This window comes from Sapajus apella, unplaced genomic scaffold (genome assembly GCF_009761245.1).
Source record: "Sapajus apella isolate SASKATOON/1434 unplaced genomic scaffold, GSC_monkey_1.0 scaffold56, whole genome shotgun sequence".
NCBI classification, from domain to species: domain Eukaryota; kingdom Metazoa; phylum Chordata; class Mammalia; order Primates; family Cebidae; genus Sapajus; species Sapajus apella.
Window position 1 is genome coordinate 14048969 of NW_022436996.1, and position 144179 is coordinate 14193147.

At 40.4% G+C, this 144179-nt stretch overlaps 2 protein-coding genes, 1 long non-coding RNA gene and 1 pseudogene across 9 annotated transcripts; 3 read left to right on the plus strand and 1 right to left on the minus strand.

The window, feature by feature from the left end:
• Nucleotides 1-20461: 20461 nt before the first annotated feature.
• On the plus strand, nt 20462-71396 carry TCAF1 (TRPM8 channel associated factor 1). 5 transcript variants are annotated; one of them, XM_032245154.1, is made up of 9 exons: nt 20462-20721; nt 44113-44746; nt 59994-60988; nt 61278-61375; nt 62494-62707; nt 63368-63607; nt 64532-64869; nt 66305-66555; nt 69495-71396. In XM_032245154.1, exons 2-9 carry the CDS (start codon nt 44127-44129, stop codon nt 69502-69504), a joined length of 2766 nt encoding a protein of 921 aa, XP_032101045.1. In that variant the 5' UTR covers nt 20462-20721; nt 44113-44126; the 3' UTR covers nt 69505-71396. The 5 variants fall into 5 exon arrangements, with proteins under 5 accessions (XP_032101045.1, XP_032101044.1, XP_032101043.1 ...); XM_032245153.1 differs by lacking the exon at nt 20462-20721 and adding an exon at nt 34267-34441; XM_032245152.1 differs by lacking the exon at nt 20462-20721 and adding an exon at nt 37316-37492 and having other exon boundaries at nt 66305-66581; nt 69495-71393.
• Nucleotides 71397-81602: 10206 nt separating this feature from the next.
• Nucleotides 81603-86631, minus strand: LOC116527939. Its single transcript, XR_004258794.1, has 2 exons — nt 86384-86631; nt 81603-84568 (listed from the first exon to the last, which is right to left on the minus strand). It is a non-coding gene; the product is annotated as an uncharacterized LOC116527939 (long non-coding RNA).
• A 920-nt stretch (nt 86632-87551) lies between these two features.
• TCAF2 (TRPM8 channel associated factor 2) lies at nt 87552-109345 on the plus strand. 3 transcript variants are annotated; one of them, XM_032245158.1, is made up of 8 exons: nt 87552-87775; nt 91668-92295; nt 101103-102094; nt 102720-102817; nt 104056-104269; nt 104562-104801; nt 105710-106047; nt 108689-109345. In XM_032245158.1, the coding sequence occupies exons 2-8, from the start codon at nt 91679-91681 to the stop codon at nt 108941-108943; spliced, it is 2754 nt and encodes a 917-aa protein (XP_032101049.1). In that variant the 5' UTR covers nt 87552-87775; nt 91668-91678; the 3' UTR covers nt 108944-109345. The 3 variants fall into 3 exon arrangements, with proteins under 3 accessions (XP_032101049.1, XP_032101048.1, XP_032101047.1); XM_032245157.1 differs by lacking the exon at nt 87552-87775 and adding an exon at nt 87796-88132; XM_032245156.1 differs by lacking the exon at nt 87552-87775 and having other exon boundaries at nt 90841-92295.
• A 5750-nt stretch (nt 109346-115095) lies between these two features.
• LOC116528032 lies at nt 115096-115642 on the plus strand (annotated as a pseudogene).
• Nucleotides 115643-144179: the final 28537 nt, after the last annotated feature.

Here is a 144179-nt window from a genome sequence, read left to right on the forward strand (position 1 = left end):
AATGATGTAGAACGATCACTTCTGTAGAATGATTTTTTAAATGTTTTTCTTGACAGTGGTAAACTCCAAGCATTATTCTCAGAGATTGTGTGAGCTATAAATACTCCTTAATAAATTGTAGGGTCCAGCCCTACAGGGTTCTGTGAGCCCCTCCCTGCTGGTGCAGAGACAAGAAACTGTAGAAATAAAAGACACAGACACAGAGATAGAGAAAAGAGAGTTTGGGCTCGGGGGTCCACTGCAAACCAAATCGTGGAGACCATAAGTGGCACTGAGTGCCTGGACACTCTGACTTTTACTGAGTACAAAGCAGTGGGCAGAGAAGGTAGGGTGAGGTAATGGTGGTCAGTGATAAGATCAGGTAAATCACGTGTCTTGAAGATAGGGGGCCCAGGACTTTGAAGTAGCCGAGGCAAGCAGAAAACCTAATGCATCAGCGCTCTTCGTGTATTTGTCAGAAATGTCAAGGACATTAATTCTTATCTTCTGAGAAAAAGAGAAACCAGATGCAGAAGTGGAGCAGGAGAGTGGACATGGAACGTGACCACTGAAGCACAGCATCACATACAAACAGTTAAGCCCTCAGATGTCTGCGGGCTTCCCTGACAGCCATCAGGCCTTACCACAAGAGCTTGGAAAAGTGGAGTTTTCTCCTAACTCCCAGGAAGGAGATGTCTTGGCCATTTCAGACATCTTCTTCCCTAGCTGGCTAAACAGCAGCGCTCTCACAGCGCTGGCACTGCCGCACAGCCAAGGCGCCCTCCAGCAGCCCTTATGCGGGTGTGAGGGCTTAGAGCATCTTGCCTTAGGATCACTTTGTTCACAACGTCACCTCAGTTCCATGCTTTGTAACCCAATAGCCATTAGCAAAATTAAAGGTTATACTGAGACTATATCTTCATGATTATAAGTGGGTATAAGATTATATATGATTATATAAAGGAATAACTATGTGCTTATATTTCTAATTCTTTTCTAAATCAATATTGATCTGGGAACAGCTGAGGCTTCAGACCCTTGCCACGGCACTTGTGGGGTTTCCCCCCTCCCCACAATAAATGTGTTTTCTGCTTGAACTAGCCAAAGTTTGCATCTGTTGCTTGCAACTATAAATACTGGATGATGATAATGATGGTGATATATAAGAAGACTTGGTAAAGGCCACTGCCACCATGCCCAGCTAATTTTTGTATTTTTATTAGAAATGGGGGTTCACCATGATCTTTTAAAAACACCACACTTTCTTAATTACTGTAACTTTATAGTAAGGCTTAGAAGCAAGTAGTGCAAATCCTCTGAATTTGTAATTATTTTTCAAGGGTGTTTTGGCTGTTATACATTATTATAAAATACTTGAGGCTGGCCAAGTGCGGTGGCTCACCCCTGTAATCCCAGCACTTTGAAAGTCCGAGGCAGGCAGATCACGACGTCAGGAGTTTGAGACCAGCCTGGCTAGCAGGGTAAAACCCCATCTCTACTAAAAATACAAAAAAATAGCCAGGCATGGTGGTGTACATCTGTAGTCCCAGCTACTCAGGAGGCTGAGGCAGGAGAATTGCTTTAACCCATCAGGAGGAGGTTGCAGTGAGCCAAGATCATGCCACTGCACTCCCCCCTGGGCAACAGAGTGAGACTCCATCTCAATAAAAAAGTAAAAATAAAAATAAAAAAACTACTTGAGGCCCAAAAATAACCACCTATAAGGATTAAAAGGAACAAAACTCAGTACTATCATGGGCCAGGAGCAATGCTTACTCCCATCAATCAGACCAGAAAAAAAGCCAACCTGATAATTTATAAGCCTCTGCATAGAGTACTTAGAGCTTCTTGTCTCAGGAGTGGTGAATAATTAACCCTAGAGTAAATGCTGTTCTGGTCCTGCCTGATAAATTTGAAAAGCAAGACCCAAATAATTCCAAGTAATTTAGCTGAATCCCTGACCAAAGTTGATGAATATTTAGAGGAATACAAAAATACCAGCACTCAAAATGACAAAAACTCACAATGACTGTCAACGATGTAAGTAAAGGAGCAGGAAAATATGACCACTTTTAAGAAGCAAATTTTATTAGCCAAGAAGGGCCCACTTTGTAGGCTGAAGTGAGAGGATTGCTGGAACCCAGGAGTCTGAGGAAGTAGTGTGGCACGTCCTCACCTGTGAAATAGCCACAGCACTCCAGCCAGAGCAGCTTAGTGAGATTCCATCTCTTAAAAAATTAAGATAAAAGAAGACTCAAATCTGGCATAGCCATTTGAACTAGCAGTCAAAAACATGAAAGCAATTATTATAACTGAAATCATATATTTAAAAGGTTAAAGACATGGAAATATTTTTAAAGAACCCAAACTAACTTTTAGACATGACAGATACAGTTCATGAGAGAAAAACACAACCGGCTGCAATTAACAGCAGATTATACATTGTAAGAAGAAAGAAAAAGATTAATGGAGTTGGTGACACAGCAATAGGGACCATTGAAAATGAAATACAAAGAGAACAAAAGAGCAAAACTCTAAGTCAGCATATATAAAATACAAGACAACCTTAATCTACCTAATTTACATGTAATTGGAGAAACACTGGGAGGAAGAATTCCCCCCCAAAAATTACCAAATTTGATGAAAACTATAAATCCAAAGATCTAGGAACCTTGGTGATCCCCAAACACACACACAGACACACGCAAGCACACAAATAAAACTATACTAAGACGTATAATAATTAAATTGCTTACAATCAATAATAAAGAGAAAACCATAAAAACCGTCAGAGGGAAAGAAGATACATACAAAAGTACAAAAATAATGATGAAAGCTGACTTCTCATCATAAACAATGCAAGACAAAGATGGTGGAGCAACATCTTTTAGGTCAGAGATGAGTAGAAGAGAGGGATTATAATTTTAAAAAAAAGAAGAAGAAGAGAGGGATTATAAATGAGCATAGAGAAAATCTTGGAGATCATCTCCAAATCTTCATTATCTTGATTTTAGTGATGTTTCCACTGGCATATACAGATGTCAAAACTTACCACGTTTTACACTGTTAATATGTGTTGTTAATTGTAGGTGAGTAACACCTCAATAAAGCCATTAAAAAATGCATGAAAACAAGGTCAGCTTCACTAATAATCAAATGAGTATAAATCAAATCAACAGTGATATTTCTTCATTTCTTTCATGTACCTGAATATATTATTTTGATCTTAGTAATTAATGATCTTGATAGTCTAGTGAGAAATGGCACTCACCTAAATGAATGTAAGAGTCCAAATACTGAACCCAAGAGAAATAGCACATGTATCAGTGCAGATAATTTACTCTAGGCTACACTGTGAAAATAAAAAACACAATGGCTTTGCACACAGAAGTTTATTTCTTCCTTACACAAAAATGCAAGCCAAGGGGAATTCTTTCATTCATTGATCAGAGATCCATACTTGCTCCATCGTGAAATTCTGCTATCTCAATAGATGGCTTTTACCGGCACTGTGGCAGGGGAAGAGAATATGACAAACTCATACCTTAATTGCTTCTGACCAGACATGAACCACGTAACTTTACTCACAGCCCATTGGCCAGCACTAATCCCATGTGCCCTATCCTGAATAAATGAAAGGCTAGTAAATGTGGAACACACAAGACAGCACTACAGACTCTACTATAATCCACAAGACAGGAAGTGCTTTGTAAAACATTGCCTAGCATAGCTCATGTCTTGGATAGCCACAAAAAAACATTATATAGAAATTTAGATAACGTTTTAAAAGAGCTGTTAATAACATGAAAGAAAGCTTATGCTAGGATGTTTTTAAAAACACATTATGAACTTGCATATGTTACTTATTCATCTTGCAGCCTTGTGATTTCACATTAAGCCATTTAATGTTTACACACCTTATTTTGTTCATAAGCAAAGGGCAGAAAATAAATCTATAAATCTCCCTCATGAGATTTATGTGAAGAAAAACAAAACAACTACGCATGTTGAATTCTTAGCTTACTGCCTACATCTATAAGCTTGTCAAGAAATAATATCAATTTAGGGGTTGATCCAAGATGGCCGAATAAGAACAGCTCTGAAGTGCAGTCCCCAGCAAGAACAATGCAGAGGGTGAGTAGTGCTTACTGTATTTCCAAACAAGTTTTCACTGCCCACAGACCAGGAGATCCCAGGCCGAAAGCGCCACGAGTTTTCAGCATGGCTGGTGCCAAGGGTAGGTGCACAGAAACACACAAATCTGGGTGGCCATTTCAACTGGTACCTGGAATGCCTGGGAGACAGAGCCACTCATTCAACTGAAAGGGAGGGGGCTGAGACAGGGAGCCAGGCGATCTGGCTCAGTGGATACCACCTCCACAAAACAAGCAATCTGAAACACCCTGGATCGAGAGTTTCACAGCAAGCACAGCTGGACCCTGGATGGTACAGCTCAGTGGAGGGAAGGGCGTCCGCCACTACCGAGGTAGTCCACCAATAGGGAGGCACTTCACACAGCAGCTAGGCAGAGCCTGTTGGTAGCTCTGCAATGCCTCTGCTGGCAGACTGTGACAAGACTACTCCATGCGGGGCAGGGCATCTCTGAGAAAAGGCAGCAGCCTGTCAGGAACTTATAAATAAAGCCAACCTTCCTAGGTCAGAGCAGCTGGGAAAAGAGGCAGTTATGAGTTCCGCTGCAGCAGACTTAAAGGTACCTGCCCAGCAGCTCTGCACGGAACAATGGAGCTCCCAGCACAGCACTTGAGCTCCTATAAGGGACAGGCTATCTCCTCAAGCAGCTCCCCGACCCCCATATACCCAAAGAGACACCTCATAAAGGAGAGCTCAGGCCGACATCTGGCAGGTACCCTTCTGGGATGAAGATAACAGAAGAAGAAATGGGCAGCAACCCTTACTTTTCTGCAGCCCCCGCGGGTGATCCCCAGTCAAGCAGGCTCTGGAGTGGACCTCCAGCAGTCCTGCAGCAGAAGGGCCTGACTTGTTGGAAGGAAAACTAAGAAACAGAAAGAAATAGCTTCAACGTCAACAAAAAGGACATCCACTCAGAGACCCCATCTGAAAGTCACCAACTAAAAAGACCACAGGTAGATAAAGTCACTAAGATGGGAAGAAGCAAGTAAAAAAAGGATGAAAACACCAAAAACCAGAATGCCTCAACTCCTCCAAGGGATCACAACATCTCACCAGTTAGGGATCAAAGATGGATGGAAAATGAATCTGATGAATTGACAGAAAAAGGCTTCAGAAGGTGGCTAATAACAAACTTCTCAGACCTAAAAGAACATGTGCTAACTCAATGCAAAGAAACTAAGAAGGTAGAAAAAAGGTTAGATGAAATGCTAACGAGAATAAACAGCTTAGAGAAGAATATAAATGACTTGATGGAGCTGAAAAACACAGCACAGGACCTTCACGAAGCATACACAAGTTTCAATAGCCGAATAGACCAAGCAGAAGAAAGGATATCAGAGATTGAAGATCAACTCAATGAAATAAAATGAGAAGGCAAGAATAGAGGAAAAAAGAGTGAAAAGAAATGAACAAAGCCTCCAAGAAATATGAGATTATGTGAAAAGACCTAATCTATGTTTGATAGATGTACGTGAATGTGATGGAGAGAATGAATACAAGCTGGAAAACACTCTTCAGGATATTATCCAGAAGAACTTCCCCAATCTAGCAAGGCAGGCCACCATTCAAGTACAGGAAATACAGAGAACACCACATAGATATTCCTCAAGAGCAACCCAAGGCACATAATTGTCAGATTCACCAGGGTTGAAATGAAGGAAAAAATGCTAAGCGCAGCCAGAGGGAAAGATTGGGTTACCCACAAAGGGAAGCCCATCAGACTCACAGCAACTCTCTCCACTGAAACCCTACAAGCCAGAAGAGAGTGAGGGCCAATATTCAACATCCTTCAAGAAAAGAACTTTCAACCTAGAGTTTCATATAAAGCCAAACTAAGCTTCATAAGTGAAGGAGAAATAAAATCCTTTACAGACAAGCAATTGCTGAGAGATTTCATCACCACCAGGCTTGCCTTACAAGAGCTCCTGTAAGAAGCACTAAACAAGCAAAGGAACGACCAGCACCAGCCACTCCAAAAACATACCAAAGGGTAAAGACCTTTGAACACAATGAAAAAAATGCATCAACTAATGGGTAAAACATCCAGCTGGAATGAAAACGGCAGGATCAAATTGACACATAACAATATTAACCTTAAATGTAAATGGGCTAAATGCCCTAATCAAAAGACACAGACTGGCAAATTAGATAAAATGTCAAGACCCATTGGTGTGCTGTATTCAGGAAACCCATCTCACATGCAGGGACACACATAGGCTAAAAATAAAGGGATGGAGGAAGATTTATCAAGCAAATGGAGAGCAAAAAAAGCAGGACTTGCAATCCTAGTCTCTGATAAAATGGACTTTAAACCAACAAAGATCAAAAGAGACAAAGAAGGGTGTTACATAATGGTAAAAGGATCAATGCATCAAGAAGAGCTAACGATCCTAAATATATATGCACCCAATAGAGGAGCACCCAGGTACATAGAGCAAGTTCTTAATGACCTACACAGAGACTTAGACTCCCACACAATAGTAGTGGGAGACTTTAAAACTCCACAGTCAATATTAGACAAATCAAAAAGACATAAAATTAATGAACATATCCAGGACGTGAACTCAGGTCTTGACCAAGCAGACCTAATAGACATCTACAGAAATCTCCACCCCAAATCCACAGAATATACATTCTTCTCAGCACTGCATTGCACCTACTCCAAAATTGGCCACATAATTGAAAATAAATCACTCCTCAGCAAATGCAAAAGAATGGAAATCATAACAGTCTCTCAGACCACAGGGCAATCAAATGAGAACTCAGAATTAAGAAACTAACTCAGAAATGTACAACTACATGGAAACTGAACAACCTGCTCCTGAATGTTGACTGGATAAACAATGACATGAAGGCAGAAATAAAGATGTTCTTTGAAACCAATCAGAACAAAGACACAACGTACCAGAATCTCTGGGACACATTTAAAGCAGTGTCTAGAAGAAAATTTATAACAATAAATGCCCGCCAGAGAAGCAAACAAAGATCTAAAATCAACACCCTATCGTCAAAATTGAAAGAGCTAGAGGAGCAAGATCAAAACACTCAAAAGCTAACAGAAGACAAGAAATAACTAAGATCAGAGCAGAACTGAAGGAGATAGAGACACAAAAAACCCTTCAAAAAATCAATAAATCCAGGAGCTGGTTTTGTGAAAAGATCAACAAAATAGACCACTAGCCAGATTAATAAAAAAGAAAAGGGAGAAGAATCAAACAGATGCAATAAAAAATGAAAAAGAAGATATCACCACCGATTCCATAGAAATACAAACTACCATCAGAGATTACTACAAACAACTCTATGCACACAAACCAGTAAACCTGGAAGAAATGGATAAATTTCTGGACACTTGCACTCTCCCAAGCCTAAACCAGGAAGAAGTTGAAACCTTGAACAGACCAATAACAAGGGCCGAAGTTGAGGCAGCAATTAATAGCCTACCAACCAAAAAAAGTCCAAGTCCAGATGGGTTCTACCAGAAGTACAAAGAGGAGCTTGTACCATTCCTTCTGAAACTATTCCAAACAATGCAAAAAAAGGAAATCCTCCCCAACTCATTTTGTGAGACCAACATCATTCAATACCAAAACCTGGCAGAGACTCAACAAAAAAACAGAACTTCATGATTAATATAGATGCAAAAATCTTCAATAAAATATTGGCAAAACAATTGCAATAGAACATCAAAAAGCTTATCCATCACGATCAAGTAGGCTTCATCCCAGGGATGCAAGGCTGGTCTAACATATGCAAGTCTATAAATATAATCCACCACATAAACAGAACCAAAGACAAAAACCATATGATTATCTCAATAGATGCAGAGAAGATCTTTGACAAAATTCAACAGCCCTTTACGCTAAAAACTCAATAAACTAGGTATCGAAGGAACGTATGTCAAAACGATAGAAGCTATTTACAACAAACCTACAGCCAATATCATACTGAATGGGCAAAAACTGGAAGCATTCCCTTTGAAATCTGGCACTAGACAAGGATGCCCTCTCTCAACACTCCTATTCAATATAGTATTGGAAGTTCTAGCTAGAGAAATTAGGCAAGAAAAAAATAAATAAATAAAGGGTATTCAATTAGGAAAGGAGGAAGTCAGATTGTCTCTATTTGCAGATGATATGATTGTATATTTAGAAGACCCTATCATATCAGCCCCAAATCTCTTAAACTGATAAGCAACTTCAGCAAAGTCTCAGGATACAAAATCAATGTGCAGAAATCACAAGCATTTCTATACACCAATAACAGATTAACGGAGAGCCAAATAATGAGTGAACTCCTATTCACAATTGCTACAAAGAGAATAAAATACCTAGGAATACAACTAACGAAGGATGTAAAGGACCTCTTCAAGGAGAACTACAAACCACTGCTCAAGGAAATAAAAGAGGACACAAACAGATAGAGAAGCATTCCATGCTCATGGTTAGGAAGAGTCAATATTGTGAAAATGGCCATACTGCCAAAAGTAATTTGTAGATTCAATGCTATTCCCATCAAGCTACCAATGACCTTCTTCACAGAACTGGAAAAAGACACTTCAAAATTCATATGGAACCAAAAGAGAGCCTGCATAGCCAAGACAATCCTAAGTAAAAAGAACAAAGCCAGAGGCATCAGGCTACCTGACTTCAAACTATACTGCAAGGCTACTGTAATCAAAACAGCATGGTACTGGTACCAAAACAGAGATATAGACCAACGGAACAGAACAGAGGCCTTGAAGGCAATGTCACACATCTACAACCATCTGATCTTTGACAAACCTGACAAAAACAAGCAATGGGGAAAGGATGCCCTGTTTAATAAATGGTGTTGGGAAAACTGGCTAGCAGTGTGCAGAAAGCAGAAACTGGACCCCTTCCTGATACCTTACACTAAAATTGACTCCAGATGGATTAAGGACTTAAGTGTAAGACCTAACACCATAAAAACCCTTCAGGAAAACCTAGGCAAAACCATTCAGGACATAGACATAGGCAAGAACTTCATGACTAAAACACCAAAAGCATTGGCAACGAAAGCCAAAATAGACAAATAGGACCTAACTAAACTCCAAAGCTTCTGTACAGCAAAAGAAACAATCATTAGAGTGAACAGGCAACCAACAGAATGGTAAAAAATTTTTGCAATCTACCCATCTGACAAAGGGCTAATACCCAGAATCTGCAAAGAACTAAAACAGATATACAAGAAAAAAACAAACCCATCCAAAAATGGGCAAAGGATATGAACACTTTTCAAAAGAATACATCTTTGAGGCCAACAAACATATGAAAAAACGCTTATCATCACTGATTATTAGAGAAATACAAATCAAAACCACATTGAGATACCAACTCACGCCAGTTAGAATAGCAATCATTAAAAAATCTGGAGACAACAGATGCTGGAGAGGATGTGGAGAAATAGGAACACTTGTACACTGTTGGTGGGAGTGTAAACTAGTTCAACCATTGTGGAAGACAGTATGGCGCTTCCTCAAGAACCTAGAAATAGAAATTCCATTTGACCCAGCAATCCCATTACTGGGTATATACCCAAAGGATTATAAATCATTCTATTATAAAGACACATGCACACGTATATTCATAGTGGCACTGTTTACAATAGCAAAGACCTGGAACCAACCCAAATGCCCCATCGACGATAGACTTGACAAGGAAAATGTGGCACATGTATATCATGGAATACTATGCAGCCACAAAAAATGATGAGTTCATGTCTTTTGTATGGACATGAATGAATCTGGAAACCATCATTCTCAGCAAACTGACGAAAGAACAGAAAATCAAATACCACATGTTCTCACTTACAGGCGTATGTTGAACAATAAGAACATGGGGACACAGGGAGGGGAGCATCACACACTGGGTTCTTTTGGCGGGCAGGCCAAGGGAGTGACAGCTGTGTGGTGGGGAGGTTGGGGAGGGATAACATGGGGAGAAATGCCAGATGTAGTTGACGGGGAGGATGGAGGCAGCAAACCACATTGCCATATGTGCACCTATGCAACAATCCTGCATGATCTGCACATGTACCCCAGAATCTAAAGTACAACAACAAAAAAAGAAATAAATAAGAAATAATACCAATTTAAAAAATTTACTTTTATCTGTAGCACTGATCATCTAATACACATTATCTACTTAGTTTTTTGAGTTGCTTATTTTTTGTCTCTTCTCAATAGAGCAGAGACTTTTACTGGCTTAGTGATACATTCCTAGTGTCCAGAACAGTGCTTGGTGCATAGAAAGTGTGCAAAAGTTATATGTCATTATATGACATATAACTATACATGCATACATACAAATAAATGCATTTAAAACTGGTGAGATCTGAATAAGCTCTGTAGATTATTCAAATAATCTACTTCCTGATTGTGATATTGTACGACAATTATGCGAGATGTTACCGTGACAGTAAATAAAGAGTGCACAGGAACTCTGTCCATTTTTCTGCAGCTTCTTACAAATCTGTCATATTTCTAAATGAAAAAAAGTTTTTTAAGTTGTAGCACTAATAAATTAAACACAATTTGCAGTTATGTTTTAAAAATAGAAATTTGAAAAGCAAGAAGTAAATATTTAATACTGTTAAGAGTATCTTTCTCTGGACCTTGTAATGATAGGACATTTATTTAATCTTGCTATCTTTCTGTTAATATTATTAGTGGGGGAAAAAAATTAACGCTGGACCTTACTTTTTTTGTTTTTTTCCTTTATTTCTTCTATAGCTATTCATTTAGTCTCCTGGCATGGGAAGAGGCCTTCAAATAATCTTTGGGATGTAAAGGCATCAACCCTACCTCAACCGCAGCCCCCTGATACAAGCCCCCGGTTTGCACTAAGGTGAGAGAAGGTCCTCAGAGCACAGTAAACCACGTGGATTGTTAGGGAAGCTGTTTGGAGGTTTTCTGATTCTCACAATCTCTCTAAAAGTCTTTCTAATCTGCTTGCCTGCCTTCTGCCACTGCAATAGTCTATTCGCCTCGCTTAGCATTTGAAAACTCATTGAAAGAACAGGTTTAGTTTGTGTTTTTTACCTACTTTGCCTAAAGGAAATATTTTCCCCTTGCCCCACCCACCTGAAACAGAAAGAGATGCTCTGTGGGCAAGTGGTTGCAAAGCACAAGCCCACTACTAATACTTTCCATTCCTAGAAGGCATTGCAGGTTTATAAATCACACCTATTTAGTTAATTTAATAAAAAGAACCTCCTGTCTTCTCCTTTATGCCACTTTACCAGATAGCCACTTGGTGATAATTTTCAGAAATCTGTTGGAACTAGTAATCTTCATGGTGCAGAATCTCACTTCAGTGAGAAGGCTGCATCAGAACAAATGCCTAAGAAAGAACTTTGTTAATAATAATAATAATAAAGCACGTTCTAACAAGACTACACTATTTCTAAATGGTTTTGTAATTTCTTTCCACAGAGCTCTATAAATTTCCTAAGCATAGAAGCCCCATAAGCTGTCTCTAGAAATAAACCTCATTGAATCACAGGGAAGCTCCATAGCAAAGCTCCAGCCTCCTCCAATCTCCAGTCAAGCCCAGAAAGAAGGATGGGGATGTCTAGGAAGAATAATTCTCCTTTTCATGCTCTATTCCTACTTTTTAAATCTCCAGGCAGTTTGTCTGTCTCCTCCTCACTTCTCTGAAGGTAAATCTCACTCTAAGCACCAAAGAGGGTGTTTTTACCCCTAAGAGTTTCTGAAATATGACACATTTAGCTTAAATGGCTGCAAGAACAAGGGGAAGCAGTCCTAAAGGATATGTGTGATGGGACCTTTGGAAACGTGTGAAACACAAGAAAGTATGTCTGTGGGGTGGAGGTTCTGTGATCCCAAAGGGGACAAATGTGTCCTTGGTGTTCATGTTTCTGTTTTTCTCATCTCAGAATTGTACAGTTTTGACCTGTTTCTTTTTTATTGTACAGCGTTGAAAGGGATATCTCTCTCCTCATGACCACAGCACAAAAGCTGAGGTCCCAAGAAGGAAAAGAACTGCCCAGCATTACACAAGAGTTAATGACAGAGCACAGGCTGATTTCCCAAAGCTCTCTCTCTTTCATCTTGCTCTTCTGACTAGACGACCGCTGGAGCTGAGCTCATTCATCCACTGGCTCCCTGTGTTGGGAGACAGGAGGCAGGGACGCCCCACCCTGCTCTCACTCATGGCACAAAGACCCTGACAGGAGACAAGGACACAGCCCTTCCTCTTCGGGATAATTTTCCTACTCCACCCTCTCCCAACCTTCCCTTCAACTTCAACATCTCGTTTTGAAAATCAAAATTGTACTTTATATTTAATTTTCCAACAACCTAATATTTAGACAAATGATTTTAGTACATATATGTATATATGTGTATTTATGTATGTATATATACACATATACTTGATTTGTATATATATGTGTAGACATATATGCACATATACACATATATTTAATTTTGTTTCTATATAGAATAAAAGAAATTATTTGATTAGTCTTCTACACAAAAGATTACACAGGTCTGAAAATATAAATGAACTTTCTGCACATTAATGTGTATATTAAAAGTAAGATGATGCAAATCAGTGGTGTGATGTTCCTATGTGTAAGTTAGGGACAAGTGATACTGCATATTAAAAAAAGAGAGAGAGATGTTCTAAATAATCAAATAAAAAAGGCTTACATGACACAAAACTGTAGAAACACAAATAATACCAAGTTAGTGGCTTTAATGACACCACTGGTGCCACAGTTGGAAAGAGTGACTAGGTGGGGCTGTAAGTTAGAATACACCTTAAATTAATTGTATTATACAAGAGCTCGGCAGACACCCCCTTAATCAGTAATGATCCTGAACATCAACAGTATTTGGATAAATTGAGATCATGTGACATCTGACAGAATGAAGAGCTCAGCTTCACAGAGGTGATAATCTTAAAATGCACAAACTGAAACCAATCATAAGGAAACACCAAGAAAGTCCAAAACAAAAATATAAAATAATTGGCCAGTAGTCTTCAAAAGCATCAGTTATAAAAGTCAAAGAAAGACTGAGGAACTATTCCAAATGGAAAGTTTAAGAAACATAACAACCAAATGGAACACACAACTCTAGACTGGATCCCATTGCTATTAGTGCCATTATTGGGATAACTGGCAAAATTAATATGGGGTCTGGACATTAGAGACATTATCAATGATAGCTTTTCTAATTGTGATGATTATATGTTGCTTATACAGGAGAATCTTTATAATATTCAGGGGTGATTTGTGGCACTATTTTAGCAGCTCACTCTCATATGGTTCACATATTCACAGGGAATAAATGTTCTCTGTACTTTAAACTCCTATAGAGTTTGGACAATTTAAATGATGTTGATTGCATCCTTATGATCTCCATTTACAAACTCCTTTGTCCACTATTTTTAATGTGTTTCTAAGAAAAAATAGTTGGTTTTCTTCACATTTCAATGTGTGCAAAATAGGATGTTTATTATAATCAATGTCAAAAGAACCTGCTGTTTTCCAGACAGAGGAGTACCCCAGCGTTGAACCAGAGTTGTTAAGACATTTTAAATATCCTGCTTTAAAATAGCCTGGTTTTTGTTTTCCATTTAGGAGAATGTTGAGGCATTTTTCCTTTCTCCAAACAACCCTATTTGAATTTCCTAAATTCAAATTACATTTGAATCAAATTCAGATTTGTTTTCCAAGAAGATACTGGTGGAGGTAGGAAGACATATCTACACTTGAAGGATAAAATTCTGACTTTTTCAGGAGCTCCTCATTACTTCAGTCCACTCTATGAAGATAGAATGACATTAGCTAGAACTTTTAGTGTTTTGTAAACTTTCTACTTTCCTTTGTACAGTTTCTGAGAGTTGGCAGAATGAGGGGGGATAGTGTTCAAGCATCATTCCAAGATTGAGGTGGGGTGGGAGAAGGGGGCTGCAGGTTTAGGGTTCAGAGGCTATATATTTCAGTGACCAGGAAAAAAAGCTTATACATTTTTCCGTAAGGTAATGTAAAAACTATGACTGCTTGAGAATTCTATCAAAGAAAATCGGTGAAATCTTTCCAAGAATGAGTTGACTAGCATAAATGCTTACTTCTGTTCGAAGGCAATGGCAGAAATTGCCAAATAAAGATGCCAGAAAAATAGATTTCCTATCTCATAAAATTCTCATAAAATTAATTTACAGAAAGTTTTAGGAACATAAAGAATTTTGCAGCATAAACCAAAGTAGGAGTGGGACACAACCTCATTTCATAAACATCGAACAGTGAATATAATTTAATGGAAAACACAATCGCATTTGCCAAGCATTTGCTACATGCTAGGCTTTCTTCACTCTGTGTCTTGTAAAAGAGTGTGTATTAGAAGCCAGACTATTAGGTTTCAAATTCTGCCTCCATGAAAAATAAGAGTCTGGCTCATCTTAGAATGATGCTTAAACAGTATCCCCCTGTTACTCTACCAACTCTGAGAAATTGTACAAAGGAAGTAAATTTACCAAAACACTAAGAATTATAGCTGATACCATCCTATCTTCAGACAGTGGACTGCGGTAATGATTAGCCCCTGAAAAAGTCAGAATATCATCCTTCAAGTGTAGAAATGTCTTCCTACCTCCACCAGTGTCTTCTCAGAAACTAAAAAATAACCTAGCAGCACTCATAGTTTCCACCACTCTTGGGTACTATTCCTTAACAGATATCCCCGACCACGTGGAGAAAACCCCCACCCCCACGCAGAACACTTAACAATATTTCAGATGTTCATATTGTGGGGAATCACTTACCTGAGCAATTCTTCAGTTTCCTTATTGAATTCAAGTCAACCTTTCTTCTGGAGCATTCCCAAAGGCCTGTCAGGTCACTTTGCCGGGCTGTGTCCACTTTCCCAGCTCAGATTGCAACACTGCAGGAATCCCTTTCACCCACCCAGCAGAGCACTACACAGTGAGAGGGAATGGTTAGGAAACATTCAGGGCCTGATTACGAATCCCACTGCCTACAAAGGTCAGGCAGTAACGTGAAGGAGTAAAGTGGGCCTGGTACAGAATGTTGGGAAGGTGGGGGCTGTCTAGCCAACAGAACACTCTTCTAAAGGGGGGCCTTAGATTGTCATGCCTTGAGAATTGAGGCCCTCTGATGCTCAATTTCCAAATTATTCAAGACAAGCTGGGAGTCTGATCCTTATGTAAAAACTCCTGATTCCTTAAATGTTGGAAATTAGTAAAAAGATTTAGACACCTGTCCAGTCCCCCTAAACACACCTTTGGGGACCAAGCCTAGCCTATGAGCTGCTGATCTGGGACCTCTATTATAGGCAAATTTAGAAAAAATCTTTCTGCTTGCTCATGTGGTAAGTATCAGTCTCAGTTGAAAATTTCATGTCTAAAAAGCAAAAATGATTTTGTTTTTATTCAATCAACTCAGTGCTGACATTGAGATCCTATCCCACTGATTTTACAGAAAATTCTGTCATAGTCATTGATGGGGTCCTGGCCATCCCCTCTGAGATCTGGCCACCTCCTTAGGGTACCACAATAACACATGCATAGGTCAGCCTACCACTGCCTTCTAGGGTCCACAGGCCCTAACCCAGGTCTCTGCCTTCTCTCATCTTCGCTTTGGTGGTTTTCCAAGGCCCTCCCCCCTCTCACTTCACTGTCTAAGCACCTTTGGTAATCTGTCCAGTGGCTCAGACTTTCACTAAGGACTGACTCCTTCAGGATGCTTTGCAGAAGCAGCTACATTATTCGGGGGCATGATGCAAAATGAAAATGTGGGGCCTCTTGTTCAAAACGTATTAAGCATTCCAAGATGGAGACAACAGAGCATTAAACCAAGGGTGGGGGTCTCCTGAGTGTGGGGGGACCATGGGACTGCAGTGTTCACACACCCATGAAGTGGCCCTGATGCTTTGCTTTCTGCATTAGAAAAGTACATGAGTGAAGGAATTACAAATCCCAGCTACCAGACAGAGGTGGCAGGGAGGTTGGGAAATGGAGAGGATTACCTTACCATGTTTTCAAGAACTGGTTCAGGTTTAGACTTCCTAAATTATAGATAAGACTACAAATTTTGTAAAGCTGAGAGCATTTTTCAGGCCACATCACCAATAGCTGGTTTCAGAATTCAGCACTAACCATCTCCGTTCACCCTTTTCAGCTTCCAGTCAAGCCGGAAGGAAGGGAATCAGATGGGTTTCCATTATCTCTCTCTCTCTCTCTCTCTCTCTCTCCCCCTCTTTCTCAATTGCCAGTGACTTCACTTTAATATAAATAAGACCTCCCTACACTGTGGATTCCTTCATCCCTGCCTCTGTGTCTCTCTGCCCTGAAGCACCTTTCTCAAAAACAAAACCCTTCCACTCCCCTTCTGAGCTTGTCTGACCTGTTTTCCCTTTCTGCCCCATCTCACAGGCCTCCCTCAGTTCTAAACCCTGTTTCCCTTTTAATGCTCATTTCCCTTGGGTCTTTCTGTCCATCTTCTCTTTTCTATATTGTTCACCTTCATCCCTCAGATAATTTAGTTCCTTAAAGGTAGAGAGCATCATGGGCAGAAACCCTTACCAACACCACTTGCCTTGTTTTCTTACTGCACTTACTAGCCACCAAAAAGACTGCTGCTCTTCAGAGCTGTAACACATGTAATGATGTGTAAGAAAGGTCATCCGGAACTCCTAGGGGCTTGTCGCTACACAGTTTGGAGGCTGGTGGGGGCTCCCCTCTCTCCTCCTTTCCTCCTAGGCTTAGAGCCAGTCCGCAAGGAGCAAGTCTGAGAAGAAGAGGAAGGGGTTGGGGAGTAGTGGGAGAGGGGTGGTGGAGCCGAGCGGCTGCCACACTGGTCCTGTGTCCTTCCAGCCCCTAAAACACGCGCGCGCACACACACACAGAAAGAGAGAGAGAGAGAAAGGGAGAGAGAGAGAGAGAGAAACATGAGGTGCCGAGAGGACTATCCAGTGATCTCAGCCTCAAGGACTCTGTTCTGCAAAAGCACTGGCATCTGAATTCCAAGGTCATGCTCCAACTCTACCTGCTGCAAACCCCTACTGCTGCCTGCATTTCAGCGTTCCTTTTTCTATTAATATAAAAGAGGAGAATGGATGTGATGTTTTAGCTCTGAAATTCTATGGCCAACTGCACAGCAAAAACAGCAGCCACTAAAAATCGTGGTTTTTGCCTGTGTGCCTGGAGAGAGAGCGGGAATGAACAGGCTTATGTCCTGTTGACTGTCAACTTCTGAGGGGAGGAGGGATCTGGCAAGAGAGAAATGCAGCTGTCTTGGCAGAGGAATGAGAAATGAGAGAATGAGAAAGAGAGATAGCTGCAAGCAACCCTGGTCTTTTGGAAACACTTAGTCTACAATCCCCAAACACCCACTTGCCCCCACAGCTTCCCCCCAGACACCCTGTTTAACTGCACAAACACACCCAGACGCTGGCTTTTCCTTACGCCATAGTAGTCACAAACTACACCTCTGTGATAGTAGCTGGGTGTGTTCACTTCTAGAAATCTCTTAGAAGTAAACCCCCATCCATGTCTGCCCTCCAATTTCAGGCCAGGCCTATTTAGTTTTGAGGGAGACAAGATTTGCAGGGAAATGAGGAGAGAACATACAGCTTGGAGATCTGAAGAGCAAAGGAGGCCAGGGCCAAGGAAATCATGGAAGAAGTCTGGAAGGATGTATCCATTCTCTGGTTATGGTGAACATTCACATGGGGTTTTCCATGTTCCAGGCACTGCTTTAAGAGCTTTCTCTGTATTAAGTCATTTAACCCTCATAAAAATTCCATGAGGTAGAGACAATCACTATCCCCAATGTTACAGATGAAAACATAATGATAGAAGTTAGCCCTGCTGGGCGCAGTGGCTCACGCTTGTAATCCCAGTACTTTGGGAGGCTGAGGCAGGCAGATCACGAGGTCAGGAGTTCGAGACCAGCCTGGCCAACACAGTGAAACCCTGTCTCTACTAAAAATACAAAAAAATTAGCTGGACATGGTAGCAGGTGCCTGTAATCCCAGCTACTCGGGAGGCTGAGGCAGGAGAATCACTTGAACCCTGGAGGTGGAGGTTGCCATGAGCTGAGATCGCACCACTGCACTCCAGCCTGGGCAACAGAGATAGACTCTGTCTCAAAAAAAAAAAAAAAAAAAAAAAGTTGCTCTCTGTGATAGGCAGAAAAATGGCTCCTCCCTAAAGATGTTGATATAGTTTGGCTCTTTGACCCCACTCAAATTTTATCTTGTAGCTCCCATAACCCCCACATGTTATGGTAGCGACCTGGTGGGAGATGACTGAATCATGGGGGTGGGTCTTTCCTGTGCTATTCTCATGATAGCAGAGGGGTCCCAGGATATCTGATGGCTTTAAAAATGGGAGTTTCTCTGCACAAGCTCTCTCTTTGCCTGCCACCATCCACGTAAGATGTGACTTGCTCCTTCTTGCTTTCTGCCATGATAGTGAGGCCTCACCAGCCACATGGATTAAATCTCTTTCTTTTGTAAATTGCCCAGTCTCAGGAATGTCTTTATCTGCTGCTTCAAAATGGATTGATACAGATGTCCAGATCCTAATTCCCAGAACCTGTGATATGCATTGCTATTTAGCAAGGGAGAATTAAGATTGCAGACAGAATGAAAGCTGCTAATTAGCTGGCCTTGAGATGGGAAATTTTCTAGATTTTCTGGATAGGACCAATGAAATCACAGGGTCCTTCTAAGTGAAAGAGGGAAGGAAGCAGGAGGCTCAGAGAAGGAGATGTGACACAGAAGCAGAGGCTGGAGCTGTGAGATCGCTGACTTTGAAGATGAAGAAAAGGGCTGCAAGCCAGGGAATGCGGGCAAACTCTAGAAGCTGGAAAAAGCAAGAAAATAGATTTGCCCTTTAGATCCTGCAGAGAGAAATGCATCTCTGTCTACACCTGAATGATAGCCCAGTGAGACCTGTGCTGGATTTCTGATCTATATTCCTGGAAAATAGTAGTAAATCTGTGTTGTTTTAAGCCACTAAATGTGTGGCAATTTGTCACAGCAGCCTTAGCAACGAACACACTCCCCAGCTTGTAAGCAGAGGATATGGTGGCTTCAAAGTCCAGGATTTTTCCTTGCTACTCCTTTCTTTCTCTCCCTCATCCCCAGTATCTGTCATCTGCTTTTTGGTTAGTAATATTCTCAACACCTCACTGTTTTATTAAACTTAAAAAACAATGTATGGGATTTTAAAAAAGAAAAAAACAATTCAGACCAGGTGCGGTGGCTCATGCCTGTAATGCCAGCACTTTGGGAGGCTGAGGCAGGCGGATCATGAGGTCAAGAGATTGAGACCATCTTGGCCAACATGGTGAAACCCCCTCTCTACTAAAAATACAAAAATTACCTGGGCGTGGTGGCGCCCGCCTGTAGTCCCAGCTACTCGGGAGGCTGAGTCAGGAGAACCGCTTGAATCCGGGAGACAGAGGTTGCAGTAAGCCAAGATCGCTCCACTGCACTCCAGCCTAGCGACAGAGTGAGACTCCATCTCAAAAACAAAAAGAAAAACAAAAAAGCAATTCAGTGGTTGCGAAGGTAAGAATCAATAGGTAACTTTTCCACCGTTAGCCCCGCCTCTTATATAAACACTTATAAAATGTCTTCTTCCTACAAGAAAGTAATGCTAAAGCTGGTGCAGTGAGCGGCTCAGGCCTGTGATCCTAGCCCTTTGGGAGGCCGAGGCGGGAGGATGGCTTGAGCCCTGGCGTTTGAAACCAACCTGGGCAACAAAGTAAGACCCTATCTCTAATAAAAAAATCAAAAAATTAGCCGGGCGTGGTGGCGCCGCCCTTGTGGTCCCAGCCACTGAGGAGGCTGAACTGGAGGGATCGATCGCTTGAGCCTGGGAGGTCGAGGCTGCAGTGAGTTATGAGTGCACCACTGCACTCCAGCCTGGGTAGCGGAACGAGACCCCATCTCAAAAAGAAAAAAAAGAAGAAAGAAATCCTACTCTCCATTTTAATACAACTTGATTTTTTAAATTAAAAAATGTATCTAGGACCTACAGATTTCACAGGTCCTTAAAAATAGTCTTCCATTATTTTATATAAACATCTGTGGTTATTTAGCAAGGCCCTCACTTGTTCAGAAATTGTCTCGCATGTTTTGTTTGTTCGTTTTTAACAATTTACTCCCTATATTCCTGGGCGGGCGCCTAGGCCTGCATCCCGGATTTGGAGCCACACCTGGGGGCAGAAACTGACACGAACTCAAACTCCTCTAGGGGAGGAGCGGCACCGCCCAAGCCCCGCCCCCGTCCGCGTCGGCCAATCAGTTCACGGGACGGCTCCCCCCCGCCCCTGGCCCCCCCTGCCTCCGCCCGAGACTTTCCACGTCCCGCAGTCTCGCGCCCGCTGCCCGGTGCCTGCTGGGCGGGGAAGCTGCTTCCTTCTGGGGACGACCGCCTCCCGCTTCTAGCAGGTTCCTGCTGCTCCGAACCCGCGCTGCAGGGAACAGCGGGGCAAACAGTGAGTGGGGTTCAGCGTGAACTCTGGACCAGGAGAGGCCCGCAGTGACCGAGGCCGCGGCCCCGGGTTAGTGTCCGTGGCGGGAAGCGGCGCGCTGGGTGCGATGCTGGGTGTCTGGGGAGGGCAGGGCGTGGACCGCGGCCTCTCTGCGCGCCCCAGGTGACAGAGGCGTTCCGCCGGGGGTCTCCTTCCTCTGCCCCGTGGCTGATTTTTCTCTGCAGCTCGGTCTCTATTTCATTCTCGCGCATTATTATCTGCCCTGCTGGGGAGGAGGCGATGACCCCCTTATTTTCTTAGGATTTGTTTTTTCACTCCGCAGGGAGCCATTAAGATCTGAGCGAGCTGGAGCCCTCGAGGCGATTTGATCTCGCCTGCTGCGGGCTTGCATTCTTCTAGGCTAGCTTCTCTCTGTTACGCCCAGGTGAAAGTTCTCCACCCCAGTGCTCTAGGCGCCCACGGGCTGTGTGTGTGTTTGTGGTGGGGGAAGGGACCTGGGGAGGGATAGCCACGGGGATTCAGGTAGAACGTTAGTCTGGAATGCATTTGGCCTGAAGCAGCAAGTACTGGATGATACAGTTCGCTGGTAAACAGCCCAGAGCTGGCCGCTGGTTTGGCCCAACCTGCAACGGAAGAAGGCCTTAAGTACAGGATTAAAAGATCTTTGTCAATTGAATAATCATGGAAATTTGGAAGAAGTACAGCTTGAACTAGACATAAAGGACAGAATGTATCTGTCTAGCTGACCAGCCAACCATCGGTCCATCACTTTCATTCTCCAAACTAGTGATTTGTTGATGAATTGCGTTTCAATACTTTTAAAATGTTGAATAAAAGGTACACAAAACATCTCAGAATGGTCTAAAAAATAATGAAACGAATGCCTGACCATCTCCAGGATAAAAAAAAAATAGAATAATACCTTAGAAGCCCATGAGTCCAAACTGATGCCCATTCTTTTCCCTTCTCTAAGGTGGAACATCTTTCATGATTTTTGTCTTAATGATTCCCTTTTCTTTATAGTTTTACCATATTTATGTGTGTATTCCTAAAACAGATATGTATTGCTTTCTCAATTTTGTACTTTTATATCAATGACATTATCCTGTACATATGCCTAAGTTTTATAGATTCATCTTTGATGCTTCCTTCATTTTCGTCGTTTGTGTTGTAAATGTACATAATTTATCCATTCTACTGCTGTTAGACATTTGGATTGTTTCTAGTTTTAGAGGTGTATGATTTATCAATAAGCCGTGTCAGAAATTACCCCAACACCTGGCAGCTTCAAGCCTAAGTGAACGAACAAAACAAAACAAACCCTGTTACCTCCTATCTTACAGTTTCCGTGGATCAGGAATCCAGGAGGGGCTTAGCTGGGAGTCTCTGACTCAGGGTCTCTCACAGGTTGTGTCAAGAATTAAGGTATTGCCTGGGCCTCAGTCATCTCAAGGCTAGGCATAGGGTCAAGGACCTCTCCCAGGCTTACTCACATGACTGCTGGCAGGCCTATTGGCCTCACTGACCCTGGCTGGACACATCAGTTCTTTGCCATATAGGCCTCTGTATAAAGAATAGTTGCAACACGGCAGCTTACTCCCCCCAGAATGAAGGCTCCCAGAGAGAAAGAGAAGACAAACATCAGATTCTTTTGTAATCTCAGAAGCGATATCCCATTATTTTTGCCGTTTTTTATCCATTAGACGTGAGTCCCTAGGTCGAACTCACACTGACGGAAGGAGGTAACACAGGACATGAACAGCGGGAGGCAGGGATTATCGGGGCCACTTTAAAGCCTGCCCGTGTCGTCTAATATTCAAGTACACTTGTGTGGGAGTTTCCCTAGATTATACAGCTGGAAGTGGAATTGCTGAGTTGTAAGATTTATGTATGTTCAATTTTATTAGGTCATTTCTAAACTGTTTCCAAAGTGTTAAACCAGTTTGCACTCCCTCCAGCAGTGGATGAGAGTTCTTGTTGCTCTACACACTTGCCATTGCTTGGTCTTGTAAAATTTCACTTTTTGTCAGTCTGGCAGGTATGATATATAGCATTTCACTGTGATTTTAATTAGCATTTTCCCATAACTAATAAGTTGACTGTCTTTTTACATGTTGATCTGTTATTGTGCTTTCTCTTTGTGAAATTCTGATTCCTGTCTCATTCATTTTTGTATTGGATTGTTTACCTTTTTTATTGACCCATTGGAATGCTTTCTTCATATAATCTAGGTACTAAGCAATAATTGTTAGCTATGTATGCCACAGACATGTTTCCAATTTGCTTTTGAGGGTTTTTTTCTCTGTGTGTCTTTATGTCTGTTTCTTTCTCTATCAATGAATGTGAGTTTTGAATTGAATTTAATTTCAAGTTAGTCGTGCTTTTTTTATAGCTTGTCTTTTTGATGACTGTTTTCTCAAAGTCACATATTAATTTTAGTGTATAATTTTCTAAAAGTGTTATGGTTTTGCCTTTGGCAATTAGTCTTAATCCATATGGAAATTGATTTTTATGTTGTTTATTCCATATGGATAATCAGTTGTCCCAGCACCAGTGATTTGCATGAATCAGGATTTCCATATAAGCAGGAATTTGTTTAATTTGTTTTAAGCCCCCGTTACTATTTTCTCTATGTCTAAACTCTGCACCAATACGAAATAATTTTAATTACTATAGTTTTATTAAAAGCCTTGATATCTGATAGGAAAAGTTCTATCACCTGTTTCTTCTTCAAGAGTGTTTTAGCTTTATGTGGACCTTTGACCTTCCATATAAATATTTAAATAAACGTATCAAGTTCTCCAAAACAAGAAAAAGACAAGCAAATAAACCTGTTGGAATTCTGGTTGGTATTGAATCAACTCTATGTCTTAGTCTGTTTTGCGCTACTGTAGCAGAATGCCTGAGAATGAGTAATTTATAAGAAACGGAAATGTATTGACTCAGTTCTGGAGGCTGGGAAGTCCACGATTGAGTGGCTGGCATCTAGCAAGAGTCTTCTTACTGTGTCATTCCATGGCATAAAGGTAGAGAAGGGCGAAAGAGAGGGAGTAAAAGGAGGGCGAATGCCGCCTTTTATAATGAACTCACTCCCACAGTAATGGCATTAATTGATTCACTCTGCCCTCATGGCTTGATTGTCTCTCAATAAGCCCACCCTTCAATACAGTTGCATTGGAGATTAAGTTTCCAACACCTGCTTTTTGAGGGACACATTCAAACCATTGCATTCTAAAAATCATTTTGGGCAGAAATTACTTCTAAGACGTTGGATCTCTTCCTCGACTAACATGATATGATGCTATTTATTTAGGTCATCTTTAACGTTTTGTACTGTTTTTTATTGTTTTCTTTTTGCTCAGTTTTTGTTAAATTTCTAGGCACCCTATATTTTTACTGCTATTGTAAGTATTTTCTTTTGTAAAAGTTATATTTTATAGCTTATTGTTGCTAGCATATAGAAATCCAGTTGCCTCTTATATAATAATTATATAGCAAACTTGAGAAAAGTAATACTTCTAAATTTACCTGTAGCCTCTTTCAGAATTGCTACATAGGCAATCATATCATCTGAAAATAATGATAAGTTTGTTTATTCCTTTCCAATTCTAATACCTTTAATTTCTTTTTTCTGTCTTATGGCAATGATTAGGAGCTCCAGTACACTGTTGAATAAAAGTAGTAAAGGGCATCTTGTTTTGTCCATAAGATACTAAAGAGAAATATTTCACTATATTAACTTAAAAATAACATTTGCTATAGTTACTTTGTAAACATCTTTCCCATGGTAAGAAAGTTCCATTCTTCTTTTCGTAAGCACTTTTATTATCAATGGATTTTTTTCAAATGCTTTTTCTGTAGCTGTTGAGAATATGTATACTTTTAAAAAATATGTATACATTAACATAGTATAGTATTTAATTTCTGATATTAAATCAATTTTGTATTCTTGGAATAAATCTTTCCTGGTAAATATGTAGTACCTTCTATATATGGATATAGATACAAAGGTAAACATTAGATATTTGTATTTATATGTGTGATTTAAGATTGGTGTGTAATTATACTTTTCTGTATTATCCTTTTCTGATATTGGTATAATCATAAAATAATATGAATAGTATTCTCCTTTATGCTACTCTTTGGAAGAATTTATACAAGATTGGGATTACCTGGTCCTTGAATATTTCCTTGAATTACCTATAAAATCATCTGTGTTTGGAATGTATTTTGTCAGAAGATTTTAATGATTATAGCACTATTTAGGTTTTCCTATGGAGTCAGTTGTGGTAAATTGTATTTTCCAAGATATTTAACAATTTCACATATATATGAACATATTAATATACATGTATATGTTTATTCAATATATATAAATACATTTGGCCATCGAACAATGCAGCAGTTGGGGTACTGACACCCCTCAGAATTGAAAATTTGTATATAATTTTGGAGTCCTCCACTACTCAGTACCCATAGCCTACCGATGAGTGGAAGTCTTACCAGTAACATATGCAGTTGATTAACATATTTTATATGTTATATGTATTATATTCTTAACTAGAAAAAGGAGAATGTTACTAAGAAAATCATGAGGAAGAGAAAACATTTATCATTCATTAAGTAAAATGAATCATCATGAAGTTCTTCCTTGTCATCTTCACATTGAGTAGACTGAAGATGAGGAGGGGTTGGTGTTGCCGTCTCTGGGGTAGCAGAGGCAGAAGAAAATCCAGATAATTGGACCAAGGCAGTTCACACCTGTGTTGTTCAAGGGTCAAGTGTATATATATGAATATGTGTATTCAAGATTAGTAAAATAAAGTTGTTTATAATATCCTCTCATTCTGTTTATAAATCTTTCCATTATCTATTGATATAGCCAAATATATGTACATTTTCTCTTTTTTGTTTTAATTTTTCCAGAACTTGGCCTATTGTATTAGTTTTTCAGATACCAACAAAAAAGCCTTATGTCTTTTACTAATTTTTACTTATTTTTTTACTTCTTCCTTCTTTCTTTGAATTTCTATGATTTATTTTCTAAGCTTTTAAATTATATGCTTAGCTCATTCATTTTGAGTTTCTTATGTAAGCTTTTAAAGCTATAAATTTCTATCGCTACATTTTAGCTACCATCTTACAAGTTTTGATATGATTATTTTTGATCATGTAGCTTTTTTTATAATTTTCCTTATAGCCTTTTGTTTGAGACATGAATTTTTAGAAGTGTACCTTTTAAATTCCAGTTGGCCATATGAACTTCCTTTTATCTTGTAGTTCCCTAACTAATTTATATTGTAGTCAGAGATGACATGGTACCAATTCCTTTAAGTTCACTGAAGCTAGCTTTAAAATCCAGTTTGTTTTCTTTGCGTGCTTAAAAAGTATGTCTTGTATATAATTATATGATGTTCTGTGTATATCTTTAAAATGACTGTTTTAATTATACAATCCAGTCTTACATGTCTTCAATTTTTTATTTGCTTGAATTATCAATTACAGAAATAGATATGTTAAATATTCTCACTATAATGATGGATTTGACAATTTCTCATAAATCTATATATTTTTGCTTTATATATTTTGAGGCTATGTTATCAATGAGTTGTTGTAAATTGAACATCTTATCATAATATAGGGACCTTACATTATAGGTACCTATTAATGGTTTTTGTTTTAAAATCCTAATTTTTTCAAAGATCAAATCAAGGTTTCATTTATCTCTCTTTTATCATTTGACTCTAAATCTTCTGAATTTATGTTTTAATTATATATGTAGCCAACTTATTTGGATTATTTAAAAGTCTGAATTTTAAAAATATTGTTTAAAAATTTATAACTTATTGAATAATTTAATTCATGTATATTGTGATTAGTAATACAATTAGATTTATTTCTACCATCTTAGTATTTGCTTTTTATTTTTCCTGCCTTTTATGTTTCATTTTTCTTTCCCTGCCTTTTTTTCCCCCTTCTTTCTTTCTTTGCCCATTTTTGTTCTTTTATTTGGAAGTTACATGTTTTAGTTCTGATGCTTTAATTTTATAATATAAATATAATTCCTATTTTTTAACATGTTTAACTAGCTTTATAACAGATTTAATTTAGGGTACTTAAGTTAAATTGATTCTTATTACTTTGTCTGTTACCCCCAAGTATCAATTGTTTATTGTTATTTAATACCATCAGTGTATTAAATATATGTTTATAGATTTTACTTTTTACAAAAAAAAAAAACCTAAGGTATAACATATACAGAGTAAGGTTCACAAATATTAAAAGTACAACTCAATAAATTTTATATATGTATATGGTCAGATCAGGATATAGAATATTTACGGCACCTCAGAAGACTTTGTTTTTCCCTACCCCAGGTAATTTTCACTCTCAGGAATAACCACTATTCAAACCTCTGTCATGATATATTGATCCAATCTTGATCTTCACATAAATTGAGTCATAAATAGATATCCGTTTTTGTTTGTTTTATGCAGCATTAGGTCTATGAGATTCTTCATGTAGTGGCATATAGCAGTAATTTTGTCTATAGTATTTATAAGTACATTGCAAATTATTTATCCATTCTACTGTTGATGGATATTTATTTTTTCCAGGTTTTTCTGGCTATTAAAAATAAAGCTCATTTGTACATATCTTTGGTAGACATAGAAACTTACTTTTCATGAACATACATCTAATCAGGCTAAATAATGTCACACAGTTTTACCACATAGCTGTATCAGTTTACCCTCCCATCAGAAATATATATATAAGTTCCATCAGCTCCAGATCCTTGTCACCATTTGATATTGTCACTATAATTAATTTTAGCCACCTGGAATGGATATAGGTATCTTATTATGGTTTTAATTTGCATTGCTTTGATGACTAATTATATTAAGCATCTTTTTGTATGCTTGTTGGCCATTTGAATATCATATTTTGTGATGTACCTGCACATGTATTTTGTCCATTTGGTGGCAAAGGGGTGCTTTCTTTTTTAAATTTTGTGAGTGTCTTAAATTATATTCTGGATATGCATACACATTTTTGCTTGTATCAGTGATTTACAAATATCCTTTTCCAATCTTTGGCTTGCCTTTTCACACTGGTAATTATGTCTTTTAATAAAAATAACTTCTTAATTTACATAATTTTTATAATATCTAAGTTTTATTAATAAATCCAAACATTTATGGTTAGGACTAGAGTCATACTGAAGAGAATTTGGCATATCTTTAGGTCACAAAAAGATTCCCTATGAGTAATAGTTCTGTCATTCACATTTAGTATTATAATTTATCTCAGATTCTCTTTTTGTATATGACATGAGGTATGAGTTAGGGTTCGTGTGTTTTCATACAGACATCTTATCAATCAAGACCTACTTATTGAAAAAGGTTTTCACGCTGTTAGACTTTTTGAATCTATGTTCATTGAGTAATATTCCTCTCTAGTTTTTTGTTCTTATAATGTACTTACCAGATTTTGGTATCAAAGTTATGCTGCATGTAATAAAAATGAGTTGGAAAGGATTTCTTTGTCTACTTTTCTCTGGAAGAAGTTTTATAATATTGGTATTATATTTTTCTCGAATGTTTAGCGAAATTCACCATAAAAATCCTTTTGGGCCTAAACATTTTTGGGGAATGTTTTTAATTTTGGACATTTTTTTGATGTATAGGATTATTTATATTTTCTGTTTCTTCTTGCCTTTTGGATAAATTATGTTGTTTAAGGAATTTGAAAATTCATCTGAATTTCTGAGACTGATTGGCATATGGCTATTTATAATATCACTTTGATATATTTTTAATATCTTTTGGGACTGTAATAATGTCCCCTGACAATTATAATGGATTCTCTTTCTGTGTCTCTCTATTGATCATTCTTAGTTTGGTTCATTAAAACCAGCTTTTGGTTTTACTGAATTTCTAAAATTTTTTAAATTTGATTCTTGCTTTTATGTTTTTTTTATTCTTTGATTTAATTTGTTCTTTTTTAATATCTTGAAATAGTTTTGGTCTTTCCTGTTTACTAATATATGCATTTAAAGCTGCAGTTTTTCTTTATTAAGTAGTTGCTTTTGCTGTATCCTACAAATTTTGATAAATTGTATTTTAATCATTATTTAGTTAAAATATTTTCTAATTTACATTGTGATTTCTTCTCTGACCTAAGGGGTGTTCAGAAGTATATTCTTTAATTTCCAAACTTGTGGGAATTTTCTAATTAATTATTTCTGGTTTAATTCAATTCAGATCAGAGAATATGCTCTATATCCTTTTGAGTTTCTTGAGACTTGTTTTATGCCCAATATATGGTTTATTTGAGAAAATGTTTGACATGCACTAAAAATCATGTGTAAACTGTTGTTGGTAGGCGTATATGTACCACATGTGTCAACAGAGTCAAATTTGTTATGTTTTTCAAATCATGAATATCCTTACTGATTTTTTATGCACTTTATCAGATTACTGAGAAAGATAAACTTAAATCTATGTCTGTGGACTTATCTGTTACTTCTTTTATTGTTGTCAACTTTGCTTCATAAATTTTGAAGTTATGTTATTAAGGTTACAGATTTAAAATGTTTGTATGGCTGTACTGAATTGATTATTTTATCATAATGAAATGTGTTTTTTAGCTATAGTAACACTTGTTGACAGTAATGTTTACTTTGCCCATTGCTCATATAGCCATTCTAGCTCTTAAGGATTATAGACCTCATGTCCTGTTTATGTTGTTTACTTTGCCAAGTCTTCAGTTGTTTCCTATATTTTGTTGAGCTTTTATTATTGTTTCCAATGGGAGGATTGTTGCAAAGATACAAGGGAATTTCAAAAAGTTTGTGGGGGGCAAAAATGGAATTAAAAAATAAATAAATAAATAAATTTTGCCTCAACATAAGCCCCTTCAAGTTCAAGCCACTTTTGTAAGCAGTGACAAAAGCAATTTAGTCCATCACTAGGAAATTAAAGGTCCGGGGAGTTCAGTCATTTTTACATTATTAACTAAAGAAAAATGGTTGCCCTTTACAGATTTTTTAAGATTAGGAAACAAGAAGTCGGAAGTAGCCAAATCAGGACTCTAAGGTGGATGCCTAATGATTCCCCATTGAAACTCTTACAAAATTGCCCTTATTTGATGAGAAGAATGGGCAGAGTCATTGCCATAGTGGAGAAGGACTGTCTGGTGAAGCTTTCCTGGGTGTTTTCCTGCTAAAGCTATGGCTGACTTTATCAAAGCACTACAATAATAAGCAGATGTTATCATTCCTTGGCCTTCCATAAAGTCAACAAGCAAAACACCTCGAGCATCTCAAAAAACTGTTGCCATGACCTTTGCTTTTGAACAGTCCGCTTTTGCTTTGACTGGACCACTTCCACCTCTTGGTAGCCATTGCTTTGATTCTGCTTTGTCTTCAGGTTGGTAAAGCCATGTTTCCTTTCGTGTTACAGTTCTTCAGGGATATGCTTCAAGTAAGAATCTTGATCTTACTTGTTTAAAATTTCCATTGCAAGTTCTTCTCTTGTCTGCAGCTGATCTTGATGTATCCCATCAAATGGAGAGTTTACTTAACTTTGATTTTTCAGTCAGAGTTGTGTAAGCTGAACCAATTGAGACATCTTTGATGTCTTCTCTTCTTTAATTCACTATGATATATTTAGATGAGTATTTCTTTTTATCATTTTAGGATTTGTTAGACTCTCTGGGTCTGAGGATTGGTGTCTTTCAAGATCTCTGGAAAATTCAATCACTTGTTTCAATAATTACTCTCCTATGATCTTTCTATTATATCTATTTGAACCTCAGATCAGATGTGTCTTAGATCTTCTCACCATATGCTCTATGTCTTCTTTTCATATTTTCCATCATTTTTTCAATTTTAAACTGAATTATGAATAATTCAGATCCAGAATTACTCTAGATCCAGCTAAGTAATCCTTTCTTAACTTTGTTTAATCTTCTATTTAGTCTCTTCAGTAAATTTCTATTTTACACTATTTTCAATTATTTTTTATTTCTAGCTATATTTGATTCTTTTAATAAAAACAATTATTTTCTCTTCAACTTTCTTGTTTCTCTTTTATTTTTCAAAGGTATAAAACATTGCTATTCTATATTCTGTGACCAGTAATTCTGATATCTGAATTTTGCCTGTTTCTGATTCTCTTGTTTGTAATAGCTCTCTTTCGTTGTGCTTTATTTCCTGAGTGTTATGTGATTTTAAAAATTATCAGCATAAGCTGCTCCTTTCATGTGAGCTTTTGTCCTAGAAATTATTTCTAAAGTTAAATTTCTCTAGAAAAGATATGCATGTACATCTTCCAACTGAATACATTAGTAAATTGGTAATTACCTCAAATTATTTCCTTAGGGTTTTTCAATCCACAGCGGTAGCATGAATTAATATTGCAAACCTATTTGGAAAACTGGTTTGTGGTTACTCATTCTCATTGATCTTTTTCCTCTTCATCTTTCAGCAGGGTTAAGACAAGCAAATTGCATTGATTTCTTCTGTGTTACAAATTTACTTCCCATTTACCTTTAGCCTGTTGAAATACCCCTTTAGTGCCTGAGTTTTGTGCCGGGATGTCATTTTAAATTACATTCTTTATATGGGCTTGGTCTTAATATCCTAGACTGGAAACCCCATAGAGTCACTCCCCCTACACTCTCCAGGGTTTTGTGGAAGGATTGCGGTGAAAGCCAGCTTTTGTGCTTGTTTCCTTCAGTTTTTCCCACTTTTAGTTTGTTTTTGGCTTTGTGTACTCTTTACTTTCATATCATCTCATTGATGAATTTATAATATTTTGTGTATATATGTTGTTTCCATCAGTAATATGATTTGGGACATTTATCTACATTTCTAGAACTAAAATATTATTTTTAACACCTTATTAAAGTTATATATTTGCATGTGTGCTTACATGTCAGTATATCATAAATTTACAGCTTGATACATTTTTACAAACTGAACAAGACCTTGGACCAGCACCTAAATTGATTAAGAGAACATTAACCCAGAAGTCTCCTTTGTGTTCATCTCTAGTCATTACCTTGCCCAAGAATAAATATTATTGAGTCTTCATATCAAATATTAGTTTCACTTGTTTTCATATTTATGTAAATATAACAATACAGTATGTGCTGTCTTGTTTCTGGCTTAGTTCACTTAGGTATGTTGGTAAGATTCAGCTATTTTGTGAAAAATGTAAATCCTTCGTTCTCATTGCTGTACAATGTTTCATTGTGAATGTGCCACAATTTATTTAAACATTCTACTGTTACTGGTACCCAGCTGAGAGACCAGGGTAGCACTACAGCTGAGAAAGCAGGAAGGGTATTTGAGTGGTTTCCAGTTTTAGACTACATTGAATGTGACGCTTTGAGGATTCCAGTACATGTCCTTTGGTGAAAACGTGTATATTGGGTACACACCTAAGAGTGGTATCACTGAACAGTCTTATTTTGTGTTTCAAAATGATACTTGTAACATTTTCAAAATACAAAGTGTCTAAAGAAAAAAAAATTACTGCTCAATCCTCCCCCACTTCCTGAAGTAGCCAAATTTATACTTACGTTTTCTGTGCTTAGATAAACATAAATACACAATTATAGAACTTTTTCCCCTGCAAAAAGTAGGATCATACTTTTTTGCTGAAAATATATGTTAAGACAATTTCTCAGGGTATGAATTGAGCCTCTTTTTAAAGAATTGTATAATATTTTAATGTAGATTTTAAATAAATTGTTCATTCACATGTTGCTGAATATTTCTGGAATTTAGTATCTCAAAAGTTATTTCAATACTTTAAAGATCTCGTGGCGGTCTTCCTTACTCAGAGCTACTCCAGGCAGAACGTTAGAAAGGAAAACAAACTCAGGGGAAGTAGAAATAAGAAAGGATCCAGGATTTAAAATTGGGCTTGTAATATGTCTGAGACTGAGAAAGAGGAGATAGAACCAGCTCAAAATTTGAGGGAGCGACCAGGCAGAGTGGCCTATGCCTGTAATCCCAGTACTTTGGGAGCGGAAGCAGGAGGATCACTTGAGCCCAGGAGTTTGAAACCGGCCTGGGCGACAAAGTGAGACACCCACAGAAGAAATTACAAAACCTCTCTGGGCATGAAAGCGCGCATCTGTAGTCCCAGCTACTGGGGAGGCTGAGGCAGGCAGATGATTGAGCCCGGGAGGTCGAGGTTGCAGTGAGCCTCGCTCCACTGCGCTCCGGTGCAGTTTCAAGAAGCCTCACTGCGCTCCACTCCCCGTTTCAAGAAAAGGAAAAAAAAAATGTAAAATTTGAGGAAGCATTAAAAGAAAAGAACGTGAAGGAAGGAAAAACTTATAGCACAGGAAGTTTGTAATTCGATTCGTTTTCTGCGTTCGCCTGCTGTTTGTTTGATTGAGGAATGATCTTAAGGATTTTCTTCCTACCGCATTTCATCCATCCATTCATCCAGTGGACATTACAGAGCATCTGTTTGTAACCTGGGTGAAGTAGGGAACAGAAAGAATAAAACACAGTTCTTAACCTATGCTTCCTCTAGTTGGGACAGTTGAAATGAAACCCTTATGTTATACGGGATGTCGCACCCTGTCCCTTCACCACTGAGGCCACCTTTCCCTGGAAGGTTCACTCTGGACACTACACTTTCGTAGTAAGGGAGAAAATTTTGTGATGGTCTTTTCTTGAGAACAGTTTGGTTCCGGGACAACCCTTCCTTAGGTATCCAACAAATAGGGGCCAGGGCAGTGAGGGGTGACGAAGCTAGAGACGGACAAGGGCCCCGCAAATCTCCTTGGGGCCCTGGGGACCAGCTGTAAAAAGGGATGAGTGGTTCAGGTTTTACAGTTGAACTCAGCAGGTTAGATGAGCAGATGTGAGTGCAGGACCTGGTCAGGCACAAAGCCAGCTCCTGGCTCCATGGTCAAGTGCCGCGTACTACTCAGATAACATGGATCCGAACTAGGAACAAAGCTCAAGAAACCTTTCCACAGGGAGAAATCGTATTTTTGGAGAAGCCGCTGCCAGCTGCTTGAGCAAGGATATTTTATGTAGTTTTTTGGTTGATTAAATTTATTTGTATTACAAAATTATACATGTGACTGTTGAAACGCTAATGAGGTATATTAAGGAAAAAATAACAAGTAATCCACTTTCCTGTCTGAAGTAACTGATTCTAAAAGTTTATCTTCCATATAATTTCTGTGTTTATATAAGTATATATGAACAGTTTTAAAGTTTTTATACAAAATGGAACTTTTTTACTATGTTAAATGTTTATTTGAAAAATAATATATAAACATATACAGAGGCAATATATAAAATAGATTCATATACGTAGATTTAACCCATCCTTGAAAATAGTTATATATTATTTTATATAGAGATCATCGTTATTTAACCATCGCTCCCTTGCTTATAGTCTCAACGATGTGCCTTGAAACGAATCGTCCTGCTGCATTCGCAGGGCGGGCGCCTGGGCCTCTCTCCTGGATCTGGGGCCGCATCTTGGGGTAGAAACTGACACAAAGCTGGGCCTCTGCGGCCGGGGGCAGCAGCCAAGCTCCACCCCCACCCGCGGCAGCCAATCAGCTCCCGGGGACGCCCCCACCCCCACCGTCTGCACTGCAGCCCACCTCCCCCAACGCGCCTTCTCCCAGTCACCCTACTACCAATCTGCAAACCCCCAAGCCATCTGCCCCAGCGTCTTCCTACGTCTCTGTGGAAGATTCCCAACTCCGAAGTAGCCTGGTGTGGAAATTGCTGGACAGAAGGGTGAGTCTCGTCCAAAGATGGTTTCTGGGACCAGAGTAGGCCCGGCTGCATTGACCAATTCAAGGGCGGTTCCCGATGCAGTCCGCTGAGGCTCGGGTGGTAGAAGGAGGCACTGAGTCTGGGTTGGGGTCCCTGGGGAGCATGGCCAAGGGGACGCATGATGGCCTGCCAAAGTGGCCACGTTTTTGGCCTGAGTCCCCACGGGTTTGGGGTCTAGAGAGAAAGATGTCTTTCAAAGAGGGTTTCCTGTGCCTTCTCCATTGCTGTTTCTGTTTCAGCTTCTACCAGTCTCATTTCTTTCATGCTGCATTTCTTCTCCAGGAACCTAACCAGCAAATCTGCCCCTTATAAACGTATTTTATTGTGAAATGTATTTCAAAGCTACGCGCAGAAGATAATATGACAGATTTATTGTATGCCGACATTTTATCACCTTTGCGTCAGGGCCTCCTCGCTTCCTCCACCCCCCCCCTTTGTTTCTAAGAAATAAAAGAGTTAAAACCCCTTCCCCCACCAAGTCGCACGCCCCCATCCTCAGAGGTAAGTTAGCTTGCATTCCTTCTCTTGTATATTTTGCCCTTTATTTTTAATAGTTATTTTTACATAACCAACATATGCGTTTTTGTTCTGAATTTAAAACTGTTGTAACAGATTCAGTATTATGAGGTTTTAACTTGCGGTGCTGTTAGTCCTGACATTGCAGACCCCGAAGGGACTTAGTGAGTGCCGGCCACCAGCCTGCTTCATTTAGCTGAGAAATGAGAACACTGGAGAAAATAAAAGATGTGCTCACTGTCTCTCAGGTGGCCCTTTTCCTGGCAGGATCCTGAATTCAGGTTCTCTTGATTTCTGTCCCTGCCATTTCCTTTACCTAAAACCTGGTGCTGAGCTCACCTACCTACGTGGCCGTGTGACGTGTTCGCAATGATTCAGTTTGGAGAAAGGGAGTTGAAGGGAAATGGGGAAAGGGAGTATGGCTTGGGTCTGTATTCAAACCCTAGTCAGGATTAAAAGTTATACATTTTCCTGAAACATGAAAAATTGAATCTTAGGATGATTTGAATATTTATTTATCAGGCGCGCATCCAGCCTTACCATATACTAGACATTGATTCAAAACTTTACAAGCGGCCAGGCGCGGTGGCTCACGCCTGTAATCCCTGTCCTATGGAAGGCCGAGGCGGGTGGATCACGATGTCGGGAAATTGAGACCCTTCTGGCTACACAGTGGCATCCTGTTTCTACTAAAAATACAAAAAATTAGCCGGGCGTGGTGGCATGCGCCAGTAGTCTCAACTACCTGGGAGGCTGAGGCAGGAGAATCGTTTGAACCCGGGAGTAGGACATTGTGGTAAGCCAAGATCGCGCCACTGTACTCCAGCCTGGCGACATAGCAAGACTCCGTCTAAAAAAAAAACCAAAAAACTTTACAAGCATGAAATCACCTAATTTAAGCCTTAGAATAAATCCGTAGTGTAGGTATTAATTTTCTCATCCCCATTGGAGAGGTAGGTAACTTGCCCAAAGTCACATTGTTGGTAAAGTGCAGCACTGGGATTTGAATCCAGCTCACCTAGCCTGGGTCCCTGACACCACCTGCATTGCCCATTTTCGAGCCAGCACCTGTGAGAAAGGTGAAGCGGCTACACACACAAGAGAGGAAGCAGCTCTTCGCTGATACAAGAAAGGAAAGAAATGGGGAGCAGGCACGATGGCTCCCGCCTGTAATCCCAACACTTTCAGAGGTCGAGGCGGGCGGATCACTTGACGTTAGAAGTTTGAGACCCACCTGGCCAACATGGTGAAACTCCGTTTATACAAAAATACAAAAAATTAGCCAGGCACGATCACGGGCGCCTGTTATCCTAGCTATTTGGGAGGCTGAGGCAGAAGAATTGCTTGAACTCGGGAGGCAGAGGTTGCTGAGAGCCGCGATCGCGCCATTGCACTCCAGCCTGGGCGACAGAGCAAGACTCCGTCTCAAAAAAAAAAAAAAGAAATGCGATTTGAACTGTACACAGAAGAATACATTTTAGCTAACTATTGTTTGAAATACACACACACACACATTTTGAGACGGAGTTTCGCTCTGGTTGCCTGGGCTGGAGTGCAGCGGTGCGTGATCTCGGCTCACCACAACCTCCGTCTCCTGGGTCCAAGCGATTCTCCTGCTTCAGCCTCCTGAGTAGCTGGGATTACAGCCACATGCCACCACGCCCGGCTAATTTTTGTATTTTTAATAGAGACGGGGTTTCTACATGTTGGTCAGGCTGCTCTCAAACCCCGGAACTCAGGTGATCCGCCCACCTTGGCCTCCCAAAGTGCTAGGATTACAGGTGTGAGCCACCGTGCCGGGCCTGGGTGGTATATGATTTTTAATTTACGAAAGTAACACATGTAACTGCAAACAATGCAGAGTTAAATAAAAAATTACACCTCTCCTTTTTCTCAAGTTAAACAATATAACGGGTAGAGATGTAGCCTTCCCTTCTCCCCACCATCATACAAACAGGGTTTGTTTTTCTTATAAAAACAAAAGCATATTCAACAATTTCTACAATTCGTATTTTTCCCTTGGCAATATATCACGGTATATTCCCCAACTAAGCAGAGATTCAAGCTCTTCCTAAGAACTAAATAATACTAAGCAGAATGTATGTTCCACCGTTTGCTCAGCCTTTCCCTTACTAATGTAGAGTTAGAGAAGTTTATGTCTTTAATGAAACGGCCGTCCACACTGCCAGGATGGGGTCGCCAGGCTTCCCTAAGCCACAGTAATGCCCAGCGGCCAGGGCAGGCGACACAAAGAAGCGCTGTCCCCTGCCAAGCGCCGCCCCCTCGAGCTCCCACTCCAGCCTGGGAGGAAGTGGGGAGGAGGGGACTCCCATGGAAACCCCTCCTCTCCTCCTGCTCACGTCTCCTCCCTGCTTCCAAATCCCAGCTCTGTTGCTTGGTCACTGCGGTTCAGGGAAGCCCCTTCCCGGTGCGTCCCTCTCTGCGCCCGGCCCTGCCCGCTCCCACCTGCCCCCGTGGAAATCGCAGGGAGACCTGGTGAGTGGCCCTCTCCCAAAGTCTTGCAGGCTGGAGAAGGGGCCAGCGATGGTGGACTTCGCCTGGGTGCTGAGGGAGGGCGGTGCAGGAGGACGGGGTGGGGGTGCGGGGCGCAATGGGCGCGCTGTGGGTCTGGGTGTGCCGAAATCGGGGACAGTGAATGCCCTTTGTGTCCATGCTTCTGCTGGTGATTTTCCTCTGCGGTCGGGCCCTGCATCCCCCTGCCGCATTGCTCCTGCTCTCCAGGTTCTGACATCTGATGTTGGTGTGTCCTCGCTTTGTGTGGTCGAGTTACCTAAGGGCCTGACCTAGAGAACGGGTCTAATCCACGGCTTTATTGAGCAGGGTGGCGGGTAGCCGGTGACAGAGCATCACTTCTGGCCTACTATCCTACTGTCCTTTGGTCTTTGCAAACACTGTCTTTGGGACAGAGATCTGTCTCCTACTGGCACCGCCCCCTAGATTCTGGAATAAGCATTCGTGTGTGTGTGTGTGTGTGTGTGTGTGTGTGCGCGCGCGTGCACGCGGAGGAGCTCTCCTCGCATTTGTGTGTGTGTGTGTGTACGCGCACGTGGAGGAGCTCCCGTCGCATTCGTGTGTGTGCGTATGTGTGTGTGCGTGCACGCGGAGGAGCTCCCCTCGCATTTGTGTGTGTGTTTACGCGCACGCAGAGGAGCTCCCCTCGCATTTGTGTGTGTGTGTGTGTGTACGCGCGCACGGAGGAGCTCCCCTCGCATTTGTGTGTGTGTGTGTGTGTTTACGCGCGCGGAGGAGCTCCCCTCGCATTCGTGTGTGTGTATTTATGCTTGTGCGGAGGAGCTCCCCTTGCATTCGTGTGTGTGTGCGCGCGTGTGTGTTTATGCGTGCGCAGAGGAGCTCCTCTCGCATTCGTGTGTGTGTGCGCGTGTGTGTGTTTACGTGCGCGCGGAGGAGCTCCCTTCGCATTCGTGTGTGTGTTTATGCTCGCGCGGAGGAGCTCCCCTTGCATTCGTGTGTGTGCGCGCGTGTGTTTATGCGTGCGCAGAGAAGCTCCTCTCGCATTCGTGTGTGTGTGCGCGCGCGCGTGCGCTTGTGTGTGTTTACGCGCTCCGGGAGGAGCTCCCCTCCTCCCTGCCAGCCACCCGCTAGTCCCCAGTCCCCTCCTCCTCCAGACGTCACGGATGTGCTCTTTGCATACTGGCTCTGGGCCTGGGAGGAGAGAGTGGAGTCCCGCTGACTCCACTGACTCCAGTCAGACTCCAAGCTGACTGCTGACAGCCGCTGGGAGTTTAGAATATCCCTTCTCACACACTGCATTTTATAGAACACTCCCTGAGGCATGCAGATCAACAGCTGGCGGGGAGGCAGCACCCACATTTGAAAAGATAATACCAGGTCTTCTCAGTCCTGGGCTACTGCTCCTCAATTGTGTCGTCCTCTTGAGTGACCTAGGAGAGAAGTGAGCCAATGGGAGTGAGAGAAAGAGCCTCCAGGGAACTTGAGAATTAAGAAGGCAGTTGGGTAAGGTAAAAATAGAGGAATAGAAAAAGGAAAGTCTCCAATCCTGCTTACTCCCATGGGGATGAAGGAGGCGCTGAACAGGGAGAATCACAGCAGGGGCTTCAAAGACGGTGGTAAAGGTCTATTTTTAAAGCTGAATGGTAGGTATATGGACGCTCGTTTAATTTTTCAGATTGTTTTATTATTTTACCATCTATATCCCTCCATGTGTATTACATATTCTCACAGATGTATGAATTAAACAATCTAAGTGAAAAATAAATAAGACTGAGCTGGGAATGTCTAGGACAGAATTCAAAAGAAGGGGTTGAACTAGCCCAATGTCTTCAAAAGATACTGGATGTATAAAGAAAAACAGGAGAGTCATGCGGGGTGGGGGGGAAAAACACCAAGGAGAGAAGACCCTTAGAATTGAATGTCTGTAATACAAACCAGTTTTTCAAGGTCAGGCTAGCTATTTGCTGAAAAAAAATGATTCTGGGTTTACCCTTATACCTCATCTGTCATTTAATCATCCAGACATGGATTGTCTATTCATCCAAAGAATAAAATGTATACTCTGGCCTCAGACACTTACTCTAGTTTCAGGATTTGAAATCACACTACTATACGGGATATGGGTGGTACAGCATCCAGCATGGCCCACCATCTACCTGCCTTTCCACACGTCTCTCAAAGGGAAAACCAAGTTTAGGAGCCATGGCGCTGCTTTGCGGTAGGAGTGAAAGCTCTGCTCTCTCTCTGAGTTACAGGTTGTGCCTGCAATACCTTCTGCTTTGGAGATGACTTCGGTTCCAGCAAGCTAAAAGGGGCCAGAGGTGGGCCCAGGGGAAAGAAAGCAGGAACCGTAGGAGGGTTAGGGAGAGAAAGAAAAGGACATTTCTCCCAGGTTTTATTCATCTGAGCTCACCAAGCCTGGAGAACAAACATGGATTCAGGCCTAAAGAGGGGGCGTTTGGTTCAAAAGTCAAGTGATGGAGTCACTGATAGCTGGTTAAAGTGGGGACACAACCAGCTGCAGAGTTCAAGGAATCCCTATAGAGGAGGAAATGAAATTTATATGTGGGCAGATGCAGATGCACAACCTGATCAGAGATGAAGGAAGACCTTTTAGGACCGGTGAGCTAGGATCAGTTGATCAGTCTACCTCATCGTGTATATACTGTACCTAATCTTTTAATGTGTGTTTACTTGCTTGACTGAATTTATATTAACTCAGTGTTGTTTCTCATTGTAGTAGCAATACATACAACAATTCAAAGGATGCAGATTTGTATAAAGACAAAAAACTGTTCACCTCTTCCCTCCTAATGTAATCAATGTTATTATGTTGAAATATGGCCACTGTAGATTTTCAGTGCATATAAAAGCCTGGTATGTAACAGGTACTTGGATATTCTTCGTGCTTAAGAGTATGGACTCAAGCACTGGGTTTCCTGGATTTGAATCCTAGATTCACCACCACTTACCACCTGTGTGACTTTGAACAAATAACTAATTCTAATAACTAATTCTCTGGGCATTATGATTTTAGAATTCTTGTTTTGCCCGTCCATAAAATGGGGATAGTGATAGTAAATACCTCATAGGTTTATTGTCAGCATTAGTTACATAAATCACTTGTAATAATGCAGGAACTTGGTAAGCATTGTATTGTTACTACTACTAATAATAATTACTACTGCTAGTGTCATTATCTTTGCTTGCACAAAAATGAGTTCATGTTCTATATCTCATAGTGACTTGAAATTTTCACTTAAAATGTATCTGGGACATTCTTCTAGGTGGATGTAAAATATAGTCAACCCATCCTTGAACTAGCTTAGAAAACAACTAATGAGACAGATACGCGAGTTCCCTGTTCTTGTGCTTGTGTCAGCACTAGAGGCAGCAGAGGCTGAGAGAAAAGGATTCTGATGGACAGCTCTTTAGGGGGTGTGTATGGGTAGATGGCTGGGGCAGTGCTACAGGGTCTTATGCTGGGTACAGTGGGTATCTGGGAGCTATGTGGAAGTTGGATAGGTATGGGTTTGGGTTAGAGATCCTGCACCCACAAGAGTAAAAAATGATTCTAGGAAACATTCCTTGTTATTAATCTATCTGTTTGCACTTCTAGGTTTTCATTTCTCTATCTCCATTTGTAATTTTTTGTGAAGTCGGCATCCTTGTGCATATGTCTTTGATACTGCCCCTCTTATTTCTGTAAGAAGGGTTATTAGAAGAGGGTTTGTTGGATCTAAGAATAGGCACACTTTTGAAGCCAAGTAGGCACTGTAAAATGGTTTTTGAAAAAGAGTGCAGACATTCTCCATCCTTCCTGCAGATTGTGATGGTGTTCCCATCGCCTTTCAAATATTAAACATTATTAGCTGCCTTTGTCTTCTTCTTCATCTTCTTCCCCTCTTCCATTTTCTCCTAGTTCTTTTTTGACAAATACACAATATATTTTCCATTACTTGATTACTAGTGAGATTAAGCACTTTTTCACAGAAGTGGCCATTTTAAATTTCTTTTCTGTGCCATATCTTCTCTTAAAAGAATAGGATTTCCATAGATAGAAAGATTTAGGAGGGGGAACGGAACATAAAGAGAATGGAAAGATAATCTAAAATGAAAGCAGGGCATGTCCAGCAACACAAGGCAGACTGGATGGTGCAGGGAGAGAGGCAGCAGGAGAAAAGGCAGGAAAACCCAGGGAGCAGCCAGCCCTGCAGGCGGTCCACACCGGGAGGCAGTAGATCGTCCCCAGGGACTAAGGTGGAGCTTTGAGGGTAAATAACATGATTGGAGTGATTTTAGAAAAGTAAAGGTGGGAACAGGTCCTGGTAACATAGAAATTGGATTGATTGAGTCCAGGCATGAATTACTAAGGACCTACACCAAGTTAATGGCAGTGTGATTGGAAACCATGAGAAGCACATTGATAGGACCTGTGACCAACTGGATATGGGTACAGCAGGGAGCCAGGACATGCTGTGACACTGTGCGCTTTGCTGTCCTGAGTATTTGTGGGCACCAAGAGGAGCAGGGAAAAGACAACCTTCTTACTTACCAAATGTTCATGACAGTATCTTCTCAATAGTTCCCTGAGGTAGGTAGGTCATTAATTCTTCTGTTTAACTACTAGAAACATTGGGCTTATGTAATTTGCCTTAGAAGAGGTCATTTAGAGGGGAAATAATAAATTTAAGACTTTTTAGTTTAGAGACTGGCTATAAATGGCCAGTGTGCTCTTTAGTAGTGGTCTTGAACTTGTTATTTCAAGACTGGAACTGTTTTATCCTGGCTTGTGGAAGGCACATAGCCTGTGTGAAGGACTTTCTCAAGGGCACACAGAGATATTTGAGGGATAAATGTAATAGTAATTAGCATTAGTGTTAGTGTTAGTATTAGTATTGGGACCAAAATATGAAAACTATCAGATCAGAATCAGTACATGCTCAATTCAGTGTTTGTAAAACCTACGTTAGGTTAAATTGTTTTTCCACTTTGTGAGAATTCTTTATTATTCATATGCTTAAATGAAATGGTTTATTCTTAACCAAATAATTATAAGCACATAAATAAATACTTGAATATTTATGAAAAGGCATTTAACCTGTTATTTCCTTTAATCCTCAGGACAAGTTTATATGGTAGTTATTATTTCTGTTTAATTAATAAGGAAACTAAGTCTTTGAGATGTGTTATCCAAGTCTCACAGTTAATAAGCAGCAGAGCTGAAATTCAAACTCAGACTGCCCTAACTCCAGAGCCCAAGTTTATAATCATGTTGCATATTATGTTGAGAGTGAGCATATACTATCTGACAAGGGAAAAAGACAAGTGGTAAAGGCCAAAGATTAAAATGTAAAGACAATCTGCATTTTCCAAGAGGAGGTTAGAAAAGGACAGAAAGTAAGTGGTCCCAGAGGTTGGATATAAAGAGGTTAGCTCAGGCCACAGTGACAGAGGTGGTTCAGCCTCATGGATGGGAAGAGAGGTGATGTCCTGTGCTGCTGAGTGGTCATTGAGGATGAGACGCCCTGCATGACCTGACCATGAAAACACATCTGTCCTTGGAAGAAATGTTTCAGTACAGTGCGTGTAGCAGAGGTCAGACTATAGAGCATCCTTAGTGGGGAGCTCATTGTGAAGAAACAGAGGATATCTGTGACTTCGCCTCCTCACCTTTGTCAGCTGCATCCCAGGTGCAATTAGGATTCTGCAATAATTTCATATCTTGTTACCTTCTGCTCCTGGTTATATGAGAATTGCATTTAAACCACAGAGAATTTCCACTTTTCTCTTACCTAGGCTGTGACTTTGACCAAAGAACCTTCTCTGAGAGCCCAGGCATTTCAGATGGAAGTTCTGAGTTGTTCAAGCTGGGATTCATATGATTAGTGGGGGAGCCAAGAGGGATGGAATGGGCTAGGAGGACAACATGCTGCGCCACTGTATGAACTCCCAGCAGCTGCTGTAGCAAATGACCTCAAGTGGGTTGGCTTAAAATAACAGGAAGACATCATCTCACAGTTCTGAAGGCTTAGAATTTTGAAATCCAAGTGTCAGCAGCATGGTTCTTTCTGGAGATTCTGAGACAGAATCTGTACCATGCCTCTCTCTTAGCTTCTGGTGTTTGCCATCAATTCTTGGTCTTCCTTGCCTTGTAGACTCACCACTCCAATCTCTTCCCCCATTTTCTGATAGCATTCTCCCTTATGTTTCCAAATGTCCTCGTACAAGGACATCAGTCATTGGACTACGAGCCATTCGAATCACATATGACCTCATCTTAGCTTGATTACATCTCTGAAGACCTCTTTCCAAAAAACTAGGAGTTAGGACTTCAAAATATCTCTTTGGGGGGGCACAATTCCACACTTATTCTTTCCTTTTGTTTGTTTCCTTCTGTGATGGAAAAGTATCATGCTCTTTAAGTTTGACCACTGAGTTTAAGAGGTGATGGCCCAGTGGGGTCTCCTGGACTGCAGACACTGACACCCAGCGCTTGAATCATTTCCCAGTGTCAGCCTCATCTGCATAGTGGGAAGAATCACCCAGCTACTGGAAGAGTGAACTGCTTTATTTGTTTATCCATTCTTCACTAAGCTGAGTCTTTGCCTTCTTCTCTGCAGAAACCAATAGAGCCATGGCAACTCCCTCTGCTGCCTTCGAGGCCCTTATGAAAGGCGTGACAAGTTGGGATGTACCCGAAGATGCTGTTCCATGTGAACTGCTTCTTATTGGAGAGGCTTCATTTCCTGTGATGGTGAATGACATGGGCCAGGTCCTCATTGCCGCCTCTTCCTATGGCCGTGGCCGCCTGGTGGTTGTGTCCCATGAGGACTACTTGGTGGAAGCCCAGCTCACTCCCTTTCTCCTGAATGCAGTGGGGTGGCTTTGTTCTTCCCCTGGGGCTCCCATTGGTGTACACCCATCCCTGGCACCTTTGGCCAAAATCCTTGAGGGCTCTGGAGTAGATACAAAGGTAGAGCCAGAAGTGAAGGATTCCCTCGGGGTTTACTGTATTGATGCCTACAATGAAACCATGATGGAAAAGCTGGTCAAGTTCATTAAACAAGGTGGCGGCTTGCTGATAGGAGGACAAGCCTGGGATTGGGCCAACCAAGGTGATGATGAAAGGGTTCTGTTCACATTCCCCGGGAACCTCGTGACCAGTGTGGCTGGCATTTACTTTACTGACAACAAAGGGGACACGAGCTTCTTCAAAGTCTCCAAGAAGATGCCCAAGATTCCAGTGTTGGTTAGGTAAGTACCTTACCCCACCGGGGAGTTGGCTCCAGGTTAAAAAGCATACCCAGTTCTTATCTTCAGGTTGTTCCAAGGCTAACAGAAGAGTGCTCCCAGGCACTCAGGAATTCACTACAAATCAACTAGATTTTTTAAATGCCCTGAGGCATAGGAGGGGCAAGGTCCTCACTGCTCCTGTCTTCCCAGACCAGACCATTTAGTTCTTTGATAGTTGGAATTTACTGATGGCTGTGGTCCCAATGTCTTGCTTAATCAAAAATGTGTTGTTGGCCCCAACAGTTGGCATAGTTAATCCAGATTGTTCCTGGGTGAAGGTTGCTTTCAACAGGAATGTGAAGAAAAGGAAAACATGTCTGAAGCACCCCATGAGCCAAAGCCTAGAGGGCTGTTGGAAAGGTTTTGACATGTCCATCTAGATGAAGTTAGGATGCAATAGGAAGTAGAAGCCTTCAGAAGTTAAGATATCAGAAAGATGCTTCAAGTTATATGCGCTAAATCTCAGATTTAGGAATGGCAAAAGATCAGATGATCAATAATGAAGGAGTCAGGTGATGAGTGTAGGACAGCCTGCATTGAAAGTTCCTGGAGTGTACTGCCCTGCTTGCTTCACTCTTACTGTACTCCAGTACCACTTATAGTGCCTAACAGATAGCAGATCAGTAGGTGCAAGGTAAACATTTCTTGCATGCATGACCGCGTGGATGAATGAGATTTGAAGGCGGAGTAGTCCCAGGAGCAGAGAAAGTACATTAGGCCACTCTCTGTATTGTATATTAAAATTCTTAGCATCCTCAGAACAGCATGGCTATTTCTAACTGATGGGAATGGAGCAAGGTAGGATTGGGTGAGGAAGTCACACCAAGGGTATTACGAAGATATGGGAATAAGCTATGACTTCTCCTGGACATGGGACTTTCAGGGAAGTTTTATGAAGATCAGCCAGAATATCGTGTTTTTGGACAAAAAGATGACTTGCATCATTTTAGTCCAAATATTGGGCTTCTGCAAAAGAGTTCAAACTCTCTGTTCATTCATCCATTTATTTAGCCAGAGTTTATTGAATATATTATATATCTCAGGCATTATTTCTTATTTCAAGAACACAATTTGCAAAGATATGAGAATTAAGGGCATAGGAACATCTCCAATTACAAGACTTGGAAAAAAGGTTGAAAACCAAGTAACTGTTGTAAGAAGAAGGCTATGCTATCATTGTTCATAAAACCTGGAAACCTAGGATCTACAACCAGTAATGGCACAGTATGGCCTTAGCATATCCTTTCAATTCTTTTTTTCTCTCTAAAAGAAAGTGTTGGCATAGAAGCTCCCACTGTCCCTTGTAGCTGTTTTTCCATTTTTGAGTCTACAGTGATTTCTGTATGTTCACAAAGTCAGCAGAGATGCATAGAAAATAATGCCATGCAAATGATCATGCTCTAAATGCCCAAATGTTTCAAGAAATTTAGTTTGAAAATACTCCTACGAAACCTGAATTGACCAACCTTATAAATTGATGCTATCTATGCCCCCTTCAGTTTTTGAAAACTGGTGAAGGGATATTAGCCACGAAAGAGACTTGATTAAAACAAAAAAGGTAGATCTTACACATCCTTGGAGGTCATTGCTGGTTATTGCTGGGTATATGTTAGGCATATTTAGAATCCTAGTTATAGGGTTTAGGTCAGAATCAATGCCCAAGCGTGGTAGGGTGAACGTATGTACCTCCTTTATAAGAGGGATTGCCAAATCACAATTGTTTTCTTTTCCTTTTTATAAACATTGTTCCCTTTTTAAATTTTAAAATCTATGCTTACTGGGAAAAAAGTAAAATAATTCATAAGCATATAAAGTAAAAAGTGAAAGATCTTTGCCCTCCATCTCATCCTCTGCCTCTCGCTAATGCCTTTCTTCCCCCTCTTCCCAAGAAATGATCACTGCTAATGGTTTGGACAGTATCTTTTCTGGTGGTTTTCCTACAATCATGTATTGGTTAGAGTTGGAAGAGCTGGATGGGTGGAAAGAGAGACAGAGAAAAAGGGAGAGATCTGCAACTTGCTCTTTCACTTACTGTATCCTGAGCAGTTTTTCATATCCCTGTACAAAGATGGGCATCATCCTTTTGAAGACTGTCTTGCATTCAGTTGGATTGTCCCGAAATTCATTTAACCATTTGCCTATTAGCACATTAATGTTATTTCTATTTTTTTCTTATAATAATACAATGACTATCTTTTCACTACAACCCCTAAGCTTGACGTACACCTCTTCATTTTAAAGACGGTAATTTCCTTTTAGAAACATCTTATTTTGAAAAATGTCAAACACATACAAAAATAGAAATAGAACAATGAACACATATGTATCCATCACCCAGGTAATGGTATCAAATCACATCCTACCCACTCCTTAACCCTTCCTGTTTGTTTTGAAGCCAGTCTTCAACAGTGTATCATTTTACTCATAAAACAATGTATCACCAAGAGATAAAGACAAATTTTTAAATATAGTCACAATATTGTTATCACATTTTAAAAATTATCACTATTTTTCTGTCCTAACAAAATGTCAATAACAATATCATTTTAAGAGCATTTAAGTGGCATCTGTTATGTACATATATCTATACTTACCCTTTAGATCAACTGGTAATATAATCAGTTAAGTCATGGAAATATAAATATTTATATTATATATTGATCTAAAGTATAGAGATATGTATATAATAATTGTTTCACACTCAGTGTGATTTTAGAATTGAATTTGGCTTTTGCTTTACATATTTCAAAGCTATATTTTAGGTTTATAAAAACATAACTTTTTTGTGGCTCATACTTTTTTGTCATCTAAAATATTATTTCTTGCAGTTAGTATTTTTCACCTTGAACTCTATTTTGTCTAATATGATTATGACTCCTACTTTATTTATCTTTTTATTCTTTCGTTTTTAAAGCTATATCTCTTAGTACAAATCTGATTTTGTAACCCAATTAAGGGTTAAAAATTTATATAATTAAGGACATTGAAGTTTTTATATAATTAAGGACATTTATTTTTTTTCTTCTAGTTCCATCATCTTATTTGATGTTCTTTTCTTGTTGTTTCTTTTTAAATTTTCCTTTGCTGACTTTAGCATGGTTGCTGGAGTTTCTTCTCCCCTTCTCTCTATTTGGAAATTGTACACAATTTTTGTATCATTAATGTAAATACCTTTAACTTTTCCTAGATCTTTCTTTAAATTTTTTTCATACTTAAGGAAAAGTTGTCAGAATAACATAATAATTACCACACCCTTTACCTAGATTCATCAGTGGTTACATTTGGTCATATATACTGCATAAGTATACATACGAAGAGGTTATTTGGCCTAACCGTTTGAGGGTAACCTACAGATCTCAAGAATGAAGGAGGCAGGTGATGGGTATGACACTTCACACCTGAATACTTCAGCCTGTATCTTCTAACAAGGGCATTCTCCCAAATAACCACAATACAGGTATCTCACTCAAAATATGTAACATTGATAGAATACTGTTATCTAATGTCTCTAATTGTTCCAAAAATATCTTTTTTTTTTAGATTTTTAAAAATATAGAACCTAATCAAGTTTCCATATCATGTTTCGTTAGTCTCCTTTAATCAAAATAGTTCTCTAGCTTTTTAAAAAGTCTTTCAGGACATTAGTATTTTTGAAGTATGCAGTCCAGTTGTTGTATGGAATACCCTTCAGTTTGGATTTGTCTAATTGTTTATTTATTTTTTCATGATTACAATCAGTTCACACATTTTTGGCAAAAAAATAATGTTTTCATCACAGTGTCACAAATTAAAGACATATGAGGTCAGCTTGTTCAATTATTGGTGATGTCAAAACTGGTCATTTAATTAAATTGAAGTTTGCCAGATTTTCCTATTTTACTGATTTTATTTATTACATTTTATTTCTATTTATTCCTTTCACCCTTTTTAAACTAATTTAGTGTATGGTGTGACAATTAGATCTTTATGAATATCCTGTTTGCCAACAACCTTTCACCTTGTGATTTTTGCTTTCATTGGTGATCTGTGCCTGAGTAAATATTTATGAAACTGTCTACTTCTACCACTTCAGTTGCTTCTGATCCTTTCTTCAAAATTCATCTCGGGTATCACGCCTTTAGAAAGCCATCCTTTACCCTGCTTCTCTCATATAGAGGAGTCTTTTGTGTTCCCATACTAACCTAACACCTTAGCACTTACCTCAGGTTAAGTGTTGGTTTACTTGTAGATTTCTCCAAGGACTGATTGACATCTTTGGTAAATAAGACCTTTCCCTCCCCACCTTCACATTTACTGTTAGGTTGGTTCTTCTTTCTAAATGTTTGTTTTAGTATCACTCTATACTCATGGATCCTTTTCTTTTAAGATCAAATGCATTACAATCCATTTATAGTCAGTATTTTTTGAAGGCCAAAATGTCCCAAATTTGGCAAGTTAAAACCTCATTAAGCTGTCTCCTGAACCCATCAGTTTTTTTTTTTTTTTTGTATTAATTTCTGGCATAAAAAGATGTTGCAAGTTTATCTTGTACTTTTATAGTTCAAAACCTGGATTCAGTCACTTCCTCAAGGAATACTAGTTTCGTTTAGTCGTGAATAGTATTTAGAAACCAAGATCTAAAGCGTGCTCACTGCTATGGTGTCATCATTTCTGGGCTCCTCAGAAGAGACAGCCATGACATCTTTTAATTATGTATTCATACTGATACCCCCGATTTTAATTCAAACCCACAGAATTATTCTTCTCTTTCACTCATTCCATATTTGTATTTTTCTTCTCCCATGGTGAGAATCCTGTTCCAACTTCAACATTTACCTACTTGCTCAGTCCAGTAATACACACAAAAGAGTCTCATGATTACTATACCCATACTATTACCAACAACAAACTTGCTAAGTTATTTTTGCCTTCAGAATATACCACACTGAGCATATACAATCCAACAAGTACTATATTCAGAAGTATTTGTGTTGCTTTTTTCATTTGGGCCTGTTTTTTTCCATGTGGGATTTTCTCTATATTTGTTGATTTATTTTATGGATTTGCTGTTAGCATGACTAAAATTGAAGAATACACATTCTTTGTGTGTGTGTGTGTGTGTGTGTGTGTGTGTGTGTGTGTGATACTTTTTTTTTTAATTGTACTTTAGTTTTGGGGTACATGTGCAGATCATGCAGGGTTGCTGCATAGGTACATACATGGCAAAGTGGTTTGCTGCCTCTATCCCCCATCACCTATATCTGGCATTTCTCCCCACGTCATCCCTCCCTATCCCTCACTGTCCCTCCCTTAGCCCCCTGAACTGACCCCAGGAATACACATTCTTTTATGTTCACATGAACTATTTATGAAGATAAACCATTTGCTGTGCCATAAAATAAGCCTTAGCAAGAGTAAAAGAATTAAAATCATACCATATATGTCTTCATCACAGTGGAATTAAATTAGAAATCAATAACATAAACATATCATAAAAATTCCTAAATATTTGTAAATTTAAAAATATGTTTCTAAATACTCCTTATGTCAAAGGAGAAATTATAAATGAAATTAGAAAATACTTAGAACTGAATAAAAATGAAAGCACAACATGTCAAAAATTGTGGAGTGCTATTAAAACAGTGCTAAGAAAGATATGCCTTTAAATACTTTTGTTAGGAAAGAAAAAAGTTGAAACTCAATGAACTATGCTTCCCTATTAAGAATCTAAAAAAGGGAATTGAATTAAACCCAAAATATGGAGAAGAAACCAGGAAATAATAAAGAAGAGAGCAGAAATCTGTGAAACAACATTTTTTTTAAAAAAAGTAAATCAGTAAAACCAAAAGATGATTAGTTGAAAATAAATAAATAAATAAATAAAAGTGATTAACCTCTAGATAGATTTATGACAACAGGAGAGAGAATACAAATTATGAATTTCAGGAATAGAAGAAGGAACATTAGTATAGATCCTACAGACATTAAAAGGATAATAAGGAAATATTACAACTTTATGCCAATAAATTTGACAGATGAAATAGACGAATTTCCAGACAGACAAAAATTACCAAAATTGACACAAAAAGAAACATAAAATATATGCTAAATAAATTGAATTGTAATTTTAAACATTCCAACACTAAATGCAATGTGGTACCCTGGATTGGATCCTAAAAGACATTGGTGTGAAGACTGATGACATTTATATAGAATCTGGAATTAGTTAATAGTATTTAATGACTGTTGACTTCTTAGTTTTGACAAATGTTAAATAGATGTTTTACTATTTTTGCAACTTTTCAATTTTCTTGCATTTAAAAATAGAAATAGTATTTAAAATAACACAAAGAAAACTCCAGGCCCAGACAGCTTCACTTATGAACTTTATCAAACATTCAAGGAACAAATAATGCTAATCCTACATAACCTCTTTTTAAAACTAGAAAAGAAGAGAAAATTTTCCAACTTGATTTATTAAAATAGCATTTCTCTAATACTGAAACCAGAAAAGGACATTGTAAGAAAAGAAAACTACAAAACAATATCCATCATGAATGTAGATGTAAAAGTTTTTACTAAAATATTAATAGAATACAGAAATATATAAAAAGAATAATACATTATGACCAAATACGTAAGGCTATCCTAGATGAATGACTGCTTTAACATTCAAAAATCAGCTTAACTCACCATATTAATAGGATGGATGAGAAAATCCATATAATTCAAGGCTGGGCGTGGTGGCTAATGCTTGTAATCACAGCACTTTGGGAGGCCAAGGTGGGCGGACCATTTGAGGTCGGGAGTTCCAGACCAACCTGACTACGATAGTGAAACGCTATCTCTATTAAAATACAAAAATTAGCTGGGCATGGTGACATGTGCCTGTAGTCCTAGTTACTTAGGAGGCTGAAGCACGAGAATCACTTGAACCTAGGAGGCAGAGGTTGCAGTTAACTGAGATCTTGCCTCTGCACTCCAGCCTGGGCAACAGTGTGAGACTGTCTCAAAAAAAAAAGAAAAAAAGAAAATGAAAAACAATGTAATTCAATAGATACACATATAAAATATTCACAGAATTCAATACCAAATCATACCAAATTATGATAAAATTTCAGCAAATGAGAAATAAAAAGGAACTTCTTCAACCTGATAAAAATGTCCATGAAAAATCTATAGTTAAAAATATTCTTAATGGTAAATACTAAACTTTTCCCTTCTAAGACTGAGAACAAGGCACGGAATAATACCTGCTCTCACCTCTTCTATTCAACATTGTGCTACAAGTCCTAGCCAGTGTAATAAGACAAGGAAAATAAGGGGTAGAGATTGGAAATTTAAAGAAAAAACGACTTACTGGGTGTTTTGTTTTTCTAGAACACTGAGCCAAAAAGACAGGAAATGTTTGAATCTTGGTGTCAGAAAACAAATTTAAAAGAAAGAAAAAAAAGAGTTTTACACATTTAGAAGATTTTTAAATGACAAGATCCATTTGAAAATAAAGTCAGCAGAGCATTTCCTAGAATGGAATTATTTTGGTTTTAGAAACATTTGCAAAAAGCATGATCATCTATGTAAAAAAAAATTCTAAAATATCTACAGAAAACTATAATAATCAATTTTAACAAAGTAGTAAGATTCAAAAATCAACTTACAAAAACCAATTACTTTTTTAATATACTAGCAACCAACAATTGATAGTTAAAATTTTAAAATACAACATTTAAAATAGAAACCGAATTATGAAATACTAAGGGTTAAATTTTACAAAATATGTCCTGAGACCTGTATCGTGAAAACTATAAAACTTCACTGAAAGAAATTAAATAAAACTGAAAGTAATGGAGAAATATACCATGTTGATGGATCTGAACACTCAATATTTTAAGATGTCTGTTTTCTCCTATTAATCTACACACTTAATGCAGTCCGTAGTTCAAATTGATTCTAAAATCAATATACAAATGAAATGGAAGTAACATAGCCTAATTTCAAGACCTTGTACAGAGATGAAAACACTGTGATATTGGCATAAAGACAGACATGCAGATCAATGAAACACTAGATAGTTTAGAGATAGACCCACAGATTTATGGTCAATTGTTTTTTGACAACGTTGCTCAGGCAATTCAATGAGGAAATGACAGTTTTCAACATATGGTTCTGGAACAAGTGGAAACCATTATGCAAAAAAGGTGAATTGTGACCCTTACCCCACTCCATAGAAAACAAATATTTAAAAATAGAGCTAGACTTAAATGCAAAAGCTAAAATGTAAAAACTTCTAAATGAAAACATAGGAGAAAATATCTGTGACTTTGACCTTTGCAATTTTTGCCTATATAGGACACAAAAAATACATGAACCATAAAAGGAAAAAAATTAATAAATTGGGCTTTATTTTTTAAAAGTAAATAACTTCTGCCCTTCAATAGACAGTAATAAAGAAACAAAAAGGCAAGCCATAGACTGGAAGAAAAATATTCACAATACTTACATCTGACAATGGACTTGCATTCAGAATACATAGAGAACTCTTACATTCCAATATTAAGACAGCCTGTGTTTGTTTGTTTTTGCTCTTTGAGACGGGGTCTCACTTTCTGTTCCAGGCTAGACTGCAGTGGCACAAACATGGCAGTCAAGCAATCTTCCCTCCTTAGCCTCCTGAGTAGCCAGGAATACAGGTGCATACCACCACACCTGGCCATTTTTTCAATTTTTTGTAGAGATGGAGTTTTGCCATGTTGCCTAGGCTGTTCTCAGACTCCTGGGCTCAAGCAGTCCTCCTGCCTTGGCCTTCCAAAGTGCTGGTATTATAGGCATAAGATACCACACCCTATAAATTTTTTTAAGGCAAAATATTTTAACACATTCCACAAAAGATAAAATATGAAAGGCCAAAAAGCCCAAATGATTCTTATTCTCATTAGTAATCAGAAAAATACAAAAACTAAAATCATAAAAAATGGCTAAAATTACAGATTCACTATAGCAAGTGTTGACAAGATTGCAGTTGTATGCATTGCCAGTGGAAATATAAAATGACACAACCACTTTGGAAGACAGTCTGGCAATTTCTTATAAAGTTAACTGACAATTAACATACAATTTAGCCATTTCATCACCCAAGAGAAAGGAAAATAAATTAAAAATGGTGAGTTGATTTGAATATTAAAAAAAATGGTGCGCAAGGTTCAAAAAATTTATAATATGTTTAATTTGTAAAATATCTGAAACAATATGTATCTATGCACGTATACTAGCATCAAAAACAAACAAGGAAAGAACATCTTTTTCCAAGAGAAAGGAAAACATGTCCACACAAAAACTTGTACATTAATTTTTAGGGCAGCAAGCCCAAACCAAAGACTACCCAAATGTCCATCAGCAGATGACAGGATAAACAAAGTGTGGACTATTCCCAGAATGGCATAATACACAGCCATAGAAGAGGATGCATTGCAGATAGCTACCACGATATAGATCATTCTCACAAAGTTATTCTGAGTAAAAGAAGCCAAACTCAAAGGAGAACATACTTTATTATTACATTTATATAAAGCTTTAGAAAACACAAGTCTAATGTTTATGGATAGAAAGCACATCAGTGGTTGCCTGTGGTTGTGTGTAGGACCTAGACTGATCATAATGGGCCAGAAGATAGCTTTTGAGGGTGATGGAAAAGTTGTATATTTTCACCGTGATGGTGGTGGTTACTCAGATGTATAAAGTTAGCTCATCAAGATGTACTTTGTGAATTTTATCACATCAATGAAAATGATTGTTAAAAATTGGCATGTTTAAAATTTCAACACCATTTAAACGGATACAATTAGAGAATTCTCATTCTCTTCCCTACTACTTGTAATCTGTTCCCATTCACCCCTGTAGGTACCCAATTTCATTGGTTTCTTGATTATTCTTTCCCTGTTTGTTTTTGATGTTTGTGCATAGATACATATTGTTCCATATGTTTCACAAATTAAACATAGCATACTATACATAAATTTTTTGAACCTTGCTCACTATTTTTTTTATATTTAAGTCAACTCACCATTTTCAATGTATTTTACTCTGTGTGTGTGTGTGTGTGTGTGTGTGTATATAAAAAACAATTTTGATATACATAGCAAAACGGTTATTAGTGTCAAACTATGTTGAATTTACATATTCAACACCCTCCATAGTTACTTCTCTTCAATATGTGTGTGGTAAAAGCAGGCTACTCTCTTAGCTAACTTTCAGTATACATTATTAAAGATAGTCTTCATGCCATCCATTAGTTGTCTAGGCTTATTCATTTTACCTAACTGAAAATTTGCACCCTTGATTTACTTCTCCCTGTTTCTTCCCCTCCTCATCCCTAGTAACCACCATTGTTTTATTCTCTTTTCTTATTTGACTTTTTTTTTAAAAAAAGATTCCACATACATGTGAGATAATACTTTTTTTTTTTTTCGTGTGGCTGACTTATTTTACTTAGTATAATGTCCTGCAGATTTATCTTTTCTTTGTTTTTCAAGTGGCAGTATCTCCTTCTTTTTAGGGCTGAACAATATTTCATTATACATATATAGATAAAGACGTTGTCTCTTTTTATATATATACACACACACATATATATGTGTATATATATATATATATATATATATATACACACACACACACACACATATATATAAATGTTGTATCCATTTAGGTTTGATGTAGCTCCATGTGTTTATTTTTTGCTCTTGTTGCCTGAGCTTTTGGTGTGATAGCCAAAATGATTATTGCCATGGCAATATCAAGATATTCTTCCTGTATTTTCTTCCAGGAGTTTTATGGTTTCAGGTCTTAAGTTTAGGTCTTTAATCTAGTTTGTATTGTTGATATATGTGTATCACAATTGTTTTATCTACTCATCCATTAATGGACACTTAGGTTGTTTCTGTAACTTGACTATTGTGAATAATGCTTTGGTGGACAGATATCTCTATGAGATACTGATTTCACTTCCTTTGAGTATATATCTAACAAAGATATATCTAGGACATATAGTAGTTCTATTTTTAATTTCTTTTTGGAACTTCCAAACCATTTTCCATAATGGCTGTACCAATTTACATTTCTACCAACAGTGTACAAGCAGTGTTCCCTTTTCTTCACACCCTTGCTAAGACTTACCTTGTGACTTTTGATAATAGACATCCTAACAGATGTGAGGTGATATCTCATTGTGATTTTGATTTCCATTTCCCTGATGATTAGTGATGTTGAGCATCTCTTCATATACCTCTTAACCATTTGTATGTCTTCTGTGGGAAAATGTCTATTCAATCCCTTTGCCCAATTTTTAATTGGTTTTTAAGGTTTTTGTTTGTTTTGTTTTATTTTGTTTTGCTATTGAGTTGTATGAGCTCCTTATATATTTTCATATTAATCCCTTATTAGATGTCTGGCTTGCAAATATTTTCTCCCAACCCATGGGCTGCCTTTTCACTCTGTTGGTTGTTCCTTTGGTGGTACAGAAACATTTTAATTTAATATAATTCCAAAAGCTCTCCTGTATGAGGTGTCTGTTGACCCCTGCTGGAAAGTGTCTCCCAGTCAGGCGGCATGGGGATCAGGGACCTACTTGAGGAGACTGTCTGTCCCTTAGAGTGCTGCACTGGGAGATCCACTGCTCTCTTCAGAGCCAGCAGCCGGGAAATTAAGTCTGCTGAAGCTGCACCCACAGCCGCCCTTCCCCTAGGTGCTCTGTCCCAGGGAGATAGGAGTTTTATCTGTAAGTCCCTGACTGAGACTGGTGCCTTTCTTTCAGAGATGCCCTGCCTAGAGAGGAGGAATCTAGAGAGGCAGTCTGACTACAGGCTTTGCAGAGCTGTGGTGGGCTCCGCCCAGTCCGAGCTTCCCTGAGGATTTGTTTGCACTGTGAGGGGAAAACCGCCTACTCCAGCCTCTGTAATGGTGGATGCCCCTCCCTCCACCAAGCTCTAGCATCCCAGGTCAATTTGAGACTGCTGTGCTGGCAGCAAGAATTTCAAGCCAGTGGATCTTAGCTTGCTGGTCTCTGTGGGGGTGAGATCTGCTGAGGTAGACCACTTGGTTCCCTGGCTTCAGCACCCTTTCCAGGGGGAGTGAACAGTTCTGTCTCGCTGGCATGCCAGGTGCTACTGGGGTATGAAAATAAACTCTGCAGCTAGCTTGGTGTCTACCCAATGGCCACCCAGTTTTGTGCTTGAAACTTGGGGCCCTGGTGATGTAGGCACCAGAGGGAATTTCCTGGTCTGTGGGTTGCAAAGACCATGGGAAAAGCATAGTATCTGGGCAGGAGTGAACCATTCCTCACAGCACAGTCCCTTACAGCTTCTCTTGGCTAGAGGAGGGCGTTTCCTGACCCCTCATTCTTCCCGGGTGAGGAGAAGCCCCACCCTGCTTTGGCTCTCCATTGGCTGCACCCACTGTCTAACCAGTCCCAGTGAGATGAGCTGGGTACCTCAGTTGGAGATGCAGAAATCACTGGTATTCTGCATTGATCTCACTGGGAGCTGCAGACCTGGGCTGTTCCTATTCAGCCATCTTGCCAGCCACCTCAAGACTTATTTTCTTTCCATGTATGAAAATTGGGATTATCTGTTTGGCAATTACATTTTTAGTTTAATCAGTAACTTTTTAGAGTAGCCTGTCCCAGTTATTTAAGAGAGAGGCAATATATCTTCTCAGGACTTTCCAATGATAGGCAGTACTTACTTAGAACATTCTTCTCTATTTGTTGCTGCTGTTCCCTTGGGAGTTTAGTTGTTCTTCTCTTTCATGCTGTTAATTTTCATCAAATATTTGGTGGTTCTTGTCTATTTAAATTTTAAATTACATTTAAATCCTAAATTGATCATTAAGGGTTACTGCAGAACATTTTCACGGGACAAATGATAATCCTTGGTCCTTTGTTCTCCTGATCTTCTCTTTCACATGTGTGCAGTTAGATTTTTCTGTGATCAATCAGATTCCATTTGATTTATATTTTTTGTAAATGCTTCCACTATCCCAGTTTGCTCATTGCACCCTTCTCAAAATCCAGTGCTATAATGGATTTATTTATTTATTTATATTGAGATGGAGTTTCACTCTGTCACCCAGGCTGGAATGCATTGGCGTGATTTCAGCTCACGGCAACCTTTGTCTCCTGGATTCAAGCAATTCTTCCACCTCAGCCTCTGGAGTAGCTGGGATTACAGGCATCCGCATCATACCTGGCTAATTTTTGTATTTTTGTAGAGATGGGGTTTCACAAGGATTTATTTTTTTAATAAGTTTTGTTTCATTTCAGAAGAAGGTAAGGAAAAGAAGTAAAATATAACTTATTTTTTCAATGTATGAAAGAATTACTTAGCCCCTTCTGTATATAAGTAATGGCTGTTGGAACTAATCGGCAGATGTCTCTGAGGGTGTGGCTAGACACTGAGCAAGACCTCATGTAGTCTCATTATTCAGATGAAGTTCCAATAACTCAGTGTCTGAGTCTCAGCTTTGCAGGTTTAACTTCTCTCATCTTGTCAGTATGCTCGTATAAAAATCCTGAAGCCGAAGTATTCACTTAGAGCATAGTAGCCCACCTCTTCACTGATTTCACTCATGAAAACAATTAATTTCATGAAATTTGTAAACAAGGCCAGTGCTAGGCCTCATGCCTATAATCCCAGCACTTTGGGAGGCCAAGGCAGGAGGATTGCTTAAGCCCAGGCGTTCAAGACCAACCTGAGCAACATAGTGGAACCCCCTCCCATTAAATTAAAAAATCAAAAATAAAAGAGAAAAAAATATAAACAGAACTCTAATTATACAAACTAAAACACATTTTTCATTTAATTTTGCATACATGTTTAAAGTACTAAAATAAAAAATGAATTTTAAAAAAATTTTAGAGTCACTAAATTAAATACAGACTATCCAAAATATTGCTTGAATAAAATAAATGTTACAAATCTAGAATATTCTGGTTGGCCTAGCCAGTGACTTCTTTCTCTCATTAGGCAGGCGATCATGGGAAGCAATATTATAATCACCGTAAGCCTCTAATCAGAGCAAGAAGAGACAGTTGAATGATGTTAATGGTTAGTTCTTTATGGAGTTAGAGAGTCATCCACTAATTAGTATGGTGGTCACTTTATCTTTAGTAAATGGTTGCACTTGCTAAGAGGACCATATCTTTCCTACCAGTTAAAGCTCTGCTAGCCATAGAGAATACAGCACAAATACTGAAAATAAGTTGTCCACCTGACCCCCAGTTTTTGGTGTTATCTTATAGCTACATTCTACTATACAATTCCCATAGCTTTACCTAACAAGTGACATAACCAACACTGGAATCTCAGGCTCAGAGAGGCCACTCTACTCCTTAACCCCACCTTATCCAGTGTTCCACCTCATTTTGGCTTTGTGGGCATCTTGAGGGCTGCTAGGGTTGGGTTACCCACAGACAGTAAACGGATGATGCTGAACAAAACCTTATAGCATGGACATGCATCACTCCTGTTGGGCAGGCAGTGGAAAAGTGGAGTTCCAGATGCAGACAGTAAAGTCCTCTTGGGCTCAGGTAACCAGAGGGTCTCAGTAGAGTTGAAGCCAGTCAGTTCCCCTGCCCCACCTTTTGAGATAATAATGATTCTTCTCTAGCACTACTGACTTGGCCTTCCATAGACTTTATTTGTAGGAAATTAGCTGCATGAAATTTATGAACAAGACTTCTTATAAGGAAAAAACATGATTTCCCATATATATATATGTATATATATATATATATATATACATATATATAGAGAGAGAGAGAGAGAGAGAGAGAGAAAGAGAGAGAGAGATGTATATACGTGTGTCTCTCTCTGTGTGTGTATGTAGGGGGGGATTTAGAGGATTGAAATAAACATGAACTTAAATCTGGAATATTTAAGACATGGTATTGAGTAAACACAGAAGGGATCCCTTTGCAATTTCCATTGGAGAGTTTGTGCTCTAAGAATGAGCAGAGCAGAATCAATGCTGAGTCCGTCTGTCACCCCTCTGACAAGCTTCCATACCCAGTGAGGTCAGATCTATCCTTTTTGTTCTCCCAACTTTCCCGTAAAAACTAAAAACAACAATATTAGTAAAGCTAACACATCTATAGCACTCACTGTATGCTGTCCACTGTTCTAAGAGCTCTATACAGAACTGTAGCTCTAATAAAGAATGCATGTGTCTTTTGCAGTTGTGAAGATGACCTCTCCGAGGACAGAGAGGAGCTTCTGCATGGGATTTCAGAGCTGGACATCACCAACTCAGATTGTTTCCCATCCCAGCTGCTAGTGCATGGGGCTTTAGCCTTTCCTCTAGGGTTAGATACCTACCATGGCTGTGTTATAGCGGCTGCCCGCTATGGCCGGGGCCGGGTAGTTGTAACTGGCCATAAGGTATTATTCACTGTCGGTAAACTGGGCCCCTTTCTGCTTAATGCTGTCCGCTGGCTAGATGGGGGCCGCAGAGGCAAGATTGTGGTGCAGACAGAGCTGAGAACCCTGAGTGGCCTGCTTGCGGTGGGGGGCATAGACACCAGTATCGAGCCCAATCTGACCAGTGATGCTAGTGTCTATTGCTTTGAACCTGTGAGTGAAGTGGGGATCAAAGAACTGCAGGAGTTTGTAGCAGAGGGTGGCGGGCTGTTTGTTGGAGCCCAAGCCTGGTGGTGGGCCTTCAAGAACCCAGGAGTGTCCCCTTTGGCTCGATTCCCAGGAAACCTCCTCCTCAACGCCTTTGGCATTAGCATTACAAGCCAAAGCCTTAATCCAGGGCCCTTTCGTACCCCTAAGGCAGGGATAAGGACCTATCACTTCCGCTCCACCTTGGCCGAGTTCCAGGTTATAATGGGCAGGAAGAGAGGAAATGTGGAAAAGGGCTGGTTGGCAAAGCTGGGACCAGATGGTGCAGCTTTCCTGCAGATTCCTGCAGAAGAGATCCCTGCCTACATGTCTGTGCATCGACTCCTGAGGAAGCTGCTAAGTCGATACCGGCTCCCAGTAGCAACCCGAGAGAACCCTGTTATCAATGACTGCTGCAGGGGTGCTATGCTTTCCCTGGCCACAGGGCTAGCCCACTCTGGAAGTGACCTCTCTCTGTTAGTCCCAGAAATTGAAGATATATACAGCAGCCCCTATCTGCGCCCCTCAGAATCTCCTATCACTGTCGAGGTCAACTGCACCAATCCAGGTAAGGAACAAGGGTTGGGAGCTCAGTATTATGGGAATGGGGGAATGGGAACAGGCTGACTTCAGCAGTCCATTTCAGGGACCCAGTCATGTCCAGAGGGCAGTCTCCATCCTTTACCATGAACTTTGAAGAAGATAAGGGTTAGGATTTTAAGTACTGTTTGGAAGAGTTGAATCAGGGCAGCGTGGAGGGGGAAGATAGGTGCTTATGAAGGGTCTCTGGTGATGCTGGGTGAAGATGGCATCACGGAGGAGGGATAAAATCTGTCTGTCCCTCCTGCTTTTGGCAGGTACCAGATATTGCTGGATGAGTACTGGGCTCTACATACCTGGAAGGCAAATTATAGAAGTCTCATTGCCTGAAGCTGCTGCCTCTGCTGACCTGAAGGTAAGGCCATCCCCCATCTCACCACGTAACATGGAACCCAAAGGCTCTTTCTAGCACAGTCAGTATCTTATTCGATTCTCACAAAATCCTATTGGTAATACAGAGCAGGTGATTTTACCCTTGTTTTAAGGATGAGGTAACTGAGGTGCAGAAAAGCTGACTGATTGATTGAAATGCATAGAGCTGATACAACTAAGTGTCCAGGACTGAAACCTAACTAATTTCTGGTTCTTAACGTTTGTGCTTTTGACTTGTGTCCTAGAGTAGGGAATAAGAGAGGTATCAAATGGAAGGTAACCTAGCACAGAGTAGGCATTCAATATATCTGAGTTCACTGTTCATCCCCATATCCATTCCCATGGTAGCACAAGGTCCTTCTGACTTCAGCTTCCTCCCCAGCACACCCAAGACCATTCCTTGATTGCCCAGTTCACCTTCCCTCTTTCACCTTCACATAGAGATACACCCGACTTGCACAATTAGTTTTCTGTCCTGCTCTATCCCCCCTTGAGGGTCACTGTGATGGTTAGTCTCTATTCTGTGCCTGTGCCTATCCTGGAACTTGGTTAGCATAAACCCAGGGAAAAGAATCCTAGGACCTTACCAAGTACCTGCTCAGAAAGAGAGCTTGGAAAAAGGGGAGAAATTGAATCAATCCTCCACTAGCTTAGCCAGATCACATCTCCCACTGGGTCCTCCCTCTGATCAGCAAAATGCAGGGTTCCCTCTGCTCCATTCTGAATGCCAGAATCACCACCATGAGCTAGGCAACCGAGTGTTCTGTTTGTTAGCAACACCAAGGGACTGGGCATGGGAGTCAGCCCTCCTCAGAATTGGCCTTATAGGTTACACCTGGCACTCCTCATATTAATGTCTAACATGACCCATTGTGGAGCTATTTGAATACCTTGGGAAAATATTTATACATCATTCAGTCCATCTCGCTCAAGGAATGCTACAGTTTCATGGGGTTATCACACATGGTTCATCAGTGGTGGGAAGGTTGGGCTTGCTTGGAGTCATGGCTGAATGACCCATCCTGAGTCCCTTGCTGGGCTCTCTTCTTCCACCCACTCGTGCCCCATGATGACTCCATGGGGGATATTTCTCTGTTCCAGATACAGATTGGCTGCCACACAGATGACCTGACCAGGGCCAGCAAGCTTTTCCGAGGCCCACTCGTGATTAACCGGTGCTGCTTGGACAAACCCACAAAGTCGATCACATGCCTCTGGAGTGGACTCCTCTATATAATTGTGCCTCAGAACAGCAAACTGGGTTCTGTGTCCATCACCGTGAAGGGGGCTGTGCATGCTCCGTACTACAAGCTGGGTGAGTGGAAGCCCGGGTGCCCCTGAGGGAATGGGAAGAACTGGGATGAGGACTCCTGAGAGCATGGGAATCCAGGAGGTGACTAGAGCCTGTTTGGTGCAGAAGGAGAGAGATGCGGACTATCGGAGGAAGGAGGGTCAGCGTCCTTAGATTCAGCTTTGGGGTTGTACAGATAAAGACAAAACCACATACTGGGGGACTTCATAGAAGAAAGATAGCGAAAAGGGATATGGCCTCAGCAAACTAACGCAGGAACAGAAAACCAAACACTATGTGTTCTCACTTATAAGTGGGAGCTGAACAACGAAAACACATGGGCACAAGGAAAGGAATAACACACACTGGGGCCTGTCAGTGCTGTGGGTGGGGAGGGCAGGCAGTCAGAGGGAGAACATCAGGATAAATAGCTAATGCATGCAGGGCTTCATACCTAGGTGATGGATTGATAGGTGCAGCAAATCACCATCACACACGTTTACCTGTGTAACAAACCTGCATGTCCTGCACATGTATTCCGGAACTTTAAATTAAAATTTTTTTAAAAAGAGGAGGGATATGGCAGTTCATGATTTTTGGTATTCCCTTCCTGGAGTCCAAGTTGTATGTTGTGATTTCAGGGATTTGGGAAAGTATTTCAAGCTCCATGGTCTCTCTTCCTAGGGGAGACAACCCTGGAGGAGTGGAAGAGGCGTATCCAGGAGAATCCAGGGCCCTGGGGAGAGCTGGCCACAGACAACATCATTCTGACTGTGCCAACCGCAAATCTTCGTACTCTGGAGAACCCTGAGCCGGTGCTCCGCCTCTGGGACGAGGTGATGCAGGCTGTGGCACGACTGGGAGGAGAGCCCTTCCCTCTGCGTCTGCCACAGAGGATTGTTGCCGACGTACAGATCTCAGTGGGTGGGTACTCGAGCTCTGTGCATGCTGCCTCTGAGTGCCTTCCGGTCCTTCATCAGTCATGCAGTGAGCAACTAGTAGGGCAAACATATTTTTCTAGCAAGACATATAGATGTATCCTTGCTATATAAATGGGAAGGAAATGTATATAAAATATATTATAAACTGTTATATATATATACACACACACACATATATATAACTGATCATATATATATATGAGATATATATATATCAGTTTAGGTCAGCATGTCAAGGACATCAAGAAATACCACCTGAGCTTTCACAGGCATCCATCGGGGACTTCAAGCTGGTAAAAATGGCAGAGGGCCTTGACCTAGGTCAGAGTTGTTGGGTTAAAACAGGGAATTTTAAAACTTTAAGAAGACACTGAATGAAGTGATCTTTGCCTGTGGGCCAAGGAACATGAAAAATGAGGGAAATATACGGACAATAAAGAACCATGGGAATTTCTCATTTTCTTCTCTTACACAGATGTTCACTATAAACTTATGTCAATGTGGCAAGTCCATATCTGGACAATGAGAGAGGAGCTATCCTTAAAGAGCTTTGAATTTTGAGAAAAGGTTATAGTGACACAGGTTTACATGGATAAGACATCCTCATCAAATTAGAAAATTGAACGGTAAAATGAATGGCTCCTTATGCATAAGCTGCTTCTCCTTCCATAGCCACACTATTTCGGGTCAGAGTGAAGATGAAGGAATTCTTACAGAATGAGAAGAGGAGAAGAAACACCTAGCAGGGTTGTGGTTTGGGCTGCTTTTCAGAGCTTTTCTGAGTATTATGGTGTGCTGAAATTTGGCTGGGGTTACTGAGTATTTTGAAACAGACACAATACAGAGAATTTTATGAGTTGGATCGAGAGGCCCCTAACTCTCTCTTCCCTCCTTCTGCATTTTCCAGGCTGGATGCATGCAGGGTACCCCATCATGTGCCATCTGGAGTCAGTGCAGGAGCTCATCAATGAGAAGCTCATCAGAACCAAGGGGCTGTGGGGCCCTGTCCACGAGCTGGGCCGCAACCAGCAGCGGCAGGAGTGGGAGTTCCCACCACACACCACCGAGGCCACCTGCAACCTGTGGTGTGTGTATGTGCATGAGACGGTCTTGGGCATTCCTCGAAGCCGTGCCAATATTGCTCTGTGGCCCCCAGTTCGGGAGAAAAGAGTCAGAATCTACCTGAGCAAGGGTCCCAATGTGAAAAACTGGAATGCATGGACCGCACTAGAAACGTATTTACAGGTACTGGGCAAGAATGGCGGGTGAGGGGGGACCCCTACTGTGGGGACCATCAGGGCAATGGTCAGATAATGTTCTAGTGGCCCAGAAGACCTCCCATGGCCCCTGTCTGCCATACTAGGATACAGGAGGCTCTGACAATGTCCAACTGTGACAGAATGCTCAAGTGGATTTAATCTCTTGAGCCTCACCTTCCACCCCATAGAGATAAATGATAGTAAATAGAAAGCACTGAGAAAAGTTAAAAATGGTAGAGACAAATAAGGTACTATACATATACTCACTCACTCTGGCTTTAAAGCCAGGCACACCCGAGACTGAAGCCAAACTCTCCTACTTAATAGCTATCTAAAACCAAACAGTCCCTGCCATACACATAATCCATAGTATATGACTTTTTTTTTTCCTTAGATGAATGTGCCATCCTCTCATTATGCCTTGGCAGTGCCTCAGAGTCCCCATTATATGGGCAATCCAAGAGTCCTGAGTGACTAGGACAAGGAGGTGGCCTTGCCTTTGACCAGTTGTTTAATGCCCGGTTCCCTCCCTGCAATGCCTGGATCAGTTCCTCAGTTCCTGACATGGAACTGGAGAGTTTCATCAACTTGAACTTCAGAACTCAGTCGCAGGCCAGGCATGCTCTATTCTGGTTCTTCCACCTGCTGGAGGCTTTTGCATTCATTCCCACTGCTGTTAGAATTATGGGAAACAGTCATGGAGGCTCCACTTTTACCCTGATATGGCTGCTTTGCCCCAGGAACACAAGTTTCTCATTGGTGAAATAAATGTGAAGTTGGTCTGCAGAACTGCTCAAGTGCTTCATAATTCAAGCTGTGTAACTCAACAGCCTCAGGATGGCTGCCTTTTTCAAAAATTACAACTTATTCTTAATTCTAGTTACCCAGACAACCTGCAGCCTTCTACTTTGACCCAATTCACGTTTTTCCCCAAAGGCCATTTTAGTAGCCTTGCAAATTGACACAGATTTATGATTAATGAGGATTTCTTTGTGCCAGGATGAGGTGGAAATTTCCCTATTGTTGTGGTTTTGGTTTTCAACTCTGAGAGAAAGAGGATTTTTCCAATTCTGCCTATTTTCATTCCTTGCGTAATATCCTGTCTCTGTTTGCATGATCTAGTGGAATATATGGATAATGATACTGGTAGAAAACATAGTAAGTATTGCAGTTATTACCATGGCTATCACTGACCGAGTGTCCACTTGTTGTTGAGCACCATGCTGGCCCCAAGGCCCTTCCTAAGATTAGAATGTGGGAGAGCAGGGCATGAGGCCAGTAGGTAAAATGGAGAGCAAGTCAGTGATAGATGTGAAGCTGATGGTAAGGGGTTACATACACTAAGTTCACTTATTATAGTGGTTGTTGTTGGACCCTCTTTTATTTCCAAATCTCATCTGTATTTTTCATTCTCTTTCCAGCTACAGGAAGCCTTTGGTTGGGAGCCATTCATCCGTCTCTTTACCGAGTATAGAAACCAGACCAATTTGCCCACAGACAACGTTGACAAAATGAATCTGTGGGTCAAGATGTTCTCCCACCAAGTGCAGAAGAATCTGGCTCCATTCTTTGAGGCCTGGGCCTGGCCTATCCAGAAGGAAGTGGCTACCAGCCTGGCCTATCTGCCTGAATGGAAGGAAAATATTATGAAATTGTACCTCCTCACACAGATGTAAGGAGTGCCCATCGAGGTGGCAGGTAGAGAGGTTTGGGGAGGTAGGCAGAGGTGGGGATTCACTCCTCTACCTCTGCCTCCCAGGGTCTGGCCTTATCCTGCTAGTTCATTGCCCTATACCTTATTACCGACTCCTGTCTCAAGGAAGTGGGTTCAGAATCAGCCAAAAGTGGAATTAGAATTTTTCAGGTGCAAGGGCTTCTGTTTCTGCATCTTGTTCCTCTGCTCTCAACTGTCAGATTCCCTCTTGCCCCTACACTGGCCCAGTTCTGAGAGCCTTGGCACCTATTTCTATATCAGTCCTGGATTCACCATCATAGGCCGTAGCCCAGAGTGGGTAGTTCTCATCTTAGCATTCTGAGGACTCTCTTTGGGCTTTTGTTTTTTATCAGTTGTTCCAAAAACTTGACCATAGAATTCAACTGGAACACAAATTTACCATGAGACCCAGAGAGCTCCCTGATGGGCTCATATACTTTGTGACTTGAGCAGTTTTCGAAGTGCTACACCAGCATTCTGGCATAGTGGGAAGAGCCTAGAACTAGGTAGGGTTAGCTCTTGGGAAAGTCATTTCAACTTGGTACCCTCATTTCCTGTGTGTAAAATGTGGATAAAAATTCCTGGTTCACAGGGTTGTTGTGGAGGTTCAGACTGATAATTTTGAAGAGACTTGTGAGGTCTGTAGAACATGTCATCTAAGGGGTTTTTCTATTTTATGCTGGTCCACAGGATAATGAACTTACTACTTTCCATCCTCTCTCCAGAATTTAAAGGTTGGGATAACTCTCTCTACAGGTAGCTTCCCTGTGTCCAAGTCCTGGTTCGTTCACCTGCTAGTTGTATAACCTGGCAATTTCCTTAACTTCTCTGTGACTTAATTTTCTCATCTATAAAATAGGATCTATTTCATAGGATTATTGTGAGGATCACATTTTATAATACCTCTAAAAAGTAATAGAAACAGTCCCTGGCAGGTAGTAGCTGTTGAGAAAATGTCAACTGCCATTATTATTATCTAATTGACTCAATATCCTTTATGAGCTAGACTTTACTTATGTTTACAGAGGCAGTTATAGTTAATCCTAGCCCATCTTGCTTTTTATACGGTAGCCTCTGAAAGGATTATGCTATGTTGCCTTATGAATCTAAAAGAAGAACTCTAAATTCACAAGTTTTTTTAAAATAGCTAAAAAATTTAGTTTTTCTTAAACTTAGATTGGTAAAGCTATTTTTAAAAACCCCATTGTGAATTTGGAGCTCTTCCTTGGATTTCCTTACCCAATTCTGTCTTAAAGATCAAATTCCTGGATTAAATCAAGAGTAGATGTTTTGAAGAAACCAGATCAATTCTATGATGACATTTGTCTTTAACAAACAGTGGGTATCCGGTTTCATAACAGTGTTTATATTTCTGTAACACAGATTCAAGACACAATCCCTTTCAAGAGTTACTCACCAGTTTGGCAGACAAAGTCCACACACATAGAGGACTTTACTCTGAAATAATATAATTGGATAGAGTTAACCTAAACTTATTTTCTTTTAATTTTATTCAGAATCCCCCATTTCTTTATAGTTTTAACTAAAGTTGGGTCCCTTGGGTTGATGTTGTATAAATCCAGCCACTTTTTCTTTAGTTCACTTTTTATTTTAGTTATTTTAATATATCATTTTATTTGCTTAATTGGTAATTGGGTGCATATGTAGACTGTAAGATTTGACCTATAGAGATTTTTCTTTGGATTTCTTTCTTTTTTTTTTTTGAGATGGAGTTTCACTCTTGTTGCCCAGGCTAGAATACAATGGCACAGTCTCGGTTCACTGCAATCTCTGCCTCCCAGGTTCAAGTGATTCTCCTGTCTCAGCCTCTTGAGTAGCTGGGATTATAAGCACCCGCCACCAACCCCAGCTATTTTTTGTATTTTTAGTAGAGATGGGGCTTTACCATGTTGGCCAGCCTGGTCTTAAACTCCTGACCTCAGGTGATCCACCCACCTCAGCCTCCCAATAGATTTCTTTATCATATTATTTGTCAGACCTAGGAGTATTTCTCCTGATTACATGAATATCCATTGTCTAGGTGCTTTCAATATTACACACTGGATATTCGTTCAACATTTAAAATAATTGTTATCAATTATTGGGTGTGTAACAATTATACTGGTTCCTTTCTATAGACTGTTTCATTTAATCTTCACAATAATCTCATGACATGGAAATTATTATCACTCCCATTTTATTTTATGAAAGAGAGAACTGAATTTAATGAAGATAAGGTAAATTATCTAAGGCTATATTGCTAATAAGTGATTGATCTGGGATTTGAATTCAGGCATTCTGGTTACAGAATGGACATTCATAACTACAGTGCTTTGAATGATGCAATCAATGGGTAAATAAAGAAGCCAACCAGCAAACCAAAGGATCATTATGTCTCTACTTGCCAGACCTTTGGCTGCATATACTTACGCATCATCTCCTTTTGTCAGAACAAAAAGTCATTTTGTTTAGCCCAAATGACAATTCAAAGAATTTAAGGTAGGCTCCTGAAGCACGTCCCAGTAGATAGTGCTAGACTGAGCCCTTTAGCATCAGCCAGGTCTTTTAGGTTCTGAGTTGTTCAAAATTCAGTTATTCTTTCTAGGGTACCACTAAAGTGTTTGCTGGATTTTGAATGATGGGCTGTTTCAGCGAAGTACCTAACTCCCAAAGACCCCAAACATTGCATATACTCAGAGAGGAAATTAGATTCTCCATATTTGAGAAGAATATTTGTATCCATTTTTCCCTTTTTGAATATATTTTTAGTAGCACATCCTGGGGATATATTTAAAATATTAAGTTATCCATGTTTCTTCCCCGTCTAAAAGCCTTCAGTGGGATTTCTAATTAAACATGATGGACTAAACATAAGTTTACCTTCCCTCCCTCGCCAGGCCCCACTGAAGTTGAAGTCAAGGAATGTAAAAAAGGAATTGACACATCTCAGAAAAGAAAACTGATGGGATTTGGTTATAAGTGAAGAAGATCTCAGCACATTTCTGGAAGAGAGAAAGTGAATGAAGCATGATAAGGAAAGTGAAGAACCTTTCAGATAGACTATAAGCTGATCTGAACATAACCCCACAGAGACTTGAGCACCTGAAAAGTTTGTCTACTGAAGAATTACTCCAGTTGTAAAATTGAGCCCTATCCTACCCTCCCCCAACTCTTAGGCACAGAACATGGGCAGTCTCCACTATTGATACCAGTTAAAAACTCCTTGTTGTTGTTGCTGTTGTTGTTTGTACAAAGGAATTGAACAAACTGCCTGCAGAGAGGTAAGAGTTAGTGCTCCAGAATAAAATTTCTCTTCTATTAGAAATAAGTGCCCCTACCCCCAGCCAGTCAGTGAATTCTCTACTGACAGTTGAAACCTCCTACTGAAGTGCTGTTGCCTTCAGGTATAGAATAGGTTTCCTGAAGAAACAGACCTAACCATACAACAGCAGAGGAAACCCACACCAGCTGTTATAGAAGTCAACAATTATGTTGATTCTTAAACGGGAACGGTGAGCTGGAAATTCCCAGACATGGGTGGTGGGGAGGGAAGAAGAATAAGAGAAATCACCAGGTATAATTAGGGGCCTTGAAAATAAAACAAACTTTGAGGGAAACAAAGAAAATGTGGAAAAAATAATTTTAATTCTATCTTTAGAGAGATTTGAGGTGTATTTATAAGATGAAAACAGGATACTACAAAAAAACAGAAAACTCAGGAGTTTGAGACCAGCCTAGGCAAGATGACAACACCCTGTCTCTACAGAATACTTTTAAAAATTAGCCAAGCATGGTGGCATGTGCCTATGGCCCTAACTACTTGGGAGGCTGAGGTGGGAATATCACTTGAGCCCAGGAGTTCAGGGCTGCAGTGAGCCATGATGGTGCCACTGTACTCCAGCCTGGGGGACAGAGTGAGACCCTGTCTCCTAGAAAAGAAAGAGAAAACTGAGAGGAAGAAGAGCTATTTGAAAATAAAATAAGACTGCTAAAAGGATTCGGTATACAATCTGGAAAATAAAGTTGAGGGACTCTCCCCAGATAAAGAGCAAAAAGAGATAGAAAATATAAAGAAAGAAAAGAGACATAGACAATCAATATTTAATGTTAGGAGTTCCTGGAAAAGAGGATGTAGACAATGTAGGTGAAGAAATAAAAAGAACTGAAGAACAGAGCAAGCTAAGTCTCCAGATTGAAAGGGCTCAATACAATCTACATCTAGACACAATTTTGTAAAATTTTGGAATATTAAGGATGGAAGGAAGATATTAAAGTGGCCAGGGAGAAAGCAAATGAGGTCATCATGCTTAGCTCAACAAAAAAAAATGGGTGAGAAATAGACTGCTAACAGATTTGTCGTCAGCAAAAGTGAATGCCAGAAGTCAATGGATCAACATCTTCACATAGCTTATAGAAAATTTTGTACCTAGGATTTTATAGTAAGGCAAACTGTCAAGAAGAATATCTAAGTGAAGACATTTTCTGACAGACAAATTTTCAGAAAGTCTACCTCCTTTGCACCCTTACTGAGGAAGTGTCTTGAGGAAGTTCTTCAGCAAAATGAGGATGAAAACCAGGAAAGAAGAAATAGGATCCATAAAACAGTGGACCTTACTTAGGATGTCTCATTCTAGAGTGATAATTATCCAAAAGGATGTCTTACTCTAGAGTGACAGCTATCCATCAGACCAATTTCAGGTGAGAGCACATTGTCTTGGGCTTTCTGGGAAGAATGTCCATTCAGTGCCATAGATGGTATCACCGAAGAGCTGGAATGCTTGAGAAGATGATTTAGTCAAGAAAAAAGAAAGGCAAATCAACAATATGTCAAAAAATTCAGGTCCAATTGTAGAGCAAAATAAAATAAGACATGATTTTAAGTTATTCATGAAGAATAAGGAGAGGCTTGATAGGTACATTTCCTTTTCTGTGGCACAGGCATGATAACATTGGGTGTGTAGGGAAGAAAATATCCTAGCTTGTACTAGGCTCTCAGTAAGAAGCATTTAAATTGCCAAAATAATGTCGATATCATTTGTTAGTATTTAGTGTTCAGATCAGCCTATTGACAATGTATGAAAGGCTTCATTTTTCATATTCAGAACTGAAGTTGAAAGTAATGCTGACAAAGAAAAAGATTGAGAATTAGAGGAACAGTGGTGGAATGAAAGGTAGAAATACATATTCAAAGTGGGGATGAAAAAATATTCAGTTAATGGAACAAGAACTAGAGGATTAGTATATTGTTCAAAGCTATAAATCAATAGATGTATTAAAAAGTGACGTAACTAGCAAACATTTGGAGAGAGATGGACAAAGGAAAGTGACGACAGCGTAAGTTGAATACTTATCTTTTGTAATGGGGAATTATTAAAGATCGTGTAAAGTCAGTAAGTCAAGAAATTATTGTTCAAACATATTATTTAAAGTTAGAAAGGTAGTTACCAGATAATCTAAAATAAATATCATTAAATACATTTCCTCTAGGGAATAGGACTAGATTTCAAAAGGGTGGGATGGGAAACTGTGCTTTTCTTTTTAAGTTCTTCTGTACTATTTAATTTTTTACCTTGTGCATGTATTAATTCAAAAAAATCTTAATAAACTCAAATAAAAATCTTCCAGTGACTTCACATTGATTAAGATGTAATCCAACTAAAGCCTTTAGCATGGTTTTCAAGGTCCTCAAGTATCTGGGTCCACCTGATGTGTCCAGGCTCATGATATCTCCCCACTAATCTCTATTTCCAACCACATTAAGTATCTTCCAGTTATTAAAACACACTTCACATTCTTTTGTTTGTACAGGTTTTCCACAAAAAACAAAGCCTACTGCTGATCTTATCATGTCTGGTGAGTAAGCTTACCATCTAGTGGGTTTTTTAATATTTGTTGAATGAAGGAATGTCCAGTAGAGCCCTGAATGTAGTTTGCCAACTTCATTCTTTTCCAGGAAGGCCTTTGATGTTTGCCCTTGTTCTGGGAAACATTTCAAGAAGGACCATCCAGGGCCCTAAGCTTTTCTGCATTCCTCTTCATTTGACAGCTTTAATAAGTTTTAGTGTTACATGAGGCCAGCTGGCATCAGGATTTCTGTCCACCTGTCAGTCTCCCTGATGTGCTCTTTGCCACTTTCCTTGAACATCGTAACCTGTTTTCAGCTATTTTTAACCCTGTACCTGGGAGAAACAGTCAACTATCTAATGGAAATCTGTAGTCCACTAAGCTCCGTTTTTATTTTACTTTTAATTGACTCATAATAGTTGCACATATTTATAGGGTATAGTGTAATGTTTTGATACATGTATACATTGTGTGATGATCAAATCAGGATATTTCGCTTATTTTTCACCTCAAACAGTTATCATTTCTTTGTGATAAGAACATTAAAAATCCTCCCATTTAGCCGTTTTGGAATATAGAATTTAATATTGTTACTATAGTCACCCTACCGTGCAATAGAACACCAGAACTACTCCTGCTATCTAACTGAACCTTTGTACCTGTTGATCAGTCTGTCCCCATCTCCCTTGGCCCACTACTGTCCCAAGCCTCTGGCAACCACTATTCTACTCTCTACTTGAATGAAATCAACTTTTTAAATTATACAGTCCACTTTTGTGTGAGATTGTATGGTATTTGTCTTTCCATGCCTGGCTTATTTTACTTAACATAATGTCCTCTGGGCCCAATGACAAAATTTCTTTTTTATGGTTGAATAGTATTCCATTGTGCATAAATGTCACATTTTCTTTATCCGTTCTTCCACTGATGGAACTTAGGTTGATTCCATGCAGGTATTGTAAATAATACTGCAATAAACATGGAAATGCAGATATCTCCTCCACATAACTGATTTTGTTTCTTTTGGATATATACTCAGTGGTGGGATTCTGGATCATATGATACTTTTTAATTTTTTTAGGAACCTTCATTCTGTTTTCTATAATTGCTGGACTAATTTACAACAACATATCAAATTTCCCATTTCTTCACATCTACACCAGCATTTATTATTTTTTGTCTTTTTGTTAATAGCCATTCTAACTGGACTGAGGCAGTATGTCATTACGGTTTTAATTTGCACTTCCTTAATGATTAGTGATGCTAAACATTACTATGTCTTCTTTAGAGAAAGGTCTATTCAGGCATTTTGCCCATTTTCAAATGGCATTATTTATTTTTCTGCTATTGAGTTGTTTGAGTTTTCTGTATAGTCTGGGCATTAATCCCTTGTCAGATGCACAGTTTGCATATGTTTTCTCCCATTCCTTAAGTCATCTTCAATCTGTTTGCTTCCTTTGCTGTACAGGAGCATTTTAGTTTAATACAGTAACATTTCTCTATATTTGCTTTTGTTGTCTGCTTTTGAGGTCTTATTCAAAAAATTCTTGCCCAGACCAATGTCATCACGTGTTTTTCCCATGTTTTCTTCTAGAATGCTTATGGTTTCAGGTCTTATATTAAAGGCTTTAATCAATTTTGAACTGATTTTTACATATGGTGAGAGATGGGGTCTAATTTTATTCTTCTACACGTGGATATTCAGTTTTTCCAGTGCCCTTTATTGAAGATTATGTCCTTTTCCTAATGCATGTTGTTGACACTTTTGTTAAAAATCAGTTGGCTGTAAGTACATGGATTTATTTCTGTTCTGTATTCTGTTTCAGTTACTGATGTGTCCATTTTTATACTAGTACCATGTTGACTTGGTTACTATAGCTTTGTAGTATATTTTAAAGTCAGGTAGTGTGGTGAATCAAGCTTTATTTTTGCTCAAGATTGCTTTGACTATTTGAGGTCTTTTGTGGTTTCTTAGAAGTTTTAGGTTTTGTTTTCTATTTCTGTGAAGAATAGGGATTGAATTAGTAAATTGCTTTGGATAATAGGGACTTTTGACAATATTAAATTTTTCAATTTATTATCTTTCCATTTATTTGTGTCCTTTTCAATTTATTTCATCTGTGTTTTATAGTTTCCACTCTAGAGATCTTTCACCTCCTTGGTTAACTATATTCTTGGGCATTTATGTATAGCTATTTTCAATGGATTGTTTTCTTAATAGCTTTTTTAGATAGATTGCTATTAGCATATAGAAACACTACTGATTTTTGCATGTTGTTTTTGTGTCCTGCAACTTTACTGAATTTATTTATTCTAACAGGTTTTTTGTGGAATCTTTAGCATTTTCTACATATAAGATCATGTCATCTGCAAACAAGGACAATTTGACTTCCCCCTTTCTATTTGGATGCCTTTCGTTTCTCTTGCCCAATTGCTCTGGCTAGGACTTCCAGTACTATATTGAACAAAAGTGGTAAAAGTGGCATCCTTGTCTTGTTACAGATCATAGAGGAACAGCTTTCAACTTTTTCTTTTTCAGTCTGATGTTATCTATGAGCTTGTCATTTATGGCCTTATGTTGAGATATATTACTTCTATATCTAATTTGTTGAGAATTTTTATCATGAAGGCATGTTAAATTTTATTAAATGGTTTTTTCTTGTCTATTGAAATGATTATGTCATTTTTGTCCTTCATTCTGTTAATGTGATGTATCACATTTATTGATTTACATATGATGAACCATCCTCACATGCTTGGGATGAATCCCACTTGATTGTGGTGAATTACCTTTTCGATATGCTGTTGAATTTGTTTCACTCTCATTTCATTAAATATTTTTGCATCTATGTTCATAAAGGAGATTGGCTTGTAGTTTTATTTTTGTTTTGTATCCTTGTCTGTGATTGATAATGTTGGCCTCAGAGAATGAGTTTGGAATAATTTCCTCTTAAACCTTTTAGAATAGTTTGAAAAAAAATGAAATTAGTTATTCTTTACATGTTTGTTAGAACTTAGGAGTAAAGTCATCAGGTCCTGGGCTTTTCTTTGATGGGAGACTGTTTAGTACTGATTCCTTCTTGTTACACATTATTGGCCTGTTTAGGTATTTTATTTATTCACAGTAGTTCAATGTTGGTAGGTTGCATGTGTCCAGGAATTTATTTATTTTAGATTTTCCAATTTATTGGCATATAGTTGCACATAAAAATCTTTTATGATCCTTTGTATTTCTGTGGTATCTCCTTTTTCATCTCTGATTATATTTATTTGAGTCTTCTCTTTTTTTGTTAGCCTAGCTGAAACATTTGTTTATCTTTTCAAAAAACCAACTCTTTGTTCTATTGACTTTTCATATTATTTTCAGTCTCTATTTCACTTATCTCTGCTTGATCTTTATCAGTCCTTTCTTCTAGTAGTTTTGGGTTCAGCTTGCCCTTGTTTTTTCCTTGAGGTGCCACATAAAGTTCTTTATATAAGATTCTTAAACTTTTTCGATATAGGCATCTATTGCTATAAACTTCCTCTTAGAACAGCTTTTATTGTTATCCCATAGCTTTTGGTATGTTATGTTTACATTTTTATTTGTCTCAAGAATTTTTAAATTTTCTTTTTAATTTCTTTATTGATAACCTGGTTGTGCAAAAACATGTTGTTTAGTTTTCATATATTTATGTATGTTCCATAGTTCCTCTTGGTATTCATTTCTAGTTTTTATTGCATTGTGGTAAGAGAAGATACTTGATATGATTTTGATTTTTTAAAATTTCTTGAGATTTGCTTTGTGGACTAATATATTCTATCCTGGAGAAAGTTCCATGTGCTGTTGAGAAAAATGTGTATTCTGTAGTTGTTGAGGAGAATGTTTTGTAAATATCTGCTGGGTCTATTTGGTCTAGAGTGTAATTATATCTGATAATTCTTTGTTGCATTTTTTATCTGGATGATCCATCCATTGCTGAAATAGGGTACTAAAATCCTTTTTTATTTTGTTGTAATTTTTCTCTCCCTTTAGATATCATAATATTTATATATTGGGTGTTCTGGTGTTGGGTGCTCATATACTTTTAACTGTCCTAAACTTTTGCCGAACTGATTTCTTTATTATTATATAATGACCTTCTTTTTTCTTTTTACAGTTTTTTACTTAGTCTATTTTGTCTGATATAAGCATTACCACCCCTGCTTTCTTCTGGTTTCCATTTTCACAGAATTTTATTTTCTATTCCTTCACTTCAGTCTATGTGTAGACTTATAGATGAAATGAGTATCTAGTAAGCAGCATATTGTTGAATCTTGTTTTTCCTTTTTAATCCATTCAGCCACTGTATCTATTTTAATTGGGAATTTATTTCATTTACATTCAAACTTATTATTGATAGGTAAGGACTTTTGCCATTTTGTTCAATATTTTCTGGTTGTTTTGTATATCCTTTGTTCATTCCTCTCTCATGCTTATCTTTGTGGCTTGGTGAGGGTATTTGTTGTGATAAGCTTTGATTCCTTTCTCTTTCTCATTTGTATATCTGTTGTAATTTTTTTCTTTGTGGTAAGTATTGGAGTTACATTACAAACTCTCAACTTATAATAGACTATTTTAAGCTGTTAACAAGTTAACTTTCATTGCATACCAATACTCTAGACTTTCATTCTGCTACAAATTTACAATTTTGTTGCCTTAATATACATCTTTATATATTGTTTGTTTCTTAACAACTTCTCATAGCTATAATCAGTATTACCATTTTCACTTTTTGGCATACTACAGAGCTGCATTTACAAAAGAATTTATTATTATTATATTTTTTCCTTTTTTTGAGACAGAGTCTCACTCTGTCACAGGGTGCCAGCCTGGTGGGCTGGAGTGCAGTGGTGTGATCTCAGCTCACTGCAACCTCTGCCTCCCAGGTTCAAGCAATTCTCCTGCCTCAGCCTCCTGAGTAGCTGGGACTACAGGCACGCACCACCACACCCAGCTAATTTTTGTATTGTTTTTAGTAGAGATGGGGTTCCACCATATTGGCCAGGATGGTCTCACTCTCTTGACCTTGTGATCTGCCCACCTCGGCCTCCCAAAGTGCTGGGATTACAGGTGTGAGCCACCGCACCCGGCCTATTATTATTTTAAAAATCAGGTCCACTATGTTGCCCAGGTTGGACTCAAACTCCTGGACTCAAATGAGCCTTCCATTTCAGCCTCCAAAATAACTGGGACTGTAAGCACATGCCACAGCAACCAGCTTTTTTGACTTTTAAACTTCATATTAGAGATCTGAAAGATTATGTATCACCATTGCAGTAACGAAGTATTATGAAGTTGATAATCCATTTACCTCCAGCAGTGAGATAGATACTTCATGTTTTTTATACCAATTATAAAATTTCCAATAGTCAAGCATTTCTTGTAAGTTTGGTCCAGTGGTAATGAGTTCCCTCAGCTTTTGCTTATATGGGAAAGAGTATTGCTCCTTCATTTCTGGAAAAAAAAAAAAAAAAAAAGATTTGCTGAGTATACTATTCTAAGCTAGCAGTATTTTCTTCTAGTATTTTAAATATATCTTCCCATTCTCTATGGGCCTACAAGGTTGCTGCTGGGAAATATGCTAACAGTCCAACGGCAATTCCCTCACATGTGACTTGATGCTTTCTTCATGCTGCTTTTAGTACTTTTTCTTTGTCTTTGACTTTTGACAGTTTGGTTATAATATGCCTCAGAGAGGATCTCTTTGGGTTGAATCTGGTATCCTTTGAACTTCCTGGATCTGGATGTCCATATCTCTTCAAGACTTACAAATTTTTCAACTATTACTTTGTTAAATAAACTTTCTTTGCCTTTCTTCATCTCTTCTTCTTCTTAAGTTGCCAAAATGCAAATATTTGTGCCACTTAAGTGTCTTAGGTTCACACTCACTACAAAGTTTTTTGTGTCCTACTATTTTTAGTTTTTTGGTACCTGTTCCTTCTCCATCTTCCTTTTTTTTTTTTTTTCCTTTACCTCTGACTAGACTATTTCAAAAGGCCCGTTTTCAAATTCAAAAATTCTGTTTGATCTATTTTGCTGTCGGAACTCTCAATTGTATTTTTCATTTTGTTAATTGAATTTGTTGGCCCCAAGATTTCTGGGTTTTTTTCTCTGTTAAATTTCTCATTCAGATCACAAATTGTTTTTCCCAATTATTGAATGATCTGTTTATGTTCTTTCATGTCTCACCAAGTTTCCTTAAGCTCACTATTTTGAATTCCTTTTCAGGCAATTCATACATTTTTATTTATTTGATTGAGGTCAGTTACTAGAGAATTATTGTGTTTCTTTGGCAGTGTCATGTTTCTTTGCATTTTTATGTTTCTTGTATCCCTGCACTGGTATCTGTGCATCTGATGGAATAATAACCTTTTCTAACTTTGTAGAGTAGCTTTCATGAAGAAAGGCTTACACCTGCAGATGTGTCCTAGCATGTTGGTTGGGTAGGGTACATTTGTTTTTGTTCTGGGTGGATGCAGTAGTGTAGTCTCCATGCAGCTTCTTTAGCTGTAGTTAATGTCAGTGATGCCTGCGAGTACCCAAGTGGCCTTGGCTGCAGAAGTTTGTGTGGCTGGTATGCCTACTCAGCTGCTTGTCCACTAAAGGCTGGGCACTGGGCTGGTGTGTTCTCTGAGGATCCATGGCTGGTAGGTTCTTCTTGGGTGCTGATCTCTTAGGGGCTGCATAGTGAGCTGGTCTGTGCTCTAGAGAAGTACAGGGCTGGTTGTCTAGTAGCTCTGCTAAGTTGCTGCTCCCTTGGAGCCAAGGCACCAGAATGGTTCACACTCACTACAAGGTTTTTTTGTGTCCTACTATTTTTAGTTTTTTGGTAGCTTTTCCTTCTCCATCTTCATTAACATTTCTGTCTGAAGGCAAATATTTGTATAAAAGCCTTTTCTTACCTGAGTTAACATCTGTCCTATTTTTCATGTATCATAATAGAGATTTATCCTCACAAATAGGAGTAGTTTCCAGATTGCTCAGGTTATCACAGAAATAGCCAAAATTATTTTGTCTGCTGCCACACCACTGAGTCTGAATTCCTGTAAAGGGAAATTGAAATATGCCATGCATTTACTTTTCTCCGTTGTCTAACTCCCATAGTCAACTGGAGCTCTCTGATGAGTCTTGGCCTTACAGCCAATCTTCAAAGCAGTATTTATCAGAAATACTTCCTATCTCTTCTTCATGGGATCAAGCTAATATATTTAGTGCTTAAAGCAATGTCCTCACCCAAGGTCAAAACCTCACCTAATAGATGTACCTAACAGGCCAACAGGTAACGAGGGATGGCCTTCAATGTTGACTCTTTTTTTGCCAACAAAAGTAACATACTCTATTCCTTCTTTCAAGACTTTTTCCCTCCTCTGTTCTCTACTCCTTACAAAGCCTTTGTTCTCCTGCTTGGCTTCTATTTTTAAAAGGATTTCTTTTTTGACCACATTATTGCAGTCAATATTCAAGAGGGAGGGGGCAGAAAGTGTTCTTCAGCTTCTCAGAGATCTTTCTTCTAACTACACAAAAAACAACTCACCTCTCAATCAACAGAACTAAGAAATGCTTCCTATGCATTTGGATTATTGTGCCTTTGAGTGCTATAAAGAAGCATTTCTTTGATAGGAAAAGTTGAGTAGCTTAAGTTATTATTGATGTTCTAGTCTGAAATTGGGTGGGTTTCATAGGTGCTCATTATATTAAAAATAAATAGAATAAAGGAATGAGTAAATAAGTGAAAGACAAATAGAGGTTGGGAAGCAACTGCAACTTAAAAATATGTATTGACCAGTGATGACAGGAACCAAGGTTTATCTTAATACAAATATGTGCACCTGGGGGTCATTAAAAAGTTAATTCTGTTCTTAGGAACTCAAATATACGTAATTGGTTAAGAAATATGTACATGTAGATACAGAACATTATTTCCATGAATTGCTTAGTGACAAAATTCATTTTTCACATACTACGAAAATTATTTAGTATAAAGTCTGAGACAGCACTCAAAGGGAGTTAGAGGAGGACAAAATGATCAAACACACAATATAAAAATAATCTGTAAGAGAGTCTAGAAGAGATTCCACAGGTTTAGAGAGAAGACCCCACTTCTTCTTGAAAAGACCATGTAGGTGAGGGCCCAAGCATATACAGCAGGCTTACCTACTGTCTGTGAGATGTCTATGCTTTAAGCAGGAGCCAAAAACATGAAAATAGGTCATAAACTCTTTCTTGACCCTCCACCATGGTAAATAGAGATGGGAGAGTCATGTGGAGCTTTAATAAAACAGAGGTTTTTCCTGCTTGTGTAGCCTTGGAGCAGAGCTATTACAAAGGAGAAAATAATAAGCCTTAATTAAGGCTTTTTACATTTAATCACAAGACAACTGGCACTATGAGCTTGTTGTTCTTAACACCTAGAGCAGACTTTAATCTCAGATCCTCATAGGAAACTGAGATAAGCTATTTCAGCTGTCAAAATCATCAAAAGACAAACAACTGACTTGTGTCAGTAATGTTAGCGTGACCTTTTACAGAAAGCCTAGTAGATCTCCTAGAACTGGAAAATGTACTTTTGGTTGTAAGGCATTATTAATATTATTAATGCATTCATAGTACATAATATTAATGCCCTACAGCCAAAGACCAGTGGAAACACACCTATAATTAAACAAGTTGAATCTATTATTCACAGCAGCTAGGGAAAATGCACACCATAGGGAAATGGGTATATCAGTTAAAAGGTGTCAGAACTTATTATAGGCTATGGGCTTTGGTTGGATCATTTTGTGAAGTGTCTGAAGAGGCAAGACTTTGTTCTAGATTATATACTGTCAAGAACCAGAAGCAATTCTATGACTGAGATCTCAATAAATTTCATATATAAGGAGAGCTGACTAAAATGAGCATGAAGCTGTGATTGGTTTCTAAAAAGTTGCAATTATTCATTTTAGATAAGAGAAGGATGATCAGTATTTTGTGGGTTACATGGTAATCTTGTATGTGCCTCACTTTATGATGGTCTCAGAGTGATCTTGTCTGATGTTGATGTTCTCTGAAATTGTTTTTGTACAATGGGAGAACAATATGGCCTAGCTGTTAGTGCCAGACAAGTTTCTGGATGTCAGGGGCTGCTGGTCTTTTTTTTATCAGTTGAAAAGGAAAAAAGAATCGTTGCTCCTCTTATAGAGATTCAAATCTGCACCACTCTTGATTGACCACAAGGGACATACTGAAAAAAAATATTAATAGCAGAAATTATGCATGATGTACCTTGGGAAAGGATGGTTCCCTACAGATCCGCTAGACTTGGTGGAAGTCTTGGGGCAAACCAAAATGAAATTAAGACTACAAGTCACAATATATAATGAAAAGACTTGAGAAGGAATAATCTTGATGTCACAGGAACTTCGGAATAAATCAATTTGGAAATAATTGTTTACATTTTCAAATAAGTAAATAAATAGACAATAATATATGCTGGTCCCATAGGAGTAGGGATTTTGACTCACTCTTTCTCTGTAGTAGTTTTCTTATGTGGTATTGACCTACAATGACCCTCAGTTCCCATACAGTACCCACCCAGCACTTTATTTACAACGCTTGTGGGATTGTGAATGAAGACATTTATATTACACTGACGTAGGTGCACTTAAAGAAAATTGGATCTATTGAGCACCTGTCCAAAGGTCTGATATTTCAAAGGCAGAAAGCAAAAAAGGACACCCACTCTTATTCTTGGGCTCACTTAGTTCCACTGGCTCCCAGACAACTAAAATCTTCAGTACAAAACCAAACTTTATGTCTGGTCTGGTCATGGGAGGAACAGTTTATAAATGTAAGAATATCTCTCCTCACTTCCACCCCAGCCTTGTCCCTTACTAGAGGAAGAAAGTTTCAGTACCTTGGCAGTGACATGTTCCAAGACATTCTCTGTGATTGGAATATAACTGGCTCTTACCACATATGTTTCACACACTTATAATCCAAACAGAAAAAAAAAAAGTGTAGCCCCAAGTAAATTTTACAAACATACCAAAGCAGAATACGAAAGCTTTTGTAACTCTGAATTAGGGCTGGCCACTTGTCATGAGAAGCAACAAACTCCCTCATTGCTTCAAAGTTACACTGTTGTCAGTGAATACGAATCAGGAACTTGCCCTTGGATATAGACCATTCTATAATTTGAATAAAAGTTATTATAAACGTACTAAAGAATGAAACTTAATGGCTGTTTCATAAATACTCTCAAGTTATTAACTTTGCTTTTTACTCCCACTACAACACAATTTTAGTAATTATACTTGAGAGTTTTAAAGTGAGGAGATATAATTATGATGGTACTTCTGTTATTCTGGGTACTCCAAGAAGTAGAAACCAAGATCGGATCAGATATGCAAGAGATTTTATAAAGGAAATGCCTGTGAGAGAAAATGTAGAGAGAGCCAGAAGAGGCCGGGAGAACCACCATCAGACTGCAATGTAGGTTTAACCCTTGGGAAGGAGACAGCAAAAGAAAAAAAAGTATAGGTCTCAGAGAGTTTCTTTCAAGACAATGAGGAGTCCTTGAGCCAAAGTCACCCATCAGAAGAATCCCATGTCTTCCAGGAATAGGCCTGCCTTAGGATCACCACTACATTTTATTCACTAGCCTGGAGAAGCCCTTGGCAGCATGGTCTTGGTGCCAAGGATTCCAGAGCACACCAGCTGGGGCCATCTGCAATTTCATACCCACCCCCTGCAGTTGGACATCTGAGAAGAACATTTTCATGGCCACCACAGTACTGATTCTTAAAGCAGCTGTAGACACCTGTTTTGGATCATCTTAAATAGTGACTTGGTAAACCTCCCCAGTGACTCATACCAGTAAATGTCCATAGGTAGATTCATCCATCTCTGTTCCTAAATTAGAGTGTGGCTAATTCTTTCCAGATTCTTAAGGTCCTTAGAAGAAAGAATATATGGTACCACATTAAGTTAAGCTCATGACTGAAAATAATTTAAGAAGGAGACAGTGACTATTAATACTAGCCCACCATTAGAAGGCACACGTATGAGTATCCCCTGCATTTGGCTTAGTGATAAACTGCAATCACTGCAGCAATTGCTCACTATTTGACAAAAAATAGACTGAGGTACCATTGGTAACAATATTTCTGATTTGTGTTTGTCTCTTGCATATGCTGGACAATGAAGTAATTTTGTTTATGTATATTTATTATGTATACCTAGAAAGAGTCTATCATGGAAGCACAAAAAGTATGAGTTAACCTGCCTGACTTAAGCTAGTATAGATCTATGCTTGGAACTGGAGATGACTTCATTGTACCCTGAATCTCATAAGGGAGAGGTGGATTATCTGATAAATGAATTTGGCTAGAAAGGAAAATAGGGGCAGTATAGGGAACAGATGCTGAGGAGGCAACCACAGTGTTTACTAAATGATGCTTTAAAAAAAAAATATTCCTCCAAACTGCAGAATGGAATCAAAACTCCCTAGCACAGCAGTCGAAGTCCCTCTAAACCTAGCCCAAACTTCTTTAGAGGTAACACTATGAAAGTCCTGCTAACTAGTTTCAGCCGCTATGAATATTTTGTCTTTCTCAAATTGAGCCTTTCACATTCATATCTCCATGTTTTGGAATATTATACAGCCTCACATTGTAATACTCTCCACCCTTATCTGCCCATAAACATACATTTTTCTAAGCTGAGTTTCTGTGTCACCTTCGCTGCACATTCTTCTCTAATCCTTGGATCAGAAATAATTGCTGCTACCTTTATGTGCCCTTGCACCTAATTTTGGTACTTAGATTAGTTGACCTGATATTAGAGTTGTTTTCACGTCTTTTCTCCTCTCTAGATTTATTGACCATAATAGCATTTCTATCTCCCAGAGTGTCTCACAGAATAAGTGTCCAGTAAGGATATGTTGACTTTCATTGAATGGCTTCTGTTTTCTCCTAAGTAAAAGGAAAGATCTGGGGGTCTGCACCTTTGCATAAGCAATAGCCATTTCGAAGCTTATCCAACATGCCTTATTTTGTTGTTGTTGTTGTTCTGTTTTATTTTAGGCTTCTGGCAGCCTGAATCCATGGTTTTTAGTTTCTGCCTCTAGGGAAAGGGGAAAAGAGGGACGAGGAAGGGGTTTTACTTGCCCAACCAGAAACAGAAACTAAGAACCCACAATTGTATTCTCTCTCTGGGATACCCTTTAGTAAGAACATATGGCAGTCACTATCTTTCACATTTTTTTTTTAATGAACCGTTATGCCATTCCTATGTTGTTTGGTTCTATTCCTCAGGCAGCTCCTGCTCCCGAATGGCAGGTACCTTCTGCTCTCTGACCCTGGAAAAACAACCTTTGTTCAAAGTCCCTTCTTCTATTACAGGAACACCAAAATACTCTCAGGAGTCAATTTAGAACGATAGTGGTACTTTACCTCAGGAGTGAGGTTGATGTAGGTGGAGACTGATTAAAACCTAAGAGCATAAATACATAAAAGACACCGAGCCAGCTTTTTTTTTTTTTTTTTTTTTGATGGAGTCTCGCTCAGTCCCCCAGGATGGAGTGCAGTGGCATCAGCTCACTGCAGCCTCCACCCCAAGTTCAAGCAATTCTCCAGCCTCACCCTCCTGAGTAGCTAGGATTACAGGCACCCACCACCATGCCTGGCTAATTTTTGTATTTTTAGTTGAGATGGGATTTCACCAAGTTGGCCAGGCTGGTCTAGAACTCCTGTCCTCAGGTGATCCACCCGCCTCGGCCTCCCAAAGTGCTGGGATTACAGGCATGAGCCCCGGCTCCGGTCCCTGAGTCAGCTTGTAACGTAGAACTTTACTGGCCCACTTTCTTTGATGTCCGTCTCCCACGTCAGTTCCCCAAGGTCAGTTGTTTCCTGATATGAAGCCTAAAACTTCAACATACTTCACCTCACATTGGATTTCTATCCTGAATTATTCCAAATTCTGGCAAGTCTTATCCAAACTTTCTTTTCTGTGTAATTTTCTCCTTGCTTTTTCTTTCTGAAACCTGAATGCATTTGGTCCTCTGCCAATCAGATTTCCACTAGTCTTCCAAAGAGTCAGTTATTAACTCACTAATTCAACAGACATTTTTGGACGTTCACTATATACTTATTCAGCATATATTTAGGTATTTATTAAGAAATTAAAGCCTACTCCCTGTCAGAAATGGAACTAGGCAATGAGGACCCAATGGTGGGTAAAATGCAGATTGCTCTTTTTTCCTTTCATTGTAGCAGAGTTATCACTTTCCTGGGAAGACGTTCCTAACTTCCAGATTACACCACATCCTCCTCCTGACCACACCCCTCTACCTTGATTTTCACCTTCCGACATCTCTTGGGTAGAAATTCAAGCACCAGACACTCCATAGCTTTAGCTTAATTTCTCCAGCCACACAAGGACGTTCCTGTGTTAGTGATGCCACAGGCACGTTTCCTTCCCAGTGAGAATATCACTCACTAGGCAGCATTTCTGTGGATACTTCCAGAGAAAAATGTCAGTTCTGGTCCTCCTAGTTGAATACCCGCCCCATGACCCTGAGCATCGCCCTGGCTCGGAGAGCATCGCCCTGGCTCGGAGTGCATGGCCCGCCGCCGACCATCAGGGGGCAGCCCTCCACGCAGAACCTGTAGGGACAGGAGCGATACAGCGGCCACCGGCTCTGCTGAGCCCACCCCAGGACCAGAGGAAGGGTGCCCGATTCCACGCGGGGCCTCCGCCGTGGCATACGTTGTTATTAGGGAATTATTCTCCCTGAATACGGTTTATTGGAGACTTAGAGTTAGCTTTTCTCATCAAGTGCGACAGCAACCTGGCAGGGCCCCCGCCAGAATCCAGAACCCAGAACCCACGGAGGCTCATGCAGGTCAAAGCATCTCTCTGGAAAGACGTGTCGCTCACCTGGTAGGCGCCCCGAGAGCCCGCTGAACGGCCCCAGGTGGGGCCAGCAAATAGCGCGGGAGACCACGGGCGTGGCTCAGGGCGCGGAAATAACGCCCCGGCCTAGCCTCAGTGACGGCCCCGCCTCACCCCAACCTGCGGCCTGCCTCCGGACAGCTGTTTCCGATGCCTCCCAGACTCAGGGACAGGCCTGCCTCCAGGATGGCCCCGCCTACGGGACAACCCCGCCCCCAGAACAGCCCCGCCTATGATACAGCCCAGCCTCCAGGACGGCTCAGCCTACGATACAACCCCGCCTCCAGGACGGGCCCCCTTCACCTCCGAGACAGCCCCGCCCCCAGGACGGCCCCGCCTACTAGACCACCCCGCCCCCAGAACAGCCCCGCCTATGACACAGCCCAGCCTCCAGGACTGCCCCGCCTACGATACAACCCCCGCCTCCAGGACAGCCCAGCTCTACCTCCGAGACAGCCCCACCCCCAGAACGGCCCCGCCTATGATACGGCCCTGCCTCCAGGACGGCCCCGCCTACGATACAGCCCAGCCTCCAGGACTGCCCGGCCTACGCTACAACCCCCGCCTCCAGGACGGCCCTGCTCTACTTCTGAGACAGCCCCGCCCCCAGGACGCCCCCCAACCCCACGAGACAACCCCGCCCCCAGACCGGTCCCGCCTATGATACAGCCCTGCCTCCAGGACGGCCCTGCCTACGAGACAACCCCGCCCTCAGACCGGTCCCGCCTATGATACAGCCCTGCCTCCAGGACGGCCCCGCCTACGATACAACCCCGCCTCCAGGACGGACCCGCTCCACCTTCCGAGACAGCCCCGCCCCCAGAACGGCCCCGCCTACGATACAGCCCCGCCTCTGGCACTGCCGCGCTCCACCTCCGAAACAGCCCAGTCCTCAGGACAGCCCCGCCTCCGTCACTGCCCTGCCTCCGGGAACACCCGTTCTGCCTAGGAGACAGCCCCGCCTCCAGGCCGGCTCGACTCCGAGACCGCCCCGCCTCTGAGACCGCCCTGCCCCGCCTCTGAGGCAGCCACGTCTCCAGTGCAGCCCCACCTTTGGGACCTCCCCGCTCCTCCTAGGAGACAGCTCGGCCTCCAGTACGGCCCCGCCTCCTAGACCACCCTAGACCTCCTAGACCACCTAGACCACCCCGCCTCTGGGACCGCCCCGCCCCGCCTCCGAGACCGCCCCGCCTCTGGCTCCGCTCCGCCCTCCTTCGTGGCAGCCCCGCCTCCGACACCACCCCGCCTCTGGGACCGTTCCGACCAGCCTGCTAGGCAGCCCCGCCTCCGGCACCGCCCCTCCTTATCTCCGAGAAGTGCCCCGCGCGCCGCAGCAGAGCCAGTCCGACAATCCCCAGGGATCCGCACTGCCCAGGCGTGAGTGTTCCAATCCGAGCGGGTCTTGAGGTGGGGGTGGTGGCTGGGCACCCAGGGCGCTGGGGGTCCCCGCAAAGTGCCAGAGGCCCCAAGCCATTCCCGGGTCAGGGGTGTCCCTCTCTTCTTAGGTCTAGGTCTTTGGTTTCATTTGGTTTTGTGAGTCCGGTGCTATTTGCAGTTTGTCTAAAAACACATATCTCCCTCCTCTTTGAACTTGTAAATTACTAATTCGATAAGGATGTGACTGGTGTGTGCGTGCACGACGGCGTATTTCGTTGCAGAGTGCTGGGTCAGCTTTGCGGAACATATTACTCATCTGGGGTTTTTTAGTTTGTCTTTGTTTACCCCGTCGAACTGGTAAGGCCCGAGAAGTGAAAGACTTCACCTGTCTTCTGGGAGGTAGCTAGCGGGATCTTGAGCTCAGGCTTTCGGATCTCTCTCCGCTGCTTTTTTTCACTGGTCCCTTGTGAGACTGAGATCATGTACCGGCATGCTGGATGATCTGCGGAGTATTGGCTCTCTTTTTGTGAACTCACTTTCCCGTGGGCAGTATTAAGAAAAAGGCGGTGAGTAGGAAGGGAAGAGGGAGAGATTGAATTCTACAGGAAATACGGGGCGTGCTCAGAATGTCAATCTTTTTGAGCTTGGAGTTATTTCATGGAAAAAAGTAGCAGGAAAGACGTCCAGTAATCACTGGCATGCCCGACCCTGGAGAAGCCAAGCTGAGGTGCTCAGCAAGTTTCACCTTAGTGAGAGTGGAAGAAATGTAAAGGCTCTTGTTAGAGTTCTTGTAGAGGAAGACTGTGGATGAGAATATATCCTGGGGACTAAAACCAGATCGGTTTAGTCTAGAATGATTGCCAACTGAAGGGACTGATGTTTGAGAGTTGGTGAGAGATTAACAGAATGAGGTGGCTAACAGCACAAGCGTGGAGGCCCCACAGGGTCGTGGGGTGTCCCTTATGCTGTGCTGAGGTGCAGGATCCGAAAAGTAAAGAGACAGGACACTGATGAACTGGTGAAGAGCATCTGGACTCAGGAGCCCAAGCCACCTGTGAGCGGAGATTGGTGAGCTCCTCGATGCCCAGAAGCATCTGTATTTATTAGGTACAATCAGGGGGCAGGGTCGTGAGTGAGGTCATCATCTATAGTCTTAGTAATAGGACATATATAATCACCTGAGTCACAAGCAAGGGGGCCACCCCATTATGTCACCTGGGCAGAGAGGTGGGCCGTGCGCAGTGGAGGACCATGTCATGCACAGTAGTAGAGGGTCATGTACAGCAAAAGGGGTCCAACACCATTAGGTCAACAAGGCAAGGAGGTGGGCTGTGTGCAACAGGTGTCCTGTGCAACAGGTGTCCTGCGCAACACTTCTTATCTGGGGGCTGGAGACTTCAAAGGATTTCTGATAGAAGGATACTGTAAGCTTAATGCAGTGGGAGCTGGCAGACTTGTGCTCTTCTCTTAAGATATTTATGGGAGGATGACTTGAGCTAGCACAGAAGTGAGAAAAGACTGACAGGGTGTACAGCCGTCATGTCTGGTCGCACCAGAGGGGTTCTTCTCCCTTGGTTATTTCCAGGATCTCAGACCTGAGGCCTGCTTTCTACAGGAACTGGATGCAAGGTACTACAACTCCTTTATCAGGAGGAGAGGCTCTTGCTCCAAGCCTGCCATACAGCATATGCCTTTTCAGGCAGGGACGCCACCGCCTGGGTCTTTGGTTCTTGTTCTGGTCTGGCTGTTTTCCCATGTACTGCCTCTGTTCTGTGACTGCTCTAGGCATTCCTCCTACCACAAGCTACTATATGGTTACATAGAAGGATTCTATAAATCAGCACCAAATGTATCAGTACAGCTCCAACTATAATACCTATATGATTATATAGAAAGATTATATGGGACTAAGTATGATTATATACATAAGCTAGATATAGTAAGCAGTGAGTTATGCTTCAGGCACTAATTCTATAAACTAATATGTGATTATATATGAAGGATTATATAAAGAAATAGCTGAATAATAACACTATAAACTAAGATATTCTTCAGGTACTAATTGTGCCTGGGGTCTGGACAGTTCTCCTTTCTCAGTGTCCCTGGGGGGTATTACCACACACATGGACAGGAGGGAGAGAGGAAGGAGGCACGGGTGGCTCATGGGCTTGGTGTGTGTCTTAGTTTAGATTCTTCCCTAAAGAAAAGCTTTATGCAAGGGGTTATCTACAGGTGATTTTTGCAGGGGTGGGTAAGTGAGACGAAAAAGCCCAAATGAGGAAGTGGAGAGAATGAGACAAGGAAAAAAGGGAAAGTTGGGAGGGGCATGGGCTGAGGGTCTTCCACGTGGTGCTCCGTTCTTCCAGGGGCCTTCCGAGGACCTCTGTGAAGGGCACTTCAGGAAAGCCACGGGGCACTTTTTTATGACTCCCTGCTCTACTGGGTGAAGCTCACCCTGGTGTCAACTCACCGCCACTTTAGGGCTGCCCTGTGGACCTGCAGAGGTGAGAAGGCTCAGAGCACACAGGAAAGTCCCTTACACTGGGATCCTCAGAGATGGATGGAGGGAGGCAGCACGAGACAGCCAGGGGACTACTAGGCGACTGCAATCTGCAACACTGCCCTCGGCACTCCGGGAAACTAGAAAGGGCAACAAAGGGACAGACACTCATTTAATCCGTGCTCACTGTGTGTGTACCAACCCCAGACAAGGTGTTTTTATTTGTTGTTTTTTTTTCTTCTTCTTCTTTTTTTCTTGAGGTGGAGTCTCGCTCTTTCACCCAGGCTGGAGTGCAGTGGCGTGATCTTATCTCACTGGAACCTTTGCTCCCCTAGATTTAAGCAATTCTCCTAACTCAGCCTCCCAAGTAGCTGGGATCACAGGAGCACACTACCAGACCCACCTATTTTTTAATAGACTTATAGAGGCAGAGTTTTGCCATGTTGGCAAGGCTGGTATCAGACTGCTGACCTCTGCTGTGATCCGCCTGCCTTAGCTTCCCAAAGTGCTGGGATTACATGCATTAACCACCACACCTGGACTATTCATATTCTTTTCATCTTCAAAAACAATCTTCCCAGGGATATATTATTCTCTTTTTGATAGGGAAACTGAGGCTGAAGTCATCTATCCAAGAGAAACTGCTTAAAGGGAGAAATAAGCTCAATTTTAGGCAGACCAAATTTTAAAAGACCTCAAGAACCTGCAGAATGCTACCAAATAGAGGGGTCCCTCTCCATTATGGCAGACTTGATAAATTGGGTGGGGGGCACTTTCCAACCTACTGAAGCTGTCAGAACAATTGCAGTTTTTAACAGGTCTGCAACCTTTCTGTTCAACAAAATCAAGCACTATGCCAACTCAGGCACACCAACATAACTATCACCTTAATCTACCAGCCCTGCAGAATCTGGCCCCACCTTCACTCCTCCTCAGGTCCTGCTCCTACCTTCCCTTTGCTCTCAGCCACTCCAAAGCAATCCCTTTGTTGGAATGCTCTTTGCTCACTGCATTTCAGGTTTCAGTTTCAATGTCACTTTCTCAGAGGCCTTTCCTATCACGCAAAAACTAAAGGAGTCTTTCAGTTCCTCCACATCGTGTCATCATGTTTTATTTTCATCATAGGGATTAATTTGTTGCATTCTATTTATCTGTTTATCTACTTATTTTTTCATTATCTTTCTCCTAAAATACTCAAATCACAAAAAGGGAAACCTCATCTCTTTTGTTTCTTGCTGAACTCTCCAGTGCCAAAATAGTGTGTGGCTCACAGTAGGGAATCCAATAAAATTTCGAGGTGAATGAATTTAGTTGTTTTCTTCATCTGTTCTGACCAGCAGTGCTTATCAGCATCTCTTAACTACATGAAAGTCTTTGCTTCCCTTGCCACAGCTGATAGAACCATGGTGACATCTGCTGCCTTTGAGGCCCTCATGGATGGAGTGACATGCTGGGATCTCCCCAGGGACCCTGTCCCCAGTGAACTCCTTCTTATTGGAGAGACTGCCTTCCCCGTGATGGTGAATGACAAGGGCCAGGTGCTCATTGCTGCCTCCTCCTACGGCCAAGGCCGCCTAGTGGTCGTGTCCCATGAGGGGTACCTGATGCATGCTGGCTTGACTCCATTTCTCCTCAATGCAGTCAGCTGGCTCTCTCCCTGCCCTGGGGCTCCCGTGGAAGTGCATCCATCCCTGACACCTCTAGGAAACATCCTGCAGGATGCTGGGCTTGAGGCACAGATCAAGCCAGAACCAGGAAAGCCCCTGGGTGTTTACTGCATAAGTGCCTACAATGATGCCATGACTGCGACGCTGATCCAGTTTGTGAAACGTGGAGGGGGCCTGCTCATTGGGGGCCAGGCATGGTACTGGGCCAGCAAGCACGGCAGTGACAAGGTGCTGTCCAAATTCCCTGGGAACCAGGTGACAAGTGTGGCCGGAGTGTACTTCACCGACACCTATGGGGACAAGGACCGATTCAAGGTCTCTAAGAAGGTGCCCAAGATCCCACTCCATGTCAGGTGAGTGTTTGTTCCCCCCTTAGGAAGTCTGACTCAGGTTAAACAATAGAGCTGCTCCCCCACCCAACTCATTTTATGAGACCAACGTTATCCTGATGCCAAAACCAAGTGGAGACTCAACTAAAAAAGAAAACTTCAGGCCAATATGCATGATGAACATTGATGCAAAAATCATCAATAAAATACTGGCAAGCCAAATGCAACAGCACATCAAAAAGCTTATTCATCACGATCAAGTAGGCTTCATCTCAGGGATGCAAGGCTGGTTCAACATACACAAACCTATAAACATAATCTACCACATAAACAGGACCAAAGACAAAAATCACATGATTATCTCAATAGATGCAGAGAAGGCCTTCAACAAAATTCTATAGCCATTTATACTAAAAAACTCTCAATAAACTAGGTATTGATGAAATGTATCTCAAAATAATAAAAGCTATTTATGACAAACCCACAGCAAATATCATACCGAATGGGCAAAAACTGGAAGTATTCCCTTTGAAAACTGGCACTAGACAACGATGCCCTCTCTTGCTATTCCTATTCAATATAGTATTGGAAGTTCTAGCCACAGCAATCAGGCAAGAAAAATAAATAAAGGGTATTCAATTAGGAAAAGAGGAAGTCAAATTGTCTCTATTTGCAGATGACATGATTGTATATTTAGAAGACCCGATTGTCTCAGCCCAAAATCTCCTTAAACTGATAAGCGACTTCAGCAAAGTCTCAGTATACAAAATCAAAGTGCAGAAATCACAAGCACACCTCTAATGCCCAGATTATGGTTCTAAATGCAAATTACAGTTCCTAGCAGAAATATGGGCTGTACATTAAAAGAAAAGAAGAAAGAAATAGGGCTTTTTGGAGAAATGGCGGATCCTGGGCCTGAGCAGGAAATGTATGAAACGAAACTGAAACCTCCTATTATACCAAAAGCCAGGAAGCTCATTAAGTTTGGGTGGAAAAGATTCAGGAATCATCTTGAATTGGCTCACAATAGCCAAATATGACAATTTCAACATCAATCAGGATGATAAATGAAACACATTGTGTTTTCAATCATGATTTCATAATGATTCTAAGAAAAATTTAAACATTGGTGACCTCGGGAAGATGCTAGGAAACCAACTCAATATTGAAAACTGGTTTTAAAATGATAAAGAGAGAATTCATTTATTTTGCCTTTCCTATATAAATTATACCATAGAGTATGTAATTGGTGAATGGAAGTTTCTTCTATAAAACTATTACAAATAACAAATAAAATGAATACTAAAATTTTAAACTCATCATTTTATACACACAAATGAATGGGTCTAGGGCTAAGCAATGGTTATTAAGGACTGCCAACCTCACAGTAAGAAAGTCAGACCATTATGTTCTACCCAATGGAAGTACATACTGCCACCTATAAAGTAGGTCAAAAATTCAAACATGAATCTGATCAAACCTCTAGATCATGAGTTGGGAAACTTTTCCTTAAAAAGCCAGACAAATATTTTAGGTGTGTGGGCCATGTGGTCTCTGCTGAAACTACTCAACAATGGTAGACACTGGAGCTTGAAAGCAGCCACAGTTTGTGAAAGAATGGGCATGGCTGTGCTTCAACAATACTTTATTCACAAAAACAGGGGGCTGGCCTTAGTTTGTCGATCCTGACCTAAATCAAAATCTAACATTTAATTTGTATTATGCAGAAAATACAAGGAAAAGATGAATATGTTAAATCAGTGGTCCCTAGCCTTTCGGTACCAGGAACCTGTTAGCAGCTGCTCATGTCAAAGTAAATACATAACTGGGCATGCTGATGCACACATACTCACATACTCAGGCAGGGGGCTGTTTTGAGGCTGAGAGTTCAAGGCTGCAGTGTGCTACAATTGTACCTGCAAGTAACCACTGCACTCCTGCCTGGGCAACATAGTGAGACCCTGTCACTATTATTTTTAAGTAAAAATTGTAAATATGTGCTAGTAGCTTAGCTTTATGACTCTCTTGAGGAGGATTTGTTATCTCTGTCCTCAGTGCAGTCCTATAGAGTAGGAAAGTCTTTGTCCAAAGAGTTCCAGGTTATAAGCACCACAGTTCTGTTTCCATATTCAAGATCCATGAATGTAGTTTCCAGGTTAAAAACTGTGAAATAAGGCTAGATCCCAGAATTGCTCTCTGAACCAAATCTGATAAAGTGAATGAAAAATAATTAATAAATGGATGGATGTAGAAGGTTTTGATCATGATAACATACATTGCTAACCACTGGCCAAGGAGAACAGGTAATTGATGGGTGGCCCAGGATGGAGCATCTCCTAACAGCAATCAACCTCTCATGTACAACAGAAAGAAAATAGTCAAAATCACAAATTCAAGAGTTATCATTAATGCTTTCTAATTCATAGAAAAGTGAACAAATTGATTGGGTAAACACTTAAGAAAAAAACTTTCAAAAGTAAAAGCAGGAGAGCTACTTGAGGATATGGTGGAAGCAGGAAAGGATACCAGAGTTTTCCATCTTCTAGGCAGAGTAGTAAGCTGAACTCCCCACATGAATTCTGTCTGTGGTTGGGTGAAGAGGGCCTAGCTTACTAGGTCCCCTAAGAGTGGACAAACCAGGACTAATCAAAAAAATCCCAAATCTAAAATGCTCCAAAATCCAAAACTTTTTGAGTGCCACCAACATAACACCAGAATAGGAAAATCCCCACCTGACACCTTTGCTTTCTGATGGTTCAGTGTACACAAATTTGTTTCATGCATAAACTTATTTAAAATATTGTAAAAACTGCCTTTAGTCTATGTGTAAAGGTGTATAGCAAACATAATTGAATTTTGTGTTTAGAGTTGGGTCCCATCACCAAGGTTATCTAGTTATGTATTTACAAATATTCCAAAATCTGAAAAATATCAAAATCTGAAACACTTCTGGTCATCCCAAGCATTTTGCATAAGGGCTGCTCAAACTGTATTATCTCCTTCAATTCTCACAGTAATCTTCAGAAATTGGAAATATAGTTAATAAAACCAGGAGAAAGAGTAAACATTATGACATTGTTAGAAATATTTATATTTTTAAGCAGAATTTTGATCTGACCTACAAATATGAATGTATCTGTGCTCACAGGTGGGTAGCAATTATTTTCTGACTATTCCAGATGAGTAATTTATGTATCTGCAATTTTTTTAAAAAGTGACTACAGTTTATCTGTATTAAATTAATTAAAAATACAAAAAAAGGATGTTGGGGGCAGAAGGTTTTCAAAAGGTTTTTTAAAGCATCTGATCAACATAGCTCTCTATAGCCCTTTTTGTGATGTTATAGATCCTAAGGAAACATTGTTTCTAGATTCTAGTATTTCTATCCTGTTTATATTTATCAGAGAGTGAATTAAATCCAGAAGAGTATTCTTACATCCCATACAATCTGAACAGAAAAACAAAACAAGCCAAGTGAAGATATATTCGATTATGACCAGTAGACTTCATTACCTTTATGTTCAAGAAAAAAATGTATAAATTGTTACATGTCTTACCTTTAATATAGTGAAAATGATAGCAGGGCACTTCACAATTAATCAGTACTGTAACTTCCAAATTTGGCAGCTTTTTTATCAGCATTCAGAAACCTATCACCCATGTTACCTGTCTGTTCAGGTGTAGTTTGGTATAATACATTTCCTAAACATGCAATCCCTTCCCTTTCCTTTCATCCTCAGTGGCTTCCCCTGCACTTCCAGCTCTGAAGTAACACATGCTTTTCCTTTCTTAAACACAGAATTATTCGCACCTTCTCATCCTGTAAAGCTTCCTTTGCATAAGGTATACTGTTGAGAAACATTAAGTTAGCCCTGCCCCCGTGGCTCCCTTGTGGAGAATACCTTTTCGTTTGTAATTAGTGGTAGGTGGGTAACAGCTGCCTAATTGGTATATTTTTGAGTTATGAGTAAATATAGAAAACCTGTATATTACTAAAAATCACCTGTCTAAGAGCAAATAAATACATGGATGAGAATCTGCTTGGGGCCTCAGCCTGGAACACTGTTAACCTCTTAGCTCTCAGGCTGTTATCCCCCAGACAGATCCTCTCTGTTGTTCTATCTGGGTGTCTGCCTCTCAATACCTTTAGTGCCACCTGGGTGGGAGGTGCCGCCTGGGTGGGTGGTCCCCCAACCAAGTTGGTTCTCAGTAGTATACTTGTCAATAACCTTGTACCCAGATGTAGGTTTTATCAAAGACTCAGTAATTGATTGGGAGAGTTCTGATATGTAGACAACAGTGGTTTTAGAGGCAAGCAAGCCTGGGTTTTGTAAGAATTAAAGAAAGAGGTAAGAAACACAAAAGATGGTATGACAGTCAAGGACAGGTTTAATTTAGAGAAAACAAACTTGAGGGGGGCTTCTGGCCGAGTTAGGTGAGAGGCGCATTCCCTTACAGACTAAGAGTTTTTAAGGATTCAGGGTGAGAGAGTCTATGAGAGGTTTCTACTGCTTCTGTGTCTCTTTGTTATGTTTATCTGGGAGGGAGAGTTGTGTGTCTATTCCATCTTTCTGTAGCTGCATACCCCTCACCCCTGCTTTTAGCTTCCTTATCATAGTGCACCTGAAGGGAAAGGAATGTGCTTATTAAGGCCCACTGTTTTACTGGGGCCCATTGTATGAGGGTGAAGTTTGGCAGTTACCCAAGAGACTTCTTTGCCCCCACCTCCTTCTGTGCCTGAGCTGTCTTATTTGTGTTTTACTGTCTGCTCTTTCTGGCTGCTTGTAGTTAGAAAAGTGATTTCCTTGAAATGCATGAGGCTAGAAAGGGAGCTGGAACTTAAAGTAGCGGTGTTTGTCCAAGATGATGGTACTCCTGCTGTCACGTTTGCTTCCTGTCATTACCTGTTATTAGCTAAGAAACACGTGGAAAATTGCCTAGTTTTTCCAAAGTTCATCTTTAAAATGAGAATAACTTTCAAGTTTGTTATTATGATTAAAAGAGATAATACATATGTTGAATGCCTAGCATATATTAAACCTCATTAAATAGCAGCCACTTTTATTGTTTTCCACACTTAAAATAGTAAACATATATTATACAAGATTTAAATATTTTGGTAACTACCTATCTGAGATCATTAATATTGCCCTTAGGATATTGTCAAACCATCTGTTGAAGTTTATCTGATATCCTAACTGCTATGCTTACTCACTTTCCCCTCCCTCCCTCCTCATTTCCCATATCCTTTCCCCCTCCCTCCCTCCATTCCCCCTTCCTTCCTTCTTTCCTCCTTTCCTTTATTTTTCTTTTAAGAAATGCCTTTTTAATGAAAATATTTCAAAAGGAAATCAAGTTTTTTGTGAAAAATGCAAACCAATACAGAAACATAGAGAGGAAGACGGCAACTCATTCTCCTCCCCACACTACCAGTACTATTCTCATGCTTCTGGACCAAGGTAGCCAATCCTAAAACTTTGATATGGATCATCTCAGATGCTTATCTATCTCTGTGTGTGTGTGTGTGTGTGTGTGTGTGTGTGTGTGTGTGTGTGTTCTTCACATTGATTTTTTAATGTTTCATGTTGGAGATTGTCTGCCTTTTTACTTTGTGTTTATTCAAAAACTTAGCAGAGCACAACCTTCTAGGGTCTCATTTTCTCGTCCTCAGGATGCAAGACAATTATCTTCTGGCTGTAAGCAAGTTTGTAAGTAATTCTGATGAAATCATCTCTATCCCTTTTTTTTCTTTTTAATGTAATTGATCCAACGGATGCTGAGAATACATTACCATCTCCAAATATAATGATCAATTCAAAATTTATTTTCCTTGTAGCAGTTATTTCTTTCAGTATTGTGTTTTGCAAGACAAAAAAATTAATATAAATTTTATTTTTGGTAGAGTATAACTTTTATCCATAGTTTTTTTTTTTTTTTTTTTTTTTTCCCTTTGAAATCACTGCATCCCTTATTAATGCTGGTGTGGTCTGCTTTTTTGTTTCTGTATTTTTTGAAAGAAAACTTTGTAGATTTTGTCATTTTCAGTCCTTTTATGTCATTTAGTTTCAAGTGTGCTTTTTATAAGCAGCTTATATCCAGATGTTTTTAACCTAATCTAAGAGCTTCTGTCAAATTGAAATTTAACACATTCATATATACTGTGATGATTCAAATGTACATCTTGCCCTTACCCCCTTTTAATTTTATTTTCTATTTTTATGCTTCATTTCTTTTTACATTTTTCCTTGCTTGTTACTAAGTTTTATCTATTTCTTAAATTCCCTCCACAAATTTGTAGATTATACATTTTCCTTCTATTTTGGAGCAGTTATCTTAGCATTTTACATTTAATGTTTAATTACCCGAGAAATGTAATTGTACATTTTCCTTATTTGAAAAAACAAATTATTGAGGCAAAAGTCCTTTTGATCATCTCTTTCAATGTCACTCCTTTCTCTCTATCCCGCAATCTGAAAGAAAACACTTTTATCATTTTCTTCTGGTCATTTCCTGACATTTTGGACATATATTGACATATGTTTACTTTGCTTTATATTGTGTCTTACATAGGCTGCATCACCAAGTTCTGCTATTTTTGAAATTGTTTTACTCAAATGTTTTGAATATCTATCCTTGTTAATTAATATAGGTGTATGTATTCTTTTTGAATGACAAATAGTAATCCATCATATGATTAAATGCCAAATTTTATTTGCATTCATATTAGTGAATATTTAACTTCCTTATACTTTTTCACTATTACCAGCAATTTGCAATGAACTACTTAGTACTGCCTCCATGTATACTTCTATTTTTAATGTTATTGGATACTGCCAAATTGATCTCCAGATTTTATGAAAGACTATTTTTCTTCACACTCTTGTCGGCACTTAATATTATTGTTAGCTTTTGAAATATTTACTAATTTTCTGAGTAAAAAATGTTATTAAATTAAACTGCATTTATCTGATTATATCATTTGAAACATTGAATATCTCACTTGGATTTCATCTTTCATGAGCTGTCTGAGCATATACTTTAAAAATATTTTGTTTTTTGCTTTTCTGTTTATCCTTAGAAATTACTCATGTATTCTGGATTCCAATTTTTATCTGTTCAATCTGTTGCAAATATCTTTCTCTCCTATGAGCTCACCTTTTTTAACTTTATGCTGCTTTTGTGCTAAGAAGTTGTTGGGTGTTTTTTTTTTTTTTTTTTTTTTCTTTAATTCTTTGTGGTTCTTGCAGCTTTAGTCAACCAGTCTAGGTAATTTCTAGATTCCCAATGCTACTGTGGTTTTGTACACGTGTGTGGGCACATGGATAAATGTATGCAATCATTTTAACTAGCTGTGGAAAGGATATCTGTAGATAACTGCAGCTTTCCATATTGAAGGCTTACTACCATTAGCTGAGACTTTGCCAGCTGCCTGTGAGAAGATGCTAAGAATTCTTAGAGTGGAATGTTTTATTATTAAGTCTTGTAGCTTAATGTCATCAACTCCCTGAAATATCTTGAGTTCAAACAGGTAAAAAGCCACAGGCAGAACTGATGCCTGAACTCTATGACATTTGCCATGTGAGTTTGAAAATGGGATGACAAAACTAAGACATGCCATCTCCTAATTTTCATGCTGAAAAGAAATTCAAGAGAATCGGCACAAGAGTTACCTTTTTCAATAATGTTTTACTACCAAACTATATTTTTAAAAAATATTTAATTTCTAATTATAAAAGAAATAAATGTTAATTTTAAAATTTGAGACAATAAAGCTTTATAAACATAATTAAAATGACCTACAATCCCACCAGCCAAGATGACCATTGAAGACTTATTCTTTTAACAAAGATATTTTGATAAATATGTTTAGGTTTTGCTTCTATGTCTAATTTTATGGTTTTTGATTTTTCCCAAAATGTGGCTTATTTAGAGCATGGTATCTTGTAATCTAATCTAAAAATTTTATCCATTAAGCATTTTTCAAACTATCTAATAATTATTTTAATCACTATATGGTTTGCAATCTCTTGTTAACTATAATGTGCTTAACCAACCTCCTATTGCTTGACATTTACAGTATCTACAAATTGTTTTTAAAATTCTTGAAATTCAAAGGCTTTTCTAGATTCATTACATTTTGACATTCCTTAATAAAAAGAAGTCAATACTCTAACCAGGTTTGAGTGAACTTTTAAAAATGATGTGTGTTTGTAAAAATCTTCAAGTATAGTGTTAAACAATTTACTTGTGATGTGTTCCTAGATCAGAACTGCCCTATAGAGAGTACAAATTTGATGATTTTACAGCCTTCCTTTACAGAAAATTAGCTCAAGAAATTAATAAGCAGTACCACTTTATCTGGGCTTGATAAACTAATTTTTCTAATGTAATTTGTTTATATGATTAAATATTTTAAAAGACAAGAAACTGAAGCCAGAATATTCAATACTTAGTTGACTAAATGGGAAGAATTTCTGGAGGTGCTCATTTAGAAAATGTGGATTTTAAGATATGCAAGTAAGGGCAATCACTACCTCTACAGCATTTCCTCCAATCTATGACAACATTGATTGTGAGAAATACTGTTATTTTATGTATCACTAAGCAAGAGCAAACACTACCAATTAAATAATAATATGCCATCAGTTGTGAAAAAATATGCCTTAAACATGATAAAAATAAATGATATTAGTATGCTAAAATTCTAATATAAGAATGGGAAGGTTGACATGAACCATGCAATCTTCCTACCTGCACATAGATTTCTCTATTCAGTGAGTACAATTCAGGCTAACTGACTGTAGCCTCATTGTTTCTCCTGTCTCTTCCAGGTGTGGGGAGGATGTCAGGCAGGACCAGCAGCAGCTCCTGGAGGGGATCTCAGAGCTGGACATCAGGACAGAGGGAGTCCCCTCAGAGCTGCTGGTGCATGGAGCCCTGGCCTTCCCTCTGGGGCTGGATGCCTCACTCAACTGCTTCCTGGCGGCTGCTCGCTATGGCCGAGGCCGGGTGGTCCTGGCTGCCCACGAGTGCCTGCTCTGTGCTCCCAAGATGGGTCCCTTCTTGCTCAATGCTGTGCGCTGGCTGGCCGGAGGCCAGACAGGCAAAGTTGGGGTGAACACAAGTCTAAAAGATCTGTGTCCCCTCCTATCAATGCATGGCCTGGAATGCAGCCTGGAGCCACATCTGAATGGCAACTTGGGTGTCTACTGCTGCAAGGCATACAGTGACAAGGAGGCTAAGCAGCTGCAGGAGTTTGTGGCTGAGGGTGGGGGGCTGCTGATTGGGGGCCAGTCCTGGTGGTGGGCCTCCCAGAACCCTGGCCACTCCCCCTTGGCTGGCTTCCCTGGTAACATCATCCTCAATTGCTTTGGCCTCAGCATCCTGCCTCAGACTCTCAGCGCAGGCTGCTTCCCTGTTCCCACCCCTGAGATGAGAAGCTACCACTTCCGCAAGGCACTGTCTGAGTTCCAGGCTATATTGAACCATGGAAATGGGAACTTGGAAAAGAGCTGTCTGGCAAAGTTGAGAGCTGATGGTGCAGCCTTCCTACAGATTCCTGCGGAGGGGGTCCCTGCTTACATATCCCTGCACAGGCTCCTGAGGAAGGTACTAAGAGGGTCAGCGCTCCCAGCTGTGAGCCAGGAAAATCCAGTTGCCGGTGACTCCATTGAGGCTGCGATGCTCTCTCTGGCCACTGGGCTGGCTCACTCTCTAACTGACAGCTCCCAGCTGGCCAAGTGGCTTGGCACCAGGACCTGCCCCTCCAATTTGTACCCCTCAAAACACCCCATCACCATGGAGATTGAAGGAAACAACCCAGGTATGAAAAGAGAACAGTGTGCCCAGAACATGAAAGACCCAGGGGAAAATGGGATTGGCTGACACTACACAGGACATTGCAGGTACTTACCCTCAGACCCTTAGGAAGATTGACTCCATTCTTTTTTTTTTTTTTTTTTTTTTTTTTTTTGACAGATTTTCACTCTGTCGCCCAGGCTGAAGTGCAGTGATGCAATGTCGGCTCACTGCAACTTCCACCTCCTGGGTTCAAGCAATTCTCCTGTCTCAGTCTCCTGAGTAGCTGCAACTACAGGTGCGCACCACCATGCCTGGCTAATTTTTGTATTTTTAGTAGAGATGGGGTTTCACCGTATCGGTCAGGTTGGCCTCAAACCCCTGACCTCACGTGATCCACCTGCCTCGGCCTCCCAAAATGCTGGGATTACAGGCATGAGCCACTGCATCCGGCTGACTCCATTCTTTATCAGGTACTTTCAAGAAAATGGAGGTTGGGGCTCTGACTAAGGTTTAGGAGAGATGAATCCAAGAAGAAGTATGGATGACTTAAGATACACAGGGGAGAAGCTGCACCTATGGGAGGGGCTGGGAGGCCCCAAGTGGAGATGAAGTCACATAGGAAGAACTTTCTCTGTGATTTTTGTCAGGCAACAATGATTGCTGGGTGAGTACTGGACTCTACCTCCTGGAAGGACAAAATGCAGAAATCTCACTGTCTGAAGCTGCGGCCTCTGCTGGCCTGAGGGTAAGCTAAACACCTACAGCTGCCACCTCTCAACGCCCTAGAGCTGTGTCATTCTCACCACTGTCCAGTTCCAGCTCATGGGAATCCAGCCAAGGGTACAGAAATGGATTATTCTGCCCATTTTACAGATTTTACAGTTGAATTTCAGGGCACCTAAGTGAGTGACTAAAGTGCCTAGTTTTATCAGGTAAAAGGAGCTCACTGTAGAATGTGGTAGAAGCCAATACTATGACATTTGAGGTTTTGACCAAAAAAAAAAAAAAAAGCATTTGATTGCAAGTTGACTAACAAGGAGACAGGACAGGAGTCCAGCTCAAATCTGTCTCATTGTGCCTCCTTTAAGGAGTTCCTTTATTAGAGAAGCTTTAGGGAGTGGGTTCTGTGATCAGTAGATGATTGGTAGAAGGAAAAGAAAGGGCTGGAAAGTCCTTGGGCATGTGCACTTCCCTCTTCATGCCTCTTCATGGGTCCCATGTGCAAATTCAGGGGGAGTTAGTATGAAACTTGCAGTGGAAATTTGGGCTGTGATGTCAGCAAGCACAATCTGCACAAACTCTTATTTTATCTCTTTATCTTGACACCTAAAGTACGTCCATAATCCCATCACTCCCCAAAATATGCCCTAAATGTGGAATTTAAATTCATTTTGCCTCCTTGACTCTGAGGGTCACCTTCTACCACAGCTAGGGTCTCTTTAGTGTTGGTATTCTTTCTGGAGCTTGCTTACATCAAACCTAAGAAAAGCAACTCCAGGATTCTAGAAAAAACAAATCTTCATCCATCTGGCCAGAAAAGGAAGCTCTGGGAAAAGAGGGAGAGAGAATCAACCTCACTGCCTCTGGACAGGCCTCCTGTGTATTCACAGAGGATGGAGCAGAGTCCCTGAGCTTATTCCCAACCTCAGACTCACCACACTGGTGTAGGTCCTGCTGGAATAGCCCAGGATTTTGCCTGGCAAAGACATAAGGCCTTTGTCAGGATCAGCCTTGTCTCCCACCAATTCATGTCAGGTGAAGATTTACAGTGGAGCTGTTTAAATCCTTGGAAAAATGATTTTACATGCTTTGAAGTCTAAATAACTTTGGAGTGCTAAAATTTTCTAAGTTTCCATGCCTAGCACATAGAAAAGGGAAGCTGGTTTTTCATGGGCATGTTTGTCTAATACCTTCCATCTACACCGCCTCACACACATCAAAGGACTCTAATTCCTCCAACATTTGGTGGAATCACCTGTCCAGTTACAGATTGGTTGCCACACCGATGACCTGACCAAGGCCAGAAAGCTATGTCGAGCCCCCATGGTGACTCACCAATGCTGTATGGACAGGGCCAAACGGTCAGTCTCCTGCCTCTGGGGCGGCCTCCTCTACGTCATCGTGCCCCAAGGCAGACAACTAGGCCCTGTGTCTGTCACTATCACGGGGGCTGTGCATGCCCCATACTACAAGCTGGGTAAGTGGACTGAACATTTAGTGGGGGAACTATGGGGTGGTTGCTAAATGGAAGAGGGATGAGGTTTGGTGGAGAGAAAGAGCAAAAACTGTTGGGGGAGAACACGGAGGCAGGAGATATGGAATACCCTGTGTCCATGGAGGCTTCAGGGCAGACAAAGAGAAGAGTCTGAAAGTCCTTTCCGTTACAAGAAGAACATTATTGTAGCATTCTTCCAGAGATCAAGTTGTATTTTTAAGCTCAAGGTATGTTGCAAAGTGAGTGCGGTAGGTTCCATGCTATTTATTTCCAGGTAAGACATCTCTAGAGGAGTGGAAGAGGCAGATGCAAGAGAACCTGGCTCCCTGGGGAGAGCTGGCCACGGACAACATCATCCTGACAGTGCCGACCACAAAGCTCCAGGCCTTGGAAAACCCTGAGCCTGTGCTCCGCCTCTGGGATGAGATGATGCAGGCTGTGGCCAGGCTGGCAGCTCAGCCCTTCCCTTTCCACCGACCCGAGAGGATTGTGGCTGATGTGCAGATCTCAGCTGGTGGGTGCTCCCAGGAATCCTCCTAGTCAGTGGACACCATTTATCTATTACTTTGGCTCTTATGAATGTTCAAGATGCACAAGCATAATTTTATTAGTAAAGCAAGGAAAAAGGTTATAAAAGACATTGACCATGATGGGGATGAAAGAATGTTTACATGTGAAAAGGCAAACTGTTGACACCTACAAGGTGAGATTTCACTGGATGGTTGAACAATCTCAGAAAAAGTTATATTGGGAATTCACAGATGGCAACCAGGGTCATCTCAAGGAGAGCATCCAAAATGAACTACTTTCTTCAAACATAAGCCAGAGTTGAAAATGAAAAGAGGAAATACGGAAGGAGGTGTATGTTAGGTACTTAGTGGTTAAAAAGAAATAAGTGCATAGGAAGCAAAATAAGGAACTCTGGATCCCACACGGGGAAGTTCCTTTGGATCTCAATTTTTATATCTTTAAATAAGGACAAAAGTTATCTCTGTCATTGAGTGTAAACCTGGATAAAAGTTGCATACACGGGGAAGAAAGAATGACACTGTTCCAGCCCTCAAGGATGTCAAATCCAGACATAGGACATCATATCACAGACTGAGATGCCAAGGACACTCACACACACAAAGTGAAGGTGTAAAATTCCAGCAAGAATGACTATGTAAAGTATAACCAATTTATTCAGGGCCAGAGTGAGGAGGAGGGCACAACTCAGGTGTGAGAGGCTAAGAAGGGGATTAGGTACTATTCAGTTTCTGACCAAGTCAGGGAAAGTTGTCTGCTTTCCAATCAGCATAGAGATTCTGCAGTTATTGGGGATAACCATGATGGTGAAGAAAAGTCCCATATGGAAAAGAATGAAGAAGATAGTTTGGGTGGACCCTCCTTAATGCTCATCTTTTCCTTCTGTGTTCACAGGCTGGATGCATTCAGGATACCCCATCATGTGCCACATGGAGTCTGTGCAGGAGCTCATCAATGAGACAAGCATGAGAAGTCGGGGTGTGTGGGGCCCCATCCATGAGCTTGGCCACAACCAACAGCAGGATGGATGGGAGTTCCGCCCACACACTACCGAGGCCACCTGCAACCTCTGGTCAGTCTATGTGCATGAAACAGTCCTAGGGATCCCCAGGGCTAAGGCCCATGAGGCTCTGAGCCCTCCAGAACGTAAGAGGAGAATCAAGGACCACCTGAGAAAGGGAGCACCACTGTGTGACTGGAATGTGTGGACAGCCCTGGAAACATATCTACAGGTACTGAGCAGAAATTCCGCGGGGAGGGGATGACCAGACTCCTCTGTCATATAGTGATCTGGATCCCAGGAGCTCTCCAGCTCCTTCACTACTCACCAGCCTGGACCACCACCTGCCCTGGAAATGAGAGGGACTGGGCCTCATGGTGGTGCTTTTCGGGTTATGCCCCCCTAAGGCAGAAAGAATGGCAGCTGTCTCACTCACCTTCTGATTCTGAGATGTAACAGGAAATGAAAAGTACTATGAAAATAGAAATAGAAATATAGCATATTATTCAAGGGCAGAAATTTTGTGAGACATTCCTGAAGTTGAATCACAGTTCTTTCACTCACTGGTTTTGTACTTGGTCTCCTAATAAGTGTTCCATAAATGGCCATTGTTTTGTTTAATGTGTTTCACCTAAATTTTATGGGTCAAATGAGTGTTACACTTTTTTTTAAAATAATAACAGGGTGTCTACAATGCAGCTGCATTACAATAAGAAGGCATCGTCAGAGATAAATCTGCTAGCAAGGGTCTCAGCATCCATCACCCCACTCAAAACCAAAATGATTTAAAATGAATACCCAATCAAGCCAATAGGAGAGCACTGAAGTCATAAAGCAACTGTGAAATAAACACAAATCCCTGCCCCCTCCCCTAGTCCTGCATTGAATGTCCAGGTTTCTGAATTGTCAGTGTTGTTCCCCTGTCAGATCTCCCGCAATGTCTCCCACAGCTCTATAGATAGGAGCTGTCTGGCTCATTTTCACAGAGCCACACGCTAAATAAGTTAAAGAAGTTCAGCAACTTGTCAAGAAGCACCCATTTAAGTGAAGGACCTAGAACTTAAAATCAGGACGTAATGACAAGCTCGACTTTCACATTGCCATACCTGCTCTTAGATTTTTTTGCCTTTCACTAATTTTCTGAGAATTAACATCAGACAGCCCAGTCAATGAGGGAACTTTATGTTGTATCCACTTCCATACCCTTCCATAGCCAGTCTGGGGTATACAGGACCATGGACCAGAATGGTAGATTGCCCCTAAAGTGTAAGTTTAAGCCCTAATTCTACCCTACTGTGCTACACTGTGGCGCCCCGAATATCAGTTCTCGAAAGCTCTAGAGAGACCGCAACTGAGACTCGGTCGCAGGACAAACAGGCACCTTGTGACCCCATTTCCTGCTAGAGGGCTTCTCCCCAGCATCCCTGAACCTGCTGCCTCAGCTCAGGCCCTCATTAGTTTTCCCTCAGTCTATTCCAGTAGCCTTGTAAGTTGTCCCAGCATCTTGCCTTAGTCCTCTATGATCCATCTTCCTTACACTCCTTCCAAAATAATGTTAATACTCTGTCTATAAAATGCTTACAGGGTTCTCTAGCACATATGGGATATAGTTGAAGCTGATTAGCAAGGCATAGGAGGCCCTTCCTGACCAGATATGCCAGTATCTCTAGCTGTATCTTCTATTGCTCTCACCTCCATATTTACCCTCTGCCATGCCAACCCACTTATGGTTACAGACACATCTTGCTGTTTTGGCTCCTGTGCCTTCCCTTGTTTTCTTCCTGCTGCTGAATCATCTTGTCCATTTCCTGTCAAGTCACCTGGCCAAATTCAGCTCTGTTGTCCCCTTCTCCTGGACATCGTCTCCTTGATAAGCCAACATTTTTAACAACGTGTTTATTTACATGTGTCTCTCCCTTTGGCCAGTGTTCTCTAGAGGGACAAGAGCTCTTAGTCATGTTTGCCTAGCACAATAGCTGGCATGTTGTAGATGTCTAACAAATGTTACATGTTTAATAAATGTTGAATTTTCTGGTGTATTAAAAGTGTCAAAGAGCAAGCCAGTGAGAAGAGAGGAACAATAATGAGGGTACAACAGTGAGACTCTGAGGGAGGCTCGGCTTTTGTGGTGTCATCTGTCCTCGGGCTTTTACAAGCCAGAGTCAGAGAACGCTCATCTATTAAAGGGAGATGTGAAACCCCAGAACTTCGCTCACTGGAAATATGTATAATCTTAGTGAACAAGAGCCTTTGGCCAAGGGCTTTCCGGAGGGCTGTCCCCTATGAAGCATGAGCCACTCTCATTTTGAGCCCCTTAAGACATGCCGGATCTTTTCTTTTTCTGCTCTAAATGCAGTGTTCTACAAAGCAATATTGTGCCTTGCAGACAGTCACAGGTCCGAGATGGCTATAAAATCAGGATTATTATGATGTCTGGAAATTATAGTATGTGAGGTTCCCAGCTTTTAGAATCTCAATAGGCCAAATATGTAGGAAGTGAAGGTTTCTCATCTCAGTCAGGCCCAAACCTGTCCTGATGCTGAGGAAAACACTTAAGATCTGGGACACAATTTTTTAAATTAAAGATAATTACAGTGGTCATTTGTTGAGTATTTAGCCACTATTCAGACATTAGGTTTCCCCGAGCACCCCCACTACATGCAAGGGGTGCTGTTTTGTGGCCAAGGGGTGGAATGAGCCAATGAGATTGCATTAATGTGCAGGGGTAGAGTGGGGAGATAGGGGCACATACCAAGGGTGAAGTTAACCATTGAGGGGAGGTGATCATGTGAATGAAATATACTTATGAACACACATGTTGCATCACTTTTGCAAACCTGACTTCTCATTCTGTTCCCTCTTTCTCTTTGCAGCTCCAGGAGGCCTTTGGGTGGGAGCCATTCACCCAGCTCTTTGCTGAGTACCAGACCCCCTCTCGCCTCCCCAAAGGCAAAACTGGCAGGATGAATCTATGGGTGAAGAAGTTCTCTCAAAGAGTGAAGAAGAATCTGGTTCCCTTCTTTGAGGCCTGGGGCTGGCCTGTCCAGAAAGATGTGGCTGACAGCTTGGCCTCCCTACCAGAGTGGCAGGAAAACCCCATGCAAGTATACCTCTGTGCCAAGAAGTAAAGAATGCCCCACAATGCGGGAGAGAAGAGGCAAGAGCACACTGCCAACTCCACCACTGGGGTTTTGGCCACATGTGCTCAGTATCTGGAGCCTGAATCTTGCTTGCCAGCCTGAGTTCTAGGTGGTGGCCAAGGTCATAAGAATAGATGAAACCCTTTTCTGGAAAAGGTGCTCTTGTGCCTCTTTTTATTGTTTTTCTATTTACACTGTTGCTTTCCCCAAGAGACTCACTTCATCTCTTCATCTCCCAGAAAGGATCTTTCACCCTGCCTTCCTGAGGGTTCTATTTTTGACCAATAGCTCTAAAGACCATGGGTTCCCATAACAACCATATCCCTTTCTCTTCTCTGCCATCCCTGAACAAAGTTTCTAACTTGTTATGCTTTAAGAAGTTTTCTAATAGCAAGCGAGACACGCTGGAATCGTGGAGAGAGCCCTAAACCAGCTTTAGTTTTATGGAAAATCACCTCACCTCTCTGTGTTTCTGTCTTCACATTCATGACATTGGTATATGAATCTTTTCCTCACAAAGCTGTTGTTTGATAATGGTGAACATGTTTGAGCACCACAACCTGCATAGACATTACGTGTCCATAGGGTATTCCTTAGATTTGTCCTGGTCCCATAGTGGACTGTAATGGTGTCGAGTCTAGCGTGCACATCCTGGGCACTGAATCTCACTTCAGTGTTCACCCCTTTGATGTCCGCATTCAGTCCTTGTATATTTAGAGAATACTGTACCGATGTTTTCCCAGACATGATCTCAATAATGGTAGTTGTCAGCAGCATCCTAGCCCTTTCTACATGTTTTCTCCCACTGCTGGAAGGATTCTTGGGTATAACCTAACCTCCCCAAAAAAAGGCCTGTGCTCAAACTGAGGGTCACAGAGCTGGGGGGTTGGGTCTTTGGGGGCAGCTCCATCTTCCAGTACTTTTGTTTCAACCAAAGGGCAAAGTCATATTAACAACTGCTACTAAGTCTATATACCTATTTGATCTTATCACAAAACAGGCAACTGACTCCTCTGGTCACCATGGAATCAAGGCACTGTCCGCAGGGGGCAGGGAGGTCCACAGGCACAGTGGACTTCACTCTGGAATAGGATTACTGGGTGCAGCAGACCCAGTCATACTTAAGCAACTCACAACCCAGCATCCCCTGAGCTTTCTCTTAATCTTCTTCTAGCCCATCCTGACTCTTTGGTTAGGGGGAGTTCTCACTGGAGATTTGTCTCTGGGATTAATGGGTGTATGTCTAGATATTTTCTCTAGTTTACTTTTAGACCACATTATTGTTTGTTTTGAATATCATTCATGAAGATTTGTTGAGAGTAGAGGGGCTTCCCATAAGGACAACTAACTTACAGCATGTCTTTTGCTGAATACCATCAGCATATCCTTCCCAATTCTAGATAATTTCCTTTTATTTCTCTAGTAGCCTTTGCCAGGGGCTTTGCACATGAAAGTCTTCATGAAATATTTGTCAAATGAAAGGATAGTAGTGACACCTAACACATAACGAGTGGTCAGTAAGTTGCAGGCATTGTGTGAGGTATTCACTGTGAATTATCTCATGTAATCTTCCCAGCAGTCCTCTGAGATAGATACTAGTATTATTCCCATTTCATAGATGAGAAAACTGACACTAAGGGATATAAAACAACTTTTCTGAAGGCACTAAAGTGAATAAGAGAAACAGCCAGGGCTTAACTGAAGCCCATAACCATGAAAACATTGTGGAACTTACTCTTCATGAATGGTTTACCATTTAAACAAAATGTCACCTAGAAAATAGATGAAAATATGTTCAACGAAGTCTGGATTTTTCTGATGTTTACTACTGAATTTTCATTCAGTAACAAATTTCACTTCCAAAAAGGTGTTAGTGTCTGATTTTCTACCTGCTTCAGCATGTCATTTGTCTGCCTTTGGGTAATCCAGCCTTGGGTAGAGAAGGGATTTGAGCCCAGGAAATTCATCTCCTGAACTGGTGTGCGTTTGTTTTTTTTCATTAAGATTTGGGATACATGTGCAGAATGTGCAGGTTTGTTACATAGGTATACAGGTGCCATGGTGGTTTGCTGCACCTATCAACCCATCATCTAGGTTTTAAGCCCTGCATGCATTAGGTATTTGTCCTAATGCTCTCCCTCCCCTTCTCCGCAATCCCCTGACAAGCCCTGGTGTGTAACGTTGCTTTCCCTGTATCCATGTGTTCTCATTGTTCATCTCCCACTTACGAGTAAGAACATGTGGTGTTTGGTTTTCTGTTCCCGTGTTAGTTTGCTGAGAATGATAGCTTCCAGCTTCATCATGTCCTTGCAAGAAAAAATAAACTCATACTTTTTTATGGCTGCATATTATTCCACAGTATATCTGTACCACATTTTCTTTATACAGTCTATCACTGATAAGCATTTGAGCTGGTTTCAAGTCTTTGATATTGTAAATAATGCTGCAAAAAATAAACATACATGTGCCTGTGTCTTTATAGTAGGATGATTTGTAATTCTTTGGGTATATACCCAGTGGTGGGATTGCTGGGTCAAATGGTATTTCTGGTTCTAGATCCTTGAGGAATCATCACACTGTTGTCCATTATGGTTTAACTAATTTACATTCCCACCAACAGTGTGAAAGCATCCCTGTTTCTCCACAGCCTCACCAACATCAGCTGTTTCCTGACTCTTTAATAATAGTCATTCTAACAGGCGTGAGATGGTATCTCATTGTGGTTTTGATTTGCCTTTCTCTAATGACCAGTGATGATGAGCATTTTTTATATGTTGTTTGGCCACATTTTGTCTATTCACAGAAACTAATATGCTGCCAATGATAAAAATAATTCATGATTTCTGAGACATTTACTTCTATAATTTCACAGTTCTAAGTCTAGAAAAATTATTAATAGAAAAGTGCTTATAAACAGTAGGATAGATACTGAATCTAGCTTGTCTCACTTTGGAGCTAGTTCTTATGATTTCTCTTGGACTATATATTTTTGTCCAATCCCTATGGTACAGGACATGGGCTTGGTTTGGTTGGTCTCTTCATTTTGCCAAGAACTAGTGAGCAGTGAAGCCACATTTCCAACCCTGCAAGTTGGAGACCACACTCTCAGCCAACTTACTGTCCTACACAGTTACGGGATCTGCCATTGCCTATAACTCTGCCTGCATTAGACTATGTGTATGACTACTGAATCACACAGCAAGCAGAGTCAAACTGCTCAAACCAAACAGGTTATTTCCAGTCACACAAAAAGCACCTACTTAAGAATAAAGGTCATTCATCCAAGGATCACTTTGCTCAGGATATAGAATTCATTTCTTTTCCAATACCAAGACTGTGTTCAACCTAGACAGGAGGGTTTTAAATATCCCACACCTCAAAATAAGAGCTTGATGCAGTCTTAGAGGAAGTGGGTCTTACACTCAAGGTTTTTCTCATTTTTAAGGATGTCCCAACTCCCATCATCGTGTCTGAGAGCTTTGGACAAGGGACCACATATGTTTTTATGGGTTATTAGTTCTAGTAACTGTACTTTTGGGAAGTAATAATGGTCACTTTTAAGTTTTAAAGAAGTGGTGTGTTTTTGTTGGTTTCATTTATTTTTGGAGTCTGCTCTGCCGCCCAGGCTGGAGTGCAGTGGTGCAAACTCAGCTCACTGCAGTCTCTGCCTCCTGCATTCAAGTAATTTTTCTGCCTTAGCCTCCCAAATAGGTGGGAATACAAGTGTGTGCCACCATGCCAGGCTAACTTTTGTATTTTTAATAGAGACAGTGTTTGACCACATTGGCCAGGCTGGTCTTGAACTCCTGGTCTCAAGTGATCTGCCTGCCTCAGCCTCCCAAAGTGCTGGGATTACAGGCATGAGTCACAGTGGCCAGACTTAAAGATGACTCTACCTATATTTAAAATGACCCTGCCTATATTTCCTCCCCGAGTGCCTTATAATTCCTGACTTGTTTGACAATTAATATTCTGAAACAGTTTCAGGAAAAAAATAAAGCCTTAGTGGCTGGTCACACCAGATGGGATTGTCAGAGCTCCTACTGTTCACAAATATTGTTGAAATGGAATAATAGGCACTACTAAACGGATTAAAGTCACTCTTATTTGAATGAACCCTAGACATTTTAAGTTCTGTGTCACCTGCATACAATCTTTGTTCTTTGTCTCTCCCTTGTGGCCACTTAGAAAATCTTACAGCTCCTGATCATCAACTGAAACACTGAAATTGTTCCCATCATGGCAAACACAATCTCTGCCCTGGTTTTAATTTAAAAGAGATATTTATATTACCCTTCCTGTGAAGCAATTGACTGGTCAATATGCTCTCTACTTGTGTTATCCATAAAAATTTCCCAAAACAATTTACTTTTAGTGTGAGGGAAACAAAATCACCTACTCTTTATTTTATAATATTGTGCTAAAATAGACTTCGACTCTTGGCATGCACCAGAGATTCATTTTCATCAATTAAATATATAAAGCTATAAACAACATCTCATTAAATTTATGGCTTTCATAAAATAAATGATTATTAAAAGTATAAAAGCCAGTAGCCTTCACAGAATGAGATGTTTTTGGCCATAGCAATGTCTAGACTACAAAGAAATATCTATATTACCTTTCTTCTCTTAGGCTCCCCTTTCTAAGAAAGAGGTACACAGATTGGTAAGCTACTAGAGGTAGACCACTCGATATTTGGACAAGATTCTCCAACCTAATTCTCTGGGATATGCATAAATTAGTGGCCTTCCACTGGAGAAAAGAAAAATTAGCTTCCCCAGAGTTCTTCAGGCCACAGTACAGCTGCCTTTCATTTGGCTCATACCACACAGAAGGACACTCGGTCGCTTCAGATCTCCTCCTAGGTTGCACCACATGCCTCCAGACCCTGCTTTGAAAAGAACCGCAAAACAAAACAATACTCACAAAAGGACATCAGGAGCCACAGACCACTTACCAAAAACTGAGTTAGGGTAGGATCCCTAGCCTCAAAATGGTTAAGGCTAATAATAACTCTGCCAAAAAAATGCAAAAAGAAAAAAAAAAGGATATGAGGAAGCACAATAAAACCCAGTTCATCAGGATTTCATCCATACCTGGGTCAATAATTGTTTCATCAAATGGAGGCATGACCAGGGAATTCTGACCCTACCCTTAAAACTGGAGTCTCTCTAACCTCATGGGCTTTTACTTCTTTTGAATATCTGCACTCAAGTTTCCTATCAAGGCATGATCTAGGTAAGTTGCTGCTTTGGCCATGCTTTACAGTTAGAGAATGGGGACCTTCATCTAGGTTGGGAGCACTCAAAGCAACCTCAAGTTCTGCTCAAAATCTTGAAAGGCTGCAGAATCAAATGCCTAGGTACACAGGTAATTTCTGCACTACTTTCAGTGATTTGGCTCTGAGATTGATGTAATATTCTATCCAATATTTGCAATATCATATCTGAATTAATATAGAGTTGTTCTAGTGGACAACTGGCAGCAACAGATCACTTACCAAAAACTGAGTTATGGCAGACTAAAATAGAACAAATCAGGAGGGTAGAGACAGTTTTATTTGTCCTTTTATGGTTCAGTCTTCCTTCTTCGTCGACTCTCCCTAATTCTCTTCACTGTTCATCTCCACAAACTTTTCTTCCTAAGCATTTCCTGCAGGCTTTTATTACCCCAGGAGTGCCAATCAAGGCGTGGAACAGATAAAGCTATCTAGCAACTAACTCCTGACTCCTGTGAGTGTGGAGGGCAAACGAAGCTCCCTGAAAGCTCTGGTCTGCTCTTCTGCCCTACACCGCGCGGACCCTGTTCTGAGGTTTAATACTTGCTTCACAGATAAGCGCTGCGGCCACGTCCTGGCGCCCACCTTCTCCTTGGCCGGGGCACTCGCTGCTGCGGAAAGCGCCGGCCCGGCGGCCTTGGCTCCCTAAGTGCGCTGGGCGCAGAGCACTGGGACCCTGGGAGCCCACGCTCAAGTACCCACGGGGCTCCTAGCCAGGACTGGCCCAGTGGCAGCCTCAAAGTCAGCTCTCCAGGCCGGCATAAAACCACCGGTTGGCTAGGCGGGCGGCGCCGACATTCTGCGTCACCACCTGGGCGGGGCTGTTCTGCTGCTGACGACATCAAGCCGGCACCTGCCAACATGGAAGGTTGCGACGGCAGCGCCGCTGTGGCTGGCCTCGGGGCTCGAGGCTCTGGAGCGGCTCCAGCAACAGTCCGGGAACTTTTGCAGAACGAGTGTTATAGTGACTTTTAAATGAAGACTTTGATGTAAAGACTTATACTTCTCAATCTATTCATCAAGCTGTAATTGCTGAACAACTAGCAAAACTTGCCCAAGGAATCAGTCAGTTGGACAAAGAACTACATTTACAGGTTGTTGCAAGACATGAAGATTTACTGGCACAAGCAACTGGGATTGAGTTGTTGGAAGGTGTTCTTCAGATGATGCAGACGAGAATTGGGGCTTTACAGGGAGCTGTTGATAGGATAAAAGCAAAAATTGTCGATTCATACAATAAGATAGTTGCCTGTAGTGCACAACTAGCAAGACTTCAGGTTGCCTGTGATTTGCTTTGGAGAATTATTTGTATCTTGAATCTGAGTAAGAGACTCCAAGGACAACTGCAAGGGGGAAGTAGAGAGATAACAAAAGCTGCTCAGAGTCTCAATGAACTTGGTATCTAAGAGAACACCGGTTACAGAGTGGCTATTCAATAATAGTTGTCCAGTGGAAGGACTTTAAGCATCTGAAAGAGCACCTGTCACACAGTGGCTACTCAGTAATAGTCATCCAGTAAAAGGAAAGACACATTCACTTTCTTCTAGGCACCAACATTCTATATTTTTAGCAGAAAATACCACGTAAACAAGAATAAAAGTTACTGTGGTTCTTAAAAAAAAAAAAAAAAAGAACAAATCTATCTGAAAACAATTAGCCAAATGTACAGATAAAGTAAAATTGTAATCTCATATATTGATACCAACCAAGTATGTATGTGTCCATGTACAGTCAGCCCTTCACCTCATGGGTTCCACATCTATGGATAGAATCAACCATATCAAAAATATCTGGTAAGTGGCCAGCTATGGTGGCTCAGCGCCTGTAATCCCATTACTTTGGGAGGCTGAGGAGGATGGATCATCTGAGGTCAGGAGTTCGAGACCAGCCTGGCCAACGTGACAATACCCCATCTCTACTAAAAATACAAAAATTAGCCAAGCATGGTGGTGGCGTACACCTGTAATCTCAGCTTACTCAGGAGGCTGAGGCAGGAGAGTTGGTTGAACCTGTGAGGTGGAGGTTACACTGAGCCGAGATTGTACCACTACACTTCTGGGTGAGAGAGTGAGTGAGACTTCATCTCAAAGAAAAAAAAAAAGAGGAAGAAGAAGAAAAAGAAGAAATATCTGGAAAAGGCAATAACAAATAACAAAACGTTTTAAAATAAAGCATAACAACTATTTGCATAACATTTACATTGTGTTAAATATTGTCAGTAATTTAGAGATGATTTAAAGTGTACAGAAGGTTGTGAGCAGGTTGTATGCAAATGCACCATTTTATATAAGGGACTTGAGCAAGCTCAAATTTTGGAGTCTGAGGGAGGTGCTTGAACAGATCTCCACATGGATACCAAGGGACAACTACATATATGTATACACTCATACAATAGTATTGCGATTGTATGCAGAATCATGCAGTGGCACCTCAATATTGTCACATTGAGAGATTTAACTACTCTACTGCTGCTAGGAAATTAGTTTATGAATGTAAATGGGTGGGTGCCCTTAGAAGGATATGAGCCAATGTGTCCCTTTAATTATACCCAAATCCTACATTCAGTTGGAAAAGGACAAAACAAGAAACAGTGGCATCAGTAAATTGTCCACAGAGATATTCCATTTCTTTGTTGTTACACAAAACAAGACTCCTCAGTTTAGGCAGTTCTGAGTTGAAAATAGTAAACAATTTAAATTAATTTGACTGAGATATTACTATCTCCTATCAAAATTTTTCCAACTTCTTAAGACGCCCCCCCCCCAGAGCTAATTAAACTCTGAGGTATGAATTCGGTGTTCGGGGTTGGCACATAACCCCCAACAATTGAATGAGTGCTCATTCAATTTTCTTGTTCATTTTTCTATCAGATTTTCTGTATGTCACCATGTTTTAGATATATAAACTTGGTCAATTACATGTGTGGCCAATAGTTTTTCCCATTCTGTGGGCTACACTTTCACTCTTTTTATGATGCACTTTAATAAACACAACTTCTTAAAGTTGTCAAAGTTATTAATCTTTTCTATGATTAATACTATTTGTATCACAAGTAAAAAAACTGTTTACACAAATTCCACAAAGAGATTTTTCTGTATTATTGTCAAAAAGTTGTATAAATTTTTAAATTTAGGTCTTTAAATGAGTTTGAGCATAGTGTGAACTAGGGATATAATTTTAGTTTAAAATATGAATTCCTAATTACAGCACTGTTCGTTGAAAAGTTCACTCTTTCCGCCTCATCTACAGGGCCAGGAGTCTGGGTCTGTGTAGACCTCTTTGGAGTCTCTCTATTCTTTTATATTTTATTTTTTTCTCCATTTCTATGCCAATACTATACTATTATAATATCTTTATAATAAATCTTGCTAATTATACTATCTTAGTTTTCTTCAAGAATACTCATCTATTCTTGGCATTTTGTGCTTCCATTTAAATTTTTAAATCAGCTCATTGCATTTCACTAAACAAATAAGTAAACAACTATAGTAATGACAAACCCTGTTGAGACTTTGATTCTAAGTGATATTTTTTAAGAATATGTATCAGGGAGGATCCCAAGTTGGCCAAATGAGAGGCAGCTCCGGAAAGCAGCTCCCAATGAGAGAAACGCAGAAACCAAGTGGTCTCCACAATTCCAAATGAGGAACCAGGTTCATTTTGTGGGTCTTGTTGGACAGTGGGTATAAACCAAATAGGGCAAGTTGAGGCAAGGCGGGGCACTGCCACACCCAGGAGGCGTGTGCAACCGACCGGAGGATGGGGAATCTCCCCTTCTGGGACTTCGGTTCAGATACAGTGCTCCACCCAAGCCCTTTACAACTTACAGAACAGATCTTCACTGGGCTGAAAAGAGTCAGTGAGCTGCCTAAACAAGGCAGAATAGCAATTTCTGCCAGTGCTGCAGGGGGCTGTCAGCACAGATCTAGGTGGAAGTACTGGCTGACCACAAGAAAGCCAGAAAGCCAACTGGTTAGATCTACCCTCCCCACAGAGGGAAGGGGAACTAAAAACAGAGAAGCAGCCCATACAGCAGGATGGATCTCCGCCCTTACCCTTGACAAAGCCCAGCAGACTGAAAAAAACTCTCATGCCAGAGTTTCGCACCTAGAGAGCAACCTGAACGATCGAGCTCAACAGGGGGAGGGGCAGCCACCATTGCAGGAGCCAGCCTAACTTTCCTGAGTAAATAAAAGATGCAGCAGCGCCATTGAACCTGTGGCAGCACAGCAGCGCCTCTGCAGGCAGACAAAGGAAAGGCCACCTCCCCAAGCAGCTACCTGAGATCAAAACTATATAAATTCAACAAAATGGGAAGAAATCAGCGCAAGAAGAGTGAAACCATCAAAAACCAGAACGCCTCTCCCCCATCACGAGATCACAACTCTTCACCAGCAAGGGAGCAAAGCTGGACGGAGAATGAATTTGACGAATTGACAGAAGCAGGCTTCAGAAGATGGATAATAACAAACTTCCTGAGTTAAAGGAACATGCTCTAACCCAATGCAAAGAAACTAAAACCCTTGAAAAAAGGTTAGATGAAATGCTAACTAGAATAACCAGCTTAGAGAAGAACATAAACGACTTGATGGAGCTGAAAAACACAGTATAAGAACTTCTGAAGCATACACAAGTTTCAATAGCCAAACAGATCAAGCAGATGAAAGAATATCAGAGATTGAAGATCAACTCAATGAAACAAAATGAGAAGGCAAGAAAAGAGAACAAAGAGTGAAAAGAAATGAACAAAGCCTTTAAGAAATATGGGATTATGTGAAAAGGCCTAATCTACACTTGATTGGTGTACTGGAAGATGACGGGGAGAATGAATCCAAGCTGGAAAACACTCTTCAGCATATGGTCCAGGAGAACTTCCCCAACCTTGCAAGGCAAGCCAACATTCAAATACAGGAAATGCAGAGAACACCACAACGATACTCCTCTAGAAGAGCAACCCCAAGGCACATAATCTTTAGATTCACCAGGGTTGAAATGAAGGAAACAATACTAAGGGCAGCCAGAGAGAAAGGTCAGGTCACTCACAAAGGGAAGCATGTTAGACTCATGGCAGATCTCTCAGCAGAAACCTACAAGCCCAAAGAGAGTGGGTGCCAATATTCAACATCCTTAAAGAAAAGAACTTACAACCCAGAATTTCACCTCCAGCCAAACTAAGCTTCATAAGTGATGGAGAAATAAAATCCTTTATGGACAAGCAATTGCTGGGAGATTTTGTCACTACCAGACTTGCCCTACAAGAGCTCCTGAGGGAAGCACTAAACACAGAAAGGGAAAAACAGTACCAGCCACTGCAAAAAAGAACCAAATGGTAAAGATCAATGATGCAATGAAGATATCATGCCAACCAAAGGGCAAACAACCAACCAGTAATAAAATGGCAGGATCAAATTGACACATAACAATATTAACTTTAAATGTAAATGAACTAAATGCCCCAATCAAAAGACACAGACTGGCAAATTGAATAAAAAGTCAAGACCCATCCGTGTGCTGTATTCAGGAAACCCAACTCACATGCAAAGACACACATAGACTCAAAATAAAGGGATGGAAGAAGATTTACCAACCAAATGGAGAGCAAAAAAAAGCAGAGGTGGCAAGCCTAGTCTCTGATAAAATGGGCTTTAAACCAACAAAGATCAAAAGAGACAAAGAAGGGCATTACATATTGATAAAAGGATCAATACAACAAGAATAACTAACTATCCTAAATATATATGAACCCAATACAGGGGCACCCAGATACATAAAGCAAGTCCTTAAGGACCTACAAAGAGACTTAGACTCCTGCACAATAATAGTGGGAGACTTTAACACTCCACTGTCAATATTGGACAGATCAATGAGACAGAAAATTACCAAGGAAATCCAGGATTTGAACGCAGACCTGGACCAAGCAAACTTAATAGACATTTACAGAACTCTTAACCCCAGATCCACAGAATATACATTCTTCTCAGCACTACATCACACTTACTCTAAAATTGACCACATAATTGGAAGTAAATCCCTCCTCAGCAAATGCAAAAGAATGGAAATCATAACAAACAGTCCCTCAGACCACAGTGCAATCAAATTAGAACTCAGGCTTAAGACACAAACTCAAAACTGCACAACTTCATGGAAAATGAAAAACTGGCTCCTGAATGTCGACTGCGTAAACAATGAAATGAAGGCAGAAATAAAGATGTCCTTCAAAACCAACAAGAACAAAGACACAACATACCAGAATCTCTGGGACACATTTAAAGCAGTGTCTAGAGGGAAATTCATAGCAATAAATGCCCACATGAGGAGCAAGGAAATGTCTAAAATTGACATCCTATCATCAAAATTGAAAGAGTTAGAGGAGCAAGATCAAAAAACCTCAAAAGCTAGCAGAAGATAAGAAATAACTAAGATCAGAGCAGAACTGAAGAAGATAAAAAAAGCCTTCAAAAAATCAACAAATCCAGGAGCTGTTTTTTTTTTTTAAAGATCCACAAAATAAATAGACAACTAGCCAGACTAATAAAAAAGAAAAGAGAGAGGAGCCAAATAGATGCAATAAAAAATGATAAAGGGGACATCACCACCAATTCCACAGAAATACAAACTACCATCAGAGATTACTACAAACAACTCTGTGCACACAAACCAGTAAATCTGGAAGAAATGGATAAATTCCTGGACACTTACACTCTCTGAAGACTAAACCAGGAAGAAGTTGAAACCCTGAATAGACTAATAACAAGGGCTGAAGTGGAGGCAGCAATTAATAGACTACCAACTAACAAAAGCCCAGGTGAAGACAGGTTTACAGCCGAATTCTACCAGACATACAAAGAGGAGCTGGTACCATTCCTTCTGAAACTTTTCCAAACATACAAAAAGAGGAAATCTTCCCCAACTCATTTTATGAGACCAACATCATCCTAATACCAAAACCAGGCAAAGACACAACTAAAAAAGAAAACTTCAGGCCAATATCCATGATGAACATCAACACAAAAATCTTCAATAAAATACTGGCAAACAGAATGCAACAGCAAATCAAAAAGCTTATTCATCATGATCAAGTAGGCTTCATCCCAGGCATGCAAGGCTGGTTCAACATACACAAGTCTATCAACATAATTCATCACATAAACAGAACCAAAAACAAAAACCACATGATTATCTCAGTAGATGAAGAGAAGGCCTTCAACAAAACTCAACAGCCCTTTATGCTAAAAACCCTTAATAAACTAGGTATCAATGGAACATATCACAAAATAATAAAAGCTATTTATGACAAACCCACAGCCAATATCATACTGAATGGGCAAAAACTGGAAGCATTCCCTCCAAAATCTGGCACAAGACAAGGATGCCCTCTCTCATCACTCCTATTCAATATAGTATTGGAAGTTCTAGCCAGAGCAATCAGGCAAGAAAAAGAAATAAGTGTATTCAATTGGGAAAAGAGGAAACTAAATTGTCTCTATTTGCAGATGACATGATTGTATATTTAGAAGGCCCCATCATCTCAGCCCAAAATCTCCTGAAACTGATAAGCAAATTCAGCAAAGTCTCAGGATACAAAATCAATGTGCAGAAATCACAATCATTTCTATACACCAAAAACAGACAGAGAGCCAAATCAAAAGAGAACTCCCATTCACAAGTGCTACAAAGAGAATAAAATACCTAGGAATACAACTAACAGAGGATGTGAAGGACCTTTTCAAGGAGAACTACAAACCACTGCTCAATGAAATAAGAGAGGGCACAAACAGATGGAAAAACATTCCACACTCATGGTTGGGAAGAATTAACATCGTGAAAATGGCCATATTGCCCAAAGTAATTTATAGATTCAATGCTATCCCCATCAAGCTTCCAATGATCTTCTTCACAGAACTGGAAGAAACCACTGCAAACTTTATATGGAGCCAAAAGAGAGCCCACATAGGCAAAACGATCCTAAGCAAAAAGAACAACGCTGGAGGCATCATGCTGCCTGACTTCAAACTATACTACAAGGTCACACTAATCAAAACAGCATGGTACTGGTGCCAAAACAGAGATATAAACCAATAGAACAGAACAGAGACCTCAGAAGCAACACCACACATCTACCATCATCTGATCTTTGACAAACCTGAGAAAAACAAGCAATGGGGAAAGGATTCCCTGTTTAATAAATGGTGTTGGGAAAACTGGCCAGCAATGTGCAGAAAGCAGAAACTGGACCCCTTCCTGACACCTTACACTAAAATTAACTCCAGATGGATTAAAGAATTAAACATAAGACCTAACACCATAAAAACCCTAGAAGAAAACCTAGGCAAAACCATTCAGGATATAGGCACAGGCAAGGACTTCATGGCTAAAAAACCAAAAGCAATGGCAACAAAAGCCAAAATAGACAAATGGGATCTAATTAAACTCCAGAGCTTCTGTACAGCAAAAGAAACAATCATTAGAGTGAACTGGCAACCAACAGAATGGGAAAAAATTTTTGCAATCTACCCATCTGACAAAGGGCTAATATCCAGAATCTACAAAGAATTAAAACAGATTTACAAGAAAGAAACAAACAAGCCTATTCAAACGTGGGTGAAGGATATAAACAGACACTTTACAATAGAAGACATCTATGAGGCTAACAAACATATGATAATATGCCCAGCATCACTGGTCATTAAAGAAATGCAAATCAAAACCACACTGAGATACCATCTCACACCATTTAGAATGGTGATCATTAAAAAAATCTGGAGACAACATGCTGGAGAGGATGTGGAGAAATAGGAACACTTTTACACTGCTGGTGGGGGTGCAAATTAGTGCAACCATTGTGGAAGACAGTGTGGTGATTCCTCAAGGACCTAGAAATAGAAATACCATTTGACCCAGCAATCCCATTACTGGCTATATACCCAAAGAATCATAAATTGTTCTATTATAAAGACACATGCACACATATGTTCATTGCAGCACTGTTTACAATAGCAAAGACCTGGAACCAACCCAAATGTCCATCAACAATAGACTGGATAAAGAAAATGTGGCACATATACACCATGGAATACTACACAGCCATAAAAAACAATGAGTTCGTGTCCTTCATAGGGACATGGGTGAATCTGGAAACCACTGTTGTCAACAAACTGACACAGGAACAGAAAATCAGACACCACATAGTATCACTCATAGGCAGGTGTTGAACAATTAGAACACATGGACACAGGGAGGGGAGCATCACATATTGCAGTCAGTTGGGGGGGACTAGGGGAGGGACAGCAGGGGATGGGGAGGGTGGGGAGGGATAACATGGGAAGAAATGCCAGATATAGGTAATGGGGGGAGGAAGGCAGCAAACCACCTTGCCACGTATGTACCTATGCAACAGTTCTGCATGATCTGCACATGTACCCAAGAACCTAAAGTTAAAAAAAAAAAAGAATATATATCAATTTGTGGAGAACTGATTTTTAAAAATTAGTTTTCCAGGGAGGAGGAGGCAAAGCAAGATAGTAGAATAGAAGGCTCCACTGATAGTCTGTCCCACCACCACAAGAACACCAGGTTAACAACTGTCTACACAGAAATAAATACCTTCATACCAACCAAAAATCAGGTGAGCACTCATAGTACCTGGTTGTAACTTCATATGACTGTAAGGGGCACTGAAGATATAGGAAAAACAGTCCTAAATCAAGGTTGCCACCCCTCCCGCACCTTTCAGCCATGTTGGCATGGTGTGGAGAGTGTCTCTAGGTTCTGGGGAAGGAAGAACACAGCAATTGTGAGGCATTGAACTCAGTGCGGTCTTCTTAGAACAGAAAGGAAAACTGGACCAAATTCAGCTGGCAACCACCCACAGAGGGAGCATTTAAACCAGCCTTCGCTAGAGAAGAATCACTGATCCCAACAATTAGAACTTGAGTGCCTGCAAACCTTACCACCAAGGGCTATAACACTCTGTGTCTTCAAGTAAACTTTAAAGGCAATTTGGGCCATAAAGACTGAAACTCTTAGGCAAGTCCTGGTGCTGAACTAGGCCCAGAGACAGTGAACTGGGACTGTGTGTGTCATATAGAGACACTAGCTGGGGCAGCTAAGAGAGTGCTGGCTTCAACCCTCCCATAAACCCAGGCTGCACAAATTATGGCCCCAAAAGACCCCCCTTTCTTCCGCTTGAAAAGAGGAAAAGGAAGAGTAGAAAGGACTTTGTCATGCATCTAGGATACCAGCTCAGCCACAGAAAAACAGGGCACCAGTCAGAGTCATAATACCCCCATTATAGGCCCTACCTCCCAGATGACATTTCTAGAGACACCCTGGGCCAGAAGGGAAACTGTTGCCTTGAAAAAAAGGACTCAGTCCTGGCAGCATGTATTGCCTGCTAATTGAAGAGCCCTTGGGCCCTGAATAACCAGCAGCAATACTCAAGTACTACATCAAGGGCCTCGGGTATCCCTCTGAGACTTGCTGGCTTCAGGTGAGATGCAGGATATTATCAGCTGTGGTGGCTCTGGGGCAAAACTCCTTCTGCTTGAGAAAAGCAGAGGAAACAGTAAAGAGAACTTTGTGTTGCACCTTAGGTACCAGCATGCCCACAGAAGGGTAAAGAACCCAGCAGGCTCCTGGTGTCCCCAGTTCCGGGACTTGACTCTGGGACGGCATTTCTGGACCTGCCCTGGGCCAGAGGTGTGTCCACTTCCTTGACAAGTGAGTCCCAGGACAGGTAGCATTTATGGTAAGTTGACTTAAGAGATGTTGGGCTTTAAGAGAACATTGGTGGTAGTATGGAAATACTTCTTGTGGCCTGGGTGGCAGTGGCTATAGGGTGAGGCTCTTTGCCTTTGGAAAGGAGAGGGAAGAACGGGAAGGACTGCATCTAGTGGTTAGAGTTCCAGTTCAGCTGCCATACAACAGAACACCAGGTAGCCCTCTAAGGGTTTTTGCTCTAGTCCCTGACTCCCAGATGGTACTTCTGGACCCACCCAGGGCTTAGGGGAGCTTGCTGCCCTGCAGGGAAGGGCATAGGCCTGACTGGCTTTGCCACCTGCTAGAGAGTCTCATGTCCTTAAGGTAATGCAGGGAGTGGCCAGAGAGTGGTGGCAGCAGGCCTTGGGTGAGACCCAGTAAGCACTGTGCTGGCTTCAAGTCTAACACAGCACAGTTATAGAGGTGGTGGCCAGTAGGGTCCTTGTGTCACTCCACCCTCAGCTTCAGGTAGCACAGAACAGAAAGAGAGAAATCCTGTATGTTTGGAAGAAAACAAGAAAAGAGAGTAAGAATCTCTGCCTGATAATCCAGAGAATTCTCCTGGATCTTCTCCGAGACCATCAACGTGGTACTTGTGCAAGTCTGCAAGGACCACAGCGTTACTGGGCTTGAGGTGCCCTTCTAAAGCAGATACAGCTTAGATCACAAGATTCAAGTCCTTTCAAGCATCTGGAAAGCCTTCCCAAAAAGGACAGCTACAAGCAAACCCAGGCAGTGAAGACTACAATAAATACCTAACTCTGCAATGCCCAGACAATGAAGAACATCCACTAGCATCAGCACCATCCAGGAAAATATGACCTCGCCAAACAAGCCAAATAAGGCACCCAAGACCAATCCTGGAGAAACAGAGATATATAAACTTTCAAACACAGAAATCAAAATAGCTGTGTTGAGAAAACTCAAAGAAACTCAAAACAACACAGAGAAGGAATTCAGAGTTCTAACAGATAAACTTAACAAAGAAATTGAAATAATTAAAAAGAATCAAGCAGAAATTCTGGAGCTAAGAAATGCAATTGACATACTGAAGAATGCATCAGAGTCCTTTAATAGCAGAATTGAGCAAGTAGAAGAAAGAATTAATAAGCTTAAAGTCAGGCTATCTTGAAAAAACAAGACCCATTGATCTATTGCCTACAAGAAACACACTTCACCTATAAAGACACACATAGACTGAAAATAAGGGGATGGAAAAAGATATTCTATGCCAATAGATGCCAAAAAAGAGCAGAATTAACTATACTTACATCAGATTAAATAGATTTTCAGACAAAAACTATAAGAAGAGACAAAGAAGGACACTATATAATAATAAAGGGCTCAATTGAGCAAGAGGATGTAACAATTTTAAATATGTATGCACCCAACACTGGAGCACCCAGACATATGAAGCAAATATTATTAGAGCTAAAGAGACAGGTTGTCTCCAATGCAATAATAGCTAGAGACTTCAACACCCTACTTTTAGCATTGGACAGATAGATCTTCCAGACAGAAATCAACAAAGAAACATCAGACTTAATCTGCGCTTTAGACCAAATGAACCTAACAGATATTTACAGAAGATTTTATCTAAGAGCTACAGAGTACACATTCTTCTCCTCAAATCATAGTATCAAGGATAGACTATATGTTAGGTCACAAAACAAGACCAAAAACATTTAAAAAATGGAAATAGTGTCAAGCATCTTCTCTTATCATAAGAGAATAAAACTAGAAATTAATAACAATAGGAATATCGGAAGCTATACAAATACATAGAAATTAAACAATATGTTCCTGAATGACCAGAGGGTTAATAAACAAATTAAGAAGGAACTTCAAAAAAACCCTTGAAACAAATGATAATGGAAAGCAACATACCAAAATTTACATAGCAAAAAAAAAAAAGAATACATTTTAAATAAACAATCAAATGATGCATCTTAAAGAACTAGAAAAACAAGAGTTCAGCGAACCCAAAATTAGTAGAGTGGGTAACCCCCCGTATAGGCACCAAAGAAGGAGGGCTAAGCAGAATCCTGGCACAATTAAGGCCTGAAGAATATCTCAGTTTATAGTGTTACTACTCAGCTATTTCCTTTTATATAATCTGTTATATAATCATACATTAGTTTATAGAATTAGGGCTTGGAGAATATCTCAGCTTATAGTGTTTCTACTTATTTCCCTTTCTGGTTATTTCTCTTTATATAATCCTCTATATATAATCATATATTAGATCATAGAACGAGTATCTAAAGAATATCTTATCACTCAGTTATTTCCATATATATGTATATCTTAGTTCATAATCGGAGGAATGCCTAGAGTAGATACAGTGCAGAGCATGAATTAAGGAATAAGCAGCTTATAGTCAGAGGAATGTCTGGAGCAGACACAGTACAGAGCATGATTTAAGGGAAAAACAGTTATACCAGGACAAGAATCCATGGCCCAGGTGGCAGCGTTCAGTATCGTAATGACCCCCGCTGTATGGCAGGCTTGGGTCAAGAGCCACTCCTCCTGATAGAGGAGTTGTAGGACCTTGCTCTAGTTCTTGTGGAACACTGCCCTCAGACTGGCAATCCCTCGAGCATCCAAGGGCTCAAAACCCCTCCAGATAATCGCAACTTGGTGACTGTGAACTTTATCAGCTCTTGCTACTGTGCTGCTTATAAAGCATCCTTCTATAGAACTCATTGGAAGCTGCCAGCAGGCGGCAGTAGACCTGTCAGCTCTGTCACTGCTGTGTGACTTAAAGCATCCTCCCATAAATCTTCTTAAAAGTAGCATGCCCGTAGATAGAGGTATTGCACACTGCACCCTCTTCCGTGCGTACGACCCACCTCCATGCCTCAGTGACCTAATGGGGGTGGACCCCTTGTTTTATTGCTCATGACCCTATCACTATCCTTAAAGATGACTTCACTCACTACCCTGCCCCCTAACCTATACACAATAAATACACACGCTTCTGGACACTCGGGGCCTTGCCTGACTCCACTTATAGGTGGCGTGGCCCCCAAGAGCCCAGCTGCATTTTCTTTGTACTTCTGTGTCCTATCTCTTTATTTCTCAGATCCTGTGCCTCAGCATAGCATAAGGGACACCCCATGACCCTGTGGGGCCCTCAGCCCTACAAGTAGAAAAGAAATAATAAAGATTAGACCAGAAATAAATGAAATCAAAATTAAAAAATTAAAAAGATCAATGAAAAAAATGTTGTCTTTTTGAAAAGTTAAACAAAATTGACAAACCTTTAGCCAGACTAAGAAAAAAAGAGAGAAGATACAAATATGGGGAATCAGAAATTTAAAAAGGAGACACTGCAATGGACACTGCAGAAATCTAAAGGATAATTAGTGGCTACTATGAGCAACTGTATGCCAGTAAATTGGAACATCAAAAAGAAATGAACAAATTCTTAGATATATACAATCTTCCAAGATTGAACCAGGATGCAATCCAAAACCTGAACAGCCCAATAACAACTAATGAGATTGAAGTTGTAATAAAAAGTCTCCCAGTAAATAAAAACCTGGGACTTGATGGCTTCACTGCTGAATACTACCAAACATCTAAATTAAAGAAGAATTAATACCATTCCTACGGAAACTATTCCAAAAAATAGAGGAAGGGGGAATACTTTCAAACTCATTCTGAGGCAAGTATTATCCTGATACCAAAACCAGACAAAGACATATCAAAAAAGAATCTCAAAGCTGGACCTCAGGAAAGGAGGATCCCCTCTCAGCTGCTGGTGCATGGGGCCCTGGCCTTTCCCCTAGGAACAGATAGCTCCTTCAACTACTTTCTTAAAGCCACCTGCTATGTCTAGGGGCATGTGGTGCTGGCTGGCCGTGAGTGTTTCATATTGGATCACAGGTTTAGCCTAGCCTATTTGTGGCCACCGTACTGTGCTGGCTGCCAGAGGACCAGAATGGAAAAATTAAGTTGAACTCAGAAATGCACAAGTTGGTCCCTATTTTATCAAAAAATAACTTACAGTGGAACAGGACAGACCTTCTGGTGAGTAACCTGAAGGTCTTTTGCTGTCACTCACTCACTGATGTGAACGTCAAGAAGACAGTAGAAGTCGTTACAGAAGATACAGGATTGCTGATTGGCAAGCAGGCCTGGTTTTCAGCTTCCAGAAACCAAAATTCTAACTGTTTATCTCAGTTTCCAGAAAACAAGTTTCTTAAATGCTTTGGACTTGGCATCTTAGATAAGAGATGCCATAAAGCCCTCTTCCCAGTCCTTGGGCTGACAAACTACCACATCCGCAGAGCTCTGTCTCAGTTTGGGTCCATGTTGCACAACAAGGGAAGAAAGATAGAAAAGAACTGGCTGGAAAGACTCACATCAGGCTCTTCCTACCTGTTTCCAGCCTCCCAGGAAGGGATTCCCATCTATGCATCTGTGCACAAAAAAAAAGTCCTAAAAATGATCAAAGTAAAGGGTTTACCACTTGTAAATAAGAAAAACCCAATCACCAGGGGTAGCTCTCAAGTCTACCTTATATCATTGGTACAAGAACCGGTCAAATCGGGAAGTGACAGCTCTTTGCCCCTTCATGATCGGACTCCCTCCTCTGTCTGTTTCGCTGAATCTCCCATCACCATTAAGATCAGTGCAGGTATAGAATGATGAAAGAAGATAGGGAAGTGTCGGTTTGGGGAAATGGTGTACTATCTTCAATGGCATCCCAGGAACCCCCCTTCCTCAGGAAGGCCACTTGTATTAGTCCATTTTCACACTGCTATAAAGAAAAGCTTTAGACTGGGTAATTAATAAAGGAAAGAGGTTTAATTGACTCACAGTTCTGCATGGCTGGGGAGGCCTCAGGAAACTTTAAATCACGGCAGAAGGCAAAGGAGAAGCAGACACCTTCTTCACAAGGCGGCAAGAGGAAGAAGTGAAGTGCAAGCAGAGGAAAAACTGCCACTTTTAAAACCAGCAGGCCTCGGGAGATTCACTCACTATCACAAGAACAGCATGGGGGAAAACACTCCCATAATCCCATCACCTTCCATCAGGTTCCTCCCTGGATTAAAATTTAAGATGAGCTTTGGGTGGAGACACAGAACCAAACCATATAAACCATTCTTTCTCATAAACTTTTAAGAAGATGGAGACTAAGAATTCCAAGTGAGGTATGGGAGGCCTGAGTCAGGGCAGTCTGGATGGATTCAGATGTACACAGGAGATTCACTAGCACTGGAAGGGACTATGGGAATTCTGCACCAAGGTGGAGCCATGGGGATGGGAAGATCTCAACCTTTCCCACGGCTCTTATCAGATAACAGAAATTCCTGGGTGAGTACTGGACCCTACTTCCCTGAAGGACAAACTGCAGAAGTTACCTTACTTGAGGATGTCGTCACTGCTAAATTGAAGGTAAAGCATTCCTCCCCTACCCCCCATTTAAGTTAACTTTTGACATTTTTCATAGCACTTTTACTTCTGCTTTCAATAATTTTTTGGATTCTCTCAAAAGTCTCTCCAGGCATGCAGAGCAGGTATCACTTGCATTTGACAGGCGAGGAAAGTCATCACAGAAAACCCTTTGGTTGTTGTAAGCAGTTAATGGGCTGCAGAATACAAAGCCACTAGCAGAACTTGGCACATAACAAGTGCTCAAAAAACATGTTTCTTTTACCCCTCTTCCTCTTTGACCCAGTATCAAAGTCTTTCTAACGATTGCTCTTTCCTGTAGCATCTGAAATGTTATCTCACTGTTCAAGCTTCAACTGCAACCTAGATATAGGAATCACTTCCACAGACACAAATTTGGGATGGAGACTCTGACTGCTCCTATCTGAGACCTGTAGGAAATAACAGGGGCATAGTCAGTGTCTTTGAGTCAATATTTACCTTGGGGCTCATTTGGATTAAATCAAAGGAAGAAAAAAACCCAAATCTCTGTAGAAAACCAGCCATAATGATGAACAGAGAGGGGTGAACTGGAGAAAGTGAATGTATGGGAGCAATCCTCCACTCCTTCAAATGAGAACCATCACTCTCAGATGCTCCTTCTCCTAGCTCTGCTTGGGGACAAGGCCAACCCTATCCTGTCTGGCCTTGAACACATATGTGCATGTACATGTACACATACAGATACACATATACACATACACATACACACACACAGATTTAATCATCCCCAGCACAACTCCCTTCACCCACTCTTGGTGGTTGCTCACTGTGGCAGGTACTGATCGGTTGCTATGTGGATAACCTAAGCCCATTGGGAACTTACTTCTGCCCCCACCTGTGGTGCCTGACACGCCAGTACATCTTGGACAGAACAAAGAAGTATATTAGTTCTTCTTTGTTCTGTCCAAGATGTACTGGGGAGAGTGGGTCAGGGGGCCTCCTCTACATTGTTGTGCCTCTCGGCTATACTCTGGGCCCCACGTTCATCATCATCCATAGGGCTGTGTTGGCTCCATATTTCAAGCTGGATGAGTCGGGGATTCAGGTACAGCCTGGACTCAGACGCAAGGCAAGTTTGGAGGTGGGAGTTGGTTGGTTGTGTGAGGGTAGGGGCTGAGTGATGGAAAGAAGGTAAGGGACCCTTGAGGGCTAATAGTGGGCTGGGCGATATGGACACAGGGTCCTTAGAGCCCTGAGAGAAAGATGGAAAAGGAACACCAATTTGCGTTTCATTCCACAGGAAAAAAAAAAAAAAAGATTTTGTTAATCACCATGTTATCTCTCAATGTGATCAAAGTGCTACCATTTAAACCCAGAAAACATGGTGGGGGGCAGGCTAAATTGAAGGTAAAGCATTCTTTCCTTGACCTCCCCCCCATTTAAGTTAACTTTTGACATTTTTCATAGCACTTTTACTTCTGCTTTCAATAATTTTTTGAAATTGCTCAAAAACTCCAGGCATACAGAGCAGGTATCACCTTCATTTAACCTTTATTCCCAGGTCAGACATCCCTGGAGAAGGGGAAGAGGCGTAACAAGGAGAATCCAGCTCCCTGGGAGAGGTGGCCATGGACACCATCATCCTGACCATGCCAACAGCAAACCTCCAGGCAGTAGAGGACCCGGAGCCCATGCTCTGCCTTTGGGACAAGATAATGCACGCTGTGACCAGGCTGGTAGCCGAACCATTCCCTTTCTGCCATCCAGAAAGCATTGTTGCTGATGTGCATATCTCAGTTGGTGGGTCCCTTTGGGGAATGCTCTGAAAATGTATTTTCCAATTGAACAAACATAATTGAATTACAATGCATAATGTTGCTGGGATCATTGGGCGAAATGGTGCATAACAACACTTAGGATCTTGTAAATCATGTTCACGGGTAAACAAGTGACTTATCATTTAAATTTTCTAGAAAAGACGAGCCACAAGATAGTAAGAATGGGGGGAAAAATAAGTCCAGAATCTTCCTATGTGGCCTTATCGAAGAACTTAATGGGGTCAGAGTTGGCAATAGAAAGTGGCCAGACGTAGGGGTAGGGAAATTCTCAATAGCTTTGAGTAGAGAAAGAGATTTTGTTTGTTCTTGAGAAAATGTAGATCTCTAGAAAAGAAAAATGAGTAAGCCCATTTACCATTCTCAGGCTTTCAAAAAGATTCCATAAAATGAATGAAGACAAAATTGGAGAGGCAAGAATATTACACTCTCCCCTTCGAGTCCCAAATCCAGACACAGGACATTCTAGCACACCACTCACCTAAACATGGAGATAAAATGAATTATGACACTCTCAGTCACTCACATTCTATGTACATGTGTTCTTCAAGGTCAAGTGTGGATGAGGCACTGAAACAGTATCTAAGAAACTAGAAAGGAGAATTCGCTGAGGGGTAAAGTCAGGTGCTCTTTTGATTAATCTTGGATTACTCAAAGTGTCCTAGGTCTCTTGGGATGGTGGGGGAGATGTAATCTACAAAGTATATCATTTATCACCTCATCTCTTCTTCCCTACTGCTTTCTCCAGGTCTCTTGCATTCTGGATACCCCATCACATGCTAGCTGCCAGCAGGGCCAAGACTCCTTGTTGAGAAAAACATAAGGTCTGCTGGTATGTGGGCTGTCACCCAAGACCTGGGCCACAATCATCAGCAAGTCAGATGGCAGTTCTATCCACAGAGGCTGTCTACACCCTCTGGTCAGTCTATGTGCATGAGACAGTTCTGGGAATCCCGAGGCTTCTGGCCCATCCCACTCCGAGACCTGAATGTCAGAAGCCGAGGATGAAAATGTACCTGGACAAAGAAGCCCCCCTGAAAACTGGACTATGTGGACAGCTCTAGAAACATATCTTCAGGTACTGAGCAGAAGTAGGAGATGATGGGGACTGCCAGACCCCACAGTTGTACTGTATGATCACTTAAACCCCACAGTTTTTGCGTTCCTGGTGATCCCAAGAGCCCTATAACTCCTTCCCACCTCCACCAGCTATGGGAGTGCACCACCTCCCCTGGACATGGGAAACTGAGCTGCATGGTAGTGTGTCTCTGTGGCTCAGGTTTTACACATCTAAAATGGATAATGAGTAGATCATGAAACATGTCCCTCTCCTCTCTTCCGCCTCAGAACTCTGTGGAAATAAATGAAAACAAGTGAATCACAGTGAAAGGAAAACCCTAACAACACAGGTTTGGTAATACAATCACGTGGTGGAATGTCAGCTTCACCAAACACTTGTTTCTCCTGAGCTATTACTGTAGCTCGGCAGATAATGACATCACCTCATTTTAAAAAGGCATTTAAAAATCCGTATATTTGGCACGAAAGCATGTCTCTTGACTTTTGCTCTCTCTTTATAATTCCAAAGAGCCTGAGATTACTTTCAGACTATACCATTTTCCTTATTAATACATAATCTGTCTGAAGATCTGCATGAGACAGTCATAGTGTCAGCCAGAAGTCTGACATCCAATCTCATTTCAAAGCTCCTGGAAACAGATTCTCTTCACTGCCTTTTACGTAGACATCCACTGCTCTGGGGTCTGAGACTTGAGTCCATGACAGGCAAACACCTCCCTGACTCCTCATACTTTATTCATATCCCCATGGTCAAAGTTAAGTCCTGAGCACCTCTCACCTGGACTGTTCCAGTAATCTCCTCAGTAGCTTCCCTACCTCTAGCCACAATCCCAACTGAGCTGTCTCCCAGAATGCTGCCAAATTAACTGTAAATTTCAGCTTAAAACCTTTCAGTAAATTCCTGTTGCCTTCAGGTAGAATGCCAAACTCCTCATGAGCTGGCTCTGCCTTCTCCTCCTGCCTAAAGTTCCAGGTTCCTTCTCCAGCAAATCCAAACCAATGATTGTTTTCAGAACAGTTCATGTTTCTGTGCATTTACAAATGCTACCCTTTCTTCCTGAAATGGTTTTGCTTTCTTTCTATTACAGGAAAACACCTGTTCATCTTTGCCCCTTGTCCCATACCCCAAAAGAAAAAGAAAGAAAGAAATACCTGATACTGGGTAATTTACAATGAAAAGAAACTTAATTGGCTTATGGTTCTGCAGACCGTACAGGGAGCATCTCTTCAGCCTCTGATGAGGCTTCAGGAAGGTTTTATTTTTGGCAGAAGTCAAAGTGGGAGCAGACGAATGTCTCACATGGCAGAGCAAGAGCTCTGTCACATATTTATAAATGACCACATCTCCTAAGGACTCACTCACTATGGTGAGGATAGCACCAAGCTATGAGTAATCCATCCCATGATCCAAACACCTCCCATCAGGCCCTGCTTCCAATGTTGGGGATTATAATTCAATGTGAGATTTGGTGGGGACATATATTCAAACTATATCACTCTGCTTCAAGTTGGAGTGTCTTCCTGAAAATTAAAGCTTTAATGTAATAGGCAGATTTCATGAAGATATATTTCATAAAGGTATTGAGTTGGGGGAGTGTATTGATTTATATATTTACCTTCAAAGCACTCTTTTGAATAACTCTCTCAGCATAGAAGACTACATACATCTACCTCACCTCTACAGATGGGAGCAGCCACACAGCCAACTGAGCACCCCGTGTTGTTTCTTTGAGAAACAAACAACTTGCTGAGAGTTAGAAGTTTGCTGTTCTAGAAAATTTGGTGTTGATGTCAGAAAGATAGACCAAGGCAAGAAAATGCAATAAATATTGGCTTGAGCCACTCAAATCACTGCTTTTTGGTCAAGAACATGTGCTAGGATCTTCTGTGCTGAAGGATCGATGCCATCGCAAATCCGTGATGAATGGGTATTACTAAGCCAAACAGTCATAATTAATTCTCAGCAACATGTGAAGAAAACTAAATTTCAAACTGGAAAACTAACAAGTGATAGAGTAAGAATGTGAAACAAATCATTGAATTCCAGATGCAGTGTCCTTAACTGAGAGAACAGAGTCATAGCTATTCTTTCTGTAATTGCAAGAGCACAAGATATACTTAAAGTGAAAAAAAAGATACACAAATGTACTTTTCTTTAGTGGCTTTTTTTTGCTTTTTCATCTGTTCTATGAATCTTTATTCTGAGAGCTGCCTTTACTTTTTCTCTGATTGAAATGGAGCTGAAAACCAAGGGACCCCAGCATTCTCATCATCAGAGTAGCCAGTCTTAGCACTCCAGGCCCTGGAACCCGTGGCTTGACTATGGATGTTCAAATGACCCAAGTGTGACCAGTCAGTGTCCAGATAAGTGAAAAAGGCATTAATAAAGAATTTCTTTCTTTCTGAGATCATGGTTTCTATGAACCATTTAAGCCTGGAATTTCCTTTCAATATTATCTTCACACAAAGAAAGCTTGATGGACAATAAGTACCATCACCCCCCAACTCCCACCCCTACCATACACACATAAATAAATGACAAATCAAAGGCAAAGAGCAATACCCCTAGGGATATTGTTAAAGAATCTAGATAACAAGACCATTCAAAAGTGGGTGAAGGATATGAATACTTTACAAAAGAAGACATAAATGAGGCCAACAAACATATGAAAAAATGCTCATCATCACTGGTCATTAGAGAAATGCAAACCAAAACTACATTGAGATACCATCTCATGCCAGTTAGAATGGTAATCATTAAAAAATCTGGAGACAACAGATGCTGGGGAGGATGTGAAGAAATAGGAACACTTTTACACTGTTGGTGGGAGTGTAAATTAGCTCAACCATTGTGGAAGACAGTGTGGCAATTCCTCAAGGGTCTAGAAACAGAAATTCCATTTGACCCAGCAATCTCATTACTGGGTATATATCCCAAGGATTATAAATTGTTCTATTATAAGGACACATGCACACGTATGTTCACTGCAGCACTGTTTACAATAGCAGACTTGGAACCAACCCAAATGCCCATCAATGATGGACTGAACAGGGAAAATGTGGCACATATACACCATGGAATACTATGCAGCCATAAAAAACGATGAGTTCGTGTCCATTGTAAGGATGAACCTGGAAACCATCATTCTCAGCAAACTGACACAAGAACAGAAAATCAAACACCGCATGTTCTTACTCACAGGTGGGTGTTGAACATGAGAACACATGGACACAGGGAGGGGAGCATCACACACTGGGGTCTGTGGGGGGAACTAGGGGAGGGACAGCTGGGGGTGGGAAGTTGGGGAGGGATAACATGGGGAGAAATGCCAGATATAGGTGATGGGGAAGAAGGCAGCAAACCATATTGCCATGTAGGTACCTATGCAACAATCTTGCATGTTCTTCACATGTACCCCAAAACCTAAAACCCAATAAAATATATATTTTTAAAAAAGAAAACTCTAGATATAGTACTAAAGCTGATTAAAGCTCCAAGTCAACACCTAGACTTTTTTATTTCCATAACCAATAAATTTTTTTTTGTTTGTTTTGTTTTGCTTCTACCTGTTTCAGTTGAGTTTCTATCACCTGTCATCAGGAAATTACAACTAAAATATTTTCCTTTCCTCAAGTCCTCTCAAGCTTGCTGTTAGAGCAGTGTGACGTCTGTCTTTTCTCACAGATTTGCCCTGGAACAGACCCTCTTGGTTTAATGTCTGTGTCATCTACTCATGATGGGTGGCCACAGCTCAACAGGAGTCAGAACAGTGATGATACAAGCTGGTTGCCAGTTTACTGCTGATGGCAAAGATGGCCAATGGTTACCGAGGCCCCTGGCCCTAGAACTCAATGATTCCAAGACTGCACACTCTCCTCCTTTTACAAGTGCCTTTGGAAACATAGGTTAAACCCCCAAAAATCCAGGTTTTATTTCCAGCTTTTAGAAGACAGGGGCTTGGTTAGAAAGACTGACTAATGGTTCTTAGTCTCCTCAATTTAAAGATAATTTTTTCAAGAAAACTATGCACACTGTTTACCTGCAGTCAGACCACCCATGCTTCATTTAATACTTCTCATCCCATTTACAGTTAATGTTAATTTGGTATTCTCTTACCCCACTAGACAATATGTTTCATGATGGCTGATGTCTATAGCTCTCAGTCATGTATCCCCAATACCTATCACAGTACCTGACACATCAAATGCTTTCCATAGGTATTCAGGGACTGAATAAAATTTTACAAGACTGATCAAGGATTTCCAGCTCCTGTCTCTGTTTGATATCCTACAGGGGCCTGTGATATTTGCTGAAATCAAAGAAATGGCTTTTATTATTCTAGAAGAAAGTTGCATTATGACTTTAATATCTCCCCAATTTTTTTCTATCTTGTAACCGGCTATAAAACTTTAGGTCATACTGATCATCAGATTGTATAAAAGGAAATTTTGCAATGGTCTCCTTTTCCCCTTTTATATAAGCAAGAATCAGTACTTATGAGAATATTTTTAGCAACATTTTTGTGGAAGACGATGATGAAAACTTTCAAGGGAAATAATTAGCTTTTAATTAAATTTATTGGCCCTTGACATTGTGTGGTCCTTATCTTCACTTCTAACCATGTCTGTTTCTTCTCTCTCCTCACTTGAACGTCAGCCAATATTATTTCTGGAGACACTCTTCTCTGAATTATCAACCCGTCTTGTCCTGCTTTGTGCCACTACATTCTGGATCAAGGGCATTCCTCTAAATTGGAAGATCCCCAAGCCTCTTTATATAACTCGAGTCTTTTCCTGAGTCTCCTGAAGATGGCACCCTAAGCACAGTCTCCAGCCTCTTCAACTTCACCCTAGGTTACTAGAAAGACAGATCTTTTCTAAAACTCTAACATTAAAAAAACAGAAGGCAGGCTCCTCCTAAAAGATCCAGAGAGATGGTATCACATGGTAAAAGAAAAGAACCCGCCCAGAGCAAAGTGCTGCAAAGAGCAAGAATGGCCACAAGAGGTCTTGCAAGTCCAGAGGGAGCAGATTGGGGGAACAGATAAGTCTCAGGAATGCAAGAATAATGTATTCCTAGTACATCTATTTGTTCTCTGAATTCACAGATTACAAGAAAAAAAACCTTTATGCTCATGCCAAAAAATAAATTGAAAAAATCCCAAGTCCCGATGATGGTTAAACATTAGCAGCACAGTAAAGTAGAAAGAAACTTCCTATAAGCAGTAGTATATCTACCAGAAACCTTCGTCAAGCATTATACTCAGTTCTAAAAAGTCAGATGCATTCACGTTAAATTCATAAACAAGAGAGGAATGTTCACTCTCAGTGTTACCCACCACATGGTCATAGAGGTTCTTATCAGTGCTTTAAGATAAGAAAAAATAAACAAACTGGATGGAAAGAAATAAAAGTCATAATATTCAGAAAATATGATCCTTTATAATTTGAGGGTGGATCTAATAGACTTAGTTAATGAATTTGATGTGATAGGAACAGGTAAAGCAAGATAAATGATGGTACCTAGGCTTTAGGATTGAGCTGTCTGTGTTTTTCAGAACTGTAACTGAGATAATGGAAAATGAGGGTATGGGATTAAGAGAAAATTTCAGCTAGACAGTTTGATATGTGAGTCTAGACTTTAGAGGCTTGGGGTACAGAATTAAGAGAAGATATTAGCTAGGCAGTTTAATATATGAGTATAGACTTTAGAGCAGAGGTCAGGTCTGTAAAAATAAATTTAGAAATCATCAGAAGATAGATAGTATTCAGAGCTTTAGGCCAAATTGAATTGCTCAGGACATTGAGAATAATGCAAACCAACATTTTGAGGCAAAGAGCGAAAGAGATTTGGAAAACTAGCCCTGTAAGATAAGAGGAAAGCCCAAGTTTATTATAGGATCACAGAACTGTGGGAGAGAAATTTTTTTTTTTTTTAGGGGAAGAAGAGCAAGATGTCAGCAGTCGTATGTTGTTGAATGCCTACAGGGAAATCATATAAATAAAGATGAAAAATAACCTTGAGATCTATCCATATGTGATCTATTGGTAACCTTGATGAGGTACATAGCAGATAAGTTAGAAACCCAGCTAGAGTGGTTTGAGTAGATCAGGGAAATAAGGAATTTGACAAATCTCTTTCAAAATGCCTTTGATACATTGTTCTTGGTAAGGAAGCAGAGAAATCAAGGGATAACCAGAGAGATAAAGGACCCAGAGAAGAGCTTATTTTTAAGGTGATGAGATACTAGAGAGTGTTTTTACATAAATGTAAATAATCTAGTATGGAGATAGAGATTATGACTTATGTGTTGGAAAGTGGAGGAAGTAAATTAAATTTAATATTATATGAAATTATAAAGTAGTTTGGAAGGAAAACCAGCTGGATAAAACATGATCGATAAGTCAGCCTGGCAAACTAATTTTCTATCAGCTCATTTGGATTTGAAGCTTGTTCTATGCTTGATTTTTAAGACTTATGTGTAAAAACTACATATTTTTCCTTTAAATAAATTTGATTAGCTCAGAGTATTTTGGTGTTTTTGTTTGTTTGTTTTGTTTTGAGACAGGCTCTCGCTCTTTCACCAAGGCTGGAGTGCAGTGGGACCACAGACGCATGCCACCATGCCTGGCCAATTTTTATATGTTTGGTAAAGACGGTGTTTCACCATGTTGCTCAGGCTGGTCTCAAACTCCTGAGCTCAAGCAAGCCGTGAACCTGCCTTGGCCTGTCAAAGTGCTGGGATTACAAGCACAAACCATCACACCCAGCCTGAGGTGACTTTTTAACTAGCAAAACATCTGTGGTTTTCCCTCAGTACTGGTACCTTACTTCCAAGTATGTCTTTGGCATCTGGGATGCACCAGTATTAACAAAAGGCTTTTATTAATAGCTCATAGTTCAAAACCTTTTGTGGATAACAAAGTGCAGATTTGACTAGAATAATACAGACTGCCTCTCTGCTCTCAATTCACTTGATTCAGTTTAATTTTAGCCAGAGAAGGGGGCATTTTTCATTTTCTTTTTCTGTTTTGGCTGCTCGGCATTTGGATTCTAATTCTGTAAGGGGACCTCTAAAACAGTCAGAGTCTTAGTGGAAGATAGGCCCTTCCTCACAGTGTACTAGCTAAAAATACCAAATACATATATTCCTTCCCCTCACTCCTATAGCTAGAGTGTAGTCAGTTCAAGTCCCTGAGGCCAGTGACTCTTCCGCCGACGACACCAGCAAGGTGTGAGTGTATGGAATCAACTCTGCTGGTGGCATCTGTTGGCCAGTGGCCACAGCAATAGCATCGTAACCAATTCTGGTGGCATAATTTTGACTGTATTTCTAAATATCCAGATCCTAGTTCCTAGTGTATTCAGGCTTGGTTCTCCATATACTCTACCAACTATGAGAGCAATTCAGATCACATCTAATAAACTCCTACCTTGCAAAGTTAACCAAGGCCTCCTTTTTTGTTGATTGCCAACCAAGATCCCTGAGTGATACACCAGATATAACACACATGCGGTATCCTCAGGACAACCCAACAGCCTTTTCCCCCAAGAATTCCAGTTCTTGAAATTTCTGGAAGCCCAGATAGTACCATTTTACCCTTTGTATTGTGTTCTACTTAGCTCACAATGGTCTAAATTTTTTTCAAAGTTAAATATCCATTTATTGTGAAGATAAAGGTGTCTGTGTTGTGACCCCTGCATGCTGTGAAAAAGTACCATGTCTAACTAATGTTAGTATGAAAAAACTCACCGAGAGGGCATAGAAACTCATGAAATATTAGTTGTTGAATTCAAGAGTGAGAATCAGTTTTAGAGTCTCATATTTTTGGAACATTTCAAAGGACTTAATATTTTGGTTAAAAAAAGAAATGTATATATTCTACAATAATGATAAACATATCACTTTGCTACAATTGGTCTTGGATTTTTCCCTCCTTTCTTACTGCTTCAGCTTTGCCATTTTGCTTTGTTCTTCATGCTGTGGTTCATCTTCCTTCCAAGCTTTCAGACTAAACATTCTATTCCTTTACCTTTTGAAAAAAAAAATGGTTGTGAATGTGTTTCTTTTATAGTAAGTACTGAAAAACTATAAGCTTTAAGCCAAAAGGACAATACTTCTTTCAAAACCCTTCCTTTAACAAATGATTTTTCAGAGCATTAAAACGACCATAAAGAGACAGTATGTTTTCCCCAGCCACTGAAGGTATGATGAATGACACATCCTGAGAGTGAATGGAAGAGCCACTTTATAAAGTCTAAAGAACAAATATTCGGGCTTAGTTATGGACTTCACACTAACCAGAGATATAAGGCATTTTAACTGAATGACAATGAACCAAACTAATTCTATAAAGTGACAAGGGCAAACACTGAGGACCTCCACTGTGAAATATCTTGCAGTGAAAGCTTGGAAGGCAGTCAGACTTGCCTCAACATAAAAGCCAAACTCTTTCAGAAAATAAATTATCAGAGAAGACTTACTTTTATGTGAGAATAGCTCTTTTAAAAATATATTTTGATCTTTTTCTTGAATACAAATATGATTTACTAATACGACTTGTCTTTTTCATTCTCTAGATAGCAATGATTTCAAGCGAAGAGGCAAATGGAACTCAGAATAAGTAATCATAAACAACGAGCATAGAATAATTTCAATAATTTTTGCATTTGCACACAAAAAATGAGTTATTAAAAGCATAGCCCCCTTCAAGTTGTAATTCAAACACATAAAATAATTTGACTTCAATAGGCAAAGCAAATGACACTTACTTGGAAATTTCTAAGGTGCTTACAGAAAGTCAAGGAGAAGACTTCAAATGAAGAAAAATATGTCTGACTAATAGTGAATAAAACTCTTATTGATTCAAAAAGTATTGTTGAATGAAATCTTTTCAACATCCTAAATATATAAAGGTCTAAATCTTGACCACCTCAAGTTCTTTTTAGAAGCAGGCAGAGGAAAAGAGAGAAAGAATGAATGTAAGAACATATACATCCAGAGTATACAACTCCAGAAGACAGGATTTACTCCTGTTTCATCTTTGTGTGTACTTTTCCCCATGGTTAATTTTTCCCCATGCACTAGAAGGCTCAGTCTTTGTTGCAACAATAATCTCAGAAATAACTAGGAAACAGTGCAGAATAGTGGAGAGAGACCTTAAATAGAGCTCAAGAAAGATAATGCATCCTCTTCCTTTCTTTACTATGTTGAGATACTCTCTTAGAATTACTTTTTTATTTGAAAAATGAAGAGTCAAATAAACTCTAAGTACCTTTCAGTTCAGAAATTCTTTGCTTTGAAAATAAATATACTTCAGATTGAGTACTAGAATTCAGAATTCTGCTGTGAAAGTTAAAAAATAATCATATCTTTGGGAAGAAAAAAATGGGTTATATTTTATTTTTTCTACTCAGTCAGTGGAAGAAATGGGGGTTTCCTTAATTAGTAAAATTGCACATTTCAATATGTTCATGTTTGCACACAGAAAGGTGCTGAGTACCTGCCATGGCCAGACTGCAATGTCTATTGCAAATGTTACTTCTAGGGAGTGGCAGGGGGCAACTATACCCACAGTCTCATGGCATTTCCTAAGCCTGTTTTCCTTCTCAGGGTTAAACTCACTGATGCAAAGTGCCCAGCTGGGTTTTAATTAAACCTCTACTCCCACTTTCCTTTGGGCTTTTCGATCATATACACTTCTCTTCCCCCTCTTTTCCCTAAACTCCCTCCATGTAGGCCCATGGTGAGGAGAGCTGACATTAATGAGGTCCCAGGAACTGGTTCAAAGCTTGCTGTAAAACTTTAAATTACACCCTTGAGATGTTAAGAGTTTGTAATTAGAATGCATGGTTTGAAATGAACTAACATAACCCTGCCATCTATCTGGCATAGCCCAGTGCCCATGAGTCTGCTGGTCTCTAGGTGCTAAAGCTCTGCAGAGCAGACTGTTTCCAACCATTGACCATCCTGTCCCAAAAGTGGGCAATATCTTCCTTGAACCTTTTGGGAAGTGTCCCAGATTCTCTTGTCGAACCGTTAGAATGTGTTTAATTTTTCAGCCATGAGAATAGGTTGCTTTCATTGTGGAAGACAGTGTGGCAACTCCTCAAGATCTAGAACCAGAAATACCATTTGACCTAGCAATCCCATTACTGGGTACATACCCAAAGGATTATAAATCGTCCTACTATAAAGACACATGCACACATATATTTATTGCGGCACTGTTCACAATAGCAAAGACTTGGAACCAACCCAAATGCCCATCAGTGATAGACTGGATAAAGAAAATGTGTCACATATACACCATGGAATATTATGCAGCCATAAAAGAGGAAGAGTTCATGTACTTTGCAGGGACAAGGAGGAAGCTGGAAACCATCATTCTCAGCAAACTAACACAAGAACAGAAAACCAAACACCACATGTTCTCATTCATAAGTGGGAGTTGAACAATGAGAACACATGGATGCAGGGAGGGGAACATCACATAACACGGCCTGTCGGGGGGTCGGGGACAAACTAAAACCTAGATGATGGGTTGATGGGTAGAGCAAACCACCATGGCACATGTATACCTACATAACAAATCTGCACATTCTGCACATGTATCCCAGAACTTAAAATACAATTTTAAAAAAAGAAAAGATTAATTTCATAATGAGAAATTTATATTACATTAAATATAATAAAATATTTTAGAAGTAATTATAATGTAAAAATTTTACATTTACACATGAATACACAGCTGGGACTAAGAGTTATTATTATAACCTTATTTTATGTTTATTTAGGAAGTTACAGGATATTTAGTTACCCTTGTACCCATTAGGAGGAAAAATTGGGGGATATAAATAAATACCTTTATGCTTGAGTTTAGA

Bases quoted from the DNA above. Each gene is read 5' to 3' on its own strand.
- TCAF2 (XM_032245156.1), top strand. From the start codon at position 91,577: ATGAATTTAGTTGTTTTCTTCATCTGTTCTGACCAGCAGTGCTTATCA. The intron at 104,270-104,561 runs GTAAGTGGACTG...ATTTATTTCCAG, and splicing joins TGCCCCATACTACAAGCTGG to GTAAGACATCTCTAGAGGAG. The intron at 106,048-108,688 runs GTACTGAGCAGA...TTCTCTTTGCAG, and splicing joins CCCTGGAAACATATCTACAG to CTCCAGGAGGCCTTTGGGTG.
- TCAF1 (XM_032245154.1), top strand. From the start codon at position 44,127: ATGGCAACTCCCTCTGCTGCCTTCGAGGCCCTTATGAAAGGCGTGACA. The intron at 61,376-62,493 runs GTAAGGCCATCC...TCTCTGTTCCAG, and splicing joins CTGCCTCTGCTGACCTGAAG to ATACAGATTGGCTGCCACAC. The intron at 64,870-66,304 runs GTACTGGGCAAG...TTCTCTTTCCAG, and splicing joins CACTAGAAACGTATTTACAG to CTACAGGAAGCCTTTGGTTG.